The 144,179-nt window shown below is 44.9% G+C and overlaps 2 protein-coding genes and 2 non-coding genes across 4 annotated transcripts; all 4 read left to right on the forward strand.

Annotated features, from left to right (window-relative positions):
• Positions 1 to 972: 972 nt before the first annotated feature.
• On the forward strand, positions 973 to 85,731 carry SCEL (sciellin). Its single transcript, XM_056862127.1, has 23 exons — positions 973 to 1,003; positions 27,276 to 27,332; positions 32,675 to 32,795; positions 37,331 to 37,393; positions 39,111 to 39,179; positions 41,855 to 41,923; positions 43,507 to 43,566; positions 44,258 to 44,326; positions 50,323 to 50,361; positions 51,193 to 51,264; positions 59,393 to 59,461; positions 60,101 to 60,160; positions 62,587 to 62,640; positions 66,784 to 66,837; positions 68,415 to 68,468; positions 70,680 to 70,736; positions 71,573 to 71,635; positions 75,584 to 75,670; positions 77,221 to 77,289; positions 79,770 to 79,844; positions 81,414 to 81,522; positions 83,885 to 83,987; positions 85,715 to 85,731. The coding sequence occupies exons 1-23, from the start codon at positions 973 to 975 to the stop codon at positions 85,729 to 85,731; spliced, it is 1,521 nt and encodes a 506-aa protein (XP_056718105.1).
• Positions 40,107 to 40,179, forward strand: TRNAF-GAA (transfer RNA phenylalanine (anticodon GAA)). The gene has a single exon. It is a non-coding gene; the product is annotated as a tRNA-Phe (tRNA).
• A 14,983-nt stretch (positions 85,732 to 100,714) lies between the features above and the next one.
• Positions 100,715 to 100,786, forward strand: TRNAV-CAC (transfer RNA valine (anticodon CAC)). The gene has a single exon. It is a non-coding gene; the product is annotated as a tRNA-Val (tRNA).
• A 7,373-nt stretch (positions 100,787 to 108,159) lies between these two features.
• On the forward strand, positions 108,160 to 132,672 carry SLAIN1 (SLAIN motif family member 1). Its single transcript, XM_056861923.1, has 6 exons — positions 108,160 to 108,299; positions 120,742 to 120,891; positions 122,332 to 122,679; positions 126,828 to 126,983; positions 127,843 to 128,137; positions 132,529 to 132,672. Exons 1-6 carry the CDS (start codon positions 108,257 to 108,259, stop codon positions 132,602 to 132,604), a joined length of 1,068 nt encoding a protein of 355 aa, XP_056717901.1. The 5' UTR covers positions 108,160 to 108,256; the 3' UTR covers positions 132,605 to 132,672.
• Positions 132,673 to 144,179: the final 11,507 nt, after the last annotated feature.

Consider the following 144,179-nt stretch of genomic DNA (forward strand, 5'->3'; position numbering starts at 1 on the left):
CTTGATATCACATACCCTCTAACCTACTAATATTAGCGCTCTGTTTATCTAATTTCCTCTAACCATAGTGTAGTTACATATATTTGATATACAGTTTCCATTTTCTCTGAAATTCCTCCTCAGGTCTTCTGTTCACCAAATGCGTCAGTTTTGCCATCACTGTATATTCCACCATTTTCTCTCTCCACTTTTCTATCTCAGAGATCTCTTCCTGCTACATATATTATTTCTTGTTATATCTTTACCATGGGATTGGCAGGGTTGCCAGGTCTCTCCCCGCCACCGGAGATTTTGGGGGCAGAGCCTGAGGAGGGCGGGGTTTGGGGAGGGGAGGGACTTCAATGCCATAGAGTCCAATGGCCAAAGTGGCCGTTTTCTCCAGGTGAACTGATCTCTATCGGCTGGAGATCAGTTGTAATAGGAGGAGATCTCCAGCTAGTACCTGGAGGTTGGCAACCCTAGGGATTGGGGATGCCACGTGAATTTTCGTCCCCAACCACTAACATGCCTTCAGGTGCCTTTGTCCAGTAGGATGTGTCTTGGGTACCTTTTTTCATTCGGGTCTGTGCTTTTTGCAAGGTGTCAGTCAATGGGGCTGGTGTAATATCAGGTTCCGTTCGTTCCAGCTGTGAAGGATGAGTCACATTAAATCAGCGCCTGACAGCTAAGTACTCTGCTTGAACTCCCTCTTGCTCATGAATGCTAGCTGGTGTGAATTCAAAGCAATCCGATCACTGGGTGTGTTTTTTTCCCCTTCCCCTCCCTTTCTAGGGCTTTTCACCTGTTTAAAGTTTTGCTTCCCCGTCAGAACCAATTAATTGGTTCGTTGATTGAAGCTCTGTATCGTTTAAATACAGGTTTTATTTAATAAGATAATGTAAGCAAAAGGAAGGTTTTGTTCTTTTGACGGAGGGGAAATGTTCTGCATGCATTGTCAGACACAAAAGATATTATTTTTTCTTGTTTTCGACAATGACGTCAGTAAGAAACCCACAAGTCAAGGGTAAGCAAGCACCAAAATCCCGACACTGACTATCTGTGACGATGTTGGTGCGCTGGCAAATAAAATGGGAGTGGGAAGATCTTTTGGTCATTTTATGATCAACTCAGCCTTTCATCCTTCTGAGGTCGGTAAAATTAGTGCCCAGCTTGCTGGGGGTAAAGGGAAGACGTCTGGGGAAGGCACTAGCAAACCACCCTGTAAAACAAAGTCTGCCTTTGTAAACATCGGGATGTGACGTCACCCCATGGGTCAGGAATGACCCGGTGCTTGCACAGGGGACCTTTACCTTTACCTTTTTAATGTACTAACATCAACTGTTATGTGTTGGTAATATTTGTAACTATGTTTGGGCTTTATAGGAAGCCTGTATATTAGGCCCTGTGTTTTTAAACACGATTGTACACGATATGTAATAAAAATAGATTTATTGGTTGCTATATTAGATCGTGTTTAGCTCAACCCCCTTGGTTTTCCTTTATCTTAGTCTGAGTACAGGATAGCAACCCACTAGGAAATGGTGTGCTTCTTTCTATTGCCTGCGATACGCTTTTGATCTTGAACAAATGCCATTTTTTTTTTTGCAATACTAATTGAAAGGATGGATTGGAAAAGAGAGGGTGGGGGATTGATGTCATCATGTTCTGAATCATTATGCTGGTACCGCGCTCATTCTCAAGAGGAAAGGGCCAGCCTGCAGAGAAAACGTCTCATCAGCTGACAATGAAGACATAGCTGCAGCAGTTGGCTGGGGTATTCAGACTGCCGGCTCCTACTAGCTATTTAAAATCTCACGTGTTGCTCTAATGCTATTTTAAGAGAGGGTTTTCTGAGATCTTAACCGAATGCATTAGGCGACTCAGCCTTAAATTGCAGTTACTAGCTATTCTGGAAGTTTTTAAAAAAGAGAGCTCACAAGGCTTATTTTAATATAGGAAGAAGAACTAAAACCAACGTAGCTTAACGACAGAGAGATGCTGGAGAGCAGAGTAGTACTTGGACTCACGTTTGCCCCTACCCCACCAAACTCCTCAGGTTCCACCCCAAAAACCTCCTGCCGGTGGCAATGAGGGTCCTGGTAACCCTGTGGAAGCAACATGGGGTACCTCTTGGAGCCCCTGGAATCTCTATGGTAAAAACATAGATTTTCTGGCAATTTCTAGAAGCACCCTATGTCACTTCTGGGTCTTCCCTGATGTAGTGGCATACTGTATGCCAGTGGGAAGCCTCCCGCCATAGCGGGAAGTCCTAATTTCACCTCACCTTTCAAACTGAGCTCCTTTTCCTCCCCTTCTCATAGCATGCCTTCTAGAACGGAGGTTTGCTGTGGGCGCACAATCACTTCATCCCCGCTTGCAAAAACCTCCCGCCAACGGAGAGGGGGACCTGGCAACCTTACTGCTGCATGAGATGGGATTTTGGACCAGATGGTCTCTGGTCTGCTCCAGGAAGACTCTTTTTATGTTCTTAATTGAGCCACCCGGAGTAGATCTTGGGAAAGGCAGCAGATAGAGGATTTCAAATAAATCAATAAACAGTCTCCAGAAAGGCCAGGATCTCTTGTGACTGTAATATGGTAACAGAATATTGTAAAGGGTCCAAACGAGTCCTGCCAAATGGCCATAAAAATTGGCTTAGTTTTGTTATTTTGCCTTGCACAAGGTGTGCAGGATTTAGAATATTGTGGCATGGAATTGGTATTCTCTGCTAGTTCCTGCAGATCCAACAGCTATTCAATTAAGTGCCAGTTCAAATGCTGACAACCCTAATTTAAAAACTGGGGGTGGGGGGGTGACCTACAGTACAAACTATGCGATCTTAAGCAGAGTTACACCCTTCTAAGTCCACTGAAGTCTTAGAAGGGTGTCACTCTTTTTCTTTAAAAAGCAGTCCAAATTTCTAAAGGAAGATTCATGTAATTATCACTGCATCAATGGTAATTAAAGAGCAATAATGCTTTTTTTGTTTGTTTGTTAGGTATCATCCTAACATCCTGGGTGGTTTCTATCGCCTTTTTAAAAACATCCTTTAATTAATAGCTACACTTTGTCATTAATATTATGCCATGACTGAGCAAAGTGCCCCTTTCATTTCCAGAAGTCGCTAAAGATATTTCCTGGCAGTGATGAATAGTGAGAAAGGAAGAATTTTATTTTTCCTCCTTTGCTTCCATCTAGTGGCTCGCTCTATAAATTACGCTAAGAGGAGACTTATTCACTTTGGACGAATCTGGTAAATAGCGATATTGCTGCTGTTTTATTGACCTGCTTATCTTTCATCAATGACTTTTGATTTAGAAGTAGATGCGTTCAAAAACACTCTGTCTTTAGCAGACCACAATTCAAGGTCTGCAGGGAGAGAATAATTCTGGTGATCACAGAGCCCTAAACTTGGAAAAGACCTTAAAGGCTACATGGTCCAATGCCCTAGTCCGGGGGTTCTCAACGTGGACACCTTTCCTGGCATTAGGGTTGCCATCTCCAGGTTGAGAAATACCTGGAGATTTTTGGGTAGAGCCTTGGGGGGTGGGGTTTGAGGAGAGGAGGGACTTCAGTCGGTAGGATTGCCAACCTCCAGGTAGTAGCTGGAGATCTCCTGCTATTACAACTGATCTCCAGCTGATAGAGATCAGTTCAGCTCTCCTCAGGCTCCGCCCCCAAAATCTCCAGGTATTTCCCAACCCAGAGCTGGTAACCCTATCAATCGGGTATAGTGCAACAGAGTACACCTTCCAAAGCGGCCATTTTCTCCAGGTGAACTGGTCTCTATCGCCTGGAGAAGTTTTGTAGTAGCAGGAGATCTCCAACTACCATCTGGAGATCGGCAACCCTACCCAGCACCCACCAAATGGTTTTAGAAAGCAGGCAGGCCAGGTAGGGTTTTTTTTAGTTTTCTGATGGCATAATGCAGACAGTGGCTTTATGTAAAGTACCTGTGCAAATAGCAGAGTGATATTCTAAAAACACAGTGGGATTCAGCTGAAATCTACTCTCTTGTAACTTACAGTGCGTTCCTAAACAGAGTTACACTCTTCGAAGAAGAAGAGGAATAGGAGTTGGTTTTTATATGCCGACTTTCTCTACCACTTAAGGGAGAATCAAACCGGCTTACTATCACCTTCCCTTCCCATGAGGGGTTGCCATAAGTTGACTGTGACTTGATGGCACTTTATACACACAATCGTTTCACACGTTGGGAGCTTAAACACCATGAAGGCTAGAGTATGAACCTCCTTATTGCCAGGAATATCACTTGCAGTAGTATGAAATAATACAATAAAAACACTGCCCTAAAGGAAAAGCAAGTGTGTGTATGGGGGGCGGGGAGGGTGTGGGAGGGTGTGAATTAACAGAGAGAGAAGAGCAAGATCTCTCTTTCCGGCCCAGCTAATAAACAAGCCAGATTTTTCTTCATCTAATGGCAGATAACATTCCTACCAGTGAGGAAGCTCAAAGACTCCTTGTATAGCTTAAACATGCTGAGCTGTTGAATCAGGCTGGGGAAGCACTCTTTGAGCACCTGTTATTGCGCACGCCAGCTAAAAGTATGCGTACAGAAGCCAACTTCGACATGTCAAATGCCAGGGATAGGCAACCTTTTGAAGACTGAGCACCGAGTGTGTTGGATTACAAGGGCTTCGTTATGCCCAAATCCTTGTTAAGTTAGCAGACTGCACAAAGGCTATTGTGCGCAGAGAAGCTCATCCAAACCTCGGTGTGTACCAGGAACCAAATTGCTAGGAGCCTTTTGTCTATTTAACTAATATACTTCCATTTATTGTAGGAAATCCATTTCTGGATAGGATAGAGTAAAATATAGTTGCCTATCTATTCTAACTAACGTGCGTCCTTCCCTCTTGGTGGCAAGATGGACAAGAGTGCCAGTGTGTGTGAGGAGGTGGGGAAGAAACAGGAAGGAAGGAAGTTTCCCAATAGCAATCTACATATCAAAGGGATAGGTCAGAGCAGTAGAGAAAGGATGCCCCAGGGTCTTGTCCCCTCTGACTCACTAGTCTTGTCCCCCTCTGGAGTCTGAGGTTAAGAGACCGTGTAAAGTCCTTCACTTCCAACAGTGTGTGAAGGTGTGGACGGACCAGCAACCAAAATGGCCCAGGAAAGAGATAAAGCCAGATGTACTAGGTGTAAGATGAGGCCCAGCGGTGTGACCAGTACCTGGAGAGCTTAAGGATGCCAATTCAAGGTTGGGAAATTCCTGGAGAATGTGGGGGTGAAGCCTGGGAAGGGCAAGGTTTGGGGCCAGGAAGGGACCTCAGCAGAGTATGACACCTTACAGTCCACCCTCCCGGGCAAAAGCAGCCCTTTTCTCCCGGGCAAATGATCTCTGTCGTCTGGAGAGCAGTTGTAATTCCAGGTGATCTCCAGTCCTCACCTGGAGGTTGACAACCCTACTAGACTCAGCTGCTGACTGTACAGGCCCAGGAGTCAACCTTCCCTCATGCCGGTCTGCTGCTGAAATAGGGTTGCCAGCTCTGGGTTGGGAAATACCTGGAGATTTTAGGGGTGGAGCCTGAGGAGGGCAGGGTTTGGGGAGGGGTGGGACTTCAATGCCTCAGAGTCCACTTGCCAAAGGGGCCATTTTTCCCGGGGAACTGATTTCTGTCGCCTGGAGATCAGTTGTAATAGCAGGAGATCTTCAGCCACCACCTGGAGGTTAGCAAAAAGAAGGGTTTTGATATAACAAGCACTCAAGCCACAAGTAATAAGAAGTAGCAATGTCTGAATCAATTTGAATTATATTGTATAAGCAACCTATAACCTCACAAACCATGCATCAAACAACATATTACAGCATATGCTTGATTAATCATCTCAATAACAGCACACGCTCTTTTTAAATACCTTTAACCACCTGGAGGTTGGCAACCCTAAGCTGAAAGTGCCTCAGAGTCTTGCCCTGGCGCTTTGTCAGAGGCCACTGCGTTAGTTGGTAGTTCATAAGCTACAAGAGGTTCAACTTGTGACAGTCCATTTTTAGTGTTATAACATCTAACGCTATAAGTTGTCTAGTTGCTAGTTTGCTTCTGGGCTCGATTCATAGTGCTGTTTATTACCATTAATGTGTTTTATAGCACTGGCCTGCCTAGGATACCAGAGGGTGCAACTTCCTTCATATGTGCCTTCTCCCTCATTGAGAGTGGAAGGTACTGGCAAGTATGATCTCTCTGTTGTGGCCTGAAAGCTTTGGAACCAGTTGCTCATTGAGACCTGGAAGGTCTGGGATCTTGTTGGCGCTTAAAAAAAGGTCCTGAAATTTATTCAAGCTTTGGAGATTTATTTCTGGTAAAGTGACCCTGGTTTTAGCTCAGTGGTTTTACTGTTTATGGTTGCAGTATCTTGTGTCATTCAAATTGTACCTGCATTCTTGATTTTAGCAGTCTCCTGTTTCATAATTTGCATTGGAATTATGGTAGATAAGCCAGTCACAAATTACCTTAGAAAGAAAGAAAGAAAGAAAGAAAGAAAGAAAGAAAGAAAGAAAGAAAGAAAGAAAGAAAGAAAGAAAGAAAGAAAGAAAGAAAGAAAGAAAGAAAGAGCATTACTCTCAAGTAACTAGTCAAAAAGGGCAAGAGTCCAGTAGCACCTTAGAGACTAACAAAAATATTTTCTGGTAGGGTATGAGCTTTCGTGAGCCACAGCTCACTTCTTCAGATCTTTTGTGCCTGAACAGGAGAAGACTGAGAGGTGATATGATAACCATCTTCAAGTACTTGAAGGGCTGTCATATAGAGGAGGGTGCCGAGTGGTTTACTGTTAACCCAGAAGGTCGGACCAGAACCAACAGGTTGAAATTAAATCAAAAGAGTTTCCGTCTAGACATTAGGAAGAATTTTCTAACAGTTAGAGCGGTTTCTCACTGGAACAGGCTTCCTCGGGAGGTAGTAAGCTCTCTTTCCATGGAGGTTTTTAAGAAGAGGTTAGATGGCCATCTGTCAGCAATGCTGATTCTATGACCTTAAGCAGATGATGAGAGGGAGAGCATCTTGGCCATCTTCTGGGCATGGAGCAGGGGTCACTGGGGGTGTGTGGGGGAAGGTAGTTGTACATTTCCTGCATTGTGCAGGGGGTTGGACGAGATGACCCTGGTGGTCCCTTCCAACTATGATTCTATGAATGGCTGATTCACTTGCTGTCAACCCTCCAATGACTTTTGGACTTTTTGTTGATTATGCATGCTGTCTACGATCATCAGAGGTCGCCTCGCTCTCCCCCTGCATTTCCCCGTATTTTGCCCGCATTTTCAGGGGCCTGTTTTATCTCAAATTTGAAAATGCAGGCAAAACGTGGAAAAATGTGGGGGAGAGCAAGACGACTTCTGACGGTCGGAAACAGCATGCGTAATCAACACAAAGACATTGGAGGGGTGACGGCGAGTGAAACAGCCAGCAATAAAAGACCTAAGAGTTGCTGTCAAGTGTTATTCTCAATCTCTCCTACTTGGTTGATGCATTACTGTACACCTTATTGAACATTACACTTAAAATATCCCTGCTGCCACATCCAGTCTCTGTAAGTCACTCTGACTAACATTCATTTTGTCCCCAAAACTGACAACCGGTTGAATCATCTGCACACTGGTCCTCGTTTCTCCAGTGAAGCATTGATGGAAAATATGGGATTGTTCCTCAGGAGCAAGTGATTCTTTCCCTTGAAGCGAAATACCATCATAGGAACCGCCTAGTTGCAGGGGTCTACTCTTTGAACATAAAATGTTGGTTTCTGAGAGCCAGCATGGTGTAGTGGTTAAGAGTGGTGTTTTGGAGTGGTGGACTCTGATCTGGAGAACCGGGTTTGACTCCCCACTCCTCCACATGAGTGGCGGAGGCTAATCTGTTGAACTGGATTTGTTTCCCCACTCCTACACACGAAGCCAACTGGGTGACCTTGGGCTAGTCACAGCTCTGTTAGAGCTCTCTCAGCCCCACCTACCTCACAGGGTGTCTGTTTTGGGGGCAGGGGAAGGGAAGGTGATTGTAAGCCGGTTTGAGTCTCCCTTAAGTGGTAGAGAAAGTCGGCATATAAAAAACCAACTCTTCTTCTTCTTCTTCTTCTTCCTACTACCACTACTACCACCACCACCACCACCACCACCACTACTACTACTACTACCCTGATCTGGATGGCCCAGACAAGCTTGACCTCATCAGCTTGTGGAAGCTAAGCAGGGTCAGCCCTGGTTAGTACGTGGATGGGAGACTGCCAAGGAATACCAGGGTCGCTATGCAGAGGCAGGAAAAGGCAAACCAACTCTGTTAGTCTCTTGCCTTGAAAACCCTACTGGGTTGCCATAGGTCAGCTGTGATTTGGGGGCATTTTACATGCCCAAAGTTAGTTTCATTTCACCAAGGCTAATATTCACACGATGTGCTAAACTTCAACAGCAGCAGGCTATTAAAAGGAGCAGTTTGGAAGACACCGTTCCTGGTAGCAGAGAATTAGATAACAGTGGCTCATTCTAAGGTAAAATACAGGTGTGGACAAGACACAGTTTATTTCACTGGCATTCGTAGTTGTTTTGTGTGAATTAAACCTCGCGTCTTAAGCTTGACAGTAAAATGCCCTTGAACCTGTTTTACCCCTCCCGATTTTTGCCACTCCCCGAGAAACATGCACCACTAATAGCAAGTTGAAAATCAAGTAAAACCAATCCGGGCAATTTATCCTGCAACACGCTGTAGGTATTTTCATACACACCCAAGTCAGTCAAGTCATGCACAGGCTGAGATTTTTTCTCACCACCCCGAAGGCTGACTAAGAACAACTTAGGAGGAAGCTTCAAGAACAACCTGAGAGTAAGGATCTTGTTACACGGTGTAGTGGTTAACAGTGGTGGACTGTGATCTGGAGAACCAAGTTTGATTCCTCCACTCCTCCACATGAGCAGCAGACTCTAATCTGGTGAACTGGGTTGGTTTCCTCACTCCTCCACATGAAGCCTTCAATGCCATAGAGTCCAATTGCCAAAGCGGCCATTTTCTCCAGGTGAACTGATCTCTATCAGCTGGAGATCAGTCGTAGTAGCGGGAGATCTCCAGCTAGTACCTGGAGGTTGGCAACCCTACTTGTGCCGGAGAACAGCTCAATGGTTCCACCCTCAAATGAAACTTGACTTCTAAAGGTCATCTTATTTAGTTTGCTGCCCTCAAAACATAGGCATCCGTCTTGTGTCTTCTCTCAACAATTTGGGATACAAGTTCTGGAGAGGACCATAGCATTGAAACAGAGTTTCTTTTACATTTCTAAGGCACACACTCATAGATTTTGTTTAAGTTTCTGTCTCAGGTCTTTTAATGCTGGTGGTTTCCCTTGCGGCCACACCTCTGACGACTTCGGGTCTTTGTGTTGATTATGTATGCCGTTTCTGACCATCAGGGATTGCCTCAATCTCCCCCTGCGTTTCTCCACGTTTTGCCTGTTTTCAAATTCGAGATAAAATAGGTCTCTCAAAACGCGGGCAAAATGCGGGGAAACAGGGGGAGAGCGAGGCGACCTCTGACGGTCGGAAACGGCATGCATAATCAACACAAAGACCCGAAGTCGTCGGAGGGGTGACAGCGAGTGAAACAGCCATGCATAAAAGACATCAGTATTTTCACATGCTTTTGGATTTCTTTCTTCTTGAGATTGAGGACATTTGGGAAGGGAATGCCATTCTGTACAGCAGGCGTCCCTAATCTTGTTGAACTTGTGGGCATTTTTTGAATTTTGAAAACAGGTAGTGGGTGTTACAGCAAAATGGCAGCCATGGGAGGGTGGGACCAATCACAAAATAGCTATCACAGGCATCGAGTCCAATCACATCAAAAATGTTGGAAGGAAAACTCAGCGAATATTCAAGTTATGGACCAACTTGATTTAGGAAACATCATTTCTGAAACTGTCCAGAACCAAGTTTCTCATGAATTGGATTCCTACAGAACTACTCATGAGATAGGGAAGGGCATGCATGCCTGATAGATGTAGACTCCATGCACTAATTTGTTATGTAAAAGAAGTCATTTGTATAAACTGACCCTACACTTTGATGTCTGATGTAGATGTGGGTGTAGCATGTTTGTCAAAGGCATTTTGAACTGTTTGTGTTCTGCAAAAGTAGCAATCAAATTGACACAGACTGGATATCCTCATCACAGTATGAGCATATTCACTGTGGCATAGGCTGAGAAATGGCAGTACTTAATTAATCCAGGCTTCTAATTGTAAATCATTTTTATTAAAATGTCAGCCTGACTCCCTTAACTTCCGGGTCTGGTATACAAAAAAGGTTGTATCCAGAAGATGCATGAGCAGAACAGAGATTATTTATTTGCCACCTTGTTATCCCACCCTTCCTCCAGGGAGATCAGAGTGGCATATGTCAGTCTCTCCTCCATCGTTTTTATCTCACAAAAATCCTGTAAGGTAGGTTGGGCTGAGAGACTGTGACTGGCCCAAAATTGTCCAGCAAGCTTTCGAGGTACAGCGGGCAAACAATCTGAAGCAACGTAGAGGGCTTCAGTAGAATTTTTAATGCAATAACAGTGTGCATCTGGATCAATGCAATGTTCCACAGATAGTTCATGCGATAACCTTTAATCTGGCTTTGAGATTGTATGAGAAGAAATACAAAGCGTTATGCCTTATGAACACAGTAACAGGTAGTGGGGATACCATCGATTTGACTTAGGTATTTATGCATGGGTACTTCCATTCACGTTCGCCCCTGGTCTGTCTTGGTAGTTCCTTGGAGTTATGCATGAGTTTTCTGTCCATTAGAGATGACCTTGCTGCCAGCTCTCACAAATCCCAGGACTTCCCGTCCCACTGTTAACCTGATTCTTTCCTGAGCTCAGCCCGGGTGAAATCCCCATGCATAAGGCAAAGCATGGGACATAGAAGCTTAGTTTCGCTCACAGCCAATTACAAAGCAGCATGTCCAGAGGCGGGGATTGAAATACTTCTGGCTTCCTGGGAGCTCTTTCTGAGCAGAAGAAAATCTTTTTAAAACCGAGGCTTGGATTCCCCACTTTCAGATTGCTCTGTTTTTTATGTTGTTCTTAAAATGCTTTTTTATATGGCAATTGGGTTGGGGGGGGGGAGATTTTCTCCCACTGTAAGCACTACAAGTAAGCCAATTACAAAGCAGCATTTAAAGGGGCTGGGACTTGATTTGAGCTTGGAGACTGCTGGTGCAGAGATTCCCAACAGGAAGGTGTGGGTCCAGCAAGCAACGAACCTCAGGTAAAACTCCATGCATAAATGACCTTAGTGGAAGCAGACAGCAAAGAATAGTTGTAGCACTTCCATTTGCACAAGTACTGTTGTGCACATGGAAATCTTCCATGTCTTCCAAACCATGGACATGAGTGTCAGCAAATGCTTTAATATTGACTGGTTTGTCCTTCCCCCCCCCCTTCCTGGTATCTGAGCTATTAGCTAAGATGTTAGGATCCAGATGCTGTCTTGCAACTGCCACTTTATAGAACTGCCAAGTCTAGGTTTGGAAATCCCTATAGACTGGAGGGTGAAGCTGGGGGACGGTGAAATTTGGGAAGGGGAGGAACTTCAGTGAGGTATAATGCCATTGAGTACACCCTCCAAAGCAGCCATTTTCTTTGGGAGAACTGGTCTTAAAGAAGGAGAAGAAGAAGAGTTGGTTTTTATATGGCGATGTTGGAGAATCAAGCCGACTTACAATCTTCTTCCCTTCCTCTCCTCACAAGGGACGCCTAGTGAGGTAGGTAAGGCTGAGAGAGCTCTAAGAGAACTGTGACTAGCCATAGGCCACCCAGCTTGCTTATTGTGTGGGAGTGGGGAAACCAACCCGCTTCACCAGATTAGTGTCCGCTGCTCCTAACCACTATGCCACACTGGCTCTCTAGATCAGTTGTAATTACTGGAGATCTCCAGGCCACACCTGGAGGTTGGCAACCCAATGCCACTAGGTTGAAAAGACTCAGAATTCATGTAAGAAATTCCTTCTACCTCTTTAATGTGGCCCCTAGAATTTGACACAATGGCTTGGATACACCAGAGTACTGCTGCAGGTAGAGCCAATTTTTAAAAAACCTTCTTCCTCTTGTGGCAGCTAGAAATGCCCCCCCGTGATGTTCCTGGGGGACAGGGGATCCCCCAGGAGCAGGTTTTTTGTGAAGCATTTGGGGCTGCTGTGGGAGCGGAGAGGTGAGAAAGTCATGGCCCGCGGGCGGATGGAAATTATTGTACCTGCAGAAAATCTCCAGAGGCTCCAAGCCAAGAGCAGCTATAAAATTCCACCCAATCGGCTGATGTTTGGGGATCAGTGAGTATCCGTGGCAGATATATCAGACATAATTAAATTTTTCAGTCCTCAGTTTGTGAACTTTGTTGCAACTTGTGGGAATAGCATGCACTGCCAAATGCCTTTTCTCCATCTCTCAAGGCTTTCTTGGCATCTGAAGTATGTGTTTGCCAACCTGTGTCCACTTTCTCTCTCCCTCTCTCTCTGTTCTCTTTTGTATGTACTAAGGTGTGGCTCGAGATCATGCTGTTGCTGCATACCTGAAACTAAAAGCCTAGCATATCTCTCTTTCAGGACAGCATTGTAGAAAATAAATTAGCTCCCTATGAGAAGAAGAGTTGGGTTTTTTTTATATGTTGACTTTCTCTAACACTTAAGGGAGAATCAAGCCGGCTTACAATCACCTTCCCTGTCCCCCCCCCACAACATACAACCTGTGAGGTAGGTGGGGCTGAGAGAGAGTGACTAGCCCAAGGTCACCCAGCTAGCTTCATGTGTAGGAGTGGGGAAACAAATCTGGTTCTCCAGATCAGACTCCATTGCTCCAAACCACCGCTCTTAACCACTACACCACACTGGTTGAAATGCTGAGGGCTCTATAGCTTAGAAAGACGTCACACGAAGCTGCTGTATACTGAATCAGACCCTTGGTCCATCAAAGTTAGTATTGTCTACTCTGACCGTCAGCAGCTCTCCAGGGTCTCAGGCAGGGGTCTTTCACATCACCTACTTGCTTAGTCCCTTGAACTGGAGATGCCGGGGATTGAACAGAGCTGTAGAATGTGCAGAAAAGAGCAACCAAAATGTTCAGGGAGCTAGAGCAACAGCTGTATGAGGAGCGTTTAAAATGCTTAGGGCTGTTTAGCTTAGAAAGAGGGGGCAGTTAAGGGGAGATATGATAGAGGTCTATGAAATTATGCATGGTATGGAGAGGTTGGACAGGGAGAAGCTTTTCTCCCTCTATCATAATACTAGAATGCAGGGTCATCCACTGAAGCTGGAGGGTGAGAGATTCAAAATAGATAAAAGGAAGTATTTCTTCACACAACACATTGTTAAATTGTGGAACTCCCTGCCCCGGGGTGTGAGGATGGCTGCCAACTTGGAAGGCTTTAAGAGGGGAATGGACATGTTCATGGAGGAGAGGGCTGTCCATGGCTGCTAGTCAAAATGGATACTAGTCATGATGCATACCTATTCTCTCCAGGATCAGAGGATCATGCCTATTATATGAGGTGCTGTGGAACACAGGCAGGAAAATGCTGCTGCAGTCGTCTTGTTTTTGGGCTTCCTAGAGGCACCTGGTTGGCCACTGTGTGAGCAGACTGCTGGACTTGATGGACCTTGGTCTGATCCAGCAGGGCCTTTCTTGTGTTCTTATGTGAAGCAGTAGATGCCGAGCCCTTGCTCACGGTGGGCTCAGTTCAGAATTGGTTTGGGATTTATGAGTTTGCTCACTAAACGTCCAGAAAAAAGCTTGTCTGGTTCCTCATAGTTCTGTCCCAGCTTGTAAAATTGGTGTGTGTGCAGTAACAGTGCCGTGATGTGTGAATGTTAGCTGTATTGCTATCTGGAAACCAAACGTTTGGTTTCGACTGCCCTCCACTCACCCCTTAAAAAGCCAGCTGTAAATTCAATCATAGAGTCCTAGAGCTGGGAGGGGATTTACAGGCCACCTAGTCTAATCTTTTGTTCAGTGCAAGAAATCCAAACTACAATATTCCTAAATCAAAGGTGTCCAGATTCTGCCTGAAAACCTCCATTGAGGGAGAGTCCACTGCTTCCCCAGGTAATTGGTTCCATTGTCAAACTGCTCTTACTATTAAGAAGTTTCTCAAACAACATCCATCGTCTTATAACTTAAGTCCTTTAGTTCTAGCAATCCCCTCCCTAGGGTTGCCAACCTCCAGGTAGTGGCTGGAGATCTCCATCTATTACAACTGTTCTCCAGGTGACAGTGGTCAGTTCCCCTGGAGAAAATGTTTTAATCATTTGGACAACACCTTTTCAGGTCTTGGCATGAAAAACTGAATAAGAATGGCAGTATTCAGTTAAGAAGAAATTATTTAGAAGGGCTGGATTAACACTCCAGATTGCTAGGCATAAGCTTCATCTCAGACATCTCTACAGCTGGAAGCCTGGGCTTTTTCCAGCCTTACATCCATTATTAGTTTGCAATACAACAAAGAGCCTACTCTGATCAGTTGCAGAATAAGTAACAGCAGAGACAACCGCGAAGATTCAACTCACTCCTTAGTCTCTGCCCCAAAAACCTCCTGCCCGTGGGGAAGAGGGACCTGGCAACCCTACACTGAAGTCCCTCCCCTCTCCAAACCCTACCTTCCTCAGACTCCACCCCCAAAATCTCCATGTATTTCCCAAACTGAAGCAGGGAACCCTAGAAGGCCCCTCCCTAGGGTTGCCAACCTCCATGTACTAACTGGAGATCTGCTATTGCAACTGAGCTCCAGACGATAAAGATCAGTTCACCTGCAGAAAATGCCTGCTTTGGCAATTGGACACTATGGCTTTGAAGTCCCTCCCCTCCCCAAACCCTGCCCTCCTCAGGATCCACCCCCAAAACCTCCTACTGGTGGCGAAGAGGGACCTGGCAACCCTACCCCTCCCTCAAATAGACAAAACGTTCCCAGGGGGAATAAAAAGGAATGGGGTTTTAAATATGGATGAGGAACACTAACTGTATAAATTACTTGCAGGGGACAATCCACACTCAAGTGGAAAAGATAGGCTATTACGCTTGTGTGGTTTTTGTCAGTTCCATCCTCCTACTGTGTCGGGGTTTATCCTCTGCATGCGTTTTCCTGCCTTTAGGGCTCCCTAATTCCTCATTGCTACTTTAAAAGTCTTTTGTTCAGCCGTGTGCACTCACCTTTTCAACGTACTGTCAGCACAGTTAGCAGACTGGGTGCTGGTGCGGGGAGGGCACACTGGTTTAAATTAGATAGACCTACTGATATGACTAAGCCGTGTCCTGTGAATGTGGCACATAGTGATTGCTAGAGAACTGCTGTGGCGGCCATCAAAAGAGGGGGCGCTTTGGCACACTCAATTTCGAATTATCAATTGCAGAGGCCTCAAGCACAGTGCAATAAGGGTTTGCTGCATAACATTTAGGGTTGCCAGGTCCCTCTTTGCCACCGGCGGAAGGTTTTTTGGGTGGAGCCTGAGGAGGGCAGGGTTTGGGGAGGGGAGGGACTTTAATGCCATAGAGTCCAATTGCCAGAGTGGCCATTTTCTCCAGGTAAACTGATCTCTATCGGCTGAAGATCAGTCACAATAGCAGATCTCCAGCTACTACCTGACAGTTGGCAACCGTAATAACATTACCTTCACATCTGCGGTCCTCTCAGCATGGATGCCTAGCAGCCTCCCTGAGTCACAGGAGGCAGTGGTAGCGGGGTGGCCGCCCAGCCTCCCGTGGGATGCTCTGCCATGCTTCCAGAGCATCCATAAATGCTGCCTTGAGGTGCTTGAATTTAGAGCAGCACTGTTCTGGAGTGCGATCATACCCAACCACCTCAAGGTGCCGGGCCACCTGCACATATATGCTACGGTTCTCAAGGTGGGTGCTAGACATTAGGTGCCCAGCGTGGCCCTTTCTTTCTATACAATGCAGCAGGCTTTGAAAGAGCCTCTGCCAGAAAGAGCCTCTGTGTTTATGAGGCATATTTAGCAAAGTAACAATCCTTCTCTTGCCCAGGGATATAGAACAGCTGAGGGAGAGGTCTACATTCGTATTAGCCTATGATTTCCCTGTACCATTGAAATCTTTGGAATACTGAGGAAAAGAGCAACATAAATTGTCAGTATTTGCTCTTTCTTATATATGTACAAACTGCAGCTCTCAAGGTTTTTATTTATGTTGAGTTTTCTTTGTTCTGTAGGGTCAGGGCAGGAAGGAAGATTCCATTTTATTTTCAAATCTGACCCTGTGCGGTAAGTTAGGGCTAGTGACTTCTCAAGATCCCTCCGTGAGTTTCATAGCTGAGCAAGAATTTGAACTTGGGTTTCCCACATTCAGTTTCTCCATCAGGTTCCAACCAGAATGCAACGAACTAATTTTAATACTACTTTCTCGGGTAAATTTCCCTATTGCATTGAAGTTCCTCCCCTCCCCAAACCCCACCCTCCTCAAGATCCGCCCCCAAAAACCTCCTGCCTCCAGGGGAACTGATCTCTATCACAAAATCACACAAGGTTGGAAGAAACCACAAGGGCCATCCAGTCCAACCCCCTGCCATGCAGGATCCCACAATCAAAGCGCTCCCGACAGATGGCCATCCAACCTCTGCTTAAAGACCTCCAAAGACGGGGACTCCACCCTCCCTCCCCCACCATAGATCAGTTGTAATAGCAGATCTCCAGCTGGTACCTGGAGGTTGGCAACCCTAGGGAGCACTGAGGTTGCCAAGCGGGCAGGATTAAAAAACAACAACATTGTCCCTCTAAATAGAAGTGTAATGAGTGGAAATGGGCAGTTGGCGCCTTTTCATGGCATGATGTTAAATAACATCCCCTGGTAATTGCATGCCAATCAAACTGCTATTAAAGGGACAGGTAGAGGGACCGGTTTCAAAGCTGGCAGCCATAAGGGAATATTACAGAGGTGTTCTTTCCTCCTCTGCCCTGAAGTGGTACAGCCCATTCGATCACCTCAAATTGCTGCCACCCCATTAGTAGACCGGAAATTAAACTTACCTGTCCTTTACAAAAAAAAATACACTGGACGTATTAACCTCACTACTCAGAAGGCAAGCTTATTGCATAGTGACAGTTCTGTGGTCAGACATGTTCTGCAAGAAAGAGGTTTTTAAAACAAAACCCATGACAACCTGTTCTTGTTTGTGTGTTGTTATTCTTTCTTTCTCTCTGCCCCAGCCCGCCCCTGTATCATAGGAGAAATACGAGTCCCCGTGCAAAAAATGCAAGTGTATTCTAACTGAATTGGTATTTGGGGAAGGTGAACTCCCTCTACCACACCTCTCTTCTCCTCCCCCTGTGAGTGACTCAGACGCTGGTGGAGAAGCCGGGGAAGCTGTTAAGACTCTCAGATGGAGAACGATACCTCTCTCCTATAAGCCAAACTGAGCAACCGAAAGCACCAGGGGCTGGATTCTAGAGTTTCTCATTCATGGTATGAGAAGGTAAGCATTGAATTAATATAGGTTGGGATTATTTATATGCCAAGTGATTCAGAAGTCATGTTTTTATCTTCAGGAGCAAACTTGAGACATTTGGGGAGGGGGTTACCTGTATGTTCTTTCCCCCCATCGTTGTATTTTACATGCCATTTTTTGGGGTGGGGGAGCACACGTCCTGAAGACCTTTCAAAAAGGGCTTTGCAAATGGTTGGCTTTCAGTGATCAGAACAGACTTTTGAAAAACTGGTTTGTATAATTCAACTGTGTGCTTTAAAAAAAAAATTAATTCCCTAGATTTATTTGTGGGGTGTTTAAAATTTTAAATGGTATCCTAAGGTCAAATCAGCCTGGAAAGAGAAGTGTATAATCTTTACACAGATATACTGGGTCAGGGAGCTCATTCTCACCTTCTTCTATAGGCCAATTTTTAAAAACCCAGCAGTCATATCTTTAAAAAACGGGTACGTGAAACAAACAAATTAAAACTATTTGGGGACAGAGGGCAGTGGTAAACTATTGTTGCAATGTTGTTGCAACAAAGAACACATCTTTTAACGAGGAGGTGTTTCTCTGGTACTAATTAAGAATTGTTCCAAAATTGCACTGTGCAGAAGCAATTAACTTGTGTTTAGTGTTTAAGGAAAAACAGAATTTGCACCGCTCAAAATTATGACATGGCAACTATCTGATTCCATGCTACTGATAATTTTAGGGATTAATTTGTTTGAAAGGAATCTTCTCCACCCTAATCCTGAAAAACCAGTTCCAGTAGCTTGCTGTGATATGAATAGATAAGTGATTTTAAGTTTTACATGTTTGTGTTCAGTAGTTCAACCTTCTGTTTTCTACTTGTAATCTTCACCCATGACTGGCTTATGAAAGGGCTGTCTTCTCCCACACAAGTAATTCCTAAATCCAAATGCAATACCATTCTGGAAAAATATTTATATCATTGAAAGCCTGTAAAACTAGATTTAAGCATAGAGAAGAAAAAGGTTGGCTTTTATATGTCGACTTTCTCTACCACTTAAGGCAGAATCAAACCCGCTTGCAATCACCTTCCCTTCCCCTTCCCACAACAGACACCCTGTGAGATAGGTGGAGCTGAGAGAGCTCGAAGAGAGCTGTGACTAGCCCAAGGTCACCCAGCAGGCTTCATGTGTAGGAGTGGGGAAACAAATCCAGTTCACCAGATTAGCCTCCGCCGCTCCTGTGGTGCAGAGGGGAATCAAACTCTGTTCTCCAGATCAGAATGCACTGCTCTTAACCACTACACCACGCTGACTGAGGATCTGTTTTGGTGTTGAAATATGAACCCAAAGGCAGGGGAGCACCAGAAGAAAAGAATGGTCAGGCAGTAGGGTATCATATTTATTGAATACAAAATTACCATCACATTTCACTGATTATCTTCTGGGATAATTTATTTAACAGTTAAATAAACACATAGTTTTATCTCCTTCTGGTAAGACCTAGAGGAACTTTGCCACTAGAGGTGACAAAAATGAAACCTGTGTCTCTTTAATTGTTTAATTAAATTCCCCTGCAGAAGATCAGTGATTTGCATTTTCTATAAAAATCACCCTTGCCCTTTACTGGCCCTGCCTTTTGGCTTATTTTTATGATTAAAAAAATATGCACCTGATACCATTTAAATATTGCTGTGACCCCATGCTTGGTAAGGATTTTAAAACGCTGGGCCAGGGTAGAAGAAAGTCAAGACCTATCAGAACTGGGTCACTATTGATTCTATTTAAAGACAAAGGTGGCAGGGGAATGCTGAACTCTTCCGTTACTTTTCTTATTCCCTGAAACTACTGCCTCCCCCCTCAGATGTTCTTCTCCTGGTTTAGCCTGGAGAGGAGATGACTTGAGAGAACATAAGAACATAAGAAAAGCCCTGCTGGATCAGACCCAGGCCCATCAAGTCCAGCAGTCTGTTCACACAGTGGCCAACCAGGTGCCTCCAGGAAGCCCACAAACAAGACGACTGCAGCAGCAGCATCTTGCCTGTGTCCCACAGCACCTAATATAATAGGCATGCTCCTCTGATGCTGGAGAGAATAGGTGATAGGATAACCATCTTCAAGTACTTGAAGGGCTGTCATATAGAAGATGGTGTGAAGTTGTCTTCTGTTGCCCCAGAAAGTCGGACCAGAACCAACAAGTTGAAATTAAATCAAAAGAGTTTTCAGCTAAACTTTAAGAATTTTCTGACAGTCTGAGCTGTTCTTCAGTGGAACAGGCTTCCTCTGGGTGGGGGGTGGGGGGGCTCTCCTTCCCTGGAGGTTTTAAAGCAGAGGCTAGATGGCCATCTCTGACAGCAAGGCTGATTCTGTGAACTTAAGCAGATCGTGAGAGGGAGGGCAGGAAGGGTTGTGCCAGTGACTTTTTGGGGTCAGGAAGCAATTTTCTTCTAGGCCAGTTTGGCAAGGGATCCTGGAGTGTGTTTTTTGGCCATCTTCTGGGTATGGAGCAGGAGTCACAGGTGTGTGTGTGTGGGGGTGGTAATTGTAAATCTCCTGCATTGTGTAGGGGGTTCGACTAGATGACCCTGGAGGTCCCTTCCAACTCTATGATTCGAACTCTGGGCCAGAGACATGGAGGGGGGCACAGCCACACATGCATCATTATGTCAGTTTCGGGGGAAACTCAGAAGTGTCAGAGGGTAGCTCCAGGAGTTGTCAGAAACTCTACCATAGAGTTTCCCCCAGAAGTGATGTAACGATGCATGTGACGCTGTCAGGGTTTTGTAGCGGTGGTGGACAATAGGACCTGGGGGCAGGGGATCCTCCACCTCAGCCAGGAAGCTGCCAAGCTTGTCATTTCCATTGGGAGAAAAAACAGCCAGAGAAGAGGAATTTCATAGAATCATTGAGTTGGAAGGGACCATGCAGGCCATCTAGTCCAACCCCCTGCTCAATGTAGGATCAGCCTAGAACATCCCTGACAAGTGTTTGTCCATCCTCTGCTTCAGGACTGCCAGTGAGGGGAACTCACCACCTCCCTAGGCAGCTGATTCCACTGTCAAACAATTCTTACTGTAAAACATTTTCCCCTAATATCCAGCAGGTACCACTCTACCCTCAATTTAAACCCATTATTGCGAGTCCTATCCTTTGCTGCCAACAGGAACAGCTCCCTGCCCTCCTCTGAGTGACAGCCCTTCAAATACTTAAAGAGAGCAATCCTGTCCCCCCTCTACTTCCTCTGCTCCAGACTGAGCATTCCCAACTCCCTCAGCCTTTCCTCGTAGGGCTTGGTCTCCAGGCTCCTGATCATCCTTGTCGCTCTCCTCTGCACCCGCTCCATTCTGTCCACATCCTTTTTGAAGCGAGGCCTCCAGAACGGCACACAATACCTGCACACAATTCTCCAGTTTTCTCCGCGTTTTCAAATTTGAGATAAATCAGGTCCCTGAAAACGCGGGTAAAACACGGGGAAATGCAGGGGGAGAGCTAGGCGAGCTCTGGTGGTCAGAAATGGCATGCATAATCGACACAAAGTCCCGAAGTCGTTGGAGGGGTGACCACGAGGGAAACAGCCATGCATAAAAGGCCAAAGACAACTCAGAGTAGGGGGAATGTTGGTTAGAGGATGCATAGGTAATTTCTTATTCCCCAAGAGATCCTTTCACCAAGTAAGGCGAATTGAACATTTGGAGACAAATCCCCTCTGCCCCACAGCACCCCACAGTTTCAGTGGCAGCTGGGGGTGGGACTTAGGAACATGGGGGGCATATTTCATAGCAATTAACTGAAGAGAAAATCCAATAATCTCCTAAATTACGTTACACGTTTTTGGGCCGTGGGGCTTTGCCACCCTAAATGAAAGTGTATTTTTGTATATTGCACAATTTCCAACAGCTTCCAGTACAGGTTTTGCACATTCTGTGTAATCACCACGTCTATGTGCCACTGTAATGTGCTCTTATCTCTGACAGCTTGATTGCTCTGCTAGTTTGGCCTGTTCATGGGCTGACTTTACCTGGTTCATGCTCATGGCAAACTCTGGTTTCATTTGCCCATCACCAGGAGCTAAATCCAGCTTTTGGCACATCATTTCAAGTTACAAATACCGTGGACTGCCAAAAAAACAGATCAGTGGGTTATAGATCAAATCGAGCCTGAACTGACCCTAGAAGCTAAAATGACTAAACTGAGGCTGTCGTATTTTGGTCACATTATGAGAAGATGAGAGTCACTGGAAAAGACAATCATGCTAGGAAAAGTTGAGGGCAGCAGGAAAAGAGGAAGACTCAACAAGAGATGGATTGACTCCATAAAGGAAGCCATGGCCTTCAATTTGCAAAATCTGAGCAAGGCTGTCAAAAATAGGACATTTTGGAGGACATTGATTCATAGGGTCGCCATGAGTCGGAAGCGACTTGACGGCACTTAACACACACAAAGTGCCATATATATATATATGCTAATTGCTACAATGTGTATATTGTATTGAAAATTAATTGCACTAAAGACCTAATATGCTATTATATTATTACTATATTAGCTTCCTTAAAGGATTCCATGCAGATTTAGAACACTACAGAATGCATTGGGAGGAGCCCGTGAACAAAGAAAGGAATCTCCTTTATAAATTACTGAACTTTAAGCAGGAACAACTGTGCACATTAATCAATACTGGTGTCACACCCATGTTTCCTGCATCAAGCATGCAATATATAGGGACCATACATGTGTGCACACACCTTTCTATCACCCATATACATGAATCTGCAGTAGTTGTTTAGGCCCATGTTCCCAGAAGTATGTCCACAGGTATACCAGTACACACAGGTATGGCACCCACATGCAAATCCCCAGGAAGCACATATTCCTGGCTTAGCCTTTAAATTTGTGTATGTTTCTGCAAATGTGTGAATCACAGAAAGGAGAATTCCTTCTTTGTCTGATCCCACAAAGATCCTGTTTATGAAAAGGCTCTTTTCTTTGAAAAAATAATTATTTGCAAGTTAGGGCACTGTGAGGAATCATGGGGTGTGGGATTGAGATGTTTCTTCAATCCAAATCTCCTTCCCCAGGATCCTGCTAGCTTTGCGGAGATGACTTTTGCTCTGTTTCCCATCCCTCTCATTTTTTCTCTAAATAATGCTCAGCTGCCCTCAACATCCCATGACTCCTGAAGGTTACAGACAATGCTAATGGGGACTTTTTTGGGGGGAGGGAGGCACCTTTTGTTTTTTGTGTGTTATTAAAAAAATACTTTTCTACATACCTGAGGAATTCATTTAGTATGTATTAACCTTTACCCTGTCTGTAGTTACACTGCCTTAATGATAGACCATTAGAAGGAACAAGCTGGAGGCCCACCAGAAATCAAGGACAGGTTGGAATTAAACAATTAGGACATTTTCTTACACGTGCCCAAATCTCCCCTTCAAGGGTTCAATCAACTCTCAAGAGCTTGAGCAAGTTAATTTTCCTATCACCCACGGTTCTTTCCCCTCTGAGTCACAACTGCTGTTAAATATTTTATACCGCCTAGAGCAGGGTCCCCCAAAGTAGTGCCCATGGGTGCCTTGGCATCCACTAGTACTTCTGTTTGGGGAGGGGAGGGACTTCAATGCCATAGAGTCCAATTGCCAGAGCGGGCATTTTCTCCAGTGAACTGATCTCTATCAGCTGGAGATCAGTTGTAATAGCGGTAGGGTTGCCACTTGCCAGGTCCTTCTGCGCCACCAGCGGGAGGTTTTTGGGGCGGATCCTGAGGAGGGTGGGGTTTGGGGAAGGGAGAGATTTCAATGCCATAGAGTCCAATTGCCAAAGTGACCATTTTATCCAGGGTAATTGATCTCTTTCACCTGGAGATCAGTTGTAATAGCAGGAGATCTCCAGCTACCATCTGGAGTTTGGCATCCCTACTTTTATTTTTTATTAATACCTGAAGGGTGTTTGGACTCTATGGCATTGAAGTCCTTCCCCTTCCCAAACCCCGCCCTCCTTAGGCTCCCCCCAAAAAACCTCCCGCCGGTGGCAAAGAGGTACCTGGCAACCCTAGCACAGCCTGAAGAAGGTAGGGTTTAGGGAGGGGAGGGACTTCAATGCCATAGAGTCCAATTGTCAAAGCGGCCATTTTCTCCAGGTAAACTGATCTCTATCGGCTGAAGATCAGTTGTAGTAGCAGGAGATCTCCAGCTAGTACCTGGAGGTTGGCAACCCTAATCACCATTGATGCTACACCCCTGGGTTTGTGTAGCCACAGTTCTCTTTGATAAGGCAGCATGATAAGCCGAGAGTAGGGTGTGGTCTGTGAAATACGGTATCTTGCCAGTAGCTGGAATCTAAGACAAGTGATGACTACAATGACAGCATCTGCCTTAAGTCCTGAAGAGCCAGGAGCCAGGTCCTTATGGTAATTACACAAATTCAGTGAAAGCGAAGATGTGGTTTTGGATATATTACAGTCTGGAATCCAGAGATCCAATTAACCAAGAGATTGCTTGGTTTGGGAAGGCATTGTGCTTGCCTTATGATGAACAACCAACCACCCATCTCTGATGGTGTTGTTCACAAGTTCTGATCACACCACCAATTCCTGTGTGCTGTTTTTTAGGCACAAATGACATATGATGTCCAAACTTGGGAAAAAAAATGAATGTAGGCTTGGGGGTTGCAAATTTGATTGCGGGAAGGGATGCGTAACCTTTCCCCTTTTCGCTCAAGGTGCCCTCCCTCTCAACTGCTGTCTTACTGCTCAATTGTTGGGTTCAAAAAATGCTATTTCTACTGTTGGGTGCTTCCAGAAGAGAGAGTGCTTGGTTTGGGAAGGCCAGCCATTTTCTGCATAGTCCATTTACACACATGAAGCTGCCTTATACTGAATCAGACCCTTGGTCCATCAAAGTCAGTATTGTCTACTCAGACCGACAGCGGCTCTCCAGGGTATCAGACAGAGGTCTTTCACGTCACGTTCTTGCCTAGTCCCTTTAACTGGAGATGCCGGGGATTGAACCTGGGACCTTCTGCATGCCAAGCAGATGCTCTGTCACTGAGCTATGGTGAACATCACTATGATGTGGCCCCTATTTCAACTGTGCTTGTGATTCCGTGCCATTTTCAGAGCCAGGGTTATTCTGAGAGCCAGTGTGGTTTAGTGGTTAAGAGCAGTGGTTTGGAGTGGCGGACTCTAATCTGGAGAACCGGGTTTGATTCCCTCACTCCTCCACATGAGCGGCGGAGGCTAATCTGGTGAACTGGATTTGTTTTCCCACTCCTACACATGAAGCCAGCTGGGTGACCTTGGGCTAGTCACAGTCTCTCAGCCCCACCTACCTCACAGGGTGTCTGTTGTGGGGAGGGGAAGAGAAGGTGATTGTAAGCTGGTTTGATTCTTCCTTAAGTGGTAAAGTCGGCATATAAAAACCAACTCTTCTTCTTTCTTGTACATGCAATAACTTCTGTGCTTTTGGTCTATAGTTGCTTATTTTTTTAATATACCGACATTCTTTCATTAAACATCACTTCCTTTTGTCACTCCCTAGCATAACATAGTGAGTTTGTACAAAAGTAAAATTAAGAAACAAAAGAAACAAAGATAGTAACATGAGCTGACTCCCACTGTGTTTTTGCTATCACCTTTGTTTCCTGCTCTTGGCATTGTGATTACTGGGGTTTATTCACAAGAGAGAAAGAAGCAAGTCCAGCCAGATAATTTTAGAATTTGGAAGATGCTGTTTGAGTATCTGTGTTGATACACAGTTGTGTGTGTATTTTTAGTGCCGTCAAGTCACTTCCGACTCATAGCAAGTCTGTGAATCAGTGTCCTCCAAAATGTTCTATCGTTAATAGCCTTGCTCAGGTTTTGCAAACTGAGGGCCGTGGCTTCCTTTATGGAATCAATCCATCTCATGTTGGGTCTTCCTCTTTTCCTGCTGCCTTAAACTTTTCCTAGCATTATGGTCTTTTCCAGTGACTCTTATCTTCATTGTGACCAAAGTACGACAGCCTCAGTTTAGTCATTTTAGCTTCTAGGGACAGTTTAGGCTTGATTTGATCTAGAACCAACTTATTTGTCTTTTTGGCTGTCCACTGTATCCATAACACTCTCCTCCAACACATTATTATGCGTCCATGCCCCAAAAACGTCACTGCCCTTAAGCCTTCAGAACTGCAGAGTTGGACACAGACTTGTGCCAGAGGTGTATAAAGGCCCATGGATAAAGTATTACCGGAACACAATGCTTGTGAAAATCATATTGTTCCTCTGATTCAGAAACTAAGTAAAATAGAGAGCACAGAAAACAAGTCGATGCCATCCTTTAAAAAAAAACCAGTCAAGTATATATATGTGTGTGTGTGTGTGTGTGAGTATGTATGTATGTATATATATGTATATATTACCATGGCAGCTACTCCGATGGCTTAAACAGTGGTTCTCAAAGTGGGCAGTACCACCCCATGGGGGGGATTACCTAGGGGGGAACTAAGAGGCAAGGGGGCAGCAAGGGAGTGCCAGAGGTGGGCCCCTTCAACTGTGTTGTTGGATAGGGTAGGGAGCACTGGGGCTGAGTTTGTCGAACCAAGGGGGCGGTGGCCCGAAATGTTTGGGAACCATTGGCTTAAACCATGAGAGAAAATTTGGGTGTTTTCCAAGATACTCATCTGATCCTTTAGAAATAATGGTCTCCAGTCTGTGTTGGGATAATGCCCAAAAGCCATTACATAATTTATTCTCAGAGAATTTTACTATAGCCTTGAGCTTTATTTTGCTGTTGAGCGGGTACTAAAGCTTGCAGTCATTCTGTATATTTTACTGTGCCAATGGATGATTTGTATCCAAAGATAAATCAAAAGGACATGGATGCTGTAATGTTTATATTACCTACAGCATGAATTCTCAAGTTTGTATTTGGCCTGATTCAAATCACTTTGGAAAGTCCAAGGCTTTTTTGGCCTCAATTTGATTTTGTTACAGTATTAGACATAATGGGTCTGGAGACCAAGTCTTATGAGGAAAGGCTGAAGGAACTCGGTATGTTTAGCCTGAAGAGGAGACGACAGAGAGGTGATATGATAACCATCTTCAAGTACTTGAAGGGCTGTCATATAGAAGTTGTTTTCTATTGCCCCAGAAGGTCAGACCAGAACCAACGGGTTGCAATTAAATCAAAAGAGTTTTTGGCTAAATATTAGGAAGAACTTCCTGATGGAGCGGTTCCTCAGTGGAACAGACTTCCTCGGGAGATGATGGGCTCTCCTTCTTTGGAGGTTCTTAAGCAGAGGCTAGATGGCCATCTGAGAGCAATGCTGATCCTATGAACTTAGACAGACTATAAGAGGGAGGGCAGGAAGAGTTGGTTAGTGTTTGGCTCTCGTGGCCTTTCCTTACATGCCCAGGGTAATGCCAATGGCCACTTTGGGGTCAGGAAGCAATTTCCCTCCAGACCTGTTATCTTCTGGGCAAAGTAGCCGTTTTCTCAGGGGGGAACTGGTCTCTGTCATATTGAGATCGCTTGTAATTCTGAGAGTTCTTCAGGCCCCACCTGGAGGTTGGCAAGCCTGGAGGGATTCCCTTCCACACATCTGAGCGATGTGCGAGTCAAGTCTTACATGACTATTAGAAACAGCTCTATTGGATTATGTTTTGTTAAAGATGCAGTCATCTTGTTGTGGCTTCCTAGAGGCACCTGGTTGGCCAGTGTGTGAACAGACTGCTGGACTTGAGGGACCTTGGTCTGATCCAGCAGGGCCTTTCCTATGTTCTTATGTTCTTAAATTGGGGAGTAAGGAATAGCTACTGTTTCTAAGTTTGTCCAGATAAGAAACACTTTCCACAGACTGGCACTTACTTTACATTTTTCCCCAGAAGATAAGAATCTGTGAACAAGATGTCAACATTCAACGTTGCACAATCATCTCCCAACCAAAGAGGTAATGTTGATACTCTTCCTCTTCTGCTTCTCTTCAGGTGGTCAAGCAATAGGGGGGAAAACTTACAAGCATAACTCGGAGATATTGCAGGTTCCATTCCTGACCACTGCAAGAAAGCGATTATTGCAATAAAGCAAGTCACACAATTTTTTTGGTTTCCCAGTGCATATAAAAGTCATGTTTACACTATACTGTAGTCTACATAAGAGTGAAATTGCAATGTGTTAAAAAATGTACTGCAATAATAATGGAAAAGTTTGAAATATTGCGATAATTACCAAAATGTGACACAGAAGCCTTTTATGCGGGGCTGTTTCCCTCCCGGTCACTCCTCGGATGACTTCAGTTCTTTGTTTTGATTATGCATGCCATTTCTGACCGTCAGAGGTCGCCTCGCTCTCCCCACTTGTATCCCCGTGTTTTGCCCGCGTTTTCAGGGACCTGTTTTTTCACAAAACGCGGGGAAACCCAGGGGAGAGTGAGGTGACCCCTGACGATTGGAAACGGCATCAACACAATCAACACAAAGACCCAAAGTCATCAGATGGGTGACCATGAGGGAAACAGCCATGCGTAAAAGGCCAGAGACACGAAGCGAGCACATGCTGTTGGAAAAATGGCACCGATAAACAGGCTCGAAAACGCAATATTTGTGAAGTGCGATAAAGTGAAGTGCGATAAAACGAGGAATGCCTGTAGCGCTTTACTGCAAATGCAGTGTCATACAGACTTACTAAAATACTTTCTGAGCCTTTGAACTTAAAACAGGATTTCAGGTTCAAATATGTGCTGGTTAATTTCTTTCTTATAATGAACGATGGAGGCCCACTTGGCAGATAGAGGCAGCAACAATGATGTTATATAGCAGTTGATAGCTGCCCGTGAACCTCTGCCTGTATTGGTACTAGTATGTTCATGAGAGCCAGAGTGGTGTAGTGGTTAAGAGCAGTGGACTCTGATCTGGAGAACCGGGTTTGATTTTCCCGCTCCTCCGCATGAAGCCTGCTGGGTGATCATGGGCCAGTCACAGTTCTCTCCAAACTCTCTTAGCCCACACCGAGGCAGGCAATGGCACACCACCTCCCAGCATCTCTTGCCTTGAAAACCCTACGGGGTCGCCATAAATCAGCCGTGACCTGATGGCACGCGCATGTACACACACACACACATTCTATGTTCAACCTGCAGTATCTAGGGTTGCCAAGTGCCCGGTGGTGGCGGACAAACCCCTGCTGATCCACCCCTCTGCCCACCGACCAGCTGAGGGTCGGCGGGCAAACATGCATGTGCACCTGCACACGGCGGCACGTCACTTCTGGTTTACACCCGGAAGCGCTGCATCGTGAGGGGCCCCTCTTACCACTCAAACTGTGAGTTTGAGTGGTAAAGGGCCCCTTGCTATGCGGCACTTCTGAGTGTAAACGCATCGCAAGGGGCCTTTTACCACTCAAGCTCCCAGTTTGAGTGGTAAAAGGCCCCTCGCGGTGGGGCACTTCCAGGTGTAAACCAGAAGTGACACGCACGCGATCCCCTCAGCTCAGCCACAAAAGCCTCCCACTGGAGGAGAGGGGGGACCTGGCAACCCTAGCGGTACCCCACAAACAAAATGGGTTATATCCAAGAACATGCGAGCAAATGAAACTCATGGAATCCCACTTTCCCTCTTCTTCTTTTCTGCTGCACCCCTACTGAGCCTCTCCCCACCCGCCGAATTCTGCTCCTGTGGGTTGGGGGCACTCACAAACAGAATGGGGGTAAAGCGGGGGTGTGCAGAGAGAGAAGATATTGGTGAAAATTGCCACCCTTGGTTGGCCAATGGAAGTGCCCTTCTGTTGGCAGAAAACGGCAGTTGGATGCAACCCAAAAATGCTCAGTCATCCATACACAGGCTGGCCTCAAAAATCATACAGATGCTAAAACAGAGACCAGTCCCATTATTAATACTTTCTTAACATATATGGAATAAAAGGCCCAATTTCAGTAGTTAGTAAAAATGCTGAGTAAACATTTGCTGTTGCTGTTAGAAAATAAAAACGCACTTATGAGCGCTGTTCCCCATTGTTCCAAAAGGCAAAGCACAAGGAATGATCTAGCTAACAATAAGTATTTCTAACACCAGTGGGAAAAAGTAAAGATTAACTGTCTCATTTTAAAAACAATGGAATTTAAAAGCGCATTACTTTTACTGGATTATGCCCCAACTATTTATGGACGAAAAATGGGGGTTTTCCTCCAAGACATGGCCTTGTATTCTCTGCATTGTTCTCTTTTTTTTACGGTTCTTTTAAACCGAAGAAAAACTGTACGGGGAGCAATATGGACACAAGTGCTGTTTTATTTCATTTGGTCAAAATTATTTAATTTGACTGTGATAAAATTTTTTAGTTAACTGTTCTGCAGAAAGAGATTGTACTGGTTATGGATAGAAAGCAGTAATGGATAGAAAGCAGTTATGGATAGAAAGTAGGGTTGCCAGGTCCCTCTTCACCACCAGCGGGAGGTTTTTGGGGCGGAGCCTGAGGAAGACGGGGTTTGGGGAGGGGAGGGTTAGCTGGCTGATCAGTCTGATTGTCCAAATTCATATTCTGTGATTCTGCACCACTATGGCCATTTATGCAGTGCTGTTTCTCCGTGGTCACCCATGCCAACTGTTTGGGGGCTTCCTTTTGATTATGCATGCCTTTCCCGGCCGTCAAAGGTTGCCTCACACTCCCCACACGTTTCTCCGCATTTTGCCCGTATTTTCCGGATTCTGGGTTTCCCATAAGTCAGCTGCAACTTGATAGCAAAAAGAGAGAGAGAGAGAGAGCGAGAGCGAGAGCGAGAGCGAGAGCGAGAGCGAGAGCGAGAGCGAGAGAGAGAGAGAGAGAGAGAGATAAGAGCTATATATAAAAAAGAACTATATATATATATATATAAAAAGAGTTAAGATCTATATAGGCAAGCTATATAGGTTAAGAGTCCTATAGGCAAATGCCTACCATCCTGATTTCCCTTCGAGGGAAATGAAAAGCTTTCCTAATTTCCACACCCTCCTCACAGCCTGTGTGCACATGCCCAGGCTAAGGATAATTGTACAAGCTAAAAGGGAACACTTAATTACTATTTTAGATGGAGGTTTTATTAGAAACAATGGCACATCATTACTTTGGCAACACAGATGCTGTCTGTGTTTTGCAAGGAGATTTCCAAGGGAACAATGATGTGGCTCTTTGGCTTCACTGGTTTGATCCTTAGCACTTCCATTTCAGGGAACCAATTATGGCGCACTGATAGTTCAATGGCTTTATCGTCATGTATACTTACAGGCACCTGTAAGTGTCGTGTTTTGTCTATTTGCAAAAGCACATTTTCAGGTTGTCCCTTCCCTTTGCCCACAGTTTCCTCTCCTTGCTCGTGCTCCTCTTGTTAGCATGACTGCACCCTCGCTTGTGGCTCTTGTATAGCCGCAGTTCACTGAGACTGTGGAGCAGAGCATCATCAGTAGGTTAGGTTTAAAAAAGGTAAAGGTCCCCTGTGCAAGCACCGGGTCATTCCTGACCCATGGGGTGACATCACATCACGACATTTTCTAGGCAGACTTTGTTTACGGGGTGGTTTGCCAGTGCCTTCCCCAGTCATCTTCTCTTTACCCCCAGCAAGCTGGGTCCTCATTTTACCGACCTCGGAAGGATGGCAGGCTGAGTCAACCTTGAGCTACCTGAAACCAACTTCTGTCGCAATCAAACTCAGGTCATGAGCAGAGCTTGGACTGCAGCACTGCAGCTTACCACTCTGCGCCACGGGGCTCTTAGGTTAGGTTTACACTGGTCAAATTATACTTTTACAGTTCACCAGGGACACCATGCAAATTGTGCCGTTTTTGCAACGTTTTGGCTTCTATTTGAGAAACTGACTGCCTTGAATGCCACACAGTAGGTATTTCTTACAGCCACAGTATCAAGTTTAAATAGGGTTGCCAACCTCCAGGTACTGCTGAGTAAACAATAGTACAAGGCTCAAACACTCAAATAGCAAAGATGTATATTTGAAAGTTACAATAGTGAAAGTGCAGGAAGTGACAAAAAGGAAACTTAACACAAAATCTATTCACTAAGATCTAAAGGTCGATAAATATGATGAAGTCAATAATTATGTCTCGATAGAATCTTTAAAAGTTCATAATAAATATATTCAAATCCTTGCGTTGTGGAGACAGAAGTCAGGAGAAGACGGAACGCGGTCCGGATGCCTTGCGTTTTCGCCGTCCCTCAGGGCGGCTTCTTCAGCTCTCTGTTATAAACAGAAACTGTTCTCCTTAAATATTCATTCAGCAGTTTCTTAGATATAAAATCTCAGGTGGACTCTTCCTGCTCCCAACTGGGCTGCTCAGTGAAAATGCTTGCTAACTCAAACACCTGTGTTTGAGTTAGCAAGCATTTTCACTGAGCAGCCCAGTTGGGAGCAGGAAGAGTCCACCTGAGATTTTATATCTAAGAAACTGCTGAATGAATATTTAAGGAGAACAGTTTCTGTTTATAACAGAGAGCTGAAGAAGCCGCCCTGAGGGACGGCGAAAACGCAAGGCATCCGGACCGCGTTCCGTCTTCTCCTGACTTCTGTCTCCACAACGCAAGGATTTGAATATATTTATTATGAACTTTTAAAGATTCTATCGAGACATAATTATTGACTTCATCATATTTATCGACCTTTAGATCTTAGTGAATAGATTTTGTGTTAAGTTTCCTTTTTGTCACTTCCTGCACTTTCACTATTGTAACTTTCAAATATACATCTTTGCTATTTGAGTGTTTGAGCCTTGTACTATTGTTTACTCAGCCATACTTTGTTAGTACTTGTGCATATTTATCTCAACCTCCAGGTACTAGCTGGAGATCTCCTGCTATTACAACTGATCTCCAGCCGATAGAGATCTCCCCTGGAGAAAATAGTCGCTTTGGCAATTGGACTTTATGGCATTGAAGTCCCTCCCGTCCCCAAACCCCGCCCTCCTCAGGCTCTGCCCTAAAACCCTCCCTCCTGCCGGTGGTGAAGAGGGACCTGGTAACCCGAACTTCAACGCCAGAGATTCCAATTGCCAAAGCGGCCATTTTCTCCAGGTCAACTGATCTCTATCGACTGGAGATCAGTTGCAATAGCAGGAGATTTCCAGCTAGTACCTGAAGGTGGCAACCCTAACTCCGATAGACTTGATTGCTGTGCTCCATTTGCAATGGGCTTTTATGAGGTGTAAGTGTAATGCAAAAAAAAGTTAGCCTGTGAATTCAGGGCTAGCCTACGGGGAAAACCTTAACATTTTTGTGGAGCCACTTCTAATATACATGTCTTTGCACCAATAGATGCCAAGAACGCTTCCCTTGCAATGAAGAGCAGGCAGCAAGTTCTCAATGAGGTCAACAAGCGGGGGAGGACGCTCTTGCAAGATAACAGCTGGATAAAGAAACGACCAGAAGAGGAAAAGTAAGGAAGGAACACACTTTGGCTTTTGCCAAGGAGGTTGTTGTCACTACCTTCGTTTTCTAGGCTTTACTTATTTCATAAATCTAGATTTCTAGCTTTTTTTTTTAATTGGTTAATCTCTTGCAAATGCAGTTTTCATTACCCGAGTTTCCCTCATGAACCCTTTAAGGAAGGCTTGCACAAGTTGTGATTTATCAAGGCGAAGCCAGCCAAGAAGCCATATATCGCGGGAGGGGGCTTTGCTTATTTATTTGTTTAATCATCCCCTTGTTTCGGAATCTCGCCATAGGAAGCAAAATCAGGAAGCTTACTGAGCCCCCGGGGTGGGGGCATGACACATAGTGGTGTGCTGGGTTAAGCGTGTTGTGCAGGCCCTCGTGAAGAAGGTTTCCTGAGCCTGCCGCAAGGCTCTTCCTCCATAAATCTTCCTGGCAGATGCAATCTCTTTGCGAAGCCTTCTTTTAAAGGAAATCAGGCGTAAAGTATTTGGTCTTTTACACATGTAGGGTTGCCAGGTCTCTCTTCTCCACCAGTGGGAGGTTTTTGGGGCACAGCCTGAGGAGGGTGGGGTTTGGGAAAGGGCTTCAATGCCATAGAGTCCAATTGCCAAAGCGGCCATTTTCTCCATGTGAACTAGGGTTGCCAGGTCCCTCTTTGCCATTGGCGGGAGGTTTCTATGGCAGAGCCTGAAAAGATCCGGGTTTGGGGAGGGGAAGGACTTCAATGCCATAGAGTCCAATGGCCAATGGCCACATGTTGCCCGCCACCCCTCAGCTGGTTGGCGGGCAGCCAGGTGGATTAGCCGGGGTTTGCCCGCCACCAGCTGGCACTTGGCAACCCTAATCCTGTCTCCTACAGCTGCCAGCCAGATGCTTTTAGAAAATCCTCATGCATTAAAGCACCCCCACTCCCATTGTTTGCATCTAGAAATAGGTTTTCTGAGAGTCCTTGGTCGTTTATGCATGGGTACTTTCACTCACGTTTGCCCCGATCTGTCTCGGTTGTTCCTTGGAGTTATGCGTGAATTTTCCATCTATTAGAGATGACTTCGTGCCCAGCCCTCGCAATGCCCTGGTTTTCCCATTCCTCTGTTAACCCGACTCTTCCACCTTCCCTGAGCAAAGCCCGGGTGAAATCCCCATGCATAAGGCAAAGTCCAGGAGATGCAAGCTTGTTTCTCTCACAGCCAATTACAAAGCAGCATGTCCAGAGGAGGGAATTGAAATACTTCCTGCTTCCTCGGAGCTCTTTCTGAGCAGAAGAAAATCTTTTTAAAACTGAGGCTTGGATTCCCCCCTCCTTCCTTTCAGATTGCTTTGTTTTTTATGTTGTTCTTAAAATGCTTTTTTATGTGGCAGTTGAGTTGGTGGGATTTTCTCTCACAGTAAGCACTACAAGTAAGCCAACTACAAATCAGCATTTAAAGGGGCGGGGACTTGATTTGAGCTTGGATATTGCTGGTGCATAGATTCCCAATGGGAAAGTGTGGCCCCAGCCAGCAACGAACCTCGGGTAAAACTCCCATGCATAAATGACCAATGACTCCAAATGTCAGTTGTTCCCTTTAGCTATCAAGGCTCATAGCCATTGATGAACCAGTCCTCCAGAAATTGGTCTAACGAAGACACAGTCCTCTTTTTCTTTGGTTGCATGGGCTTCTTTGGGATTTGGCTCTAGGATCCAAAGAGGAAATCATCTTCCTAGATCAATAAGGTCTTCATTAAATAAAGCATGTAGGATTTAGATAGCAGACCTGTTGGGTAGCCTTCATCCTTCATGCAAAGGCTCTTGCCTGCGCTTGCTGCTCTTGATAAAGCCAACAGCTTCGAACGGGAGAGGGGGTGGGAGGCTGGTCACAAGGAGTGTGTGTGTTTTTGTACTGGAAATTCTCCCAGGGGAATGTGCTGAAGATCAAAAGAGATCAAAGTACCGCAGGAGAAAGTTCAAATTTAGTCACAGGTAACTCAAGCGATTGGATGTTTAACGTTGCTTTCGAGAGAGCTTGCAACATGAAGTATTCTGCAAGAGTCGCTGACCGCAGGATTTCCCTGCAGATGGCAGATTGCTTATAAAAAAGGATAAAACGAATGTAGATCTGGCATGCATCTGTTCGTTCTCCAACAACCAGGAAGCTTCTGTGATACCCAATCTGTTTCTTGTAATGGTTCTTCCAGGAAGATTTATTCAGAAGTATATTGAGGTTCCTCAATGAGAAGGTAGATAGAAAAGGCATCCCTTCATTACTAATCCTTACAACGGACAGTGGCAGGGGAGCTTTATGCTTAGTTAAGGCACAGTCTGCGTTCATGCATTATGACTAGGGTTGCCATTGTGCACCATTCCCCACCCCCTGGTATTTTCCGAGTTGAATAGACCAGGAAATGTTCAAAAAAAGCCGGAAAAAGCTGAAAAATAGCGATGCAGAGCTGAAGGATGGACTTGAAGCGAGCCCAGCCTTCAGTTCTGCCTGCATTGTTGCCGCCTCTGATGTTAGGGTTGCCAACCTCCAGGCATTAGCTGGCGATCTCCTGCTATTACAACTGATCTCCAGCCGATAGAGATCAGTTCCCCTGGAGAAAATGGCCGCTTTGGCAATTGGACTCTGTGGCATTGAAGTCCCTCCCCATACCCCTCCCTCTTCAGACTTCGCCCCCCAAACCTCTTGCCAGTGGTGAAGAGGGACCTGGCAACCCTATCTAAAGACCATGTGGACTTTGGATGTGGCGGCAAACCCAGCCAGCAAGTAAGGGAGGGAGAGAGGGATTAAAAATGGTCGTGGGACGAAAGCATTATTCAGGATCTGCTTTTCAGCTCCCTTTTATTTTTTGGTATTTTTCGGGGCAGGGGGGTTCCAGTTCGGCTTTATCTGATGCACTCCCCTAGTTGCCAGCTCCAGATCGCGAAATACTTGGAGATTTTGGTGGTGGAGCCTGAGGAAAGCGAGGTTTGAGGAGGGGAGGGACTTCAGTGGGGTATAATGCCATAGAGTTCACCTTCCAAAGCAGCCATTTTCTCCAGGTGAACTGACCTTTGTCGCCTGGAGATCAGTTGTAATAGCAGGGGATCTCCAGCCACCACCTGGAGGTTGGCAAGCCTAATTGTGACAATGAGGTCCATCAGGCCTGGCCTGCAGGAATGGAGAGTGTGTGAACATTTCCCAGAATCCTCTGCAGCACTGAGGGATTCCATGCTAGGAGAGCAACGATGACGCAAGATACAGGTTTATCAGGTTAAGGGGTTCCCTAGCTCCATTTATTTGCTGCAGATTATAATAACCACAAGGAGCAAGCTGGAGGAATCATACATTGTTGTTATACATACATATATATGTGTATATACACACACACATATGTATATGTGTGTGTATATATCCCACCTTTCTTCCAACATGAAACTCATAGGGTTCCCAAAAGATCTGCCATTCGACCACTGAACACACCTAGCCCTGCTTAGTCTCAACAAGGTTGCTACATCATGGGATCTCCTGCCTTGCACGTATAACGTGCCAGAGGTCAGTGATTCCTGGAACAAGCATGAGCAAACACTAAATGGCTCAACCATGCCTTTACTGCACTTGTTAGAACCAGGTAATTCCATATGTGTGTGTTAAGTGCCGTCAAGTCGCTTCCGACTCGTGGCGACCCTATGAATCAACGTCTTCCAAAATGTCCTATCTTTAACAGCCTTGCTCAGGTCTTGCAAATTGAGGGCCGTGGCTTCCTTTATAGAGTCAATCCATCTCTTGTTGGGTCTTCCCTGTTTTCCTGCTGCCTTCAACTTTTCTTAGCATGACTGTCTTTTCCAGTGACTCTTGTCTTCTCATAATGTGACCAAAGTATGACAGCCTCACTTTAGTCATTTTAGCTTCTAGGGTCAGTTCAGGCTTGATCTGATCTAGAACCCACTGTTTTGGTTTTGTTTTTTTTGCAGTCCAGGCACCCGTAACACTCCTCCAACACCACGTTTCAAAGGAATCTACTTTCTTCCTATCAGCTTTCCGTATGGACAGCCTTCATTCCATAGTCTCTTGTTCTTCGGCATTTCTTTGTTGTATGTTTGATGACTAGCCCAACAAAGCTGAAAAGCACCTGCAGAATTCCAGCTTCTAAGAAGCCAAATTGTAGGTGACATCAAGTCACAGTGTATGTCGTCGGTCTGTTGCGTGCACCAAAAGCATCACAACATTACAAGCCCCACGAAAGGCTCTATGTGTACTCATAAAACGTGCGAAAGTGTCTTTTGGCTGTATTTGAACATCTGTCCAGTGCTTATCATACTACAATGGATTTGGAAGAGATGAGAAAAAGATATTAGAGAAGTAAATTTATTTGCGTTTCCCCCCCCCCCCCAAACTCTGTGGAAATGTTTCTCCTTGAATATTTTCCCCTCCGCATTTCCCCCCTCTTTGTTCCTTATATTGTTCCTTCTTCTTCCCTCTGCTTGGTGTTTTAGAGTTGAAACCTGAGCGGTGCCAAGTTTGTAGTCTTTAGGCACTATGTAAATGATGATGATGTCAAATGTGTCTTCTTTTGCAGCGTTGAAGAAAACTATGGCAAAGTTGTCCTTAACCAATACAAGTCACAAGACAGCTTACACAGGTATAGTAACATGTCAGTCTGTACCGCCCCACCCATTTTTCTAAACTGTAACAGAAATGAAGCCTACATATGTTTGCTCTGGATAATATTTAATTTACTTAACATACACTATTATGTTAGAGAGCCAGCGGGGTGTAGTGGTTAAGAGCGGTGGTTTGGGTTTGGGGGAACAGAGAAACCGGGGGGGGGTTACATTTCTGTTGGAGCTATAGGAATGCAGATTTATCCTACACACCAAACTTGAAAAGCCTGATCCAAATATCCATTTTCAAGGATGTGAGGGAGACTGTAGGGTCTTCTTCATTTCAATCTGACTTCAGGCTCATTTTAGAACAGAAACAGCCTTGTTCTGATAGACAATCTGCATTTACATCTGGGTGACAGTAAAGTATCTCTTTTGATTCTCTTGGATCTCTTAATGGCATTTGCCATGGTCGATTATTATGTTCAAATGGCCTATGTGTGGGCTGGGTAAGCTGATTTGGACAAATTATGCCTGACTTGGAACATTAACTTTGATTTTCAAGTTCATTTTAAGGGGCTGGTTTTGAACTTTCAAGCCTTATAGGACCTAGGGCACCCATTTCTGAAGCATGGCCTCTTCCAGTGTAGACCCACGCTTCAGTTATGCTCCTTGGACCAGCTGCTGCTTAATGTACCTCCCCCTAGAGTTGTTCATTCTGTCTCTGCCCACACGTGAGCTTTTTCAGTCAGTGCTCCCATTTTATAGAATGGCCTACTTAAAGAGGTAAGAGAGTGGTGGTTATTGATTGAACTTTACTGTTTATTAAAGAGCCAGCGTGGTGTAGTGGTTAAGAGTGGCGGACTGTAATCTGGAGAGCTGGGTTTGTTTCTCCACTTCTCCACATGAGCAGTGGACTCTAATCTGATGAACTGGATTTGTTTCCCCACTCCTACACACTAAACCAGTTGGTTGACCATGGGCAAGTTACAGCTCTGTTAGAGCTCTCTCAGCCCCACCTACCTCACAGGATGTCTTTTGGGGAGAGGGGAAGGGAAGGTGATTATAAGCCAGTTTGACTGTCCCTTAACTGGTAGAGAAAGTCGGCATATAAAAACCAACTCTTCTTCTTCTTCTGAACTGGATTGGGTTCCTCACTCCTACACAAGAAGCCAGCTGGGTGACCTTGGGCTTGTCACAGTTCTCTTAGAGCTCTCTCAGCCTCACCAACCTCACAAGGTGTCTGTTGTGGGGAGGGGAAGGAAAGAGATTGTAAACCGGTTTGATTCTCCTTACAAAAAAGTTAGAGAAAATCGGCATATGAAAACCAAGTCTTCTTCTTCTTCTTCTCAATTGCCAAGGGTAGTGAAAAATTATATTGCATTAGGGATTTATCATCATGGTTAAATCAGCCCACATTCAAATAAATGAAATTGGACTAAACAACGGTGGTAGAATATTTACTACTCAGGATATGACTATGTGCTCACGTGCACAAACTTGATGATTTTGTGGAAGTATGCAGCCAGTTTCCCATCAGTCATTTACTTATTAATAGTCAAGAAAAACTATAACATGTATTAAATATCCTCAAATAATCACCTCAACTAAGATAGAATAACGTATTCATAATTCAGAATATCAAAGGTCAACCAGCTGGCAGATTAATTGGTTTATTTTGGTGGTTGAAAGTCATATTTAATGTCTTTAAAATCCTTCTGTTAACGATAATTAACTCATCTCTCTTAATGACAGGAATGCAGATGAAAAGGATGAACAGAAAGCTTTGCTTAGCCGGTATAGATCGGATACTACTTTAAATAGGTATGGGACTTACAGGTGCTATTTTATTGTCTTGCATTTCATAGAATCATAGAGTTGGAGGGGACCACCAGGGTCATCAAGTCCAGCCCCCTGCACAATGCAGGAAATTCACAACTACCTCCCCCCACACACACACACAGTGACCAGAAGATGGCCAAGATGCCCTCCCTCTCATCATCTGCCTAAGGTCACAGAATCAGCATTGCTGACAGATGGCCATCTAACCTCTTCTTAAAAACCTCCATGGAAGGAGAGCTTACCACCTCCCGAGGAAGCCTGTTCCACTGAGGAACTGCTGTAACCGTTAGAAAATTCTTCCTAATGTCTAGACGGAAACTCTTTTGATTTAATTTCAACCCGTTGTTTCTGGTCCGACCTTCTTGGGCAACAGAAAACAATTCAGCACCATCCTCTGTATGACAGCTCCTCAAATACTTGAACATGGTTATCATATCCCCTCTGCTGGTCTACATTACCATGATTGAATGGAATGAGGCTCTTGGATGGCTAAAAATGGCTGTGCTTGTTATTTCAATCACTCTGTATACCTGTGGTGTGGGAAAACCCGGGTACAGGAAATAGTTGCACTTGGACTAGCTAGACCTACGTTCAAATCCACGTTCATTTACAAAGCTCACTAGAGGACTGTGGGCAAATTGCTATCTCTCATCCTCACGGTGCAGTCGTGAACAGAGCTACATCCTTGTAAGCCTGTTGACTTCAATGGACTTGGAAAGGTGTAACTGTGCTGAGACTGAACAGTAATTTACCCCACAGTGGTGTTGTGATGATACATTGGAATAACCCCTCTTCTGAAGTTCTGGGTTCCTTGGAGAAAGGGTAGGACACAGATGTGATAAGTAATAAATGCCTTGCAAAGATATTTTGTCAGTTTATCTAGAAGTACTGAATTGTACTTCTAGATAAGGGGCTGTGGCTCAGTGGTAGAGCATCTGCTTGAAATGCAGAAGGGTCCCAGGTTCAATCCCTGGCATCTCCAATTAAAGGGACTAGGCAAATAGGTGATGTGAAGGACCTCTACCTGAGACCCTGGAGAGCTGCTGCCAGTCTGAGCAGACGACACTGACTTTGATGGACCGAGGGTCTGATTCAGTATAAGGCAGCTTCATGTGTTCATGTGTGGTTTTGAGTAAGGTGGCGTAGCAGAGCAACTTCGGGATTTTCTGAATGACACCTCTGCCCATGACCTATTTCAATTTAATGTCAGGCCTTATTTGGGACTGAAATGGCTTCAGTAGCTTTGCTGGGTGAAATCCACTTGGCAGATGGGAAAGGGTAATGCATTCTTATTGATCCTTCTACGTCTTCCAGCAGCCTGACATTGTAGATCATTCTATTTCGATGAGGGGGGATCAAAATTATGGTGGAAATTAGAGGGACGTCTCTCTATTAGTCTGGTTCTCATATGACCATTAGGTGGAAATGCTGATTCTGCTCTATGGGATTATATCATTTTATTTTAAGATTAAACCATACCATTTTTGGCAGATCCTAGAGCGACTCCCCCAACATCTTGACGCCACTTCTGGTTTCTGCTGGAAGTGACATCAAGCAACAGCCCAATGCTAGCCCCCCGTTTCCCCTTTTTTTTCCAAATGGCAGCTCCACCCCCCAGAATGCCCTGGGAATGCCTTCCAAGACACCGGCTTGGAGAACGCCAGCAGGAGGCCACGCCGGCATCTGAGGGCTGCACTGCCACCCCGGTCCAGGGAAGCCGGCATAAGTGCCCCTGTGCCGGCGTCCGTGCCAGTTTGCATGGCGCAAGTGGCATGGACACCAGCGTAGGGGTCACGCTGCCTCCAAAGGAATTTTGGCCCCCAACCTCAGGAATGCACTGTGATTAGGAGTAGGAGACCTGGCTTCCCTAGTTGTCTGTATTATATGGTAGACGGCTACTTTTAATTGTAAATCACCTTGAGTGCCCTAATACCAGGAGCTTGGTAACTGAACCATTTCAATGGAAGTCAGGAAAAGGTTTTTCAACAGTGATATAAAATCTATAAAGGCCAGGAAAGGGCATAAGCCTTTTCTTTAATGTAAATCTAATGGCTTAATGAAATCAATGTTGAGCACAGTGACACCGCCTTCTCTGGTTTGAAGTAATGACTGTAAACTCCTCAACTGTGTTCCGCAAGGAATCATATACGAAGAGCTTCTTCCAATCATATTGATCCCCAGAAACCACTGTGAAGAAATTCCATATGGAGCAACGAGGGATTGCTTTGATTGCAAAAGGCCCTTTACTTCTTCATTAAAGGACTTGTCAAAAGTATTTGATATCTCTCCTTATCATGCAAGACTCATATCTCACCTTATCGTGCAAGACTCATTTAGAGAGGAATTAACAATAATATTATTGGGACATTGAATAATTCATTGGTTTTTCTTTCATGAAAAGCTTAAATTGAAATAACTCTGAAAGCCGGCAAACTTTTTCAAACAAATAAGCAATAACGTTGTATCGAGTCAGCTGTTATTCTAGCCCTTTCTCCTCATTATCACTGTACAACTGTGTGCTGCAGTTGCAGCAAGCTTTTTCTGCTTTGCTAGGAAATGTCTGAAGTTGACGTTTTATTTCAGGCATTTTTAAAAGATTGTTTCTGCTCTTCAGTTTTAAAAAAAACACCTTAATTTTGCTACTTCTCTTTGTTTAGAATTTCTGACAGGAATAATGATGACAAAGCAAATACCCTTCCCACTTTGGCGAGCAGGCCAAATAATGGGTATGTACAAGCACTGCTTCAGAGTCTTCAATTCATTTTTAGACCTGTTTGGGGGAATCTGGGGGTGGCACTGGCAAACCACCCCATCAACAAGGTCTGCCTAGTAACCGTCGGGATGTGGCGTCACCCCATGGGTCAGGAATGACCCGGTGCTTGCACAGGGGACCTTTACCTTTACCTTTTTGGGGGGAATCATATCGAATTTTATTGTTTGTTCCCATATTTTGTTAATCAATTGTGTCTTATTGTTTTATTCTTTGATGTAAACTGCCTGAGCCCTGTCTTGGCAGGTGGAAGGTGGTGTATAAATATGACAGACAGACAGATCAGAAGAAGAGGAAGAGGAGGAGGACGAGTTGGTTTTTATACCCTGATTTTCTCTACCTTTAAGGAGTCTCAAACCAGCTTACAATCGCCTTCCCTTCACCTCCCCACAACAGACACCCTGTGAGGTAGGCCGGTTTGATTCTTCCTTAGAGAAAGTCGGCATATAAAAACCAACTCTTCTTCTTATATCAACTAGAACTTGTGAATACAGAGGTAATTTTCTTGGGTCAGTAGCTTAGCACAGCCCTCCTCCTCCACCTTTCTACCTAGGCAGAATTCCCAAGGATCAGATTGGCATTGCTATTGATGTTTATTCTGCAGACTGAGAGCTGGAGCGTGGTCTGTAGTCACGGACAGGATGCCACCCAAGAGAGCATCTGGCTCATGATATTTAGAAGCACTTGGGTATCAGGATGGATCTCCTTCCTAGACTTGAAGGATATCGTTCATTCTTAAAGAGACCGATCTACTTAAAATTTTTTAACATTACCATTATTAACAAATAATCAGCCAGCTGCAGAATTAATACATGGGGGGAAAGCCAAGTTCAATAATGTTAAATTTGGCATTTTTTATAATAAAATGAAGCACACTTAATATTAACTATTTGAAAAACCCAACTAGGTCAATTTCCAATTTGTATCATGGCTTTTGAATGTATTCGTTATAGAGGTTGAGTATGCCTTATCCAGATTGCTTGGGACCCAAAGTGGTCCGTATTTTGAATCTTTTCGTATATTGGAATGTTTTGGAATTTTTGCATATACATAAGGAGATATCTTGGGGATGGGACCCACGTTCATTTATGTTTTATATACACTTATACACCTACCCTGAATGTAATTTTAAACAACATTTTTAATGATTTTGTGTACATTGAACCATCAGAAAGCAAAGGTGTAACTATCTCACCAGAATACCTGCATCAGCTGTTAAACAAGAGCAACAACAAACTAACAACAGCAGGCTTTCGGTCTCCATCTATGATGCAGTGTACACTGTATTTAATTTTTTTAGGCAAGAGGAAACATTGAAAGTAGGCGGCATAGATTTGCTTGCATGCAGACTCGAAGGGTCCGGTTTTCAGATCAGTCTGGATAAGGGATGTCCAGATAAGGGATACTCTACCTGTATTATCAAATGAATCACATCATTAGTTCTTGTCAAGGAAGGACTATTCTTGTGGTAAACCGTGCTGCTATCTTTCTGTGATCTTAAATTACGTTTGAAAACACTCAATTGTTCCATTCTCTCAGCAAGGAATTAGTTGTACCTGGGACCACGGGCATTGCCGCATCTCCAGTGAAGAAGAAAAGGTATTTAAAGACTTCTTAATTCTTACTGCCATGGAATATGCACTGTGGATATAAATATAAATGTTTTAGTATTGAAGCTGACCCGGGGAGACCAAATATTAAGTGGTGTAGAAGAATTGACCCTTATGCCAGAAAATTATATAAGCTTGGGGTAAAAACTAGAGGTTACAGAATCCAAATTTGGTCGTTTAAAAATGTCATGAGGGCCCAAACTTGACTGGGCCGGCAGCATGGTGGGGCCAGGCAATCTTGTCCCCCACCCTCCACAAACACACACGTTTTCAAGTGCAAAAACAATGGCTGTTTGAGCACAGGAAAAGGCACGTGACGGGGAGGGGACAAGACCACCAGGTCCTTTCAGCGGCCTCACAACGTTTTTAAATGGCATCTGTGTCCACAGGTCGGACTGTTGATGCCATATGCTAAGGGCCTTGGAAAAATATTTACTCTCTGAAATTTTTATTAAGAGAGGAAAAAAGCAGAAATACATTGTGGCAAGCTTTGAATCTTGTTGAAATGAAAAACTTAATCGGCACAATCCAGCAACAGTTGGACATTTTAAAGTCACATTGGTTGGGAGAGTTGAAGGGGGATTTAAATTGACTCACAGGCTGCAAAGCATCTTAGATTTTCTTTCATCCTAACATGAAAGAACTAGCAAAACAAGCAATTATCCGTTAATTTTGAACAGGCAGTCATGGATGCCGCCCCCAGTTCCTGGTCAGAAGCCCACCTTTGACAACACGGAACCCCACAAAAGGTAAGAACTGTAAGTTTTTTAAAATCAGAGTCTAGGTTCAAATGCTGCACCCTCAGCAGTATTAAATGGAAGATATGGAAATCTACCGTGCTCTGACAGACTTTGCTCATGCAATTCAAAGAAATTGACACATTATCTCATAAGATGATGGAATGCCCCCTCCTTAAACACCACCGAGATAAATGGATCACCCCCATACTGGCGAGAATTCCTGCCTCCATAACAAGAAACAAAATAGTCCCCTTTTTGCTGATGGATGGAGATCCAAATATAACATTGGATCCAAATATCTCTCCATCATATTTTCCTCTAAGAAATAACTGCTCAGGACCTATGGGTCATAGGAGCAAAGAAGGAAATGAAAATCTAGGTTCACTTCTAAAATATTAGGAAATGCTTGAAAACAATTTGTCCTCGGGTCACTTTGGCAACTTCTGCGCAGCTGTTTGAAATCTCATGGCTTCCTGTCTGACCAACAAATTTATCCAGGCTTGAAAAATTGACCTTTTGTGTGTGTGTGTGTGTGTGTGTGTGTGTGTGTGTGTGTGTGTGTGTACGTTTGTAAACCACAAAAGGAGTTTGGGCATTGTGGGGTAATAATGTATAAGTGTGTAAATAGAGCCGCAAACGTTACCTTCAGTTCACCCAAAATCACGTTAGTTTCAGTAAGATAAATTTAAAAGGCCGATATGCTTAATTTTGGCAGGAATGTGCCCATTATTTGTATTTTGTATTGAGTCGGACGGTCGGTAATAAAAATAAGGTGGAGTCTCACGCCAACACACTAACAGAGCAGTCCTAAGGAGAATTTAAAAGGTAAAGGTCCCCTGTGCAAGCACCGGCTCATTCCTGACCCATGGGGTGACGTCACATCCTGACGTTTCCTAGGCAGACTTTGATTACAGGGTGGTTTGCCAGTGCTTTCCCCAGTCATCGACCCAGCAAGCTGGGTACTCATTTTACCGACCTCGGAAGGATGGAAGGCTGAGTCAACCTTGAGCCTTGAGCTACCTTGAGTCGTCTTGTTAGTGGCTTCCTAGAGGCACCTGGTTGGCCATTGTGTGAACAGACTGCTGGACTTGATGGGCCTTGTTCTGATCCAGCAGGGCCTTTCTTATGTTCTTATGTACCTGAAACCGACTTCCGTCGGGATCGATCTCAGGTCGTGAGCAGAGCTTGGAATGCAGTACTGCAGCTTACCACTCTGCGCCACGGGGCTCATGCAAGGAGAATTACGCCCTTATAAATCCATTGATTTCGGTGAGCTTAGAAGGGTGTGACTTTGCTTACGATTGCACTCTGAACAGTCTCAGATGGGCAATAAAGTCAATGATTCGGGGCGTAGCATTTAAATACTCACCATTAGGAATCTCAACCAATTAAAGAATTTAAACTTACAAAGACCTGAAAGTAGGTACCTTCCTGAGACACTGAGGAGAGCGGCAAGTTAGTTTATATTTTAATTTAAAGGCTAAACAAAACAGAAGTCCAGTGGCACTTGAAATGCTAACAACATTTATTATAGCACAAGCTTTAATGAGTCAGATCTCACTTCTTCAGGTTTCAGTTAGAGGACATCTGGAGAAATGAGGCTAGGGTTACCAGCTCTGAGCTGGGAAATTCCTGGAGATTTGGGGGTGGAGGGCAGAGTCTGGACTGGGGAGAGAGTTCAACAGGGATGCTCATGCATAGAGTCCACTATCCAAAGCTGCCGTTTCTTCCACAAGAACTGATTGCTGTAGATTGCAGATCAGTTATAATCCCGGGAGATCTCCCAGTCCCACCTGGTGGTTGGCAGCCCTAGCTGTCTTACAGACTTCTGTTTTGTTTTGCTTCAACAGACTAACATAGCTACCCTTCTTGAATAAACGAAGGCTATTACATATTATAAATTCCATGTTGTATTAACACCCCAGAACCAAATTAAACACACCCTTACCTCTCAGCTCTTAACATCCCCCCCCAGCGTGGCGTAGTGGTTAAGAGCAGCGGACTCTCATCTGGAGAACAGGGTTTGATTCCCCACTCCTCCACATGAAGCCAGCTGGGTAACCTTGGGCTAGTCACACTCTCTCAGCCTCACCTACCTCACAAGGTGTCTGTCGTGGGGAGGGGAAGGGAAGATGTTTGTAAGCCGGTTTGATTCTCCCTTAAGTGAGAGAGGAAGTCGGTGTATAAAAACCAACACTTCTTCTAGTCACAGTTCTCTCCAAACTCTCTCAGCCTCACCTACCCCACAAAGTGTCTGTTGTGGGAATGGGGAAGGTGATTGTAAGCTGGTTTGAGACTCCTTACAATAGAGAAAATCGGGGTATAAAAACCAACTCTTCTTCTTCAAATTATATTTTAGTAGATTAATCTACTGATTAAAACAGTTTAATTTTATTATGGATGTTAGAGGAACTACACTTCAGAGGGGTGCGCAAGTATTTTCCACAATTCAGTTCTTGCTTATGCTAATCTGAAATCAGGCACTGGGTTACAATGTTTGCTTGAAAAAGTAGCACTAAAAAAAAGCCTATGGAAAGAGGCAGGGTCATGGCAGAAGCGAGTGGTGAGTTTTCTTGTAGATAATGCTTTTTAAAACCCTGCAGATTGATTGATTTTGGAAAGGTTAGAATGGTTCAAAAGAAAGAAATCTTCAGCAACTTCAAAGTCTGAGCTACTTTTCTTTCTTTTCCTCTCCTGTTACCCCATTTGAATGCTAAAATTGCCAATGGCTCAATGTCCTTCATTGGAGGGTAGGTGGCTTGTGCTTGATGCATGCAGAAGGTCATGGGTTCAATCCTCACCAGGCTTCAGTTAAAGGACCCTAGCTAGCTGCTTCAGGGAATTATTCGGGGATCTGTTTTTCGGCTCCCTTTAATTGCAGCCATTTTTTGGTACACAAAAAAACCCCCTGAAAAATACCGAAAAGGTATTTTCCGATTCTTTTTCGGTTTAGCATATCAATATGCACAGCCCTACCTCAGACCCCCATGAAGCCCTGAAAGAGATTCTTGTGGGTTCCTTTTTGGAAGGACTTGTTGCTAACGCCTGTGTGTAGACACCAAGGGGGCCACACCCCTTATTTTCCTTTCTGCTTGTTCTATCAGTAGTAATAGGACTGCAAGACGATGTCACTCAGTAACGGAAAGGGTTCCTTTTTTGCACAGGCAGGTGCAGAGACAGGTGCAGAGGCAGGTGCTCCTCCTCTTCCTATCATGTGACTCTTACGTCACATGCTTACAACATAGGGGGTCCTTGATGCAGCCTAGGGGTTAAAGGTGGGTCCTGGGTCTAGAAGGTTTAACAGCCACTAGTCTAAAGGGCCAAACTGCAAACTAGCAAGTTCTGAGTTCAAATTTTGTGTGGTGTCTTTATTCAGACCATTGTCTCTTAGTCCCAACCCTTCAGTGCTGTTGGGGTGAGTTGAAAGGATTGGTGATATAATAAAGTTCCTTCAACACCTTAAACTGTTATAGGTTAATATGGCAAATGCCATTAAAAAACATTCATATCAGTTACAGAATTAAAATTGGAGAATATACAGTAACTAAAACTATAGGATATACGATTCATAGACAGTTTATATAATTTGAAAAGACCTCAAATTAATAAAATATTCTCCACAGAATTTAGCGACTGGCTTCACCCTCTGGTCTGATCCTTCCCATAGGAGACTCTTCAGTCTCCCTTCCTCGGAGCTATCCTTTATTAGATTAAGGAGAGGGAAAATTAGCGTGTATCAGACTTCCTGATAGAAAGAGCACATGAAAAAGACGTGTGCACTGCGCAGTAGATTCAGCTTCACCCGGCTTGCAGGGACATCCCCATTCAGATCTGGGTAATCTCCTAAATCTGCCTTCTAGGATCGCCGAGGGTAGGGCATAGCTTCTAGCAAGCAAAAAAGCCCTTCTTTGTTTGTTTGTTTCCAAATACCACCTTAAACAGTTATCTATGCAGATTGCTAAGTATTATGTCTGACCGTATTCGCTTATAGCTTATTGTATTTTTATCATGCTGCTCAGTGAAAAACTGACTCAAAGTAGCTTACAGCTCTCAAAATGCAATGCAAATATCAATCAAAATATAATGCAAAATGGTGCTCAGGGAGGCGGTTTTCATCAGGGGCTGGGTGCCGGCGTAAAAAAGCCTTGTCACCTGCCATCCTTCCCTCTGATGGCTTTGAGGTGTGTCTGAACAACAACAACAACAAATAATCCATTTCATAATCCTTTTCATTTCTCCTGAAATATATTCATGAGTTCAGCGAGTGAGTGAATTCAGTGCTTCTGTTTCTTTGTGTAGGCGATCCTGGACTCTACCAAATACAGCTGCAGCCGTCGCCGTAAAAGATAATAAACCGTAAGGATGAGCAGTATCGTTATTTTTGTGTTTATTTAAAAAATTGTGGCTACTTCACATGTCATTTTTTAAAGACTACACCAAGGGAGAGCCAGCGTGGTGTAGTGGTTAAGAGCTGTGGTTTAGAGCGGTAGACTCTGATCTGGAGAACCGGGTTTGATTCCCCCGCTCCTCCATAGGAGCGGCGGACGCTAATCTGGTGAACTGGATTTGTTTCCCCACTCCTCCTCATGAAGCCAGCTGGGTGACCTTGGGCTAGTCACAGCTCTCTTAGAGCTCTCTCAGCCCCACCTACCTGACAGGGTGCCTGTTGTAGGGAGGGGAAAGGAAGGTGATTGTAAGCCAGTTTGATTCTTCCTTAAGTGGTAGAGAAAGTCGGCATATAAAAACCAACTCTTCTTCTTCTTCTTCAAGGTCATTTTAAGCGTGCACCTAAAATGTAAAGGATGAATGCAACAAACCTGGATATTGTATGCAGGTGTCTTTTTTAGGGGGCCCTGGTTGGCTGGCTGCATTTCATACTGAGCATGCATTTCCTGGTAAACCACTTAGTATGTATAATGCAGGAAAAGAGGAAGACCCAGCAGGAAAAGAGGAAGACCCAACAAGAGATGGATTGACTCAATAAAGGAAGGCGCAGCCTTCAATTTGCAAGATCTGAGCAAGGCTGTCAAAGATAGGATATTTTGGAAAATCCCAGAAGCAGGAGCCCTTGCTGGCATGGGGGGCATTCCAGAGGCATTCCTAACCCCTTTGGCCCCAGGAATGCCCCCTTGAGCTGTGGCATGGCTAACCATGCCACAACTGAATAGGGAATGCTGAAGGGTGTCTATTTTACCAGAACCCCATTGACAAACTCATTCAGAGTACGGTACCTTATTTAGATGACCCCATATCTCCCCTGACGGAATGGCATTCAATTGGTGTGTGTGTTAAGTGCCGTCAAGTTGCTTCCAACTCAGGGCGACCCTATAAAGTCCTCCAAAATGTCCCATCCTTAACAGCCTTGCTCAGATCTTGCAAATTGAGGGCTGTGGCTTCCTTTATTCAGTCCATCCATCTCTTGTTGGGTCTTCCTCTTTTCCCGCTGCCCTCAACTTTTCCTAGCATGACTGTCTTTTCCAGTGACTCTTGTCTTCTCATAATGTGACCAAAATAAGATAGCCTCAGTTTAGTCATTTTAGCTTCTAGGGTCAGTTCAGGCTTGATTTTTTTATTAAACAATTTTTTATTATGTTTTTCAAAAGACAAAGGAAAAGGGGAAGATTTGATCTATAACCCACTGATTCATTCAATCTAGCCAACATAAATAATCATCTATAATGTGGGACTATCAGGAAGTTACACTATGTTGGAAAATAATTGTGGTAGCATTAAACCTAGGTATAAAGGTGAACATACTCTTCGTACTCTTCTCATGGTGCTTCTAAAACCCAGTTTTTGCAGGCAGATCAAGATTAAAGAAAGAGCTGCTGACGGAGTGGGCTCTTGTTTACCTGTTATTAATTATATATTTTAAGCTGTGCATTTTAATTAATTTTATTTTAATGTTTTAATTATATATATTGTTGGTACCCTTCTCGGGTACTGACTATCTTCTGACAAAAGTGTGATAACTATTTTTAATCAGTTTTTCTTTCTTTCTGCAGAGTGGCCTCTCCTTCAGACAAAACTGGAGGTCCAAAGAAGTATGTATCTTATTTCATAGTATTTACACTTGGTTGAAATTATCTGGATCTCTTTCAGTCTGGATTCTGACCTGGCCATGGATTCTGGCGTTGGTCACCCAGTGAGATGATCTACACTGGGGTTCCCAACACAGCGCCTGTGGGCACTATGGCACCCGCCAACATCTTTCCTGGCGCCCACCAAGTGCTTTTTAAAATGGGCGGGACCAAATGGGGCTCCTGTCTAGTTGGCCATTGGAGATCTGATCGGCCGTACAGATTAGCTCAAAAAGGTTGGGGACCCCTGATCTACACTGATCTGCTGGTCAGGGAGGGGTGTCTCTGATGGTTCTCCTGGACCTCTCTGTGGATTGTCTGGCAGGATTAGGTTTCAGTTATGTTGTCCTATGTTGGTTTTATATCTTTCTGGGAGGGCAGATTTCAGAAGGTGTTACAAGCATCTCCCTGCTATAATCTGTGCAATGCTGCATGATACGGGGAGGAATTTCCCACATCTCTGATGAGACCACTAACCAGGGCCGACCCTGCTTGGCTTCTGAGATCTGGTGAGATCGAGCTAGCCTGGGCCATCCAGGTCAGGGCAAGTTTAAGTTTAATGCCTCTTTAAACACCACTGTTTTGAAAAGTCAAAACTTCAATCTGGATGTTGATAGTGGTGCCAAGACTTTAAAGATATTCAGGAACAGTCAATGAAATATGTAATTAGCTTATTTTTTTGCAAGTCCATACACAGCCAAAGGAACCTGCCCTCCCAGTAATAAGACTACTTTTGAATATCTGATAAGCAAATGTGATTCCTACATTAAACAAGTGTTCAACTTTCTTCCACAGGATGGTGCACACATCAGAGCCAATGACACCTCCAAAGCCAAATCATGTTGTGAATGACCAACTCAGAACAAGGTAACACAAACCGATGTAGCTGATGATTTGTGCTTTGTGGAATAATATAATAGCTGTGACCCAGCCTAAATGAAGCTCTAAAAGGTTTCAGCATGAGAGGCTGAAGCCAGGAGAGTTAGGCTCTTACCGCACTTGTATTCCCAGCGATGTATTAAGAGTTTGAAAATGTTATAAAAATACTGTTCACACTTTCTATGTATTCCCACTGATGTATTAAGAGTTTGAAAACGTTATAAAAAATACTGTTCACACTTTGTTTGGCCCCTTTAGCTGTGAAGACGTCTTCCAACCATTTATAAGCCGTGGTATCCAAAAAACCCTTTAAAGCGATGTTTTTTACATTTTTAAACTCTTAATACATTGCTGGGAATACAAAGTGCGGTAACCCCCATCATGACGCTGGTGAAATTTGCCAGAAGTGTTTTATATCCCTTGTGAATGTGATTTCAGGCTTAAAAATCCGGGGCAAACTATGTTACATGCACAGGCATGTAATAAAACCCAAACTTCTGCTGTATCTAGGCAAAGCAACATTGGGAGAGGTTGCCTAGCTCTTCTCTCATATGTTGCTGTTGTGCTGCAACCCCCCCACCCTGCGCAATATTTTTCTCACAACCGACTGGGATAGGGTTGCCAACCTCCAGGTGGTGGCTGGAGATCTCCTGCTATTACAGCTAGGGTTGCCAGGTCCCTCTTCTCCTCCAGCGGGAGGCTTTTGCATGTAAGCATGCATGCGCACGTCGACGCACGCGTGCCACTTCTGGTTTAGAACCGGAAGTGCCGCCTCGCAAGGGGCCTTATACCTCTTAGTTTGAGTGGTAAAGCGGCCCTTTACCACTCAAACTAAGAGGTATAAGGCCCCTCGCGAGGCGGAACTTCCAGTTCTAAATCGGAAGTGATGCACGCGGTATGCACGCACGTATGCACATTTGTCCGCCAACCCTCAGGTGGTCGGCAGGCGGAGGGGTCAATTGCCAGGGGGTTGCCCATCACCAGCGGGCACCTGGCAACCCTAAGTACAGCTGATCTCCAGGCGACAGAGATCAGTTCACCTGGAGAAAATGGCTGCTTTGGAAGGTGGACTCTATGGCATTATACCCCATTGAAGTCCCCCCCTCCCCAAACCCTGCTGTCCCTAGGCTCCTCCCCCAAAATCTCTAGGTATTTCCCAATCTGGAGCTGGCAACCCTAGACTGGAGCCCCATGTTGTTTGGCTCTCAGCTCTGAAGAAAGGCTAAATTAGTCCTTCACCCTGATTCTGCAAAGACTTACTTCTGGGGCATGTTGCAAGATGGGCAGGAAGCTGTATTATTGTTAGGTCTCCCACCTTGTTGTACACATGAACCATTATACAGTTCCTCTACATTAGGCACACATTTGAGCATGAAAACATTTAATGTGAAATGCAGCGCAGAATATCTGTCATTCCTCGTCAAAGGGACCTGAGATGCTCAGGAGGAAGGAAGGCTTATAAATATTTTAAATAGATTAATAAATACAAATAAGGGTTAGGAGGAAGAGCCTTCATGTGAGTCAGAGCAACATGCAAGATTTCTGCTCTGACAGAGCCAGTTCACACATTATGAAATTCCTGTGTCCTCCACACCTAAAGTTATGTGCCCAGAAATTAATTCCCAAGTGCACACCTGCATGATTATTATCAGAACCATGGCATATGGAGAGAGTGAGCTTAAATGTCCCCCTCCCGGACCATTTTCCTCATCCAAAATGGCAGCTGCTTACCTCACTGAGGAAATGTACGTTAAGTGTTAGGACACATTTCTCAATCCAACATGTGGAAGACGTGAGCACTCATGAATTGGCCCTTGCATTCAGCAGTTGCCCTGACCTGGATAGCCCAGGGTAGCCTGATCTCATCAAGAAGCCAAGCAGGAAGCTAACCCATGGTTAGTTCTTGGATGGGAGACTGCCAAGGAATTCCAGGATTGCTACACAGAGGCAGGCAATGGCAAACCACCTCTGTGCCTTGAAAACCCTACGGGGTTGCCATAAATCAGCTGCAACTTGACTGCTCTTTCCACCACCATGATGCTTTTGTCATCTAAGCTGGCCTTCCTCCCCCCTCCCTTATTATAATATGATACTGTAATTTATGGAGGCCCTGGTTGCCTGTAGGCCCTGCAGCGATGCCTATGTTTCTATGGGAGCTGTCAGCTATTTTAATTGTCTAATTATTTACTATTACTATGTATTTATTATTTATTATTCCCTATTACTATGTATGGGTGTGAAAGCTGGACAGTGAAGAAAGCTGATAGGAAGGAAATAGATTCCTTTGAAATGTGGTGTTGGAGGAGAGTGTTATGGATACCGTGGACTGCCAAAAAAACAAATCAGTGGGCTATAGATCAAATCAAGCCTGAACTGACCCTAGAGGCTAAAATGACTAAACTTAGGCTGTCGTACTTTGGTCACATTATGAGAAGACAAGAGTCACTGGAAAAGACAGTCATGCTAGGAAAAGTTGAGGGCAGCAGGAAAATAGGAAGTCCCAACAAGAGATGGACTGACTCAATAAAGGAAGCCACAGCCTTCAATTTTCAGGATCTGAGCAAGGCTGTCAAAGATAGGACAGTTTGGAGGACTTTCATTCATAGGGTTGCCATGAGTCGGAAGCGACTTGATGGCACTTAACACACACACAATTAGTTTTATATGTTGGGATTTTATTGTATTTTATACTGTTTCTATTGTATTCATGATACACTGTGAGCTTCCCTGAGCCCGGTTTGGGCCAGGTAGTGAGGGCAGGATATAAAACTAACTAAGTAAATAAATAAAAATCCAGCAGTTAATTTCTAAAAACGAATCAGCTGGCAAAAGCAAAATAAATGCCATAAGACGGCTGCAAATTGACAACACTTTACACACACATATTGTTTAGAAAGAGTAAAATTACAGACGAAACAAAAGACAACTATTTCTTTTGCCAGCGTGGTTAGTGGTTAAGAGCAGTAGTTTGGAGCAGTGGAGTCTGATCTGGAGAAATGGGTTTGATTCCCCACTCCTTCACGTGAGCGGCGGGCTCTAATCTGGTGAACCGGGTTGGTTTCCCTGCTCCTACACCTGAAGCCATCTGGGTGACCTTGAGCTAGTCACACAGTTCTCTTAGAGCTCTCTCAGCCCCACCTACCTCACAGGGTGTCTGTGGTGGGGAGGGGAAGGGAAGGTGATGGTAAGCCGGTTTGAGTCTCCCTTAAGTGGTAAAGAAAGCTGGCATATAAAAAACCAGCTCTTCTTCTCTCATTTGGGATTGCCACCAAGAATATTTGCCTTTTATATTTACATCTGCTGCTGAAACCAATTGGGAGATGAAGAAGCCGCAGCTCCTCCTGTTTGCTTGATTCCCCCTGCCTGCTGTAACAAGTAGGAAATCGAGGTGTGCCTGAAAAACAAGCAAGTGAGGAGGGCGGATGGCAGGATTCAGGCAGGAACAGGCGGCCCCGTTTCCCCTGAGCTGACAGGTCTCGTCATAGACCTGTAATTTTTAGGGATGTGATCCTTCAGCATCTTTGCATATAGCCTGAGGCTGTTCTGCTAAATCCCACAGCATATACTGGAGCGCTTAAGAATAACGGAGCAGCGTTCCCCCGCCCCAGTTTCACTCCTTTACAAACTTGGGGCTGTGCAATATTATTCTAGGACGGAAACGTCGCGTGGCTGTCGCATTTCCGTCGTCGGATCTGGAGATCTTAGAGAATAAAATAGCAGCGCGCTAACTGGGAAAGCGACCTGCCTACTTGCAAAGGCTTCTTTAAACCCTTTCCTAATCTCCTTCCTCATTCATTTCATATTCACCCTCCCCGGTGGTTCTTATTATCATATCGGGCTTTCCCTTTCCCCTGCACCGTTGGTAGAGAACTGTAGTAGCAGCATCTGACGGAGCTACAAGTTGCTATGGCAACCTTGCTATATGGCTATTTTCCGTCAGTGTCTCAGCTATAAGCAGCTTGAAAAAGCTTAATTGGGCAGATTCTTTATCCTGGAACAGTATCCTTAAATTTGGCCCCGGGGGTGCGGGGGATATGACACCTGTCTGAATGGATGGGGAGAGTTCAAAGTCTATGAATGGTCCCAGGATGATCCCAGAATGACAGACATTTGTAAAAATGAATGCCAAAAAACACCTGATTTTTTTAAACCACTACATGTATATTAAGGGGATTATTAAAATATGCTAGGAAAAGTTGAGGGCAGCAGGGAAAGAGGAAGACCCAACAAGAGATGGATTGACTCAATAAAGGAAGCCACAGCCTTCAATTTGCAGGATCTGAGCAGGGCTGTCAAAGATAGGACATTTTGGAGGACTTTCATTCATAGGGTCGCCATGAGTTGGAAGCAACTTGACGGCACTTAACACACACACACATTAAAATATATTTTAACGAAGGGAGGATGAAGGAAGTGCTTTTTGGATTTGCACAAAAGGTTGCGTGGAAATGTGGTTTTCTGACATTAATCCTAACAATTCAATCTTAATTTTGCAAATATCAGAGAGGAATCATTTGCACAACCTGGTCATTTGGTAGGACAGCTGTATGCTTGAAAAGGCGCAGCGCTCGCTCTAAGACTCTGTGTTAGCTATGCATCTGTACCTGCTATCAAAGTAATGTTTCCTGTTTCATAACCTATTTTTATGAGATGAAAATTAACAACATCAGCAGTAGAAAAAGTACGGGGTAAGGGGAAAATGAAGCAAGTATGTACTGAAAGTGCAAACTTTGCCTCACAGGTGCATGTTCTCAAGGAAATGATGCTCTGTAGTGAGGAGCCAAGTGGGGGAGGACATTTCTTTTCTACAGCACAGTCTTTATGCACAGACATGGTTAGAAACAGCAATCCAAAATAATGGGTTTATGAACAGCCTGAGACAATTAAGTATGTCAATTGGAAATTAGCTCTCAAATGCATTTTTGTCCAGAGAAGCCAAGTCAACAAGATACAGTACTCCAAGAAAGGAGCATGACTAAGGTCAGCAGGAGAGATGGATGGGTTCAGTGACCTTGAAGTAAAACTAGTTGCCTCCAGATTCTTAAAGTGGCAGGTGATGCTCCCAAGTTTGAACCTGGCAATCTGGTTTGAAACCCAGATTGGTCTTCCCCTACATCTAAGATCAGCTTGTTCTGCAGAAAGCCATCCTGTATCAGACCAAGGCCCATCAAGTCCAGCAGTCTGTTCGCATAGTGGCCAACCAGGTGCCTCTAGGAAGCCCACAAACAAGACGACTGCAGCAGCATTATCCTGCCTGTGCTCCACAGCACCTAATATAATAGGCATGCTCATCTGATCCTGGAGACAATAGGTATGCATCATGACTAGTCTCCATTTTGACTAGTAGCCATGAATATGAATCATTCCTGTCCTACAGGTTGCATTCCAAAATAAGGGAAGAAAGGCTACATTGTGCGGAAAGAATACTTTTGAACAGCTTTCTTTCTAGCCATAGACGGTTGCCATCTGGTTAAATTTGCAGCCAAATATTCTAGCGTTATCTCTTTTTCAGTGCAAATAATCCACTTGTTTCTGTGTTTTAGAACTATTCAGGAATACTCAAGCTGGCTCATTAGTTGTGAAGTCAATAGCAAGTTTCGGAGACTATGTTTATACTGAAAGCACAACGGAGCAAGTTGGCATTACTGTCCCAGTAATTCTTCGCTCATCCACTTCTTTTCAAAACACCCTGAAAGGCAGCTTCTTCTCCACCATTTAATTCCCCAAATTACTGTACTCAGCAGTTCAGAATATTTTTTGGCAGACTGCAAAAATGCTTTAACGGCTGATTGCAGAACTGTTTAGCTTCTAATTCATGGTCTAAGCGTCAGTGAGGTGAATTTAAATAAACCTGGCACTCTGGTCAATGCCTTGGCAGAGCATGAAGCTGCGTCCTAAATCAGAACAAATGCTGCTCCTGTCTGAGCCTCATTTACTGGCTGGCTTACAAATCACCCATCTGAGCGCTGACCCGAGCAAAAATAGCCCGAGCCTAGCCAATCAAAACTAGGCAATCCTGACTTATTTGATGACACGTTGTAGAATGTGGCCCTTTTTTCCTAAGGTCCGGTTCCCGGTTTCCGCGAAGGTGTATTGGTCTTTTCATTGCTGATTCTCCACCACGCGAGAAAAAGAGATACTACTCTTTTTTTGGCTTATGTTAATTCATGTATTCAAATTTTCTGTTGCCTAGCATTTGGAAGGCTAACAAATGCTAACAAAAAAAAAAACCCTGTAAGGTTCAATGGAATGCATGCATGGAATTGCTTGCGCCACTGAGGAACACACTGGAAAGCCTTGTTAGGCGTGAGAACGTCAGGGCACACCCAGAGACCTGAGGAGTTTCAGGGTGATGCTGAATATTCATTGTGGCTCTAGATCTGTTGATCGACAACACAACGCATTGAGTGAATAGAGGAAATAGTGTACAATTATTGTTTTTATTCATGCAGTGCCATGAACACACATGGCACTTAAGAGTTTCATAAGCTAAAAAGCCGAGCCCCTGCCCTCAAGGAGCTTACAATTTAAATTTGTCTATCGAGGAGACAGAGGGAGAAAGGGATGACTATGTGAACAAATGCAGTCACCCTTAAGCTTGATTGTGATTTGAGTGAGTCAAAAACTTCATGGAAATAAATTGATTGATGGTTGTAAAACTTTGCTGGAGGCTTTCCTCTTTCCTCTTTGGAGTCTATGCACCAGAAGTCTCCAAACTCAAATCTGGAAGTATTTGAATCCCCACCCCTAGAAATGCAGCTTTGTAATTGGCTGTAGTGAGAGAAAAGTTCCATCCCCAAAATCCCAATTGCTGCATAAAAAAGCATTTTAAGAACAAACACAAAAAATTGAGCTATTTGATAGGAAGTGGGGGCCGGGGGGGGGGGAGAAACCCAACCCTAATTTTTAAAAGCCTTCTGCTCAGAAAGGACTCTGAGGAAGCAGGAAGCTTGACATGCTGTTCTGTTCATGGGATAGCATTATTTTTCACGGGATTTCATGTGAAAGGGACACAGTCTAATTTTTGTATTGAACACTTGAGGGCCTACAATTAGGGTTGCCAGCTCTGGGTTGGAACATACCTGGAGATTTTGGGGGTGGAGCCTGAGGAATGCGGGGTTTGGAGAGGGGAGGGACTTCAGTGCCATGGAGTCCAAATGCCAAAGCGGTCATTTTCTCCAGGTGAGCTGATCTCTGTCGGCTGGAGATCAGTTGTAATAGTGAGAGATCTCCAGCTAGTACGTGGAAGTTGGCAACCCTACATAGAGTCCACCTTCCAAAGCGGTCTAATTGCCAAAGCTGCCATTTTCTCCAGGGAAATTGATCTTTGTTGCCTGGAGATCAGTTGTTAGCGGGAGATCTCCAGCCGTTACCTGGCGGTTTGGTAATCAAAATGAAGACTAGTGCTCTAACAATAGAGTATTGTAAAAAAGACCAGAACTTATGACCTTAACAAGAAAAATACTTGTATTACACAGTTCCACTGAAGGTAATACAATTTGCACAAAGTAGCAACCAAAGCAGTCGAAAATATACATACAGAAGTACAATATTGTACAAAAGGTAAGTGTCATCAGAAGCCAAATATTATCTTCAGTTGGGTTTCCGGTAAAAATCCCATTTCGCTTATTCTTTCTCAATTAAGGCAATCCTGAGACGAAACATACAAGAACATATGTTCCTGAAGCAAGGCGTGTACCTTCCTGCTATCAGCAGATGGCTATCTGAGTCATCTTTTGATGAAGTTATTCTAATAATGAATTAAAATAGTTTAGCTTGATAATGTCTATTCTCCTGTGAGCGGGAATTCTGTGTTTTTATTTTGCTTTTGTCTAAAGAGAATTTTTTTTAAAACCCTGTCAGACTTGGGGAATTATGCCATTTAATTAAACTCATGCTACCTTGGTACAATTTATCGTATGGCATTTGTGTTACACATAATTAAAGGATTCTGGAGTTTGGGAATTTCACTATTTTTAGCTGCAGTTGAAGTATAACTGCCAAGATAATTCTCTCTGGATTGTCTAGAAGATTGTTGCAGTTTGGCTGACTGCTGCTCTAATTTAGTTCAGAGTGACTATTTATATGAGGCAAAACGATTTTATCTGTTTTTTAGGCAAATGTGTCCAGCAAAACCCAGCAAAGCAGATGCTGACAGAAACACTACTACAGAGAGGACTAGGAGGTAGGACCAATAGGATTGAATATTATAATAACAAAGATGAAATAAATTTTACCTGAATTGTTTAGTGCTTCAAGTATCATGTGCACACTAAGAATTAAAAATATGGACCAAGTCCTAAGTACCAGAGAGCCAGCGTGGTGTAGTGGTTAAGAGCAGGTGGACTCTAATCTGGAGAACCAGGTTTGATTCCCCACTCCTCCACTTGAGCAGCGGACTCTAATCTGGTGAACTGGGTTGGTTTCCCCATTCCTACACATGAAGCCAGCTGGGTGACCTTGGGCTAGACACAGTTCTTGCTTAACTCTCTCATCCTCACCTACTTCACAAGGTGTCTGTTGTGGGAAGAGGAAGGGAAGGCAATTGTAAACTGCTTTGAGTCTCCTTAAAGGTAGAGAAAAGCAGGATATAAAAACCGACTCTTGTTCTTCTTCTTCAGTGTGAGACTAATCATTAAGGCTGATGAGCATTTTCTTTGGTAGGGAAAAAATCAATCTTAATTAACTATTCAAATGACCTGAAAATCCAGGACCTTCTGTTATAAAGATTCCGCTTGGCTTGTTTGAACATCAAATGAATACTTTAGGTCCCTTCCAGTTGTATTTTTTTCTGTACTCCACTGACGATGTTTTGTCTCCAAAGAAGCCAAGACCTGGACAGTCTCATCCAAGTCAAAGCTGCAGCTGATAAAAGTGAAAGGGGGTAAGTCTCAGAAGGCTCTTTTGCGTCATTGGCTTCCAGTTGGTGCCTAATCATGGAACTATGGAGAGGGCAGAGACTTGGACTTCTAGAATGAGTTCATTTCCAGCATAGTCCCTTGGGATGAAAACACAGGAGGTCATAAACAGCGTCAGGTTAGGGAACCCTGGGCCTATTCAAACAACAGGTGTTCTCCCTCCTCCCCTCCTTTCTTGGAGCCTATGGCATGGTTAGATAAGGACCAAGTGTTGGGTTTACGGGCTTCCTCTCCTACCAGACTTCCACATGTAAGAGCCAGCGTGGTGTAGTGGTTAAGAGTGGTGGTTTGGAGCGGAGGACACTGATCTGGAGAACCGGGTTTGATTCCCCACTTCTCCGCATAAGCGGTGGAGGCTAATCTGGTGAACTGGATTTGTTTCCCCCACTCCACATGAAGCCTGCTGGGTGACCCTGGGCTAGTCACACTCTCTCAGTCCCACCTACCTCACAGGGTGTCTGTTGTGGGGAGGGGAAGGGAAAGTGATTGTAAGCTGGTTTGATTCTCCCTTAAGTGGTAGAGAAAGCCGGCATATAAAAACCAACTCTTCTTCTTCTTCTACACATGGTGGAATGTTAGGTTTACTTTTAATTTACTCACCTAGCCAATCAGGTGAATGCATCGCTTCATTTTTATTTGGATTATTATAGGAGTTTGTGGATTTATTCTCCCAGCCTCTCTCCCTGTGTGTAAAGTGCCATCAAGTCACAGCCAACTTATGGTGACCCCAGTAAGGGGCCTTAAAAGCAAATGGGAAGCAGAGGTGGTTTGCCATCGCCTTCCTCTGCAGAGCCTTCCTTGGTGGCGTCCCTTCCAAGTACCAACCCTGCTTAGCTTTCGAGATCTGATGAGTAGAAAAGAGCAAGAGTCCAGTAGCACCTTAAAGACTAACAAAAATATTTTCTGGCAGGGTATGAGCTTTCTGAAGAAGTGAGCTGTGGCTCACGAAAGCTCATACCCTGCCAGAAAATATTTTTGTTAGTCTTTAAGGTGCTACTGGACTCTTGCTCTTTTCTACTACTGCAGACAGACTAACACGGCTACCCACTGTGAGATCTGATGAGATCGGGCTATGCCATGCCGCCTTTCCATCCATTTTCTCACCCTACCCACCCTAGCCTGATCTCGTCAGACCTCAGAAGCTAAGCAGGGTCAGCCCTGGTTAGTATTTGGATGGGAGACCACCAAGGAATACCAGGGTTGCTGTGCAGAGGAAGGCACTGGCAAACCACCTCTGTTAGTCTCTTGCCATGAAAACCCCAAAAGGGGTCGCCATAAGTCGGCTGCGACTTGATGGCACTTTACACACACACACACGCACACACACACACACACACACACCCTTTAAAAATCAATGAAAAATATTTATCCTTCCTCACACAGTTTGTGTGGATAATCACCCAAAAAACGTTAATTACCATTTTGAAACTTACACATTTGTCTGATATTGTACTGGCATGGCATCATTCCTGGTTGCTAATCTTATGAAAGAGTGCATCCTTAGGAATGGGAATTTATTTCCATGGAAAAACAAGGTATTGAAAAAGTTTCCACCTAAGACACTAGTAGTGGGACATCCTGAATTCATTTAAACATCTCTCTCTGTCTAAGTCTGTGATCCAAATCATTCTCAAAACTGGGATTTGATTGTGGAGCCGTCTGGCAAAGATATACTGACAAGGCAAATGGGACAGAGAAACTTTTGATCTTATAACTCTTCTACCATTTCTGCATGGCTGTTTCCTCACAGTCACCCTGCCGACCACTTCGGGGCTTTGCTTTGGTTATACTTGCATTTTCTGAGGTTGCCCCACTCATTTTCCCCGCGTTTCCTGGATGCCGGTAAGCTCTCCTTCCCTGGAAGTTTTTAAGAAGAAGTTAGATGGCCATCTGTCAGCAATGCTGATTCTGTGACCTTAGGCAGATGATGAGAGGGAGGGCATCTTGGCCATCTTCTGGTCACTAGGGGTGTGGAGTGGGGAGGTAGTTGTGAATTTCCTGCATTGTGCAGGGGGTTGGACTTGATGGCCCTGGTGGTCCCTTCCAACTCTATGATTCTATGAATTCAGAAAATGCAGGCAAAACACGCGGAAACATGCGGGGAGAACAAGGAGACCTCTGACGGTCGGAAAATGCGTGCATAATCAAACCAAAGCCCCGTAGTAGTCAGTGGGGTGACAGTGAGGAAACAGCCATGCTTAAATGGCCTTTGTGTCCCCTTTGCTTCACTGTCTTATTCATGCAAATTTGCCCTGGGCCTAGGAAAATGTAGCTGATCTCATAGCCTTATCTTATTATGCTAGGAACACGAAACTCCTTCCCCTCCTTCTTTATCTAATAAACAAGATCAGGTGTACGGCATGTAATTCTTTCCCCCTCTTATTCTTTGAAGAAACCTGGATGACCTGATCAAAGAGAAGCCTTCATCGAATGGGCATAACAAGGGGTAAGTCTTGTTACTGAGAAGCCTATCCTTTCCTTTTATCATTAAGCTCGCATGACCAAAGCAAAAAACCAATACATCACAACAGGTCAAAACACACACACACAAACCAAGAGAACAGAACAGAAGAAAAAGAAAACAAGATACCAAGTCATAAAATGCTATATTTCATAAAATCTACAACACATTAGAGAACAAGATATAACAATGGACCTATGCAATTTCTCATAAAATCAACAAAATGGTAATCAATTTAAGAACATTTTAGGGAGATCTCTGTTGTCAGATATTTTGCAACAGATCGGGTTATTTCTGCATCAAGATCCACTAATGATAACAAAACAAATCAGGGCTCGACAGGGAGCTGGTATCTAGACAAAATAGGAAAAACCGAGAGGTTTCTAGGGGCAGACCATTGGTCACAAAAAAGCAAAACATGGTCTACGGTCTCTAATCCACCAGATACACCATCACAGAAACGTTCTGAGAATGGTATTTTAGCACATCTTCCTCTTATTTCTGCAGTCGGTAGGACATGTAATCTGATGAGCATAAAAGCATGCCTATGGCTAGGCATTGTAAGGAATTTCAAATATGGGGTAAAGAGAATCATATCCGTGTTACAAACATAACCTGGTTTTGAAACCACCTTCCCTTTAGTTAGGGGCAGCCCTTTCCCCATATAGATAGATAGGGGATAGATCTGTGGCGGCCAGGAGGCTTCCCAGCCATCACCGGTGGGGGGGGGGGGGAGCTTTTAAAAAAATTAAAAAAATTAAAAAGGGGGAAATGCCTCATAGCAAAGAGTGAGGCTGCACCACCGAAAAAGGTGGCACGGCCATGTTGGAGCGACAGCTCTGCCCCTTGGAACACCCTGAGAATGCCACCCGACGCTGGCGCGGTATGCCGCTTCCAGGATTTAGGTCCCAGTGCGGCGGCGGTTGCATTTTTCAGTTCTGTCCTCCTCCGGTTTGCTTCACTGAACTTACACCGGAGTTCCTCCTGTCCCATCTCTGTGTTTTCTATTTGTTAGGTAGCAATTGAGCTAGACCCAAGGACCTGTCATTTTTCTGGGTCACCCTATCACAGGCCTAGTTAGTTTCAGTGAATTTCCTCAGAAGTTCTTTGAGTCTCAATTTGGATTTCTGTTGGGGTTTACTGGCTTTTCTGTTTCAGTTCGCTTATTAATCGGTTTTTTGACTTCAGGGACTCATTTGAACTTATGAAGTCTTATACTCTGGGATTGGGTTACTTTTGTCAGCAGTTCCTTTGAATTCTATAAATATGCACTACTAATTGGGCTAATATCCATGGATTTCGCGTGTTGGCTGTAACTGCGGGTTTTCCTCTCAGATCATCTTCATTGGGAGGGCTCAAAGGGACTCGGGCATTCCCAAGAAAGACTGGAGGTAGCATCAATGAATTCCGTCTGCTCCTGGATTTAGGGCCTCCAAACAAGGGTTTGCCCTGAAGTTAGACTTGCCAACCTCCAGGTACTAGCTGGAGATCTCCTGCTATTACAACTGATCTCCAGCCAATAGAGATCAGTTCACCTGGAGAAAATGCCCGCTTTGTCAATTGGCCGCTTTGTCAATTGTCAATTGGACCATTGAAGTCCCTCCCCTCCCCAAATCCTGCCCTCCTCAGGCTCCACCCCACAAACCTCCCGCCGGTTGCAAAGAGGGACCTGGCAACCCTAACTGAATCAGTGGGTTAGAGATAGGGTTGCCAGCTCTGAGTTGGGAATAAACTGGAGATTTTGTGGCTGGTCAGAAAAGAAAGCCAATCTAATTTATCTATTGATTTGAAAATAGAGGAACTTTGCTTATAAAGACTCCATGTGGTTTTATTTTCTTTGACTATCAAATTACTGATTTTAGCTAATTGACAGTTATGTTTTTCTGTCCTTCTTTTCACCAATGATGTTTCATCTCCAAAGAAGGCAAGACCTGGATGGTCTCATCCAAATCAATGCCGTGAGTGACAACAGTCAAAAAGGGTAAGGCTTAGAAGACTCTTCTGTGTCATTTGCTTCCGGTTGGTGGAGTCCTGGAGTAGGCAGAAACTTGCAATGCAGTCCTAAGCAGAGTTACGCCCTTCTAAAGCCATTGGAGTCTGCTTAGGATTGCACAGTTGGCTGTCTAGAAAGAGTGCATTTCCAGTGTGGCCAGTTGGGAAGAAACACAGAGGCCAAGAGAAGCATAATGATAGGGAACCTTGGACCTATTCAGACAACAGTCGTTCTCCGTTCTCCCCTTCCTTTCTGGAGCCTGTGGCGTGGTGAGATAAGGGATAAGGACCAAGAGTTGGTCTCACAGGGTTCCTACCCTACCAAACTTCCTTGTGGTACCTCTGATGTTAACACTGTCCTAGGAAATCCTACGTTCACGTAAACATTATCTCTCGGAGTCAGTGATCCAAGCTCTTCTTCCATGCTGGGATTGGATTGTGGAGTTAGGGTTGCCAGCCTCCAGGTGGTGGCTGGAGATCTCCCACTATTACAACTGTTCTCCAGGCGACAGAAATCAGTTCACCTGGCGAAAATGGCCACTTTGTCAATTGGACTCTATGGCATTGAAGTCCCTCCCCTCCCCAAACCCCGCCCTCCTCAGGCTTCATCCCACAAACCTCCTGCTGGTTGCAAAGAGGGACCTGGCAACCCTACCTGAAGCAGTGGATCACTGCTCTGGGTTGGGAATAACCTGGAGATTTTGGGGCTGGTCAAAAAAGAAAGCCAATCTTATTTATCTATTGATTTGAAAATAGAGGAACTTTGCTTATAAGTTTGCTCCATGTGGTTTTATTTTATTTGAATATCAAAGTACTGATTTTAGCTAACTGACAGTAATGTTTTTCTGTTCTTCTTTTCACCAATGATGTTTCATTTCCAAAGAAGGCAAGACCTGGATGGTCTCATCCAAATCAATGCTGTGAGTGACAACAGTCCAAAAGGGTAAGGCTTAGAAGACTCTTCTGTGTCATTTGCTTCTACTTGGTGGAGTCCTGGAGCGGGCAGAAACTTGCAGTGCAGTCCTAAGCAGAGTTACGCCCTTCTATAGACATTGAGGTCTGCTTAGGATTGCACAGTTGGACATCTAGAAGGAGTGCATGTCCAGCGTTGTCAGTTGGGAAAAAACACAGAAGCCCAGAGAAGCATAATGATAGGGAACCTGGATCTATTCAGACAACAGTTGTTCTCCCTTCTCCCCTCCCTTCCTGGAGCCTGTGGCATGGTGAGTTAAGGAAGAGGGACCAAGAGTTGGGCCCATGGGCTTCCTTCCCTACCAAACTTCCTTGTGGTACCTCTGATGTTAACACTGTCCTGGGAAATCCTTTGTTCATGTAAATGTATCTCTCTGAGTCAGTGATCCAAGCTCTTCTTTCATGCTGGGATTGGATTGTGGAGTTAGGGTTGCCAGCCTCCAGGTGGTGGCTGGCGATCTCTCACTATTACAGCTGTTCTGCAGGCGACAGAGATCAGCTCACCTGGCGAAAATGGCCGCTGTGGAAGGTGGACTTTATGGCATTGTACCCCATTGAAGTCCTTCCCCTCCTCAAACTCCGCCTTCCTCAGGCTCCACCCCAAAAATCTCCAGGTATATCCCAACCCAGAGCTGGTAGCCCTATGTGGAGTGATCCTGTCATAGTGGATGTTTTTGTAGCAAAAATAAATAATAATAATTATTATTAATTTATTTATTTTAAATTATTTTATTACATTTCTACCCTGTTCTCCCCAACCTAAAGGTCGGGCTCAGAGCGGCTTACACAATCTAAAGCATAATAAAAACAATAACACATTTAAAATATAATTTAAAATACAATTTAAGATAGTCCAATAATGCCCCTTAATGGCACTAAAACCCCACAAAATAGCAATCTGCAGGTGGCAGATGAATCTAACCATCCCCCAAGGTGGTATAGAAGGGGTGGCTTATTATGCAAGGCTAGTGGGACAGAGCAGCTTTGGATTCTAAGACTCTACCCGTCCCATTTTGCTGCCCTTTCTAACTCGTACGAATTGGCTCTGACGCTAAAAAAAATGGAGCTGATCTATTTTGTTTCCTTCCCCTACCCTGCCTCTCTATCTAAAACACAAGGTCAGGTATACTCACTGTCACCCTTTCTCCCTGCTTCCTCTTGAAGAGATTTGGATGATCTCATACAAGGGAAACCTGCATCTAACCAACGCAACAAGGGGTAAGTCAAGGAACACGTTCTGTGTTACGAATTTAATCCGGTTCTGTAACAGCATCCTTTTATTTGTTTAGAGTTTACAATCTGCATCACTTTATTTAGAGTTTATAGTCCTCCCTTTATGTAACAATTCTCAAGTCCAGCAGGCTTCCTCGGGAGGTGGTAAGCACTCCTTCCTAGAGGTTTTTAAGATGAGGCTAGATGGCCATCTGTCAGCAATGCTGATTCTATGACGTTAGGCAGATCATGAGAGGGAGGGCACCTTGGCCATCTTCTGGGCATGGAGTACGGGTCAATGGGGGTGTGCGGGGGAGGTAGTTGTGAATCTCCTGCATTGTGCAGGGGCTTGGACTAGATGACCCTGGTGGTCCCTTCCAACTCTAAGGTTCTATGATTCTAAGTCGGGAAACACAAAGTACAATTAATACATCGATAAAACTGTAGCAAAGAGATTTGGTAGGAAAAGACAAAGGCAGCAGCCCATGAAGGCCAATAAGCAAGTTGACCATCAAAAAACTTGTCCGAAGAACAGTCTTCCACTGTTGATGGGATCTTCACCATAACTTGACAGGGTATTGTAAACAAATCCTTCAGCTTTTGGACAGAGTGCTAGACCCAGCATGCTAGTGGCAAGAGGCTGGTTAGAACTATCATTTGAAATCCAGCATTCCCCAGAGATAATCAAAGTATGGTATTATTAAAGCTTCCGCTCACCTTATCACTGCAACCAAAGAAAATACTCCCACCATGTATGAGGTTATGGCAGTTCCTCATGGAATCTACCTGATGGTAACCTAGACAGGGGAGAACCCCCCCCCCCACCCATGGTTTTATTTCTGATTTCAGAAATTTCTGGTACATTTGATTCCTTACATTGTAGAGCCAGTGTGGTGTAGTGGTTAAGAGCGGTGGTTAGGAGCAGTGGACTCTAATCTGGAGAACTGAGTTTGATTCCCTGCTCCTCCACATGAGTGACGGACTCTAATCTGGTGAACCAGGTTGGTTTCCCCTGGAGTATTATTACCCTTAACAGGTACACAGATAGTCCAATTTTCTTTCTCTACTAATAAGCACAAGACTAGGATTTCATATTGAATTAAGATTTTAAGAGAATGTTGCGTAATGTGGAAAGCAACAAACTGTTTAATATACCAGGCAGTCCCTGGAGTATTGGGAGCCAGTGTGGTGTAGTGGTTGAGAGTGGTGGATTCTAATCTGGAGAACCGGGTTGGTTTCCCCATTCCTCCACATGAAGCCAGCTGGGTGACCTTGGGCTAGTCACAGCTCTCTTAGAGCTCTCTCAGCCCCACCTACCTCACAAGGTGTCTGTTATAGGGAGAGGAAAGGAAGGAGATTGTAAAACAGTTTGAGACTCCTTAAAAGGTAGAGAAAATCGGCATATAAAACCCAACTCTTCTTCTTGTGCAAATTTGTCTTGGTGCTAGGCTAAATGGAGTTGGTCTCATAGTCATTAATATGCTAGGAACATGCTGGCTCCTTCCTCTGCCTTTTTAATCTAAAAAACAGCAAGGTCAGGGGCCCTGACTGCAACGGTTTCTGTTTCTGTTTCACCCATGAAGAACTGTTGATGAGCTCATCAAAGTGAATCCTGCAGCTAATGGAAATAACAAAGGGTGAGGTCATGTTACTAATTTAACCTAGTTTAGAAACAGCATTACTTTCTTTGTTTTGAGAATTTACTAACCACCTTTCAATTTAACAGTCCTCAAGGTAGGGAACTCAAAATACAGTTAAAGCATTGATCTAGGATCTGGGAAACCCAGGTTCCGACCCCCACTCCGCCATGGAAACTTGCTGGGTGACCTTGGGCCAGTCACACGCTCTCAGTCTCGACCCTGGCAAGTACTTGGATGGGAGACCTTCAAGGAATACCAGGGGCGTGATGTGGAGGCAGGCAATGGCAAACCACCTCTGAACGTCTCTTGCCTGAAAAACCCTATGGGCTCACCATAAGTCAGCTGTCACTTGATGGCCCCCCAAAAAAATTACAGTACTTAAAGTATAAATCTATTTGCAGAATACCAATAGCTTAACAGTAGGTGACAAAAACTTGGTCGGTTTAGTTCTATCAGTGATTCTTTCTTGGGTGTACATGCTCTCTCTCTCTCTCTCTCTCTCTCTCTCTCTCTCTTTCTCTTTCTCTTTCTCTTTCTCTTTCTCTTTCTCTTTCTCTCTCCAAAAAAGGCATACTCACCATCACCCTGGTGCTTATCCTCTTGTTTTTCTCACAGGGGAAGAGATCTTGATGTCCTCATTGATGTCAATAACGCTGCACCACAAAACAAAAGGTAGTGCCTTTAACTCTTGTTCTTATGCACCATGCAAACCTGCCTATGGGTAGTTGTTATGGTTTTGCATATTCCTTTGAGCTGAAAAGACACGTCCAATGAGGCCAGCCGTGGGTGTATGGTGCTCCTGAATATGATGCCATCCCATTTTACTTCCGTACAGCAGCCTTGCCTCTACCCAAACTGCATGCACTACCTCCTTCCTCCCCAGAAGTAAAGGTGGAGGATAGGTAAACTTATAGACAAGAAAGTTTCCTGTGCCTGTCAAAGCTATCTTAGGACTTTTATGCTTGGCTGTTTCCCTCACGGTCACCCCTCTGATGACTTTGTGTCTTTGTTTTGATTATTCAAGCTGTTTCTGACCATCAGAGGTTGCCTCCTCTCCCCCTGCATTTCCCTGCATTTTGCCTGCATTTTCAGATACCTGATTTATCACAAATTTGAAAACGCAGGGATATACAGGGGGAGATCGAGGCGACCTCTGACAATCGGAAACGGCATGCATAGTCAAAACAAAGACCCGAAGTCATTGGAGGGGTGATGGCGAGTGAAACAGCCATGCATAAAAGTCCTTAGTTCAAGGGTTATCAGCCTCCAGATGGGGCCTGAGATTCTCCTGGGATTTACAGTTGACCTCCATACTACAGAGATCAGTTCCCCTGGAGGAAATGGCTGCGTTGGAGGGAAGAGTATGGCATCACATCCCCTCTGAGCTTCCTCCCCTCCCCAATCTCTGCCCTCCCCATGGCACCACCCCCAAATATCCAGGAATTTCCCAAGACAGAGTTGGCAACCCTTCTGGGAGCAATCATGCCCTTCCCTGCCTGCGAGGAAACTTCCGCTTCCTTTCTCATGGCATTTGAGCTGGGTAGCTTGTACCCATGGTGGTTAGGATGGAGTGATAATTAATGTACTTCTTGGTAATCTAGGAATTACTTTTACAGAATGCATTTGAGGGCCTAACTAGATGTGATGGCAGCCAAAGGGACAACCCTTGGACACCAGTGTCATTTTAGAGACAAACTTAACAATTTTAAATTGCTACAGGAGCATGTTAATTATTTGGGCGGTGGCACGGCAGCAACAGGAAATCTTCTCCCCTTCGTTCCTTTTAAAGTGACAAAACAGGCACTTTAAAGTGACAAAACAGGCACTTTAAAAAGGCGTGGAGGGCACTTTAAAAGGCATGTTTTGGCACTTTAAAAGACATGGAGGGGGAAAATAAGGTTACATTACCGCTGTGCCGTGGGCCCAATTGGGATCAGGCCCCTGCAGCAATTTTAAAATGCTAAATTTTCTTCTAAAGTTACATTGGTGGCCAAGGCTTGACCTCAAGGCCACTGTCCCATCTAGTTGGGGCCTGGGGTTAAGGTATTAGTGACTAGTGCTGCAACCATTTGTCCTTTTACTTGTAATCAACCCCCACATAATACTTACTTCTGTCTGTCTGTCTGTCTCTCTCTCTCTCTCTTTTTCTCTCCAAAAAAAGGCATATTTACCATCTCCCTGATGCTTATCCTCTTGTTTTTCTCACAGGGGAAAAGATCTTGATGACCTCATTGATGTCAGCAACACTGCACCACAAAACAGAAGGTAGTGCCTTTAACTGTTGTTCTTATGCACCAGTGGCGGACGGGGTCTAAATATATTGGTTGCCAGGAGACAAAGGGAGCCCACCCACAACTATAAGGCTATCATTTAATGTTTTTAAGAAATAACTAAATTTTTCAAAAAATACATAAGCAGATAAAAGGTACAATTTTTTTTGCGAAATAAATGTATACTTTTTAGTAATTACAGTGTACATATATTGTACATATTACTGGCAGTATACAATAGATACTAAATGCCCCCACCAGCGTGCTTTACTTGATGATGCAACAATTGCAGATACTCTAGATATCATGGTCTTTTGATTGGTAAATTTTAAGTAGAATTTGTTACAATTATGCCAATAAAGGTATTGATTGATTGAATGAATGAATGATTGATACTAAATGCAAATACAGATTGTTATAAATAAATTTTTATTTTTAAAAATTTTTCAAATAAATAGTTTTAAATAAATCGATTATATTTTCAAGCTACTAAAAGGTCATTAACATTTTTAACATATTGTCTACTGTTTAAGGGCCCCCTCACTTCATCAGGGGCCCACGGGGTCCACTTGTCATCGGGCAAGCTGATACCCTGGCCAGTCCGCCACTGTTATGCACCATGCAAACCTGCCTATGGGTAGGTGTTACTTAGTTTTGAGTGGATGTGCATAGGATCAGCGATTAGCTTTCAAGAAGAAATAGTGTTAACATCACTTGACCGAAGTGATGTTTCAGTGAAACTGTAAATTTCCCCCCTTAACAATATCAGTCCCAATATTCAATAAAGACGTGTTTTGGTCTTCATGGTGGGATACATTCTCTCTTTGACAGAAGCCAAGACCTTGATGACCTCATTGTGATAAAATCCTCTACTGTGGATCAAAATAAAAAGTGGTGAGTCTGAAATCTACTTTCTTTCAACCGATGGGCTACTTGCCGTACACGACCTGTTGAAAACAATTCATCTTGTGTCTCAAAAAACTAGGTAGCTCTCCAGCCATTCTGTGCTATTTTGGCCCGTCATAAGTGCCCCCCTCCTGCCATGTTCTCTGCTCAAGCAGTTCAGTCTATGGGGAAGGAAGGAGGGCTTCGTCTCTGCTGATATTTTGAAAGAGGTGCGAAGCAGAGCTGTTTGGCAGGGCTTTTCAGTCATGTTTTGGAGATGGCGGGAGAACTGTTATTGGGTGGCTGGAGGGAGAACGGGTGTTTGTGGGGGTTAGTAGAATCCTTTTTCTGGAGTGGAGTAAGTGCCTGTGTGACTGTTTGGATGGGAGACCTCCAAGGAAGTCCAAGGTTGCTACATGCATGGTTTGGAGAGAGTGGACAGGGAGACATTTTTCTCCCTCTCCCATAATACTAGAATGCGGGAGGGTGTTGAAGCTGGAGGGTGACAGATTCAAAACAGATATAAGGAAGTATTTTTTCACACAATGCATAGTTAAATGGTGGAACTCCCTGCCCCAGGAGGTGGTGATGGCTGCCAACTTGGAAGGCTTTAAGAGGGGAGTGGACATATTCATGGAGGAAAGGGGTATTCATGGCTATTAGTTAAAATGGATACTAGTCATGCTGCATACCTTTTCTCTCCAGGGTCAGAGGAGCAGGCCTATTATATTAGGTGCTGAGGAACACAGGCAGGATGGTGCTGCTGCAGTCTGGGGCTTCCTAGAGGCCCCTGGTTGGCCACTGTGTGAACAGACTGCTGGACTTGATGGGCCTTGGTCTGATCCAGCAGGGCCTTTCTTATGTTCTTATGTTCTTACATAGAGGCAGGCAGTGGCAAACCACCTCCGAACATCTCTTACCTTGAAAACCAGGGGTCGCCATAAGTCATCTGCAACTTGACGGCAAAAAAAAAATGTTGCAGGGATTCTTTGATTGCATTTTGAGAGTTGTTATGGAGACCATGGGCCATTTTAAAAACCTGTCTTGTAACTAAATAAAGAAGCACAAACTATGGTGGTTGGGGAAAGTGCTGTCAAGTTGCAGCCAGCTTGTGGCAACCCCTTAGGGTTTTCAAAGCAAGAGACTAACAGAGGTGATTTGTCATTGCCTGCCTCTGGGTATCAACCCCGGACTTCCTTGGTGGTCTCCTGTCCAAATACTAACCAGGGCCAACCCTGCTTAGCTTCTGAGACCTGGTGAAATCGGGCTATACCCTGCTATTCCACATCCCCAGAGATCCACAGCCCTTGCAAATCCTGTTGATGTCAAAACAAACCCTGTGCTGTAATGAGAGTAACTCACAAGAAATAACAGCACGTAGCCCAAATATTTAAGTCTATTTCACAAGATAAATGTACAGTATAATACAAAGAAACAACCTCACTCTAACTATCTAAGTACACGATACAAAAATGAACGAGACAAACACCAAAACGAAGTATGATTTCAAGCACACCCCTTTTAAAGTCCGAAACAAATTCTGAACCAATTCTGGCAGTTATTAAGGAACGCAGTCCCCAGTAACAAAATGAGAAAACTCCTCGGTTGTCACCGTGTCGCATGACAGATTTCGGCTGGCGAAGACTGCCTCTGGCTCGTAGACGATGCACAGTCCTGTGTCAGCGGGCAAAATGTCTTGCAGCACTGTTTAAACACGGCACTGAGCTTGTGCTAGTAGCATAGGGAAGCCCTTTTGCCTCTTCAGCTTTCTATTTAACTCGGACCAAGGAAAGGGCGCTCTGTTCCAGCTTCCTCCATATTCTCTAACCTGTGGGGCCTTCCACTTAAGGTTGCCAACCTCCAGGTAGTAAACAGCGGAGTGACCCTACATGCTAAAATTTTGGCTACAGTGAGATTTAAGAAGAAATATCCGCTTTATAAACTTTTCTCAGGGTCCGAGCCGCTGAGGTTTTGAAAAAACAACACCAGTCTGTATATAGTATGTGTTATATGTTGTTTGAGGGTTTGTAAATGGAAGTTGTTGTAATTGTAATTGTATCACTTTGCACTAAATGGTTTTTTATATTTTCTATGGTTATTACAAATTTTGAATGAGAGTCTTTAAACTGTGGTTTCTGCTTGCTAACTAACGTTACAGTATAGGTGATATTTTGGTTGCAACCTCTAGGTAGTAGCTGGCGATCTCCTGCTATTACAACTGATCTCCAACCGATAGAGATCAGTTCACCTGGAAGAAATGGCCGCTTTGGCAATTGGACTCTAGGGCATTGATGTCCCTCCCCAAACCCCACCTTCCTCAGGCTCCGCCTCAAAATCCCCCCACCGGTGGCGAAGAGGGACCTGGCAACCCTACCTCCACCACAGCTGCCCACGTTCCTTGGCCATGGTAGACCCCTTAGACCCGTGTTGGCGAACCTATGGCACGGGTGCCACTTCCGGCACGCGTAGCCCTTTCTGCCGGCACTCACGGTTCCTCCAACCCGCTGGCCTTTCCGGCTCTGCCCCACCCCGGATGGGGGAGGCTGTAGCCCAGGGGTGGGGAACCTCCGACATCATTGGCGGTGGCCCCCGGACTCTCCCACAGAAGCTGCCGCCATTGCTGCCGCTGGAGCGTGCGCGGCCAGCCAGGCCGGTGGGAGAGCGGGGAACAGAAGCCGAGCGCCCACACTTGGCATGGCTGGCGGCTTCTCCGGCGCCCTCTGGGCCTGTGCGGGCAGAGGGGCATGGCTGGTCGGTGGGTGCGAAGGAGGCGCCCTCTGCCCCACCCTGCTCGCCTCTCACAAGCCTGCCGCCGCGCCCCACCGAGTGGCAAATCCAAGGCAAAACCTCCCATGCATAAATGGCCTCTTTCTTTTTCTGTCTCCCTCTGTCCTTTTCTTTCTCTCCCTTGCTCCATTTCTTTCTCCCTTTCTCTCTCTTTTTCTTTCTTTCTCTCCCTCCCTTCCTTCCCTTTCCCCCTCCCTTCCCTTCTTTCCTTCCTTCCTTCTTTCCCTCCAGCGGCTTCTCCAGCACCCTCTGGGTCTGTGCGGGCGGAGGGGCGTGCAGTCCTATTCCACCTTTGAAGTGCCCACAAGCTATCCTCCAAACACCTTTCCATTTGTCTTGATATGTAGAGAGAAAACACTAAGGAACTAGTTGCCAATCTCCAGGTACTAGCTGGAGATCTGCTATTACAGGTGATCTCCAACCAATAGAGATCAGTTCCCCTGGAAAAAATTGCCACTTTGGCAATTGGACTCTATGGCACTGAAGTCCTTCCCCAAACCCTGCCCTCCTCAGGCGCCACCCCAAAAACCTCCCACTCATGGCGAAGAGGAACTTGGCAACCCTAGCCTCTCCCTCTGGGCCCCCTCTGGGGGAGGTATTCAGGTTAAATTGCCGCATTGGCACTCGGCAATAAATAAGTGGGTTTTTGGTTGCAGTTTGGGCACTCGGTCTCTAAAAGGTTCGCCATCACTGCCTTAGACCGTTGGCTGTTTGAAAGAATGAAGCCTTTGGCGGACCAGTTGCACGGTGCCTATAAAATCTCTTTGGCATCAAAGCCAGGAGAAGGACTGCTGCCAAAGGCCATGTACGAAGAAGAATGGTCTTCGTTCTTGGCTCCCGAATGAGCCTCGCTGCACTAGACCGGAGAAACAGTGAAGAGGCCTAGTTCATTCAGAGTACATGCTGTGCATATAAAATTGTGGCTGCCACTGAGGGCCATTCACCGAGCAGAGCTTACAGATTGAGCACGAGACAACAGACATTCAAGGTATATTAGCCATGGCGAAAGTTTGTGGTGACCACATGCCCGAAGGACATTTTTCTAAGATAATTTCCCCCTTTCTTCCTTAAATGTTTTTCTAGAAAAAAATATATGTGTAGCATAAGAAGGTAAAAATAAAGTATACACTTTCCTGGGTTTTCTTACTAACAGTGTCTCCCCCCCATCAGGATATCTGAACATGAGTGTGAATCAGCCAATGCTCCAGACAAACAGTCGGACACAAACTATTCATACCAGGTTACAAGAATATCCAGGTACCATAGTTTAAACTAATAACAGTGGAGTCTTAAGCAGTCTTTGGTCTCAATGGGCTTAGAGCAAAGTAACTCTATTCAGGATTGCACTATAAATTGACTGAATTTTCCTGTAGCTCTCGGGCCTTATGTTTGACACCCCTGATTTAGAGCCTTAAAGGTAGGAACCCCAGCACTTTGGATTGTGCCTAGAAACAAATGGGCAACCAGTGGAAATCTTTCAGAGCCGGAGTGGTGCAGTCCCTGCATTTGACCCTTGACACAATCTGGTGGCCACATTTTGGGCCAGCTGAGGTTTTGAGACAGTTTTCAAAGGCAGCCCTACTAGGGTCGCCAGGTTCCTCTTCGCTACCAGCGGGAGATTTTTGGGGCGGAGCCTGAGGAGGGCGGGGTTTGGGGAGGGAAGGGACTTCAATACCATAGAGTCCAATAGCCAAAGTGGCCATTTTCTCCAGGTGAATTGATCTCTATTGGCTGGAGATCAGGTGTAATAGCAGGAGATCTCCAGCTAGTACCTGCGTAGAGCACATTGCAGTAATCGAACCTGGATGTCATCAGAGAATGGAGCATCGTGGCCAGGGTCATGGTTTTCAGGGAAGGGCCATAGCTAGTGTGTCAACCAAAGCCTATAAAAGGAAGGCCATGCCTCGGAAGAGACCTGAGCCTCCAGACATAGGGAGGCTGCTTTGGAGGGTGGACTTCCTGGCCTCGTACACTTCCGAGGTCCTTTCCCTCCCCAAACCCCGCCCTCCTCAAGCTCCACCCCCAAAATCATCAGGTATTTCCTGGAAACCCTACATGACCGCGTCTTGTGCGGCTGTTGGAATTACAGCCTCCTGCAGAGCAAGTATAATTTATTACTTCCCAGATCCACTTGATCAACCCAGCCCAGCTTGACATCAAGTGTCAACTGTAGGCACGGCAGGTCACACATTCCTATCTCATTCTGCTTCATGGTATATACGTGTATAGGCTAGTATTTACCCCTAATCTCATTCTTCTCCTCCATGCAAGTTTCTACATATGCATGTATCTGGTTATATGCCAAACAAATACAAATACAATACCTTTATTGGCATCTTGGAATAATAAAACACACCGCACAGCCGGCTCAAAGAGGTTAAGATCATTGTTATTATACATTAGTAGTGATCGTTTATCAATTAAAATTAAAGTTTTGTGAAGTACTTAAACTCTCTTGAACCGGATGATCTTTGAAGATTCTCTCAGTGAGGGCTGTAGCTAAAAAGGGGCTATTAAAGCAGTGAGGTTCTTGTCCCGATCTGCTAAAAGGAAGCAAGTCAGATCCCTTTTTGATCTTATACGCCGAGGATCTGGCAGATGGCTGAGCATAGGTTATATACCTGTCGACATCTATCTGTTTTTATCCAGTATTTTGAAAAGGAGCTTTATTCAGGCAACTCTGGGGCCTAACATGAGTTATGAGGCCCGGTTCAGGAAGTAATTCTACTTGATGTCATCTCTTTCGATTATTTGCGTATATTTGTTTTTAGAAAATGAAGTTCTCTACATTTTTGTGTGTATTTCAGCTGTAATGCCTCAAGCAGTTGCTCACATCCAAAGGACACTGTTGTGTACACAAGGACATATGAGAATAGGTACCTGGAAAACACACACAGTGTTTTTCTCAAATATTTCCTTGTCTACTAATTTTTTAAAAAATAACTGTTTAAACGTAATTGTTTAAACAATGGGCAAAGTTATTTTTCAGCTGCGGCTTGGCTAACCTGATTTCTTTAATGTACAGAAAATGTTGGCTGCGGGTTTTTGAAATTTTATTATATCCCAGGATAAAGTGCATGCGTACACCCAAAGAGATTAGGGAGATCAATATTCAGAGGCTATGGCCATAGTGCAATATACCATTAAGTTATGGGTCTATGCATACCTTAATTCCATGCGAAGTTTTTACCCCAACAATGCCTGGGTTTCTACACACTCAGTGGACCCCCTAGATATGCAGGATTATCCCTCCCCCCAAAAAAAGCCTAGATAAATGAATATGTCCCAAAAATGACCAGATAACAAAAAGACCCGATAACAAATGAATATGTTCCAAGACCAGGGAATACTGAGAGCAACTGAGTCAAGGGAGCAAACATGTGGTACATAGAGAGGGTTGCCAGCTCCAGGTTAGGAAATACCTAGAGATTTTGGGGCAGGGCCTGAGGAGGGCGGGATTTGGGGAGGGGAGGGACTTCAGTGCCATAGAGTGCAACTGCCAAAGCAGCCTTCTCCTCCTATTACAACTGATCTCCAGCCGATAGAGATCAGTTCACCTGGAGAAAATGGCCACTTAGCAATTGGACTCTATGGCACTGAAATCCTTCCCCTCCCCAAACCCCGCCCTCCTCAGGCTCTGCCCCCAAATCTTCCTGCCGGTGGTGAAGAGCGACCTGGCAACCCTATCTCCAGCTACTACCTGGAGGCTGGCAACCCTATACATAGAAAAGGCCGTTGGCTCGTCCCAAATCGCCATGCCTCAGGTGGCAAAGGGATGTACTGCAGGAATTGTCGCCAACCTCCATGCAGTGGTTGAAGATCTCCTGGGATTACAACTGATCTCCAGCTGACAGAGATCTGTTCGCCTGGAGAAAATGGTCACTTTGGAAAGCGGACTCTATGGCATTATGCCCCACTGAAGTCTCTCCCCTCCCCAAACCCAACCCTCCTCAGGCTCCACCCCCAAAATCAACAGGTATTTACCAACCTGGGTCTGGCAACCCTAACTGCAGAGCTTCGCACTTTAATGACCTCAGTAATCTTTACAACAGCGCTGTGGAGTGGGTCAGTATAATTATATATGGGAAGTGGAGGCTGAAAGAATTGCATGTAAGGCCAACTAAGGCCATTTTTTCATGGCTGTTTCCTCGTGGTCACCCTACTGTCTACTTCGGGGCTTTGCTTTGATTATGCTTTCATTTTACGACCATCAGAGGTCGCCTTGCTCTTGTGTTTTGCATGTGTTGTGTGTGTTTTGCATGCATTTTCTGGTTTCATGTTCAGCCAACATCCAGAAAGCATGGGGGAAATGCACGGAAACACGCAGGGAGAGCAAGGGGACCTCTGACGGTCAGGAAATCCAAGCATAATCAAAGCAAAGCCCCAAAGTATTTGGTGGGGTGACCAGAGGAACCAGCCATGCATAAGTTTATGGCTAAATTTGGACTGGTAAATTCCACCTCTGACTTTTCCCTGGAGGCCAAAGGATCAAACTAGATGATAATCGTGTTTGTATCCAACCCTTTGTATCCTTAGAACATGTATTTGGAACTCCATAGAGAGAGAGAAATTGCTTGTAGGGACAATTTGTGGCAGAAAATAGCAGAAATCTAACTTATTCTCTCTCTGTCTCTGCCTGCTGCTTTTCTGATCTGAATCAGCCTCCCAGAGTGGTTTTCCCTATTTTAAAAAGGGCTGTTGGGTTCATATTATGTGCACCTGTACATAATGTCTAGTTAGGATTTGAAATGGTAGGGAGACAAAAAAAAAAATCTGTACATTCAGGTGTTTGGCTGCATGGGAACACCCTTTCTTTACCACTACCCAAATTCTATCGCATAGGGGACAAAGACAAAAACGGCAGCATGTTCTGCCTGATTCTCCTATGTGGCACAGTCCTCACATGGAACCGTACCAGCTCAGTTTCATGTAGGGAGGCGTTAAATATATACATGGGACTTCATCTGCCTAATACTATATTGATCTTTCTTTCATCTTTGTATCATCGGTATGTGTATAGAGCAGGCAGTGACTTCAGTCCTTGGCGGACTGATCTCTGAGTCAGAGTAATAATACAGTGTGTTGTAAAATATGAAACAATACATTTTCTTAAGATGTGTCTTGCTTTGTTCTACAATGCTTGATTTCCCCCCAAAAAATGAGATCTGACTTTTTAAATCCCAAATGGTCTTTTTCGAGGGGTGTAAAAATACTGTTTTTACATGTCAGTGTATTGTTTCACCCTGCCCTTGGGTTTCTGTAGATGGCTTTTGATTAATGATATTCTCTCTGAAGTGCAAAAACGGAAAAGTGGAAACAATTGTTCATCACTCGGCGCATGTTTCTTGTATTGCAGCACGTTTCCCCGTGATCCTTATGAAAAGATCATCCATGGAAAATCTATTAAAACTGTTTACTCAACTTCTGACAGGTAGGATATAGTGTGTGTGTATGTGCACGCGCACCAACTATCGCTGGAGAGGGAAGGGCAGAGAGAAAGCAAACGCTTTTCCAGTTGACCTTAAGACTCTTTCCTGGTTTGCACATGCACGTACCTCACTTGACTTCTCCGCGACCGTATACTTGATGATTGGCAGAACGTGAGAATTGATCCAGGGGATACAAAACTTCTGCCCATGCCTTTATGTATGTGCGGTTCGTTCGCACATGCAAATTGTCGCCCCATGGGAACCGGCATGTGTGAACTGGCACTTTTTAGCTAGACTTGCTTCTAAGGTGGAAGTAATGAATAGGATTTCCAGCTCCGGGTGGAGAAATACCTGGAGATTTTGGGGATGGAGCCTGAGGACGTCATGATTTGGGGAGGGGAGGGACTTCAATAGGGTTTAATGCCATAGAATCCATAGGGTTGCCAACCTCCAGGTGGTGGCTGGAGATCTCCTGCTATTACAGCTGATATCCAGGCAACAGGTATTAGTTCACCTGGAGAAAGTGACCATTTTGGAAGGTGGACTGTTTGGGATTATATCTCCCCTCCCCAAACCCTGCCCTCCTCAGGCTCCATCCCCAAATCTTTAGGTATTTCCCAAACTGGACCTGGCAGCCCTAAAAGATGGCCCTAAATTTCCCCTTTGGCTCTTTACTGACTGTCTACAAAATTAGCAATATCCTTTCACAGTGATCATTTCTCCCAGAGCATAACAAAATATTTACCCATTGAGCCAGAAACTGACACAGTGTTGATCTGCACTTTGGCTAGGGGGGCCAACTCTGGTTTGAGAAATGCCTGGAGATTTTTGGGGGTGGAGCCTGGGGAGGTCAGGGTTTGGGGAGGGGAGGGACCTCAGCAGGGTATAATGCCAGAGAGTCCACCCTCCAAAGCAGCTATTGTCTCCAGATCAACTGATCTTGGTTGTCTGGAGATCAATTGTAATAGCAGGAGACCTCCAGGCCTGACCTGTAGGTTGGCAACCCTATGGATTCTATGGCATTAAACCCTATTGAAGTCCCTCCCCTCCTCAAATCTGGTCCTTCTCAGGCTCCATCCCCAAATCTCCAGGTATTTCCCAACCCGGAGCTGGAAATCCTATTCATTACTTCCACCTTAGAAGCAAGTCTAGCTAAAGGTGCCAGTTCACACATACATGTATGACAGTTTGGGTGACCATGTGTGACCATGGGGTGACAATTTGCAACCCTTTGGCTCTTTGCAACCCTTTGGCCCTGATCCACCTGGAAGTTCTCCTACGCGTGTTGTGTCGAAATGAATGGGGGCTGAGCAGGAACCAGTCATGCCGTACCCCATTCATTCTGATGGGGCTTGTCCAAGAGACCTTTCAGGTGGGGCGATGCCTTGTGCCTTCAGACAACTCCGTTTCAGAACATACTTGCCAGCCTCGTCTTTGCAGGCAGAGTGATGTGCGGCATGAGAGAATGGAGGGTCGGGTGGGAATAGTAATATCAACCCTCCTCGATGGAGCCCCAAAATGCTTCTGTCCTTACTGTGTAATGTGCTCAATAAATTCTGTTCTTAACACAGGGCCGTTATTGAAAATGAAATGTGCACATACTGCCGGAAGGCCTTGGGCATAGAAACGAAGATGATTCTGGATGCCTTGCAGATCTGCTGCCATGCGACTTGCTTCAAGGTACAGAGGGGGCTTTCATCCACTGCTATAAAACATGCGTGGCTGTGCATTGCTAAGGCTGTGAATAGTTGGCGTGTAAATTTGACCCATATATACGATTCTTGAGCTAGCCTAGGGAAATGGGGCATTAATTGGTCTTTTAGACACTATACTCATTTGCCAACCAAGCAGTGGTTCAGCCATTAGTTCAAGTGGGCTATTGACTTTTCAAACAGCATACTTCTTCTCATGTTGGTCTCCCAGTAGTCTCCCATCCAAGGTCCACAGTCACTTGATAGTATCAATGCTGTAGAATCAGGTGTGCTCATTTACTGAACTCTGCCTGTGTGGTGTAGTGGTTAAGAGTGGTGGTTTGGAGCAGTGGACTCTGAGCTGAAGAACTGTGTTTGATTCCCCATTCCTACACACAAAGCCAGCTGGGCGACCTTGAGCTAGTCACATTTCTCTCAGCCTCACCTACCTCACAGGGTGTCTGTTGTGGGGAGGGGAAGGGAAGGTGATTGTAAGCCGGTTTGAGTCTTCCTTAAGTGGTAGAGAAAGTCGGCATATAAAAACCAACTCTTTTTCTTCTTCCCATATTTTGTATGCATCAGATTCTGGGTTGAAAACTTGGCATCTCCAGTTCAGAGAATCCAACTAGCAGGACCGGGAAATACCTCTACTGAATCCTTGCTAGGCTGAATACTTGGACTAGAGGAACCAATGGTCTCACACAGTAGAAGGCAGCTTTAGAATGCAACTTTGGTTTCTTTTGACACAGTCCTAGTACGTAGTTGGCCTCTGGGGTGCTGCAGGGTTCCATCTTAGCCCCCAAGCTATTTAGTAACTATATGAAGCCACAGACAGAGGTCATCAGGAGGTTCAGGCTGTGGTGTCACCATATGCAGATGACACACCCAGTTCTGCCTTTCTTTCCCACCTGATTCCCAGCATGCTGTTGACATTCTGAACTGATGCTTGGAATCAGTACTGGGCTGGATGAGGGTGAACAGGCTGAAACTTAATCCTGATGAGACAGAGGTCCTCACAGTTAGTAGGAAAAGGCCAACCGGGGACTTTTGATCCCTCCTGTCTTGGATGGGGTTGCCCTCCCCTTGAAAAGCCTGGATCGCAGCTTGAGAGAACTACTCAACACAGCAGTAAAAAAGAGCAAGAGTCCAGTAGCACATTAAAGACTAATGAAATCAGTAGCACCTTAAGGTCCAGTAGCACCTTAAAGATTAATAAAATTGGTACCAGCAATGCTGTAGAATCAGTAGGGTTGCCAACCTCCAGGTAGTAGCTGGAGATCTCCCACTATTACAACTGATCTCCAGCCGATAGAGATCCATTCGCCTGGAGAAAAATGGCCGCTTAGGCAGTTGGACTCTATGGCATTGAAGTTTCTCCCCTTCCAAAACCCTGCCCTCCTAAGGCTCCGCCCCCAAAATCACCAGGTATTTGGTAATCCAGGTAATCGCCTGGAGCTGGCAACCTTAAGAATCAGGTGTGTTCCATATACTGGACTATGCCTGGGCTCCTTCCCCCCCACCCCCACCCCCAGCAAAACACTTATTTTTTAGTCCCTCACTTTATTAGTTTTTTTTAATTAGACAGTTGCATTATGATAGTTGCGAAATTAGCTGTAGGGATTTGAGGAATAACACCGGTGGCATGACAAGCAGTAGCCTGTTGCCACCTCCACAACCAGGTTTTTCCAGGTTCTAAATCAACCACGCTGTAAACTTGCAGAACCATTTTTTTTTTCAAAAGAGGTTGCTGTGAAGAGAAACAGAATTTTTCTTAAATTAATTCAGTAAGGATACTTCTGCCCTGACCTGGATGTCCCAGGTGAGCCCGATCTCATCAGATCGCAGAAGCTAAGCAGGGTCGGCCCTGGTTAGTATTTGGATGGGAGACCACCAGGGAATACCAGGGTCGCTGTGCAGAGGAAGGCAATGGCAAACCACCTCTGTTAGTGTCTCGCCTTGAAAACCCTACTGGGTTGCTACAAGTCACCTGTGACTTGACAGCACTTTACACACACACACACAATACTTCCAAATCACTGCTCCGACAATATTGCATGTCCTTACCCCTACAATCATGATATAATGGAATGCAGTAAATGTACAATAAGTAAGAAGAGAATTCCAGAATGATTTAAACTTATTTCTGTATGACAGCCAAGTAATAAAGAAAAAATACATTTATACAGGACTCAATTTTCCAACATTTCCAGTTTTATACTGAAATTCTGGTGAGATTTCTGTGTTATGTGGATTATAAAGTCACGTATTAGAGATATCTGTGTGCTGGGCATGTTCTCCTCAACTGGCTTGAATAACTAAAGGTTTGTTTTCAACTCTGCGTGTGCTTCAAGTGTGAAGTCTGCAAAGGCCCCTTGGAAAACCTGAAGGCAGGAGACAGTATTTGGATTCACAAGAACACAGTGCATTGCGAGCCCTGCTATTCTAAAGTGAAAGGTAACTTTCTCAAGGGGCAAAGACACATTCTTGTATGTTAAGATGTTAGTAAATGGGGAAAGGAAACAATCAAGACCAGAGTACCTCTGCAGTTCTGCCGCTCGGTTCTTGCTTATGGTGATGGCTAATGTTAACACGCCCAAGTACATAGTGGTAGTCCCTGATGAACTTCATAAATGTCTGGAAATGAACACATACACAGCCTGTCACTGGTCACTGTGTCTGGTCTCACCCTATTAGAGAGCCAGCGTGGTGTAGTGGTTAAGAGCGGTGGTTTGGAGTGGTGGATTCTGATCTGGAGAACCGGGTTCGATTCACCACTCCGCCACATGAGCGGCGGAGGCTAATCTGGTGAACCGGGTTGGTTTCCCCACTCCTACACATGAAGCCAGCTGGGTGACCTTGGCCTAGTCACAGCTCTCTTAGAGCTCTCTCAGCCCCACCTACCTCACAGGGTGTCTGTTGTGGGGAGGAGAAGGGAAGGAGATTGTAAGCTGCATTGATTCTTCCTTAAGTGGTAGAGAAAGTCGGCATATAAAAACCAACTCTCCTCCTCCTCCCAGGCAGAAACTATATAGGAGGCTCTTAACCCCCTTGTGTTACCTGAGCCAAGGTTGTAGAAAAATCTCCTTTGTCTTTCAGTTTTCCCAATTCATAGATGTATGTATTATGGGAAGGGAAGGTGATTGTAAGCCACTTTGATTCTTCCTGAAGTGGTAGAGAAATTCAGCATATAAAAACCAACTCTTCTTCTTCTGTTAGTGCTGATTGGTTTTATTGTTTTTATATAGTGTTTTTCTTTTGTTTCTTTAGCGTGTTCCTCACTTTGAGAGCAATTGCTTTGTAAAGCAAGCGAAACATTTTCTAAATAAATACATCCCCCCCCCCACTTGCTGGGCATAACACCTGAGATTCTAACAATTGTATCTAGATTATGGTCAACTGGTGATTAGATTAGATTGTTTATTTACGGCCCTTAGCCTGATAAAACCAGAAACGTGGACTAAAATATTCTTACAAACAAAGAATTACAGTCCAAGTCTTATAACACTTAAAATAAGAAATAACAACCGAGGCATTTCTGACAATTGGGCTAAGAGACTGTTCTATGGCGATGAATTTTCATTGCTGCAAAGCAAAATTTCGCAACCTGTAAAGTGATTGAAGGATTATCCCCTTGTAGGAGCAACTCAATGTTTTATCCTGCCCTGTCAGGTCCCATTCTCAATAAGAGGGGCTCAATAAACTTAGAACGGGGTAATGTGTAAAAATTACAGTTCAGGAGGGCGTGCTCAATAGTTTCTAAGTCCCCTGATTTACAGGGGCAGAATCTCTCTTCCCTGGGTATCTTCTTAAATTTCCCCTCTAGCATAGGTAAGGCTGCACACCTGGCCAGGGTAAAGGCCCTTCTATAATTATTTATCTCTAAGTAGTGGAGATAGGCTGCTGGTGCAAGGATGAATTTAGAATGGAGGGGTGCCATAAATAGAGGCGCCCTTGCTAAATCTGCTTGTCACTCGATGTCTTTAATCCTTTGAGGGTCAACTCAACTGGTGTAATCCTGCACTTTTGTTCTATGGGATTATCAATGTCAACATTTCATTGCCAACATTCAGAATACTTTTGGGGACACACAAATCAGGGGCCATCCGTCTTTGTTGTTACTTTTAGAAAGTTACAAAGATGCTCACATTGATCTTATTAATTTTTTTTTTTTTATCTTGCAGCATCCTGGATCTACTAATTTGACTTACTGGGTTTGGTGTGATCTCTATGATTAGCTACGCGCATTTACCTTTGAAAATCATACACTTTCGGGGAGGGGATCTCTGATGTTTCTACAAGCAGTTACAAACTGTGGACACTTGTAGAGAAGAAGAAACTGAAACTTATATCCGGATTCTGAAAGAGAAGAAATTATATGGTGGCACATGCCAAGAAGACGTCTGTAGTATCCGCAAAAAGAGGTTGTCTTAAGTACACTGTATGAAGATATCTGATTAAGCTCTGAAGAAGTTGTATTCTCTTTTGTATTCTTTTGGGAATAGTTCAGAAATACATTACGACTCTCATGTATGAATGAACCATCGCAGATCTGATACAACAGACAGAATGCTATCAACTCAGGCACAATGAACCCAATATTAGGAACAGTCAGTTGCATTTAAATCGTCAGTGGATCAAGTTTGTTGTTTCAATTAACTTGAAGAAGAAGAAGAGTTGTTTTTTTATATGCCGACTTTCTCTACCACTTAAGGGAGACTCAAACTGGCTTACTGTCACCTTCCCTTCCCCTCCTGGGCTAGTAACAGTTCTCTCTGAACTCTTTCAGGTGTCTGTTGTGGGGAGGGGAAGGGAAGGAGATTGTAAACCAGTTTGAGTTTCCTTAACGGTAGAGAAAACCAGGGTATAAAAACCAACCCCTCCTCCTCCTCCTACGTAATGTGGCTTACTGTCATAGTGGGCACATTGGCTTGTGGGAGGGTCCAGCCTAAAGTATTCTGCTGTCCTTATATGGCACTTAAAATCTGGTTCCTTTGGTGATGCCTCACCTTACTTAAAGGGATGGGCTAGTCCTGATTTTCAGGAAATTGCCCTCTTCATAAAATGAAGAACATAACATTTATGTGCACACACAAACTTCTCTCCTCTGTTCATATCCTCTCTCCCAGCACCTTAACAGAGCCTCCTGTGTCCCCCCTAGGGTTGTCAGGTCCCTCTTCGCCACTGGCAGGAGTTTTTGGGGCGGAGCCTGAGGAGGGCAGGGTTTGGAGAGGGAAGGGGCTTCAGTGCCATAGAGTCCAATGGCCAAAGCGGCCATTTTCTCCAGATGAACTTATCAGTTGTAATAGCAGGAGATCTCCAGCTAGTACCTGTAGGTTGGCAAACCTAGTCCCCCACCCCAGAAAAAAAGCAGGATTGGGAGGAAGCAGTGGCTCTGACGGCACAGTTTGCAGGACCATAAGGTAGAAGATTGCTGGTAATAAATCATAGTCATGGAAGGAGTTATAGCTGGGACTACTGAAGAGATGGAAACAGGGGTGAATGTGAGGTAACCATTGGGGAGAGCCAGGAGTGTTTGAATTGTATGTATTGGGAGTGTTAGCTACATGGAGATTTTGCTATGCAGTGCTTTGGCACAAAAACATTAATTTTGACCAAACATCTTTAAAAAACAAGAAGGCGATTGATCCTGCAAGTACATATGAGAGTCTTCTGATACTAGTGATAAAATTCCAAAAGTCAGGGCCATGCTACTACTGTTTCATGTTATGTATTTTGAAACGGAACGGTTATACCACGATCGTAATCATAAGCATCAACACGTTTTCCCCTTTCTTAAATCAAACTGTATGCAAACAGCTTAGCACCATAAAATAACGTAGAAAATTTTCCTCGGCATAGAGAAATATGTTAAAATTAAATGTATAAAAGATAAAAGTAAAATGTAGGAGACTAAAATAAGAGTTTGATTAATTGCGTAGTGTAGCAGATAATCAACAGACTTACAAAGTATACGGAGTAATTCTAGGAGGGTAGTTGTGTTAGTTTGGAGAAGCAAAATAATTCTAGGAGGGTAGTTGTGTTAGTTTGGAGAAGCAAAATAAAAAATAAATCAAAAGAGTTTCCATCTAGACATTAGGAAGAATTTTCTAACAGAGCGGTTCCTCAGTGGAACAGGCTTCCTCGGGAGGTGGTAAGTGCTCCTTCCCTGGAGGTTTTTAAGCAGAGGCTAGATGGCCATCTGACAGCAAGGCTGATTCTATGACCTTGGGCAGATGATGAGAGGGAGGGCATCTTGGCCATCTTCTGGGCATGGAGTTGGGGTCACTGTGTGTGTGTGTGGGGGGGGGGAGGTAGTTGTGAAATTCTTGCATTGTACAGGAGGTTGGACTAGATGACCCTGGTGGTCCTTCCAACTCTGATTCTAGGAGCCAAGTGGCATCTTCAAAGTGTAAGGAAATTTATGCCAGCAGAGGTTCCCATGAGCCAGAGCTCACGTTGCCAGATATGTACACAAATTCAATCATCTGAAGAAGTGACTCACAAAAACGTATGGTGGAATAAGCTTTATTACTCTTTAAGTGCCACTGGAGTCCTGTTTTATGTAGAATAAGGTTTCAGCGACCTACAGTGCCATCATAAGCAAAGCTATACCCTTCTCTTGAAGACACTGATTTTAGAAGGATGTAACGTCGGGATGAGATGTCACCCCATGGGTCAGTAATGACCCAGTGCTTGCACAGAGGACTACCTTTACCTTTTAAAACTCTGCTTAGGATGGCGCTGTTAATGAGTAACATTGAAGAAATGTGGCTGCACAATGTGTTGCTCAATCTCTTAAATCAGTAATGTCATTTGAAATTGATTTCTGCACCTCCTGGATCACTGAATTTCCTGCATTGTGCAGGGGGTTGGACTAGATGACCCCAGTGGACCCTTCCAACTCTATGATTCTATGGTAATAAAGGACCGACCAAGTATGATGATGGAGGGGGTACACTTTTTTAAAAAAAGGAGATTAAAATTAAGAGCTTGGAAATAATGGCCTGCTAATCAGTGTTTACATGGGAGTACCTCGGTGGTAAAACAAGTTACGTAGTTTGTATGTTATATTTTCTTTTTTTCGTTTGCAAGATATAACTGCAAGGATATAAATATAATAAATGAATGAATAAAACAATGTCTAGTGGAGAATGTGCAATAATAGTAAACAAATGTATGACAAAATATTCAGAGTCAGCATAATTGTATTTTAACTCACTGAAGTTATGCCAAGGGCGAGTTCTACCAAAGTGAATTCAGCTGTGGCTCAGTGGTAGAGCCTCTGCTCAGCATTCAGAAGATCCCAGGTTCAATCCCCAGCATCTCCAGTTAAAGGGACCAGGCAAGTAGGTGATGTGAAAGACCCCTGCCTGAGACCCTGGAGAGCTGCTGCCAGTCGAAGTAGACAATACTGACCTTGATGGACCAAGGGTCTGATTCAATATAAGGCAGCTTCATGTGTTCATGTGTGTTCACCAAGCATGTATTACAACCTGCTGAGCCCAACTGCCCTGTAGGGATTCTCATGAACTTTTTAAATTGATGAAATCCTTTATTGAATTGGATCTGTTCACACATTGGTATGACACACTGACATGTTCCATTTCCTATGGAATGATAAGATAAAATACGTATTCGTACATATTTTCAGGAACAGTGTATGAATGTAGTGGACATTCCACCAAACACATGAGATGTCCTATCCAATAGCCAAGTAAAATGGCTGCTCAAATGTATATCTTTGGGCTAATGAAATGGAATGGAGTCAGGGGTTTTCACTTACACTTTTCCGGGTTCCCTGTATTTCAGATCATACAATCATTCCTCAAAAGTTCCTGTATTCTTGGCTTACTAGTACTACAGACTGTATTGCTGAAGAGTACCCTTATCAATCCACATTCTATAGCAGCAATTGAGTAACTATGGTTGAAAACCATTTGCAATGGTCAAAGGGTGACCAAGGACCAGAACTAAACATGACGGTGGTAGCCATGGTTGTTAACATGTCTGCTGACCTGAATCTGCCCTATCCCCATCTTAGTTCATTGTATTCCATTACCACAGGCCCTTGTTCTCCCAGCCAGGTTTTGATACTTTACTTTATTCGCACTTCCCCACTCATGTATAAACAAATATGGTTGCCCCATCACATTCTGCTTGGTCTTATATGAGCATGTTGATGAAAACCACAACAAATCCTCTTAAAATACTGGGTTAAAACCATTTTACTTTGAATATATTTGAGAATGGGCCAGTGTGGTGTAGTGGTTAGGAGCGGTGGACTCTAATCTGGAGAAGCGGGTTTAATTCCCCACTCCTCCACATGAACGGTGGAGGCTACTCTGGTGAACTAGATTTGTTTCCCCACTCCTGCACATGAAGCCAGCTGAATGACCTTGGGCTAGTTACACTCCCTCAGCCCCACCTACCTCACAGGGTGTCTGTTGTGGGGAGGGGAAGGGAAGGTGATTGTAAGCCGGTTTGATTCTTCCTCAAGTGATAGAGAAAGTCAGCATATAAAACCCAACTCCTCTTCAGAGATTTTAAGGAATTTGATCTCTCTTACCTACATTGGAAGTGGCTTCCCTCCTCACAGGCACATGACATGCCCATTATTGGAGCCCAGACAGGCTACAAACAGGTTTTTCAATCTTCTGGTGAACTCTGCCCCCCAGAAATAATGGGTTGTATCTCTACTGCAAGCTTCACTCCTCCTTGCTTTGTTTCTTCCCCTTCCCCCAATTAATCCTGATCTCACTTGGATGAAATAGGGTTGCCAGGTCCCCCCCACCCCAGCACCTGGAGGGGCATAAAATTGCCAGATCCAGGTCAGGAAACCCCTGGAGATTTGGGGATGGAGCCAGGGGAGGGCAGGGAATTCAGGGGGTACAATGCCATAGACTCCACCCTCCAGATCATTCCTTTTCTTCAGGGCAACTGATCTTCATAGTCTGGAGATGAACTGTAATTCCAGGGGGTCCCCAGGTCCCACCTGGAAGCTGGCATCCCTAGGATGAAAGCTTATTTCAAAATAATTGGTGATTGTAGATTTGGGAGGGTATTTTGATCTGATGTTTTCAGTAGGTTCTCCAGGGAGAAAATGAGTTCTCTAACTTCTCCAGTTTGTTCAAATCTCAAAAGATGTTCAGGGCATCTGCTGTGTAGGTTTGATTCAAGACCATCTGTACTGTAAGGGAGTTATAACTTTCCCCAAGAAAAGAGTAAACCATAAACAATAAGAACCAATAAGTTCTGAGCAGCTGTGGTAATTGTGGCATGCATTTTATTTGCTCTCATTATACATTACTGAAAGAATGAGACAGGAAAGAATGTTTTATGGATATGGGAATGTGGCACATAAAAGGATGGGGCAGTGATACTTACTCTCTTAATCCTAAAAAATAAATTAACATTTCAAAGCTGATGTGACTTTTTTTTTTTTTGGTATTTCACTAGAGTTGCATGTTCTGTTTCTGTGCGACGGGCGCTTCGTAGAAACATCCAAAGGAATAGTTTGCCGGCAGCTGTTTTATTGAAAGGGCCCGTCTTCAATAACGCATTAATTTGGAATGGAGGCTGCGTGGAGGGGGATGCTCCCATAAATTATAGGGATATCAGTGACTCATCAGATCCATTTTTCCAACCATATAATGAAAGCACTTCATTTTACAAAGCAGGGGCACGCTATCAAAAGGAGAGGGACCAGCTGGGACAGGAATGGGCCACGCAGTCTGCCCCCTGACCAGAGGGGCATCTCTGGTGTGGTGAGGGAAGAAGGCAGGCCTGGCAGCTCTAAACATGCAAAGCCTCTCCCGTTTTTGAAACGGGCCTTGTTAAACAAAACAATTGGTTTTTTTTTGCAATTTCATTCTACTGCTATTAACAAATCTTTTTTGGCTTGTCATTAACCCCCTTCCGGCTTTATTGATTAAATCTGTCACTTTCCCTGCCGCTAAATAGCTCAGGGTGACACGATCCAATTCTGTCATGACAGGTATCCAAGGAGGTAGAGCGGTTCCTCGGTGGAACAGGCTTCCTCGGGAGGTGGTAAACTCTCCTTCCCTGGAGGTTTTTAAGCAGAGGCTAGATGGCCGTCTCCAATCCAATCAAATTTTATTTCGATACAATATCAGCTCTGGAAAAAAAATCAAAGTTAGGTTAAAATAATAAAAGTTGATGGTTCTGTGAAAGATGATTTGAAGAAGAGGAGGAAAGATTTTCTATGGGGAAAGGTTTTCAATCAGCCGTTTACCGGAGGCAAAATTTGGCTACTTGAGTGGTTATCTCCCGAGAGGAGTCTGCTAAGAGAAGGGAAACTTTAGCTTCTTCCAGTCTCTTAGAAAAGGATGACAATACAGGGAGGATATGTCGTTGTAGAAGGACATTGCAGTAGGACATGTTCTGTTGTTTCCACTTGCTCTATTTTGCATGGGCATAATTGTTGATGAAAGGGAGTACCTGCCTTCCAGGAGAGCTGAAGGTAAGGCGTTGAAATGCGCAAGAGTAAAGGAAGATGGCCATCTGTCAGCAATGCTGATCCTATGCCCTTAGGCAGATGATGAGAGGGAGGGCACCTTGGCCATCTGCTGGGCATGGAATAGGCGTCACTGGGGGTGTGGGGGGGGGGAGGTAGTTGCGAATTTCCAGCATTGTGCAGGGGGTTGGACTAGATGACTGCTGGTCCCTTCCAACTCTATGATTCTAGGCAGAGAAATAGTCAGTAGTCTAAGCCCCTCTAAGCCCCCCCCCGGTAAGAACTGAATGTAGGATTTGCGGTTCTGATGCTAAAGGAGACAAAAGAAACAAATCCAGTTCACCAGATTAGCCTCCGCCACTCATATGGAGGAGTGGGGAATCAAACCCGGTTCTCCAGATCAGAGTCTACCACTCCAAACCACCACTCTTAACCACTACACCACGCTGGCTCCCAAAAGGAAACATCATGGTATAAGTGGTTGTAGAAAAGAGTCTTTTTTTTTTTCGTGTGTCCACTCCCCACCCCCAGCATTTGTACAAGCAGGCTATTACCAATGAGATAGAAAACGATTAGAGTCACACATTATTGCAGTCTTTATCGGCATTTCTACTCTACAATTGAATTGTTTTTTTCCCAGCTCTAACTTCCAATGCAAACAGTATTGGATTTTCATCCTAGAGGCGCCAAGCGACACAGCGATGCCACTCGGCAGTTCTTGGCAGATCAGTATTAATTGTTCAGTTTGGAAGTCGGGGTCATTTCAAAGATGTTTAAGTATAGAATCATAGAGTTGGAAGGGACCACCAGGGTCATCTAGTCCAACCCCCTGCACAATGCAGGAAATTCACAACTACATCCCCCACACACCCCCAGTGATCCCTACTCCATGCCCAGAAGATGGCCAGGATGCCCTCTCTCTCATGAACTGCCGAAGGTCATAGAATCAGGTAGCAAAGCATCGCAGCATTATCCAAAGCAAACATTAATAGGAAGGACAAACACACATGGGAAACACGAGGGAGGAAAATCCACCAGAAAGCAGAAGGACAGGGGGTGGGGGAGAGATGTTTTACGATTACCTGTAGACAACAGATCACTCATTATTTCAAAAGGGGTTTAAAAGTCAACTCCCAGACAGCAGCTATATAGGGGGCTCTTAACCCCCTTGTGTCATCTGACCCGTTTGTTAAAAAAAAAAATCTCCTTTGTCTTTCAATTTTCCCAATTCATAGATTTATGTATCTGCAGGTGTGACCATGTTGAGAATTAGACATGTAAATATTTTATTTGCAGGCAGAAGAAGAAGAAGAGTTGGTTTTTATATGCCGACCTTCTCTACCACTTAAGGAAGAATCAAACTGGCTTACAATCACCTTCCCTTCCCCTCCCCACAACAGATACCCTGAGAGGTAGGTGGGGCTGAGAGAACTGTGACTAGCCCAAGGTCTCCCAGCTGGCTTCATGTGGAGGATTGGGAAAACCAACCCAGTTCATCAGATTAGCCTCCGCCGCTCATGTGGAGGAGTGGGGAATCAAACCCGGTTCTCCAGATCAGACTCCACCGGTCCAAACCACCACTCTTAACCACTACACCACACTGGTAGCCATAGGCCATTACAAAATCAATTAGACCATAGAACAAGAAAATTTATATAATAAAGATAAAGGATAAAATACAAATGCCATATAAATTATGATAAAATACAATATAATTAGAGTATAGCCTACCTGGCCATTGGTTCTGGCTAGTTATATTCTTTGGCGCCAGTTTAGCTCTTATCTTTTTAGCTGCTAGAGTGAAAAGTGACAGTTTATAAGTGATAAATGAGTTGGTATCTGACAACAAAAATACTAATTTATTGGAATCATGAAACAAGTTTAACCCAGTTAATATCGAATGAAGGAATTTCCCCCTAGGTTTTGCGTAAAGAGGACAACCTAAAATATAATGGGATGAGAGAATTAGATGTATTGATGTGCATAATTTTAGATGGAAGATGCCTTGTGTGAGGGATACAATCTTTGAGGCTGTCTTTGAGAGCCAGCATGGTGTAGTGGTTAAGAGCAGAGGTTTGGAGCAGCGGACTCTGATCTGGAGAACTGGGTTTGATTCCCCACTCCTCCACAGGAGCGGCGGAGGCTAATCTGGTGAACTAGATTTGTTTCCCCACTCCTACACATGAAGCCAGCTGGGTGACCTTGGGCTAGTCACAGCTCTCTCAGCCCCACCTACTCAATGGGTGTCTGTTGTGGGGAAAGGGAGGGAAGGTGATTGTAATCCGGTTTGATAAGTGGTAGAGAAAGTCGGCATATAAAAATCAACTCCTCTTGTTCTTGTTCTTCTCCTTCACCTTCCCAACTGGGTAGCAAACAAAAAGGGACAAGGAAAAATATGTTTCCTATTAAAACAGTGTTGAATAAATGCAGCTGCCCATTTGGGGCTAGATGACAGGACCAGGTTACTCCTACTCTAAGGTCCCTTCACTGGTTGCTGAGCAGTTTCCAGATTTGGTTCATGTTGGGAAAATTCTTTTATCAGAGGTTATGGATCGTATGTTTGTATCTGGTGAAAGTCAAATAAAGCACACACACACACAATGAATAGACAAAGTCCTTTGTCTTAGCAAAAACAAAACTTTACTCACTAAAAATAGGGTAGGGTAAACTTTAGTTTAAAACAATAAATCCTTACTACATCTCTAGTTTCCTAAACGTGCCAGAAAGGATCTGGGAGTTACTAAGCTTAAACACATGGCATCTCTAAAATACAGGGTTGCCCCATCCTCTCTGTTTGAGATCCAAAAAGTGGGTACTGCTTTCTCTTCTAAACAAAGGAAGAAAGCAGTAATATGCAGATTCTGGTTACGTGACCACAAACATGTTTACAACTGATTCTCACTGACCAATAGCTAATTGACACATTGGAGATTACATCACCTTCTTGAACTGTTCAGCATCAATACAATCAATTTTAACCCTTGTCTGTCGGACACGTAACGAAGCTTGCTATCTAATCCTCAACAGGTCAAGGTGCTGGTGCTCATCTTTGAAGCCCTGCTGATCTGGGGTCCACATTCTCAAAGGACAGCCTCTCCCTGAATGTTCCCACGTGGCAGCTCTGATCTTCCCAGCCGGGGATGGTCTTAGTGACTGTGAGGCAAAAGTCCAGGGTGGGGCCCCAGAATCACTACCCCTGCTGTGCCCCCCCATGGGGGCCACGCTCTGCTGTGACCAGGCCAGTCGAAGTCAAGACCTGGCCGTGGCAGCTTCAGCAAGCAGGTGGTCCATGCCCTGGATATGTGGGCACGAGCAACCGCTGCCACCAACAGGTGGGCAGGTAAAGGTACCCGCTGCTGCAAATGAGCCAGGGGTGGGTGGAGCGGTCAGTGTGGATGTGCCAGCAAGCATATAAATATTTTAAAATAAATAAATAAACATCTGAAGAAACAGAGTCTATCGTCTATAATAAAGAGTGTGGATTAAAATATTTGTTTTAATTTTATAACGTGAATTCATTTTCCTGTTTACTTCATTGCAGATCTTTGTCTGTTCAAATGTGGATGCAATCTTAGAATGAGATTTCTTTATTTTTCCAGCACTTCCTTTGTCTACCACAGATTCATCTTTGCATGTTAATTCATAAGAATCAGGAGTAAACCTCCCACCTACCGCCAACCATTGGGTAACAGCAACACATGTGCAGTTCTATTTAGGCGATCGGTTATTAAAGCAATCAGCCTCCTCGGTGACTTGCATTTCTGCAAGGTGGAATTTGCATAATTACAACCCTGAAATTAACAGTTTCAGTCTCTAATTATATGCTTTGTTATCATTTTTTTAAAGAGATGTCATTCTGGGAGCTCCCTAACTCAACAGTTGGACACGGCCTAGCTTTTTGTGTTGCATCCAAATCGCAGAGAGAAAGTTTCATACATGGAGGATCTTGAACATCATCAAGTTGTACCTTCAGTGGTACAGCTTTATTGGCCATAGCCTTAATAGCCTTAAGCCTAACCACACTAATATGTGTGTGTATGTACTAATCTCCCTTTTCCCCTTCTAAGTACATCTCAATTATAAAAGTTTTTAATTTTATGCTGAAGTACTAGAGGAGTCCATGCATGCACTTACATTCAGATCCCTATCCGGCAGAAGGACAGAAAAACTATGATAATTGTTCATAAATTGCTCATAAACTCGCACTTCAGACAGCGGGGTGTAGTAGTTAAGAGTGGTGGTTTGAAGTGATGGACTCTGATCTGGAGAACTGGGTTTGATTTCCCACTCCTCCACATGAGCGGCGGAGGCTAATCTGGGGAACCAGGTTGGTTTCCCCGCTCCTACCCATAAGGCCAGCTGGGAGACCTTGGGCTAGTCACAGTTCTCTTAGAGCTCTCTCAGCCCCACCTACATCACAGGGTATTTGTTGTGGGGAGGGGAAGGGAAGGTGATTGTAAGCCGGTTTGGTTCTTAAGTAGAGAAAGTTGGCATATAAACACCAACTCTTCTTCTGCTCACCAGGAGCAGATGGGATATCAATAGAGCTATCCCGAGCCACAGAAACAGAGTCCATCAAAATCTTGACAAGAATATGCCAACAGATATGGAAAACAAAAATATGGCCCACAGACTGGAAACGATCCATTTACATTCCATTTCCCAAGAAAGGAGACATCAAAGATTGCAGCAACTATCGGACCATCGCATTAAATTATCATGCAAATAAAGTGATGCTCAAAATCTTACAGCACAGGCTGTTACCATATATGGAACGAGAAATGCCTGATGTTCAAGCTGCTTTCAGAAAAGGAAGAGGCACTAGAGATCATATTGCAAATATTCGCAGGTTACTGGAGAATACGAGAGAATTTCAGAAGAAAATCAGCTTGTGTTTCATAGATTACAGCAAAGCTTTTGACTGTGTGGATCATGAAAAGCTATGGCTGGTTTAAAAGGAAATGGGTGTGCCACTACATCTGATCGTTTTAATGCGCAACCTGTACTCTGGACAAGAGGCCACAGTTAAAACAGAATATGGAGAAACGGAATGTTTTCCAATTGGAAAAGGTGTCAGACAAGGATGTATTTTATCTCCCTATCTCTTCAATCTATATGCAGAACATATAATTAGGAAAGCAGGATTAGATTTAGATGAAGGTGGGGTGAAAATTGGAGGGAGGAACATTAATAATTTGAGATATGCTGATGACACTACATTATTGGCAGGAAATAATGAAGATTTGAAACGACTACTGCTAAAAGTTAAAAGAGAAAGTTGAGGGCAGCAGGAAAAGAGGAAGACCCAACAAGAGATGGATTGACTCAATAAAGGAAGCCACGGCCTTCAATTTGCAGGATCTGAGCAGGGCTGTCAAAGATAGGACATTTTGGAGGACTTTCATTCATAGGGTCGCCATGAGTAGGAAGCGACTTGACGGCACTTAACACACACACACATATGTAATGAAGGACCAAAGTTATACTTCATTCATCAATAAGCAAAAAATAAAACAAAAAGGAAATTTACTCGAGAGTAATGTGTTACAGCACACAGGGAGATTGCCTCGCAGGGCTTAATTCGAAGTTACCACTCTGGGTCAATAAATGAAATAAGTATTAACGCATACAGCATCTATACGAAGCCACATGGGGCTACAATCTATCAATACGCCGCTAAGGGCTACAATTCAACAATGTCACATTGTCACAGCAGGAGATCTCCAGCTCCTACCTGGAGGATATATATTGGGTGCAAAAAATATATACAGTGACTACATAAATAACAAACAGTACATAAAAAAACAAAAGACAAGAATTCACTTATTCCACGTATGATATACATTCTCACATTGACTCATCACGAAGACCTTTGGCAGTTTGAATTGTATCTATTACGGTCATGTATGCATAAGAATTCTTACTGAGAGAGTGATCAGCTGATGAAGCCTTGCCGAAACGTGGACAACGATCTAGACAACACGTCCATCTTCATCTTCATCTTCTTTCCAGCTGTTTACTTGTTGACAATATACTTTGGGACGTTTGCACTTACCTGGAAGCTTGAACTCTGTAAAAGAAAATCGACATATCAGTGATAATTATAACGTTCAGTACTTACCTTTAATAATTGAATTCTTGTCTTTTTTTATGTACTGTTTGTTATGTATGTAGTCACTGTTCAGTACTTTACCTTTAATAAGTGAATTCTAGTCTTGTTTTTTATGTACTGTTTGTTATGTATGTAGTCACTGTTCAGTACTTACCTTTAATAAGCGAATCCTTGTCTTTTTTTATGTACTGTTTGTTATGTATGCAGTCACTGTTCAGTACTTACCTTTAAAAAGTGAATTCTTGTCTTTTGTTTTTTATGTACTCTTTGTTATGTATGCAGTCACTGTTCAGTACTTACCTTTAAAAAGTGAATTCTTGTCTTTTGTTTTTTATGTACTCTTTGTTATGTATGTAGTCACTGTTCAGTACTTACCTTCAATAAGTGAATTCTTGTCTTTTGCTTTTTTTTATGTACTGTTTGTTATGCATGTAGTCACTGTTCAGTACTTACCTTTAACAAGTGAATTCTTGTCTTTCGTTTTTTGATGCACTGTTTTGTTATGTATGCAGTCACTGTATATATATATATATACATACACACACACACACACACACACACATATATACACACACACACACACACACACACACACACACACACACACACACACACACATATATATATATATATATATATATATATATATATATATATATATATATATATATATATATATATATATATATATATATATATATATTTTTTGCACCCAACATATATAACCGCATTGATGATTTGTGCCGTTGCTGCTTCTTTCCCATGTTATACAGCACAGAGCCTTTTTTCCCTTCCGGTCCTACCTGGAGGGTGGCAACCCCCACAGGAGGGCAGAGCCATCCCCCCCCACCGCCTCCCTCCTGCCGTCCATCAAGGCCTCCGCCCCGCCCCCGGGAGGCGTGGCCGAGGGCGAGGGGGCGGCGCCTGCCGGCCGGCCAGCCCGCGCGCTCTGCGCTTTGTTCCCATTGTGCGCCTGCGAGCGCGCGAGGGAGCGCGCGGGCGTGCAGGCAGGCAGGCAGGGGTGCAGGCGGGCGTCCGTCGGGGCGGCGCTCCGTCGGGCCGATGGAGGCGGCCGTGCTGCAGCCCCTGGCGCCGGCCGAGGCCCCGGGCCAGGCCGTGGGGCCGGCGAGCGCCGAGCTGGAGGTGCGCAAGCTGCAGGAGCTGGTGCGCCAGCTGGAGCGCCAGAACGAGCAGCTGCGCAGCCGGGCGGCCGCCTCGCCCTCCTCGCCCGGCCCGGCCAGCCCCCGCCGCCCGGCCCCGGCCCCGGCCCCGGCCCAGCCCTTCGCCTACATCAAGCCTCCCCCCGTCGCCGCCCAGCAGCCGCAGCAGCGCGGCCACGCCGCCCTGCCCCCGGCCACCGCCTGGGACGACGTGGAGGCGCTGGACCTGCCGGGGGGGCCCCGAGAGGAGGCGGAGGAGACCTGGTCAGTACCCCTCTGCATCGCCTAACGTCTGGGGGAGGGTCCCCTCCCACGGAAAAGGGGCTGCCCGGCGACGCCCCCCTCCCCTCTGGCGCCTGGCGAGCGCCGCCCCCTCCCCATCGCCCTCTCCGATCCTCCAGGACCAGAGGAGCAGATGCCCATTACATGAGGAACCCAGGCAGGATGGTGCTGCTGCAGTCGTCTTGTTTGTGGGCTTCCTAGAGGCACCTGGTTCAACGGGGGAACTCCCTGCCCCAGGGGGTGGTGCCGGCTGCCAACTCGGAAGGCTTGAAGAGGAGAGCGGGCATGTTCATGGAGGAGAAGGGGTATTCATGGCTGCCAGTAAAAGTGGATACTAGCCATGATGCGTACCTGTTCTCTCCAGGATCAGAGGAGCGTGCCTCTTAGAGTAGGAGCTTTGGAACACAGGCAGGATGGTGCTGCTGCGGTCGCCTTGTTTGGGGGCTTCCTAGAGGCACAGTACTTGCACAGGAGACTGCCTTTACCTAGAGGCATAGTTAAATGGTGGAACTCCCTGCCCCAGGAGGTGGTGACGGATGCCAACTTGGAAGGCTTTAAGAGGGGAGTGGATATGTTCATGGAGGGGAGGGCTATCCAGGGCTACTGGTCAAAATGGATACTAGTCTTGATGCATACCTATTCTCTCCAGGATCATGCCTATTATCTTAGGTGCTGTGGAACACAGGCAGGACAATGCTGCTGCGGTCGTCTTGTTTGTAGGCTTCCTAGAGGCATGGTTAAACGGTGGAACTCCCTGCCCCAGGAGGTGGTGATGGCTGCCAACTTGGAAGGCTTTAAATGAGGAGTGGACATGTTCATGGAGGATAGAGCTATCCATGGCTACTAGTCAAAATGGGTATTAGTCAGGCTTCCTAGAGGCATCTGGTTGGCTTCTGTGTGAACGGACTGGTGGACTTGATGGGCCTCAGTCTGATCCAGCGGGGCTTTTTCTTATGTTCTTGTCTGGGACCCCTGCTGCCGGCTGATTGACCCCCAAGAGTCTGCTCTTGGCTGCCCCCCTCCCACCCTTTGGAAATGCGAGCTAGTTTCTTGCTTGTGGCTCTGATGGCTTCGGAGGGCTCCTGAAAGTGGGGATGGGGGTGCAAGGTTGGGCTCTGCCCATTAGGCTTGATTGTCCCTGAGTGAATGGGGAGGGGCTGTGGCTCAGTGGTAGTGCATCTGCTTCACATGCAGAAGGTCCCAGGTTCAATCCCCGGCATCTCCAGCAAAAGGCAAGTAGGTGATGGGAAAGACCCTCTGCCTGAGACCCTGGAGAGCCGCTGCCAGTCTGAGTAGAAAATACTGACTTTGATGGACCAAGGGTCTGATTCAGTAGAAGGTGGCTTCATGTGCTCATGATGGGGAGGGCTATGGCTCAGTGGTGGAGCCTCTGCTTGGCATGCAGAAGGTACCAGGTTCAATCCCTGTCACCTCCAGTTAAAGGGACTAGGCAGGTAGGTGATGTGAAAGACCCTCTGCCTGAGACCCTGGAGAACCGCTGCCGGTCTGAGTAGACAATATTGACCTCGATGGGCCAGGGGTCTGATTCAGTAGAAGGCGGCTTCGTGTGTTCATGTGGCTCTGACTTGGAGCTTTCGGGCTTGCTTGGGATCTGCTTGTGCTGTCCCGGGGCGCGAGAGGAGTGCCGGGATCCCCTCCTGGAGAGCAGTGCCCAGGGTGATCCTCCTGGCTTGAACGCAGGGCCGATTCCCCCAGCATCCAATACTAGCCAGGATGGCTGGGGGAGCCGCAATCCCTGCCTGCGACAGCCAGCCAGGGATTTCAGGACGCTGGCCAGCACCCCTCTTCCCCTGCCTTTCCCTTCCGGAGCGGCTGCTTGGGGGAGCCCAGGAAACAGGGAGGGAGCCGCCTCTGATTGATGCCGCTGCAGTGGGTGGCAGGCAGGGCTTCCCGAAGCTGCAGAAGCTGGCCGCCCTCCTTTCCTGCTTCCACCCCAGCCTGCAAGACAAGAACTGCTGTTAATTCCATTTATCAGGCAGCTCAGCAATTGCATTTTTGCTGTGTCGATTCTGCACACCGATGCCCAAATGCCTGTCTGGAAACCCCGGGAGGTGGCGACTGCTTCTATCAGGGGAAGGCAGCTTTGGGGAGGGTATGATTATCCCCATCCCCCACCTGCCACTGTGCCGTTGCAATTCTCCCCACCCCCGTAACCATTCCTCTCCCCCCCCCCAGTTGTTTTCCAGATGCATGTTTGAAAAGGAAGTGTTAGGGAGGGGGTTTAGTAGAAAAGCAGCCAGCAAAGGAAAGCCCAGACTGCTAACCAGCTGGGAATCGCTCCTACAACCGACCTCTGTTGAGGTCTGAGAGCCTTGGTTCCCGCCGTATTGTGGACCGGGATCCGGTTGAGGCTGATGGCTTGCAGGAAGGAATAACGCTGACGTTTAAATACGACATTTCAGGTTGGCTGGAATAGGCCAGTGTGAACATCTGTTATGCACTCGAGGGTTGTGAAAGCTTTTTTCGGTATCCTAATGTGAATTATTTTTATGTGTCCACCCAGCTGCTCTTGTACGTGCGTGAGGACAGTCCTGGTAAAGTTAGGCGCATTTAAATCCCCGCTGATTTGAGTGGCGTTTGATTGATTTCATGGAACGCGTGCGTGCTTTTGGCTGGCTCGTGCGCAGTGTGGTTAAAAAAAATCCTGAATGCACCCATTGATTTCACTGAGACCTTACTGTGGCTATTCAGGCTTATAAAGCCAGGCAGGACTGTAATTGGTGGAAGACTCGGTAATCGGCCACCTCTGGAGCATCCTTTTACCCCCCCCCCCCATGTATCCTCACAACATCTCCTATGAGATATTGGTCAGAGATGTAACATTACTAGAAATTTTGAAACTGTGTGTGTGTGTGGGGGGGGGGGAGATTTTCCAGAAAAGAACAAACAAACCAGGCATTTAGGATGAAACAAATGCAGTACTTATTTTCATATCAAATCTAAACTTTTTTCTGTTTTAATCACATAAAAGGCATCATTTATAACTTAGCCTATCAAATTGTGCTATTTGGCATTTTTTATATCATTTAAAAGTATCAGCACCTTTGTTTTCTATAAGCAAAACGACCAATGCGTACCTCATCCACTTTATCCCCACAGCAGCAACCCTGTGAGGTAGGTTAGGTCGAGAGGGGGTGACTGGGCTAAGATCACCTAGCAAGTGCCACGGTCGAGTGCGGGATTCAAACCTGGACCTCTTAGTCTGACACCATAAGCACTATACCACACTGCATTCCTCCACGTTAGCATTCCCTCATAAAGCCCTGACATGAAAATGGAGTAGCTGAGAAATGGGATTTGAAAGACCCTGTCATGGCATTATTGGCTGGTTCAGTTCCTAAAATTATGTTTGGCTGAGGTGTCTTTTTGTTTTGACAGGATTTCAGTTTGTCTGTTGCCTATTGTGAGGTCCCCCCTCACCTGTTCCCCCCCCCTTTGACTCCATATTAGGGGCCTCCTTGTGACCAGTGTAGACATACGTGTGAGCAGATGAGTTGGTACAGTTTTTTGGGGAGGGGGATAATAGCATCTGGGAAGGGTTTGTCCATGCTCCAGAGGTGATAGAGAAAAGCTTCCAGATCAGGAGTAATCACTTCCAACTCTGGCCTTCTCTTCTTTAGGATATCAATAATATTTGGCATGTACGTTGCACATTTCAAGGTTTCCAAGTGGATTACACCCTTTCTTGGTAACCCTGGCAAAGCCCTTCGTCCCCATATAATGGGGAGTGTTTGAAGCTAGGGGGAGGGAGTGTATAACTTAAGAATGCCCTGAATGTTTGTGGTTGATAAGACATGAATTGGGAACAGCCCTGTTCAGTCTCTTACTGTGCCATCCTACACCGAGTGAGACCCTTCTATAAGCCCGTTGGCTTTATTCGACTTTGAAAGTTATAACTCTACGTAGGATGGCATTGTTGGTCACTGGGTGACCCCAAATCCCCAGTTTAGTGCCACTTGGAAGTAACTTCTTTTGAAATCAGTGGGACTTGCTTCTGGGAGAGCCAGCGTGGCGTAGTGGTTAAGAGCGTTGGTTTGGGGCGGTGGATTCTGATCTGGAGAACCGGGTTTGGTTCCTCCACATGAGCGGTGGACTCTAATTTGGTGAACTGGATTGGTTTCCCCACTCCTACACCTGAAGCCAACTGGGTGACCTTGGGCTTGTCACAGCTCTCTTAGAGCTCTCTCAGCCCCACCGACCTCACAGGGTGTCTGTTGTGGGGAGGGGAAGGGAAGGTGGTTGTCAGCCGGTTTGATTCTCCCTTAAGTGGCAGAGAAAGTTGGCATATAAAAAGCAACTCTTCTTCTTCTTCTGAGTACACATAGTCAGGATTGAGTCTTAGGCATGCTTGTTTCTGGCTTTGTCTGTAGAGAGGAAAGGGGGCTTGAAGCTGGCTTGTGACATAAAGCGGTTCCTCAGCTTGCTCATGGGTCTGTTCTGCTGATCTGTGTGAGGCCCTTGGGCAGAACAACCTGGTGTCATTTCTTCTGTAAGTGTAGGCATCTTGCAAGGCGACAACATAATAATAAATAATACTTCCAAAATGTAATATTTCTCGGGGGGTGGAACAGTTGGTCTAGTAAATGCATTCTAGGCCCTGAGAGATTATTGTTAAGAGGATAATTCTTCCTCACATCTGAGTGCTTTCTTTGCTTAAATGTTGTAATTTTGACAGACTAGATTTGAAATGGCCTAGGACGGCTGTGACTGATTCCCAGTTTGATTCTGCATTGAGGCTTCAGTGTCAAATCACAGAGATTCAGCTGTGATTTTATATAACTGATTGACTCTTGTTTCGCTCAAAGGGTTATCAGTTTCTCTTCACAGCAGCTGGTTGGAGTGTGGCGTAGTGGTTAAGAGCGGTGGACGCTAATCTGGAGAACCGGGTTTGATTCCCTGCTCCTCCACATGAGCGGCAGACTCTAATGTGGTGAACTGGGTTGGTTTCCCCACTCCTCCACATGCAGCCTGCTGGGTGACCTTGGGCTAGTCACAGATCTCTCCGAACTCTCTCAACCCCACCTACCTCACAAGGTGTCTGTTATGGGGAGAGGAAGGGAAGGTGATTGTAAGCTGCTTTGAGACTCCTTAACGATAGAGAATAGCAGGGTATAAAAAACCAACTCCTCTTCTCTAAGATGTTGAGATCTTTCTCTCCTGGATCGGCACCTGACCTTTATATGCTAATGGGGCTTGCAAGCAGACATATTGGTCTGTCTGAGGTAAACCTAGAACTACCACATTTAGTCAGCTGATTACAGTGATCCGTTTTAAAAAAGGGGTCTGGAGGAAATAAAAGGTAAAGGTCCCCTGTGCAAGCACCAGGTCATTCCTGACCCTTGGGGTGACGTCACATCCCGACGTTTACTAGGCAGGCTTTTGTTTTACGGGGTGGTTTGCCAGTGCCTTCCCCAGTAGGACCCCGTTTTTTAAAAAATAGTAGCTTTTAATGCAAGCACTTACAAATCCATAGAGGTAAGTAACGTCACCTGATAAATAACATCCCATTAAGCCTCCATTCAAGAAACAGGACATTTCTTTTGCTTCATGCCAGTTGGCACCTCTGACGGGAGTGTTAGGATACAGGCCAGTGTCTGCTAAAGTATGTATATGGGTCGTCTAAAAAAAAGCATTCTCTTTATTTTTAGAACTGTTGTTTTACTCTTATACAGCTTTAATTGCTTTCCGTTCTAGGGATGTTGCTCTATGTGAATCCAGGAGTGGGTTGATGGGAGGAGAAACAGCCCTGGAAAAAGGCCCCACCTAAAGGATGGAGAGGGTCCTTTGCCTGGCCAGCCAGGAGGTGCCCAGCCAAGCTGGGTGGCTGGCAGGATGAGGCTGAGTGAGCCCAGCCTGTCTCTTGCCATGGCAGGGCCGGGCATGGGTAGGCTGGGAAGCCCTTCTTCCCTGTTCCTTGGGCTAATGCCCTTCTTCACTGTTCCTTAGGCTCATGCCCTTCTTCCCTGTTCTTTAGGTTCACACCCACCTCTCTCTTTTGGCTGGGTGGCCCCTCAGTTTGGGTAGCCTTAGTGGGGTGGGGTGGCTCCCCAGGCTATCAGCTCACTAGGGCTCTTCCTGGTAGCCTTAATGGCCAGTCACCCCCCCCCCCTGGAAAAAGCTGTTCCTGCTTTAAAACTCCTGCTAGCTAGAATAAGTAATAGTAGTAGTTTCATCTAAAAGAATGAAGACATCAATTTCTAGGCCTGGTTGTGAGTTCCTTGCTCTGGTTTGTACGACATTCAGGTTTTCAAGCTTTCACCAATACTGGTTCCTGGTAAGTGCATCTGAATGAAGCTCCCATTTCTCGGATCCCCACTCAACATTTTTAGGCGAAGACATAAAACAACTTATATGCGTACTCATCCCGATCCCGACGGAAGTCGGTTTCAGGTAGCCGGCTCAAGGTTGCCTCAGCCTTCCATCCTTCCGAGGTTAATAAAATGAGTACCCAGCTTGCTGGGGGTAAAATGTAGACAACTGGGGAAGGCAATGGCAACCCACCCCGTAAACACAGTCTGCCTAGTAAACGTCGGGATGTGATGTCACCCCGTGGGTCAGGAATGACCTGGTGCTTGCACAGGGGGCTACCTTTACCTTTATGTGTACTTAAAAATGTAATGTGCAAAGGTTCTGAGACCTAGGATACCAAAATGTGCCGATTTTCTTTTTGTGCAACAAATTTGCACCTCTGTTGGAAACCACAGAACTGGGAGTGCCACCCTCTTGAGTGGAGGAGGTGCCCGCAGGGAAGAAGGAATGGCCCGCCGCCATGAAGGGGCATCCACCCCTGCCACCGAATAGCAGCTGTTTTCAGGAAGGCCTGAAGCAAGCATGGTCTGATTACATATGTTGGCATTCTGGACGAACACAGAGTAGCTTTCCTTGGGCACGACCCAAAGGATTCTTTCCTTGCGTGGAAATCGAAATGGCTTCAGTGTGAGCTTTTCTGCATATTCAGTGACACGAAATGACAGATCTGGAGGTTTCTCTGCTTGACAGGCAGTTGTAGCCAATCCTGCCTCCCCCTCCCCATGAATTATTTGTTTCTCTCCGGGGATTCTTCTTCATAGACTTTTGTATGTGTGCATGCCGTGAAACCTCTGGGGCTGCTTTTTGAAAGGGGAAAGGCAGGGAGGGGCTTTTGAACGTTGCACCTTTTCTCTGCTGGAGGTTCTCCCCCCCCCGCTGCCCTTACCTTGCTAGGGGAAAACGTGCTTATAACCATACTCCGCATTAGGGTTGCCAGCTCTGGATTGGGAAATACCAGGAGATTTTGGGGGTGGAGCCTGAGCAGGATGGGGTTTGGGGAGGGGAGGAACTTCAATGGGGTATAAAGCCATAAAGTCCACCTTCCAAAGCGGCTATTTTCTCCAGGTGAACGCCATTGCCTGGAGATCAGTTGTAATAGTGGGAGATCTCCAGCCACCACCTGGAGCATGGCAACCCTACTCTGCCCTTCTTCCTACAGCACCAGTTCCAGCTGTTTTGGTGCCCGAGCTCAGTGTTGCCTTGGCTTGGATGGCACAATCTAGCCTGACCTTGTCAGATCTTGGAAGCTAAGCAGAGTCAGGGTACTTGGATGGGAGACGACCAAGGAAGTCCATGGTCATTATGCAGAGGCAGGCAATGGCAAACCACCTCTGAACGTCTCTTGCCTTGAAATCTCTACCTGGTTGCCATAAGTTGGTGGCAAAAAAAAGAACCAGTGTTTCCCAACCTGTGGTTCCTGACCAAAAAAAATGGGTCAAGAAGCCTGTGAAAGTGGGTTCCAGGTTTTTGCAGTTTTATTACCGTAGTTTGTGCATGCTCTGTGTTTTTTAATTAGGTCACCGTATCACATAAATATGGACTTGTTGGTCACTATAACAAAACTTGGTAACCACTGACCTAAATGAAAATCTATTTCCTCCTCTCTCATTTTTTGGTATTTGGGGGACTCTTGGAACTTAGTAGCTGTATCGCTGAAAGGAAAGTTTAGGTATGGGGGGACTTTCCTACTGGCCCCTCTTTTCTATGCTTCATACAGACAAATGAAAACAAGAGGAGGAAGAAGAAGAGTTGGTTTTTATATGCCGACTTTCTCTGCCACTTAAGGGAGAATCAAACCAATTTACAATCACCTTCCCTTCCCCTTCCCACAACAGACACCCTGTGAGGTAGGTGGGGCTGAGAGAGTGTGACTAGCCAAAGGTCACCCAGCTGGCTTCATATGTAGAAGTGGGGAAACCAACTTGGTTCATCAGATCAGCCTCCACCGCTCATGTGGAGGAGTGGGGAATCAAACTCGGTTCTCCAGATCAGAGTCCACTGCTCCAAACCACCGCTCTTAAGCACTACACTTGATGCCGGTGTGTTCTTGATGCCTACATATGAGGCAACTTTACTCCCAACTGTAAGTTTACATGTGTAACATGCAGCATTGGCTGTGAAGAAAAATAAATGTAGTAAACTCTGCTTTGGCCTGAGATGTTTTGGCCTGAGATGATCCATGAGTCTATGCTATTGTGATGGGAGAATAAAATCTACGCATCAAAGCATGTATACGTTAAGCTAAAGATTTGTGTCTCTTCTGTCTAGGTTGTATGTTGTGCCTGCTAAGAGTGGCACATCCCAAGAAAAACCGCTGAGCCCTCTGCAGTGGTGCCGGCATGTTCTGGATCATCCGAGCCCTGAGATGGAAGCGGCGAAACGCTCCCTCTGCTTCAGGCTGGAACAAGGTAATTCGAATGGTTTGTTCAACCCATTTTGGTAGCTTTGCAGCTTTTCTTATCGGCTGGTCTAAGACCAAACAGCTAGGGATATCTTGTACTGATGCTGAAGAATCCAACTGGTCCCGTACGGAATTGTTTTTAATCTCTAGCATTTGTATAAGGGCTGTTCAAAAGCTGTCCCTCTGTTTCTGCATTTTTCTGCCTCGTAGTCTCCAATTGCCATGGAAATGCCACCAAGGAATATTCCTTGCTTTTCAGAACTGTGGATATAAATTGGATGCATATCCAAACTTGGATGCTCCCATTTGCAATTAAGCAGATGTTCACTAGGATGGGCATCTCTGTGCTTAAAACCAGTGAGTAGCTGTGGAAGAGTTTGGGCATCCAACCACGAGAGAGTGAGTGAGAGAGAAAGAGAGATTGTGAGAGATTTTGAGGGACAGATTAAAACTAGTATAGAAGAAGGGTTCTAGATAATTCGCCTATGCTATGGCAGAGCTAAAGAGCCAGTGTATAGTGGTTAGAGTGACTAGGATCTTGGGAGACTTAGGTTCAAATCCTGTCTCTGCTGTAGAAGCTTGCTAGGTGACCTTGAGCCAGTCACACACTCTCAACCTCACCTACCTTATAGGGTTGTTATGAGGACAAAATCAAAGAGAGGAGAATGACGTAAACTGAATTGGGTCCTCACTCGGGAGAAAGATGGGGATATAAATGAAGTAAAAATAACAGTAAAGCAGAAGAAGCTGTAGGGTGCAATCCTAAGCAGGTGTGCTCAAAAGTAAGTTTTATGTGGTGAGTCCTAGTCTTAGGAAAATGTTCTTAGGATTGTAGCCACAGTATCAAACCTGCCAGATTACCACAGCGTTACTCCCCCGCCCCTCAGTAACAGGAGAATATGAGGGGCCAGAACAACCCCTTAAGTTAGTTCATGAATGGGGTTTTTTAAGATTAAAAGTAGTAAATTACCTGATAATTATACCTAGTATGTAGCAAAGCAAAGACATTGCCAATTATTCCTAGAACAGGAATTTGAAACCTATTAGCTACCAAGAGGTTCCCAACAGATTCTTCATACTGAAGTAGAGATAATTTTACTTTCAAATTTCTTTTGATATTTAAGTGAGTCGGTTTCTTGTTAAAGCTTTTCCCCCCCAGCAATGGCTGAGGGGGCTGAGGCCAATCCTGGTGTGCTAAGATTCGTTGTTATTCAAGTGCTCCTTTCCCCATATATCCCTTTTTAGTTTTTAGGGTTTTTTTGCTTTCGCAATCTATATTTGACTTTCACTCCAGGATACTGAAGTTTCAGAAGCAATTACTGAGCATGAGCTCCCGTTTTCCTCATTATGAAAAGTCGACATCCAGAGGAGAAAATATTCCCTTCAGGACTTGTCACCCCCTCCCCACATCTTTTGTTTTTCGGATATTCTGACACGGAGGCGTTGTGTTGCTAAATAATGGGTATTGCCTGTAGGTAAGATAGACATCGACATAGCGCCCACCACATCATAAAACAGTGGCTGACGGAGGCATGAAGCTGCCTGCTAATGAATCATGTAGCTGAGCCCTCAAACTCGGTATTGTCTCCTCTAACTGACAGCAGCTCTCCAGGGTCTTGGGCGGAGAAAAATCTTTCCCAACCCTCTTTACCTGAAGATATTTGGATTTTATGTCTGTGAAGCCTGTGCTTGGCCATTGTTCTGTGAGCCTAATGATAAACACTTTCCCGTTTAGTTGTAACAGAGGACTTGGCCTGGTCTTCATGACCAACTAAATTAAGTACCCAAAAGGTCAAGAAAAAATAAAGAAGAAGAAGAGTTGGTTTTTATATGCCGACTTTCTCTGCCACGTAAGGGAGAATCCAACCAGCTTACAATCACCTTCCCTTCCCCTCCCCAAAACAGACACCCTGTGAGGTAGGTGGGACTGAGAGAGCGTGACTGGCCCAAGGTCACCCAGCCGGCTTCATGTGGAGGAGTGGGGAAACCAACCCGGTTCTCCAGATCAGACTCCACCGCTCCAAACCACCGCTCTTAACCACTAAACATCCAAGGCCAAAGGTTATACAATCTAAAGATTATGTCAGTACAAAATATGTATATGTTCAGGATAAAATCTTAATACCACACATAACATGAAATAAATATATACATATTTTGTACTGACATAATCTTTAGATTGTGTAACCTTTGGCCTTGGATGTTGACCTTTTGGGTACTTAATTCTGTTGTTTAGGGTGAAGTCTTCCCCCCCCTTTGTTGTTGGTGTACCTCATGACCAACTACCCGTGCTCTTCCAGTGTTTTATGAAAACACTTGGTTGTGATCTTCTCTGTGGGTCAGTGAACTTCAAACCCATTATCTTTCTCATAATGTGTGAAGCTGATGGGGGTCATATCGGAGATTCCCACTGTATTCTATCAATGTGTGCCCAGTGTTTAGCGTACTCATCTCTTGCCACAAGATAAACTGCCTTTCAGCTCTCCATCCCGTCCCACACAGGCTGAGGGGATACTTGATACAAAGCAAAGGTCATGAACATCATGGGATTCTGACAATACATATCTACTATGAAGGAAATTGAAGTGTATCTTGGCTGGAGGGAGGGAAAGCATCACAGAAGTCTAATGAAAGAAATGGCTCTAAGTGTGAAGAGTGTCGACATAGGGCAGTGATCCCCAGCGTGATACCCATGCGCACCATGGCATCTACTAAATGTGTTTCTTGGCACCCATTTGCCTCTTCCTTAAAGCAAAAAGCCAATCCTGGCTTTCCTCCACTTCAGAGGTATAGGAGGTGCCTTAAAAGAGCCCTCAGGACATCATCTTGGTGTCTATCGAGACCATCCCATTTGGATACAGCTGTCTCCAACAAAAGAGGATGCTGGGACTGGAACCTCTTTACCGCTTTAGCATTTTGCAGTTGGACCAAGACCCCACGTGGCAGCCTTTTTGTTGCAGTGGCCGCTACCCATTCTCAAAATCCTCACGGGTTTGCAAAAGTTAGGGTCCTCTGAAGTAGGGTATAGGGGCCTCAATCCAGCAGGATTACTGAAGTAAGAGAAGAGTAAAAACAGGGTGCTAAGAAATGGAGATATGAGAGTGGAGGGGGTGCAGGCATCTCAGAGCTTGAGAAGAAAACTTGAGGGTAATGGCGGACTGGATAAAACTCCCAAGGGTGTGTGCCGTTGAGCCACAGCTGATTTATGGCGACCCCATTGGGTTTTCGAGGCAAGAGATGTTTGGAGGTGGTTTTCCATTGCCTGCCTCCGCATGGGCTGAGAGAGTTCTGAGAGAACTGTGACTGGCCCAAGGTCACCCAGCAGGTTTCATGTGGAGGAGTGGGGGAATCGAACCCAGTTCTCCAGATTAGAGTCCGCTGCTCTCAGGAAGGACAGGAGAAGGTTGTGTTCCATTCGTGGAGAAGGGATGAAGCGGCAAGAAGCCAAGGGGACAACAGACACTGAATTTCACGTGTGGATCTGAAATAATCGCTCTGACATTTAGCCACGGGTCTGTATGGCATTTAGTCCTTATATGAAAAAGAGACGCAGCGCGAGATTATGTAATGAGCACAGTTCCAGTCAGACTAAGTAAACAACTTGAAGCCCAGAGTACAAATGTCAGTGAAGGAAAATGACAGCAAGGAACTTTGCTGACATCTCAGGAAATCTCTTCAGAGGTAGTTGACATCTTTAATGACATCTGAGCTTTAGCAGGGACTCTGAAATTCCTAATAGTTATCACTGGCCGCCTAGGGCATCATTACACATTACACAGTCCACGTGTTTTCTGTCAAGCCATTTCTCTTCTCTGTTGAAGAGAGGGTCCTCGCATACACTAAGAGGCTGACAAGAACAGGAAGACTGTCCCACCTATTGTCGTCTCCCATTGATAATGCAATTGCTTGTCGAGCCAGAACCAAACCAGTTTTTAGCAGCAAATGTAGAGCTGTAAAGATCACATACAGATTTTTTTTTAATTCCTTTTTAAGTAAGATGATGCTTTGAGTCCAAAATATAAGGCTGCTGGCATCCAAACAGGGCAATTGAACTCTACAGGAACAAGTCCCCTCCATGTCTCTAATTACTGTATAAAGGGGTAATTTGAGGGTAGGTAAAATGATGGCCCAGGCTAGCCTGATCTCGTCAGATCTCAGAAGCTAAGCAGGGTCAGCCCTGGTTAGTATTTGGATGGGAGACCACCAAGGAAGTCCAGGGTTGCTGTTTAGAGGAAGGCACTGGCAAACCACCTCTGTTAGTCTCTTGCCATGAAAACCCCAAAAAGGGGTCGCCATAAGTCGGCTGCAACTTGACGGCACTTTACACACACACAAAATGATGCCCCCCATCAACTGGCTAATACTGAGTTGCCGACCAAACACAAGTACCACATTTGATCACTCATTACTCAAGTCCTTATAAACAGGAGGCCACATGCAGCCTTAAGAAAAGTCACACAGTTACAAAGGATGAGGCAGGTGGACGTTGTCAGAATCCTAGTTAGATCTTCGTATATCTGTGATTTGGCATTCTGAGAACTACAGTCTTGTACGTGATGCAAGCAATTATTCACGAGAGTTTTGATTTGGTATTAACCGAACAGATGGTAAGCAAGTGAAAAAGTAGAGTTGGCTTTTATACCCCACTTTTCTCTACCTTTAAGGATGCTCAAAGTAGCTTACAATCGCCTTCCTCTCCCCACAACCGACACCTTGTGAGGTAGGTGGGGCTGAAAGTTCAGAAAGAACCTAGCAGCTGTGTTCACCAAATACCCTGACACAGACAGCTCTAGCATTGGCATAGCTTGTGCAGAGGGAAATCCAGGATGCGTCTGGATAGCACCCCTACTGTGATATGTCAGCCCGCCTTTGAGTGCAGTGCTAAGCAGAGTGACACTCTTCTGAGTCCTTTAATGCCAGTGGGCCTCGGAGGGTGTAACACTGCTTAAGGCAGTACTGGTACTTTCCTAATACTGCTCAAGACCTCTTAAAACAGCTCTGAACTTTCATATTCCCAGGACACCATTTTGTATCTGGCGCTGACTCTCATTTTGGTAGCCAGCATGGCGTAATGGTTAAAGAGCGGCGGTCTCTAATCTGGAGCACTAGGTTTGAATCCCCACTCCTCCACCTGCGGGCTCTAATCTGGTGAACCGGGTTGGTTTCCTCACTCTTCCACAAGAAGCCAGCTGGGTGCCCTTGGGCTAGTCACAGTTCTCTTCGAGCTCTCTCAGCCTCACCTACCTCACAAGGTGCCTGTTGTGGGGAGAGCAGGGAAGGTGGTTGTAACCTGGTTTGATTCTCCCTGAAAGGTAGAGAAAATTGGCATATAAAAACCTTCTTCTGGTATGGTGGCTTTCTTTGTATTAGTAGAAATCTCCTCTCTTTGTCCCCAAATTCTCCTGCACTCACTCGCCTTCCTTTGCCCTTTTCCTGAGAGACTGGCATGTAGATCTGTACAAACTGCCTGGGTAGGGCTCACAGCTTGTCTATGAAACCATGCGCTCAGGCGACATATACAGCTGCTGCAATATGATTTCGTTTTCCAGTGAGAAACCATCTCTTTACAAGATACTAGATCGTTTTGGACACAGCACTACAGGCTCTTGATCTTTTTCTCTTGTTTCTGCCTGGCCCGAGTGTCCTTGTAAGTTATATTTTCATGGCTGTGCTTCCACGCTTCAGCTGGCCCATCAGCTCTCATCAAATGTTGACTTAGCAGGAGCTGGTGTGGCAAGGATCTTTGTGTTTCCATTGCTTTGGGGGAAATGGGTATTTGTGCATTTGCCCTTTTCGGTTGACAAATCAACAGGAGCATTGCAGAGAGGTGATTTTTCGCCTCGAACCCTTTGGGTTATCTTTGGAGCAGACAAAGTGAAGATCAATAAATTAATGGAGTTTGTAAAAGTTTCAAGAATGGGCATCCTCTATGACAACTACAGAATATAATACACAGAATGTTATGGTGGAGATTCGCTGTGAGAGATTCCCTATGCTGGCATATGCCTGAGTTGGCAAGAATTCAGTGGCTGAACTGGGATTCTTATGTCTTTGGCTAAGAGCAGGTCCAGCAGGGTAGATTGGCTTTAAATCATCACCAAGAACAAAGGCTGATTTACTGTTTAAATGTGCATACTAAGAAGAAGAGTTGGTTTTTATATGCCAACTTTCTCCACTACTTAAGGAAGACTCAACCCGGCTTACAATCACCCTTCCCCTCCCCACAACAGACAGACACCCTGTGAGGTAGGATGGGCTGAGAGAGTGTGACTTGCCCAAGGTCACCCAGCTGGCTTCGTGTGTAGGAGTGGGGAAACAAATCCAGTTCATCAGATTAGCCTTCACCACTCGTGGAGAAGTGGGGAATCAAAGCCAGTCCAGCGCTCCAAACCACCACTCTTAACCACTACACCACGCTGGCTAGGATAACTAGGAGTTATCAGCTACAGCTGGCAACTCAGTGGGATAATTTTGGGAGTCAGAGACCATCTCTTTGGTGTTGTCACGTCACTTCTGATGCGAAACTTGAAGTGATGCCATTGTGTCAGGGTGTCACTGAAAACTCTATGGTTAAACCATAGCACTCCCCCCTCCTGTTTGTTCAAAAGACTCGTTGGCAAGTTTGTGCCGATGATGGATCTTGTACCTTTCCTAGGAACTCGTGATATTTCTGTGTGTGAGACCCATTGCTCTAGGGCAGCGTTTCTCAACCTTTCTACCCTTGAAATAATATTCATGTCTCAGAGAACCCCTACAAATGATTGCATATGAGTTATATATGATTTACATATGATTAGCCTATTCATCACTATTTCTTGTGGAACCCCTAGCGGAACCCTGGTTGAGAAACGCTGCTCTAGGGTAAGTTCTCACCTCCTTCTCTTCTGCTTCCTTTGCCACAAATACTGTGTGTGTGTGTGTGTTGTGCGTCCCCTTTGTGTGATTCTTAGTCACAGCTGCAATAACAGGAACTTTGTTCACGATGGCTCTTCCCACAGTAGTTATTGTACAAAATAATGAATGCTCCTTTGGGCTTATATTGTTGACCGCATCTGTGGGTGAGAGCATGCCGGCCATTAACTGGCCTGGGCAAAGGATCAAGCTGTTATAAAACAGTGTCTTGTGTTTAAAAAGAGAAAAGAAAGGGGACCACAAAGGCCTTTTCAAGGCAATCATTTTTGCTATTCCACAGTGGCTTGTAATAAGAAGTACAAGATGTTAGTTATGGTTTTATAAATGCGAGTGCTGTTTCCCTGTGAGTTTTATTTGAAGGTGGGTGCCCCCTGCCATTTATTAAAATGCAAAACTGGTTAATTCTGCCATCCTAGGTAGTGTTACACTCCTCTAAGTCCATTGAAGTGATGTGACTCTGCTTTGGATTGCACTCTAAAGCTGGTGTTGCAGAGGTCAATGGGGCCTGTATAACTTGCGAGCCTCCAAGCTGAAAAAATTGGGTGTGTGCAGAGTCCCCCCACCCTCAGTTGTTATAATGATTGCATGTTATAATGGTTAGACAGCATGGTGTAGTGGTTAAGAGCAGTGGACTCTAATCTGGAGAACTGGCTTTGATTCCCCGCTCCTCCACATGAGTGGCAGACTCTAATCTGGTGAACCGGGTTTGATTCCCCATTCCTTCACATGAAGTCTGCTCAGTGACCTTGGGCTAGTCACAGTTCTCTTAGAGCTCTGTCAGCCTCACCTTCCTCACAAGGTGACTGTTGTGGGGAGAGGAAGGGAAGGCGATTGTAAGCCAGTTTTATTCTCCTTAAAAGGTAGAGAAAGTCGGCATGTAAAAACCAACTCTTCTTAGAGTCCGCCACTCATGTGGAGGAGTGGGGAATCAAACCCGGTTCACCAGATTAGAGCCCACCGCTCTTAACCACTACACCACACTGGGGCTTCCTTGTCAATTTGGACAGAACTCGCATATAGAAATTATATGGCATTTGACAAATCAGCTCCAGAGAATTTGTAACATTCGTTTCCTTTTGACCTCAGAACTACCCTTTGGATTATGTAAAGTCCCTAAAACCAAAGTGAGTTAAACTTTAGCCTTTTTGGAGACAACCTTTTCAATCAACAAGCCTTTTAAATACCCATGTATCTTGGCTTTTTAATGCTCAGGGTTTTTTTGTTCTTAATTGTCAGTATTATCTGGGTATTTGGGGAAGAGTGTCATCTTGTTTCAAGAAATTGCCGCAAACTACACTGGGTTGGATTCAGGGAATCGGAACCATCATTCTGCTGACACCACAGGTCCCCCTCCTTCCTGTTGCCACCCTTTGCCCCGAAAAAAATTCCTGCAGGTCGGGGGACCCTCCAGAACAAAGCAGGCTGTGGTATGGTGGAGGGGGGAATTGGAAGGAAGAATTTTCTAACAGAGCGGTTCCTCAGTGGAACAGGCTTCCTCGGGAGGTGGTAGGCTCTCCTTCCCTGGAGGTTTTTAATAGAGGCTAGATGGCCATCTGTCAGCAATGCTGATTCTAGGAACCTTAGGCAGCTCATGAGAGGGAGGGCATCTTGGCCATCTTCTGGGCATGGAGTAGGGGTCACTGGGAGTGTGTGGGGGAGGTTGTTGTGAATTTCCTGCATTGTGCAGGGGGTTGGACTACATGTCCCTGGTGGTCCCTTCCAACTTTATGATTGTATGGTGGAAGCAATGACAACTGTTCTACGAGGCAGTACCCAGGGCAGGTAAAGAGGCAAGCAGATTCCTTGTTTGTTTTCTGCAATCAATTTGCAAGGCCAGCTGACTTTAGATAGTTTTGCTCTGAGGCTGAGGGCTTGACCAGCCCCCTGAAGTAATTTTACCAGACTGAACTTGAGTCCACCAATTTTTTTCACTGCAGCATTAAAAAAAAAAACCCAACTCACTGATTGGGCTCACTCCTAAGGAAACAAGTATGGTGTTGGAAAGTTGTGATATATCCCACGCATGGAGAATGCTAGTTCTCTTTGAGTTTGGATGTAATGTTCTGGTACCAGCCAGTGTGATGTAGTCTTTAAGAGCAGTGGTTTGGAGTGGTGGGCTCTGATCTGGAGGACAGGGTTTGATTCCCCACTCCTCTACATGAATGGTGGACTCTAATCTGGTGAACCGGGAGGGGAAGGGAAGCTGATCGTAAGCCGGTTTGATTCTTCTTTAAGTGGTAGAGAGTGTTGGCATATAAAAATTAACTCTTCTTCTTCCTCCTTCTTCTTCCCACCCCATAACTACCAAGTCCTACCAGGTGGTGCTGACTGTATTGTGGAGGCTGACCATGGATGAAAGCAACATGTACTTCCAGACTCAGCATAAAGTTCAGGGCCCTGAGAGCACAGAAATTGCCCATCTCTGTTTTAGCTTTCTTAAGTGGGAAGGGTCATGGCGTTGAGGTAGAGCATCAGCTTCATATGCACGAAGTCACAGGTTCAATCCCCGGCATCTTCAGTTAAAGGAAATGGGGAGCAGACAGCGTGAAAGACCTCAGTCCAAGACCCTGGAGAGCTACTGCTGTTGATCAAAGTAGGCAATATTGACCAGTGGTCTGCCTCTTGGTAAAGTAGTTTCATGCCTCTTCATTTTGCTGAGTAGAAGGACTCCGTCGTACTCTTTAAGAAAAAATGTTCTGTGGTTTTATGGATGTGACTTTGATCAAATGCGTTTTGACGGTACATATTTCACAGAAATGTAAGATGCCCCTCTCAGAGTGTGCAGATATGCGTTGAAAATGTTCATGCTTATGTAACTCGGTATTTCATGTTGGTAAAAGGAAGAAATATTTATGTCTGGAGGCTTAAAGGAGGATTATGAAGGGGATTATGTTTGTTTTTAGCACTTGATGAGTGAGCCGGTGCTTTCCTAGTCTGTGGTACTGAACTTTCAGTTTGGCTACAAACCAAGTCCACTCTTATCGTGCGAAAAATCTGGACAGCAACCCCGCTTAGTAGGAACAACAGACCCGACTGTGCTGTTCTGGCTAATGCCGTCAAAATAAATTCATTCATTCAGACCCGACTGAATGAACTGCCTCATATTTTCAAGCCTGTGTTAATTTATTAGCATCTTCATTTTTATATTTGCTAACTTTTCCAGGTTTGAGGAGTTACATTACATTACAAACATTCCAGGTTTGAGGAGTTACATACATTAGGACATTAGAGAGCCAGCGTGGTGTAGTGGTTGAGAGCGGTGGACTCTAATCTGGAGAACTGGGTTTGATTCCCCACTCCCCCACATGAGTGGCGGACGCTAGTCTGGTGAACCGGGTTGGTTTCCCCACTCCTCCACATGAAGCCAGCTGGGTGACCTTGGGCTAGTCACAGCTCTCTTAGAGCTCTCTCAGCCCCACCTACCTCACAGGTTGCCTGTTGTGGGGAGGAGAAGGGAAGGTGATTGTAAGCCAGTTTATTTCTTATTAAGTGGTAGAGAAAGTGGGCACATAAAAACCAACTTCTCTTCTTCTTTGTTATCGAGAAAGACCTTTTAAAAATCGTTATAGAGGACGACTCACAAATTGTTTCGATTTGCATCCTGTCTCCTTGCTTTTCTCGCTAAACTCCAGCTTAATTTTTTTCCTTCATGTTTGCAGCGACCAAACACTTACTGACATGTCGGTTGTTGCTTGTTTTCCCCCTCCCCTGGCTGCTGACTCCCTAATAACTGCGTGTTCTGTTGCCAAATATAACTCGAATTCTTTCTCTTCTGTGTCCATTAACAGCTAGCCGGTGGCGGAGTCTCTTCTCTTCGTCTGTCTCCTTGGCTTTCCCCTATAGTCCCGTTGCAAGGCTTACTCCGTATAGCAATGGCTTTAACACACCTGCCTTTTCTAAAACCTTCAGTAAAGCAATATTAACACCTGAAAAGACAGGTAATGCTTGCTTTACTAATTTCTAGCGCTGCAATAAGGCTTATCATAAATTCCTATTGGATGTGTATAACCTGTTACCTGACTAGTTTAGATTAGATCCACACTTGACTGGATACTGTGGTATCATAATGGCTCACCTCCAGGATTTCTCTGTCTGCACAGGACTTGAACGGTTGCCGTAGCACAGTTGGTCCCCAGCCTTTTCCATCCTGTGGGCACCTTTCGAATTCTGATGAAAGGGAGGTGGGGATGGCTGCAGCATATGGACAGAGGAAATCTGAGGGCTGGGGAGGATTTTTTTATAATACACTGGAAAAGAAGAGTGAGAGAGAATAAACCCAACACTGTGGGGGCAGCCGCTGTCAAAACACTTGGATCTCCAGTGGCCAGTAAAACCCTCCTAGGGCAAATGCTACAACTGGCCCCACTCATTGTTTTAAAAACTTTTGGTGGGTGCCAGGAAAGGTGTCAGAGGGCACCATACTGGGGACCCATGCCATAGCACAATGTGTGGACTCTCCCTTTCTTAATGTTTCAGAGCCTGGTGCTGAATCAGATTGAAAATCAGGTTGAAAATACTAAATGTCCCTGCATTCTTTTATAGGAAAATGGTTGTTGTTTTTTCTTTTCCATTTCCTCACATCAGTTCAGAGACGCTTAGCGACGGAGGGCTGGGGGAATTTGCTTTCCCCGGGGATCAAGAGATAAAAGACTTCTTACTTCTGTGTTAAAATCTTCACCCACATTAGGGCAAGTTATTTTGGTCTGTACCAGTTACAATCTGAGCAAGAATCTAAGTAGTGTTGGTGGGCAGGATGTATATTTGTTATCCCAAGAGCTGGGTACCATATGGTGGCCTGTTTTCCGTCTGGAGAATAAAGATCTTGGCTGTTCATCTACTGAAGGAAAGGTATGGGTGAATAGTAAGCAGCATTAGCTGACAAAATGGATTTTCGTAAGCTACAGGTTGGCCAGAATGGTATTTAAATGCAAAGGAACTCTTGAAATAAAAATGCCATATGAACAGATAGATTCTGGTGGGGAGCGGAACTGTAGGGCAGATCGCCTTTGATAGGATTGTAGATCTTATGTAAAGGATGTAGCTTATAAATCTGATTGGAGCACACCTAATAAAGACAATGCAAATCGTATCATTGTTTCAGGGCTGAACTGTCCTTCACTGTGGAGAAATGCAGTTTTATTTGGATAAAACAAGCTGGTTCAGTCAAGTGGGTTGGCAATCTCCACACCTTGGTGCCAAATATATATATGATAAAACAAGCTGGTTCAGTCAAGTGGGTTGGCAATCTCCACACCTTGGTGCCAAATATATATATGATAAAACAAGCTGGTTCAGTCAAGTGGGTTGGCAATCTCCACACCTTGGTGCCAAATATATATATATATATATATATATATATATATATATATATATATATATATATATATATATATATATATATATATATATATATATATATATATATCATGTCTTCCAATGTAGCTTCAAATGTATTGTCTTGAAATTTTGCTTTATAAGTAGAAGGTGTCCATATATTGTCTAGTAGCTACAGGATGTGTGTTGTTACTTTTGGACAGGTTGTGTTTCTAGGAGCTCTCCTCTGAGCCCCCAGTCATCAATAGACAGTGAACTGAGCACCTCGGAGCTCGAAGATGATTCCATCTCTATGGGATATAAACTGCAGGATCTCACAGATGTCCAGATCATGGCTCGGCTTCAGGAAGAAAGTAGGCTGTCTTTCCTCTCCTTCCTTTCTCTAAACAATGTTATGTTACTGACGTCACCTTGGGGAAAACGCTTGTTCCTAACCACGTGTAAGTTGCTTGGTTCAAAACGTGCACAGCAACAGAGGTTGTAAGGCATATACCTAACAACTTGTAGCTACTACAGAATTATGCAAAGTAGCAGAAACAAAGGTTCAAAGAAATGTGTCCCAAGTAACCTTGTTGTAAACAAGTTATATGCAATTATTTTGTGATATTTGTATTAGTTATACTTCCGTTTGTTGTTGAATTCCATGGTTACACTCCGAAGAAGAGATGTCAAAATGGGAGACTTGCCGGCAGACCTGTCGCTGTTGTGGTTTTGTGTTATATTATCAGCACTTTTGTTTTTGCTTATTATACGTATACTGCAATACATGTCTCACAATTTCTTTGAACCTTTGTTACTATTTTGTATAATTTTTTAGTAGCTACAAGTTGTTAGATATAACCGCTCTGAGTCTGGCTTGCTGGGAATGAGGGCAGGCTATAAATGCAATAAATAAATAAATACACCTTACAACCTCTGTTGCTGTGCACGTTTTTTTCTGTCTTCTATCAGAGGTTTCTCCCCCTTCTTTTTTTTTAGTTGCACAGTTCACATACTAAGAGCTGTTGTACCTAGATAGCTGTAGATGTGTCTTCCAAAATTCCCGCTATGAAGTATCCTCAGATACTGGTGGGGAGCACAAAATGTACTTCAAAGAAGAGGAACCTCAAGGGAGGGACCATGGCTCAGTGGTAGAGCATCTGTTTGGCATGCAGAAGGTCCCAGGTTCAATCCCCAGCATCTCCAGTTAACAGGGCTAGGCAGGTGGGTGATGTGAAAGACCCCTGCCTGAGACCCTGGAGAGCTGCTTTGATGGACTAAGAGTCTGATTCAGTATAAGGCAGCTTCATGTGTCCAAGAATGCCAAGTGGGATATGAGGTCATCTCATACATCAACAGCAAATGCCATCTTTTTTTTTCATTAGGGGAAATGTTATGAAACCGTTCTCCTGATCTGTGCTAGGAAGGGATCATTCAAACGCCCATCCAAGGTTCACAAGCACCGAGGGGGTTGGTTGAGCCTTACAGTGCATTCCTTTGGAGAGTTACTCCAGTCTAAGCCCATTGAAATGAATGGGCTTAGACTGGAGTAACTCTCCTTAGGAACACAGTTTGTTGTGCTGTGAAATGATCATATGGACAACTAGCTTAGAGAAAAGAACCATGGAGTGAAGCCCAGTCCTTGTGTTTTGGGATGTTGTTTCCATGTATCTTATAGATACGGGAGCAATGTGAAGAAGAATTGCTGCTTTCAGTGACTTTATGAAAGGAAATGCTGAGACAGGGATGAAAGGTGTGGAAAGATCCCGCGCTTCACTCAAATGTCTTTCCCCCCCCTCCCACCAACTGTTCAGGTCTCAGGCAAGACTACGCTTCCACTTCAGCATCTGTATCCAGAAACAGCTCCAGCGTCTCTCTTCACTCGGGCAAGAAAGGGACCAGCAGCGATCAGGAATTCGATCGCTACAGTCTTGAGGACGAGGAAGAAGAGTTTGACCACCTGCCGCCCCCTCAGCCCCGCCTCACCCGTTGCAACCCCTTCCAAAGAGGAATCCCCCATTCACAGACTTTTTCCAGTATTCGGGACTGCAGGAGAAGCCCAACCTCCCCATATTTCCCTTCAAATAATTATCAGCAGCAACAGTATTATTCCCCTCAAGCCCAAAGTCCTCTCGATCAGCAACCAAACAGGATTAATGGAGGTAAGACAGGCTGGCTTTTCATGCGTTAAGTGCCGTCAAGTTGCTTCTGACTCATGGCGACCCTATGAATCAACGTCTTCCAAAATGTCCTATCTTTGACTGCCTTGCTAAGGTCTTGCAAATTGAGGACCATGGTTTCCTTTATTGGGTCAATCCATCTATTGGGTCTTCCTCTTTTCCTGCTGCTCTCAACTTTTCCTAGCATGACTGTCTTTTCCAGTGACTTTTGTCGTCTCATGACTTGACCAAAATACGATAGCCTCAGTTTAGTCATTTTAGCTTCTAGGGTCAGTTCAGGCTTGATTTGATCTATAACCCACTGATTTGTTTTTTGGGCAGTCCACGGTATCCGTAACACTCTCCTCTCTTCTATGGCTTTTCATAGAATCATAGAGTTGTAAGGGACCACCAGGGTCATGTAGTCCAAACCCCTGCACAATGCAGGAATTTCACAACTACCTCCCCCCCACACCCCCAGTGACCCCTACTCCATGCCCAGAAGATGGCCAAGATGCCCTCCCTCTCATCATCTGCCTAAGGTCATAGGTTCAGCATTGCTGACAGATGGCCATGTAGCCTCTGCTTAAAAACCCCCAGGGAAGGAGAGCCTCCCTAATGTCTAGATGGAAATTATTTTGATATTCTGACCATGAAATTTCCCCCACCTCCCCTGACGCCAATACTATGGAATCGTCTATGTTTTTCCTCAGATATAGCCTGATTTGGTATTCTCATAGGCGCTCATTTCTCTAAACAGTAGTGTGGAGCCCAGAAATTTATTTTGCAACTGACCTCTCATTTGCTGACAAGTACTGTGATAAAATTACCATCAAATAGCAGTAAAACTTCACTGTTTAGAGGCTTTTGCCTTTGGGCATCAAATAACATTGGGGTGTGGAATCTCAGACAGACCGCACAAAACACACTCAGTCTTTGACAATAAGTTTATTTTTCTGACAAGTGAAACTGCCACCACACTGTTGGTCATCCTGTGATTAAAATTAAAAGGGGTGGGGTCCAGATTCAGCTCACAGGGTCCTAGCCGGCTTCCGTAGTTTACCAAACCTCCCCCAAAGACATGATTTCACTATAGGGTTGCATTGTCTTTCTAAAAGATAGTATTCAAAAGGCAACAATATGAAAAAAAAATAGTGTGATGAATAATATAAAACCGTATATAACAGTGAAAGAGTAAAGCAACCATCATGACGTTAAAACCATCCTGCCATAGAACGGGGCCTGAAACAGAACAAAAAGGGTTCTGAGGTAAAACTTTGTTTACCTCCTGGCAAAAACTGGACAATGTAGAAGCCTTAAAATCAGCTGGAAATTTATGTTGTTTATGATGCAGTTTGTTTTGTCACTATATCCTGAAATAGCCCAATACCATAGTGACAGGATTTTGGAACCATTTCTCCTCTCTTTTTTTACTGCCTCCCACCCCACTTTACTTCCATAGAAACACAAGAAGAGCCATGCTGGATTTGACCAAACATTTATTTGGGCCAGCATGCTATTTCAGGAAAGGGTGACTGGTTGCTTCTGGAAGCTTGTGAAGGCAACGGTCCTTCCCTGATTTTGGTTCCTGGTGTCTTCTGGAAGCGTGTGAAGGCAATGGTCCTTCCCTGATTTTGGTTCCTGGTGTCTTCTGGAAGCGTGTGAAGGCAACGGTCCTTCCCTGATTTTGGTTCCTGGTGTCTTCTGGAAGCTTGTGAAGGTAATGGTCCTTCTCTGATTTTGGTTCCTGGTGTCTTCTGGAAGCTTGTGAAGGCAACTGTCCTTCCCTGATTTTGGTTCCCAGCATCTGAAAACAGAGACTTCCTTTCCTAATCTCATTCTCATTCCATCTCCTATGTAGCTATATAGTGGTCTTTTTATAAAAACTTTATAGTACTGTGATGGTCAAGTTCTTATACATAACTAGAATAAAGAGTTGAGTAGCAGGTTGAGATGGTGCCTGACAAGTTGTGAATGAACATAAGACAATGGAAAAAAAGAAGAAAGAAAGAGGAAAAGCAACTCTGTATAGACATGATAGTTCGTTCCACAGTGATTCATACATTGGTTCATTAGGAAAATGTCTCCATCTAGTGTGTCATTAAAGTATGAATCCATCAGATGTTGTCCATGATAGTTGACTCGCTGTACACTTGAGGGGGGAGTTAGATCCTCCATCAACTGGTGTATGGAGACAGGATCTTTTCTTGAGCTGTAACTGGAGGCATAACACAGATTGATGTAACATAAGACCAAAATTTGCCTTGGAAGCTATTTCCATGTGGTGGTGGACACGAATAATAACTCGCACACATTCCCTTCTGTTTACTTTTCTGTCCTGCTTGAAGATGACGGGTGTCCACCTCCAGCAAAGTTCTTATTTGTAGTTATACTGTTTGTCAGTATCTCTTGGGAAAGAAGACACATTGCCTCTGAAGCAGTTTGCCTATTTATAGTTATCTCAGTTTTCCTGTTATGCGTTCCTGACAGATAGTTTCTGGCAGGGTCCTGACACGAGCCTGTGTCCATTAGAACTGACTCCAGTGTAACAAATGCAGGATTAGGTAAGAGAAGGGATAAGGATGAAAAGTTCACGTGACATGCGGCAATAGTGTCACTTGCTCCTGCGCAACCAAGCACATCATATGTCGCAAACTCGTACAACTTGTAACTCTCCAAGCTGAACACTCCCTATCAGCCCTGTGCAGCAGAAGCCTAATAAATCGTGTGTGTTCACTGCTTCCTTGGGGTTGCAAAACAGAGTGTGGAAAAGTGGGCAGGTTATATAACGAGCTTGAATATTGAAGGGCCCACGTCCAAGTCTCATACTGCTTGTGCCAAAATCATGGGAGACAATAGAACCCATAGGGCGAAAACGCATGGTCGCTTTATCCTCCTTTAATCCCTGTTTCAGCCAGGATTCAGCCAGGATCGAATGCATGCGTTTTGCTTAATGCGTTTGATCCTGGCTAAAACAGGGATTAAAGGAGGATAAAGCGACCATGCGTTTAGAATCATAGAGTTGGAAGGTACCTCCAGGGTCATCTAGTCCAACCCACTGCACAATGCAGGAAATTCACAACTACCTCCCCCCCACACCCCTAGTGACCAGAAGATGACCAAGATGCCCTCCCTCTCATGAACTGCCTAAGGTCACAATCAGCATTGCTGACAGATGGCCATCTAACCTCTTCTTAAAAACCTCCATGGAAGGAGAGCTTACCACCTCCTGAGGAAGCCTGTTCCACTAAGGAACTGCTCTAACTGTTAGAAAATTCTTCCTAGTGTCTAGATGGAAACACTTTTGATTTAATTTCAACCCGTTGGTTCTGGTCTGACCTTCTTTTCAACAGAAAACAACTCAGCACCATCCTCTATAAGCCCCTCAAGTACTTGAACATGGTTATCATATCCCTTCTCAGTCTTCTCCTCTTCAGGCTAAACATAGCCAGCTCCTTCAACCTTTCCTCATAGGGCTTGGAGACCCCCCACCATCTTTGTTGCCCTCCTCTGGACACGTTCCAGCTTGTCTACAACTTTCTGAAATTGTGGTGCCCAAAACTGAACACAGTACTCTAGGTGAGATCTAACCAGAGCAGAGTAAAGCGATACCATCACTTTGCGTGATCTGGACACTATACATCTGTTGATGCAGCCCAAGACCGCTAAGAGGCTGCCTTTCACAGATGATTCTAGGACAGGATCAGAGGATCCTGGATCAGAGGAGCATGCCTATTGTGTTAGGTGCTGTGGAACACAGGCAGGACAATGCTGCTGCAGTCGTCTTGTTTGTGGGCTTCCTAGAGGCACCTGGTTGACCCCTGTGCGAACAGACTGCTGGACTTGATGGATCTTTGTGTGATCCAGCATGGCCTTTCTTATGTTCCAAACTTTGAAGTAGCCTGAATGTTCTTGTTTGTCGTTAAAACCTGGCTTCTGTCCTGGGAGGTGTTTAACAACTGTTAGTTCCACTGTTCAGGTTCCATCTTTATTTGATAATCAAAGCTGTTTTGTCCTAGCTTTCAACCAGTGCTTATTTAGGCAGAATCCTTCTTAACGCTTGACCCAACGGGGATCTTCTTAAATAACAGCCGGGTTCATAGTGACTGTAAACATTTCCTGACCCTGGCAGTCATTTGGTTTTGTTGCAGACAAACTCCGACGGAGCATGCCCAACTTAGCCCGGATGCCAAGTACCCCCACTACCAACACCAGCGTTGGACCTGTGGTCCCTGTGAGAAACAGTCTCAGCTTTGACTCAAACCTGCATGGAGCTGGTAACGGGATGTCGAGAATTCAGTCTAGTAGTAAGTGAGAAATCTTTTTTTTTTTTAATGTTTACTTGGCATGCTTCTCATCTGACGAGGTTCCTCGAGGCGGTTCACAGAATAAACCTTGTTTGGTTATTTCCTTCAAACAACCTCACTTTTCTGCCAGCTCCACTCAAGGTAAATAAAATACTAAATAAAATAATACATTAAACTATGGTTCTTGTTGCTGTTATTGTTATAATACAATTTTTGTAAAAACCCTAAAAACACCCCTAGTTTTCTTGCCACAACTTCTGGTCATGGCTTATGTGCAGAAGCTTATTAAACTGTGGGTCATGATCCCTTATGGAGTTGTGTAACTGAATGTGGGGGTCGTGAAAAATTTGGCAACAGTAAAAGGTCTTTATTATTTATTATCAGTCAATGTTTGATTTGTATACCTATTTTTTATACCTATCTACCTTGGGTCACGTAAAAATTTCTCGGGTGAAAAGAGGTCACAAGTGGAAAAAGTTTAAGAAGCCTTGCTATAGTGTCAAACATAAGGCCCGCAGGTCAGATCTGCCCCCTTGAGAGCTCTTATCCAGCCCACGAGCCAGCCGAGCCCCCACCCTCGATCTGGGCTGGCGAGGCATGGCCCGACCAAGTGACATTTATGTCATATCCAGACCTCGTAACAATTGAATTTAACACCCCTGCTCTAGAAGTCATCCAAAGTGGGTCTACTCAGAAGTAAATCCCATTAATTTCCCCCAAGGGTAAGTAAAACACTGCTTCCGTGAAGAAGGTCTGGGTATAAATAAGCTATGTGACAGCAGAACACTTGAATTAGCTCAATGTGAATTTCTCTTGCACACCGTTCTGTAACTCTGCACTTTTTGTCCTCCTCTGTTAGTTCCTTCTCCGGGACAACTTCAGCACCGAGTTCACAGCGTGGGACACTTCCCAGTCTCCGTCAGGCAACCTCTGAAAGCCACTGCCTACGTGAGTCCGACTGTTCAAGGCAGCAACAGCAGCAGCAATAACACGCCACTGCCCAGCACCTTACAGTTTCACTCTAACTCTGGCATCCCAATGCCAAACAAGACTGCAAACGCAGGGGTTATAACGCGCAGCGGTCTTCCCAGGCCCTCCTTGGCCATAAGCGGGAGCAGCATACCTAGGAGCAAGATTGCACAGCCTATTCGAAGGTAAGAGCGGTTTGGTTGAAGTGAAGAGTCAGGGCATGGCTGTGGTACAACCTTATGGCGGTGGTGCAGTTGTTCCCTTTGCCAAGAATCCTGGGATATGTAGTACTCCAAGGAGCACTAGGGATCTCTGAAAGAAAGCTCACCATCTTAGGCAAAATACAGTTCCTCGACTGTCTTGGGGAAATCTGGGATAAAATTAATACCAATATGCCTTATAGCCCATTCCTGAGAAATGGACTGAAATTTTTTGGAGGTGGCGTGATCCCGCCACCAGTGTAAGTGCTCTCTTATTCCATGATGAGAGGCACTTAACACTGGCAGTGGGGGCCGTTCCGTTGGCACCTGGGCGCCACGGAGCTGCACACCACTCCCCTGCCACCGCAGTCCCTCCAGGACCTAAATCCTGGAAGAGAAATGCAGCACTGGTGTGTGTATGTGTGTGTGTGGGGGGGAACAACGTTCCTGGGGCGTTCCCGGGGGCGGAGCTGACGTTTGTCCTAAGCCCCTCCGTTCCAGGAACGCTGCCTCCACCAACAGCAGCCTCGCTATTTTCAATGGGGGGAAATGCACAATTTTCCTAAAAAGCCTTTTAAAAGGGCTTTTTTAGCCTTTCGGCGGCCGGGAAACTGCCACAAATCTCAGGAATGAGCTGTAAGTGTGTCTTTTGCTCTTAAGGTACAAGTAAATTCTCTAAGCTGCAGCAGAGTAATAGCTTTTCTTAGATAATGGTCAATCTTCCCCTGGTCTGGATGGCCCAGGCTAGCCTGATCTTGTCAAATCTCAGAAGCTAAGCAGGGTCAGCCCAGGTTAGTCCTTGGATGGGAGACCACCAAGGCAGTCCAGAGGCAGGCAATGGCAAACCATCACTAAACATCTCATTGCCTTGGAAACCCTACAGGGTCACCTGTACTTTTCTCCATCCTCCGTATCACAGTAGACTGAACATTGGTGGTGGAAAGTCACACCCCCTTTTCAAGTCCCAGGCACGGAACAACAGCAAAAGGCCCACTTGCAAACCACTATATATGGCTGATGAACTGTGTTCAGCTTGGAAGGCCACAAGGTGCGCTGGCCAGATTTTTTAAAACAATTTAACTCATCTGGCATGCTGTCAGCTGCTTCCTTGCAATTTCCTTCGGAGAGAACCCTGATTAAGCGACTGGTTTTGTTCAGCCAAGGGCCGTTGAATAATCCCACATCCATTTTTAATTGTGTTGGTAGTGTGATAATTAAGCGTTGCTAAAAGTTGGGCTTTGGTAATTAAAGGGTAAGCCCAGCGGCTGAAATCCTGCATGCTCTTTCAGCTGTTTGAATAACATCAGCTTCGGTGGGATTTGAGTGCCTTCACTGTGCACCAGGTTTGCAGCAAAAATGGGTTCAAGTGTTCATCGGGGAAATTGTCTACATCAGGGGTGTCAAACATAAGGCCCGCGGGTCAGGTCTGGCCCCTTGAGAGCTCTTGTCTGGCCTGCGAGCCAGATGAGGCAACCACCACCACCCAACTCTCATTCTGGGCTGGCGAGGCACGGCCCGACCAAGTAACATTTATGTCATATCCGGCCCTCATAACAAATAAGTTTGACACCCCCTGGTCTACATCGTTCTTAAAAACGGTAACATGAGACATACTGCAGAATGCTCTTTAATCTGGGGTAAAGTATATTTGACTGAGATGCAATCCTAAACAGAGTTACACCTTTCTAAAGTCCATGGTGCCAATTGGTTTGGAAGAAAGTAACTCTGTTTAAGATTGCACTGTGAATCTCTTGGTTAGGGTAATCTGTCCCATATTACTATCTTGAAATCTGCAAAACGATTTCAAATTCTCCCTTCGGGTATGGCAATACTGTGTAATATATAGTATAGTGTGTATTGTGTAATCTGAAAAAAATGCATTAATATTCCATACCTTTCATTTAAAATGAGCAAACAAAATGCCCCAACTATGTGATCTGATGATAAAGTCAAACAAAATCTTTGTTTCCTTTATAATGAAAACCAGAAAATGTGAATTTGTTCAGGGTTTCGAAAGAAAGAATTTACAACTTCAGTGAAGAAATAGAGATCTTGGAGGTAGTGCACACATGGACATGTGGCATACATGATAAAATTGTTGTGTGAGGGAGATGCGTGTATCGAAAGACATGCCATCTGGTTGGGCCTCCTAGTGAACGCATAAATGTTCAAAACACATGTTTTCATTTCCCATAGTGAGGGACACTACCCTTTAATATCCAGCCTAAGACACAGAGTTATGCATTAGGTCCTAGTGTAGTGGTTTCTAAACGTTTAAGGGATTTCCCACATTTTCAGTTTCTCTTGTAAGTTCGTGTTTCTTCTAGGGTCCCCCCCTCCCTTCTACAGGTTTTGCTCCTGCTAATGGTCGATTCAGTATCACAGAATTTAAATCTGCAGGGGGATATGCTGGACACAAGCCTGTGTGATATCAAATCGACCATTAGAGAGAGCAAAACGTGCAGAACTGAACCCCCCCCCCCAAAGAAACAGGAACTTACAAGCGAGGAAATTGAGAATGTGGAAAAGCCCTAAGACTTGAGGAATTTGCTTCGAAGGAGCAGTAGTGTGTCAGCCGAAGGAGTCCTGTGGCTGATACTGGGAGCCCAGTCTAAGACATACTCTCTCATCATGAGACTGGCCAGGCATGTTGAGGGTTCTTGTGAACGGTCCAGGCATGTTGAGTACAGTGTGTTCTTGTGAACGGTTCTTGTCTTGATAGAAGTTTTGGGGATTTATCTTCTTTTTTGTGGGGGAGGAGTATTCAACTTCTAATTTTTATCTGTGATACACACATGATGTAGCATTACCGTAGGATTAGTTGTGTTGCCTATTCTTATTATTCTTTGCTGTGAAATATTTATTTACTTCATGTACACCTCTTCTTCCTGTGGGGAGCCAAAGCTGCTCACATCGTTCTTCTCTCTTCCATTTTTATCCTCACAACAAACCTACCCTACGAGGTAGGTTAGACTGAATGTGTGTGACTGGCCCAGCCAGCTTCCACAGCAGCGTGGGGATTCGTACCTGGGTCTCCCAGGTCCTAGTGTGTCACTGTAATCACTACACCACATTGGCTGCCACCACAATTGGTAAGATACTGAAGAAGAAGAAGAAGAAGAAGAAGAATTGGTGTTTACATACCAACTTTCTCTACCACTTAAGGAATAATCAAACCGGCTTACAGTCACCTTCCTTTCCCCTTCCCACAGTCACCTTCCCCTTCCCCCTGTGAGGTCAGTGGGGCTGAGACAGCTCTAAGAGAGTTGTGACTAGCCCAAGGCCACCCAGCTGGCTTCACGTGGAGGAGTGGGGAAACCAACTCGGTTCACCAGATTAGAGTCTGCCACTCATGTGGAGGAGGGGGGAATCGAACCCGGTTCTCCAGATCAGAGTCCACCGCTCCAGACCACCGCTCTTAACCACTCCACCACGCTGTATGAGCCACCACGCTGTATGAGCCACCAGCCATAGATGTTGCATGATTGAGCTGCCATTGATGCCCATGCCTGGGGTTAGACCTAACCTGGACAGATGCCTCTTTTAAAGCGAGCATAACGGGGAGTCAAAATACATTAGGAAGAATTTTCTAACAATTAGAGCAGTTCCTCAGTGGAACAGGCTTCCTCAGGAGGTGGTGAGCTCTCCTTCCCTGGAGGTTTTTAAGCAGAGGCTAGATGGCCATCTGTCAGCAAGGCTGATTCTATGACCTTAAGACAGTGGTTCTCAAACTTTTCAGGCCACCGCCCCCTTGGTTCCACAAACTCAACCCCAGCGCCCCCTACCCTATCCTATAAAAAGCATTATTCAAAATAGGGGTTTGCATGATGCTCTAAAGAAGATGATAATAAAATTTCAAAACAGTAACAATTAATTGATTGAAATTTATTCAGCAGATCTGATGAACTTGATCCAATGGTACCAGCTCTTCATAGTCTGGGGGAAAATTCTGATAGTTTCCACCATGCCAGCATGGTGCCATAGCTTGATCTACTGTAAATTAGTGAACAACATAGTTGAAGGGGCCCACCTCTAGCCGCCCTTCTGCCCCCTTGCCTCTTAGTGCCCCCCTAGGTAATCCCACCGCCCCCCAGGGGATGGTACTGCCCACTTTGGGAACCACTGTCTTAAGCAGATGATGAGAGGGAAGGCATCTTGGCCATCTTCTGGGCATGGAGTAGGGGGCACTGGGTGTGTGTGGGGTGGGAGGTAGTTGTGAATTTCCTGCATCGTGCAGGGGGTTGGATTAGATGACCCTGGTGGTCCCTGCCAACTCTGGGTCTATGATTCTAATGTCTTCGGCGATTCAGTGTTCTGCTGGATTAGGCTGTTCTCCTGTGCTTCCCTTTTCAACATGGCTTCTTTCTCCAAAACAGTTTCCTCCAGCCTCCAAAGCCGCTTTCTTCACTGAGTACTCTACGGGACGGCAACTGGAGAGACGGCTGTTACTGAAACGGAAGAGACCTGAACTATGGGCAAGACAGAATGCTTGATCCTCTTACCCAGCTGGCTGGGTAACAAGACTGCGGACGGGGGTGTGTGTGTGAAAGGGGTCGCACGGTGCTGTTTTTTCTCTCTGTGTCATTGATCACCGAACATATGCAAAGCCTACATCCTGCACTTCGTTGTTTGCTTGGGGAAACGGCAGTGTTGTCAAATTAACGTTAAGAATTATTGTTTCGATCTTCTAAAAAAGACATCTCCAGAGTACCAGAGCTGGCCCATTTGGGGGGCGCCAAAAATGTGATTTCTGAATGTTTGCGTCATAAAGAGATTTAAAAGGGGAACGTTTTAATGAGTTTATTGTTTTCTTGTAAGATTTACAAGCTGGATTCTTCTGCTACCGCCAAGGTGGATTCTTCTGCTACTTTTTTTTTTTAGCCTTTCTAAGGGGCATTGTTTTGTATTTAATGTGTTTTACATTCACTTGAGTCATAGAATACTAAAATTTTGTCGGTGCCATAAGTAATCCCCCCCCCAATGATAAGCACTCAGAATACATCTTAAACATATTTTAAACATATCTTCCCCCGATCCAGCCAGGGCCCATCTGCCCACAGAAGCAGGTGTTTATGTATGCGTAGGACTCGCTGTGTGAGGATCCAGGTGCCGAATCTACCCTATCTTGAGGGAGCACATAGCTGAATCAGGGCCCATCCACAGGCACGACAAAAGCTATGTTGCATGTATATGTTGTGATAATGTGCGTGCGCGCCCACGCACACAACAAATGTTCACTTGAAACTGCCATGCCTTTTTTGCGGGGGGGGGGGGTCGACCTGAGTCTGTCCTCTCATCTTCCTGTTCCAAGGTTAATTTATTATCACGATGGTCTTGCATTTATAAGGAGGGCATATGTTACGTTGCACTTAAAAGAGGCAGTGATCTCTAAAACGAACGGATTTCAATACTTTATTATGAAGAATAAAAATGGGGGTGTTTTATTAACAGTTACGTAGGGGGAGAACTAATGTGTTTTCACGGAAGCAAACCCTGTTTTTATAGACCTTTTACAATACCCAGTTGCACTAATTAGTGATTTCTTATGACGGATTATGATTTTAATACTTGATTACAACTTGTATTCTACTGATCTGGAATGTTTCGGGAATAAAGAAATCTATTTCAGCAACCTCATGCTGTTCTTGGATGTGCAATAGAAAGAGAGTCTGTGTTGTTTATTGGTTTATTTCTTTTGCTTGCGTATAGACTTTTGGTGGTGGTGAAAACCAATTTTGTCCAGGAGAATAAGAGGTCAGGCTAACTCAGGGGGCTGGTAGTGGCCTAGGTTCTCCGTTCTGGGGAGGAAATACCTTGTTAACGTCTCCTTCTTGCTGGTGTTGAAAGTAGTTGAGACTCTGTCAGAGGCCTGGCCTAAATGTGGCCACACAAACACACACAGGTTTTCCAACCTCCAGATACGACATGGAGATCACCCAGAGTTTACAACTGATCTACAGAGAGAAGTTCCTCTGGAGAAATGGAGGTTGGACTCTATGGCATTAGACCTTAGAATCATAGAATCATAGCATTGGGACCACCAGGGTAATCTAGTCCAACCCCCTGCACAATGTAGGAAATTCACAACTACCTCCCCCCCCACATCCCCAGTGACCCCAGTGATGCCCAGAAGATGACCAAGATGCCCTCCCTCTCATCATCTGCTTAAGGTCATAGAATCAGCATTGCTGACAGATGGCCACCTAGCCTCTGCTTAAAAACCTCCATGGAAGGTGAGCTTACCACCTCCTGAGGAAGCCTGTTCAACTGAGGAACGCTCTAACTGTTTAAAAATTCTTCCTAATGACTAGATGGAAACTCTTTTGATTTAATTTCAACCCGTTGGTTCTGGTCCGACCTTCTAGGGCAACAGAAAACAACTCGGCACCATCCTCTATGTGACAGCCCTTCAAGTACTTGAAGATGGCTGTCATATCCCCTCTCAGTCTTCTCCTTTTCAGGCTAAACATACCCAGCTCCTTCAACCTTTCCTCATAGGACTTGGTCTCCAGACCGCTCACCATCTTTGTTGCCCTCCTATGGACACGTTCCAGGTTGTCTACATCTTTCTTAAATTGTGGTACCCAATTCTTAAATTGCTGAGGTCCCTCCCCTAATAAACAGGATTAATTTTGAAACTACATACTTTTAATCTACTTTATATATAAAGTTCAACAGAGACTTCTGAGGAGGTGCTCCCTTTGTATCTCCACCTCCCCCCCACCCCTGAGCTTTTATGGACACCAATCCGTATTCCATTTTTTGGAGTAATGCATGCTCCAATATTCAGTCATTTCAAATATTCCAGGTCCAAAGCTCGATGTTTAAACAGGGTTGGAGGCTGGGACTTCTGAATTTCTAAAGGATGGGTAATATTTGAACTCTAGACAAAAAAGGTAAAGGTAGTCCCCTGTGCAAGCACCGGGTCATTCCTGACCCATGGGGTGACGTCAAATCCTGACGTTTACTAGACAGACGTTGTTTACGGGGTGGTTTGCCAGTGCCTTCCCCAGTCATCTTCCCTTTAACCCCCAGCAAGCTGGGTCCTCATTTTACCGACCTTGGAAGGATGGAAGGCTGAGTCAACCTTGAGCCGGCGACCTGAAACCGACTTCTGTCACGATCGAACTCAGGTCTTGAGCAGAGCTTGGACTGCAGTACTGCAGCTTAACACTCTGCACCACAGGGCTCTTCTAGACAAATATTCTTTCCTTTACTGGTCTCCTTGTTTGACCAAAGGTCTCAAGTCAGGCCACACTAAATTATTCCTATGTTACGTCATTATTCTTATTCTTATATATACTTCTATCTCCAGCTTCTACCTGGAGGTTGGCCACCCTATGTCTTATGATCATTCTGGTTAATAGGCCATCCTTCCAACCCCATTTTAAGGGAAGAGTGCACGAACACATTATTTACACGTATATGCTCCATGTGGCTTTACTAGTCCAATTTGTGTAAAGGGTATTCCAGCTGGCAGGCGTGTGAAGCAACCTGATAATACTCCACTGAGATTCCTGAGACGAATCAGATCAGTTTTGAAACTGGGGAACTGGCAATTCTGCTATGCACTTGAGGGCAGTGTGCGCTCTGAATTTTTACCCTGCTTCTTCCCCCTTTGCATGCTCCCCTGCTGAAACTGTTCCCTACGTTGTTTTACCGTGTACAATTTTGCGCTCTGATCAATAGTGTCCAATGTTACTCATGCATGCTACTCATGAACTAACCTGCTGTAAGTAATGATTCTAAACAGTAGTATAAACTTTAGTACGTTCATAGGGAAAGAGGTTGCTGCTCAGCGTTTCCTCTTTAGGCCTATCATAGTGTTGTGATTCTCCACATGTTACCTGGAGATCTCCCAGAATTACAACTGATCTCCAGACTACAGAGATATGTTCATAGGGTTGCCGGCTCCAGATTGGAAAATACCTGGAGATTTGGGAAGGGTGGGCATATTTTGAGGTGGGCATATTTTGGAGAAGGGAGGGACTTCAATGCCATAAAGTCCAATCGCCAAAGTGGCCATTTTCTCCAGGTGAACAGATCTCTATTGGCTGGAGATCAGTTGTAATAGCAGGAGATCTCCAGCCATCACCTGGAGGTTGGAGAGAAAAAAAGGCTCAGTGCTGTTCGGATAATGGAAGAGATCTAAACAGCACTCACAAGATAAGATTAATTTATAAAGGTGCAAGTAAGTGCAAAAGGTGAGCATATATACAAATGAGATACAAGAAGATACAAGTACAATTTTTTTTACACAAATTACAATATCAATCCAGCATAGTACAACATTCAATAGAGGATATAAATATCATCTGGAGGTTGGCAACCCTAGTCCAAAGTGGGTGCCATGCACTGACCATTGTAAACCAGGCTTTTGTCTGACAATATTCTCAGTTCTGTTTTAGCAGAATTTATTGCATATTTGAATTTTTTAAAAAAAATCAAAGGAGCCATTTTTCATGGATTTATAGTGCCATCCTAAGAAGAGTTACAACTTCCTAAACCCATTGACGTCAGTCAGCTTAGAACAGGGATGCCAGGTTTGGGGTTGGGAAATACCTGGAGATTTTGGGGGTGGAGCCTGAGAGGGTGGGGTTTGAGGAGGGGAGGGACTTCAATGCCATAGAATCCAATTGCCAAAGCGGGCATTTTATCCATGGGAACTGATCTCTATCGGCTGGAGATCAGTCTTAATAGCAGGAGATCTCCAGTTAGTACCTGGAGGTTGGCAACCCTAACTTAGAAGGATGTAACTGTTTTTAAGATTGCACTGCCAAACTTCTTCTCTCATTCTGGTTGGCTGTCTCCTGTTGCTAACCTTCAGCACACTAGTTTTATGTCCATTATACATACAGTTCTCATAATAATTATGTTATTACATCTGGAGATAACTGCAAAGCTCATTTCTGTCCTCACCTCGCTTTGGGGATGACGGATCTTATGCCGATGCGAGCCACTAGATGGCCCCCTTCACATATGTAACCCCCCGGTTTCATCCGCTTGCTTGTGAGAGCAGGAGGCAAGTTTGCAGTGATGATGTACCAACACGCGTGTTGACGGACCCCAAAATACCGCCTCGGTAGGTACCTCTAAAGCAAAGCTATTTTTTTCTCATTCCTGGTTTTGCTGCGATCAAGTGTTCTCACACGAAAGGCAATTTCACGGTGAAGGAATGGGTTGAAAATAAAGCTCATTTACTACTTGACCTATGGCTAGGGTTGCCAACCACCAGGTACTAGCTGGAGATCTCCTCCTAGTACAACTGATCTCCAGCTGATAGAGATCAGCTCCCCTGGAGAAAACGGCCGCTTTGGCCATTGGGCTCTATGGCATTGAAGTCCCTCCCCTCCCCACACCCTGCCCTCCTCAGGCTCCGCCCCAAAAATCTCCAGGTATTTCCCAACCCAGAGGTGGCAACCCTACCTATGGCTCTAGCGCCAACAGAGTGATTAGTAAACTAGCTGGCATGTGGGGAGATGGTATACTTTCCCTATATAACGTAAAGGTCCCCTGTGCAAGCACCGGGTCATTCCTGACGTCACATCCTGACGTTTCCTAGGCGGACTTTGTTTACGGGGTGGTTTGCCAGTGCCTTCCAGTCATCTACACTTTACCCCCAGCAAACTGGGTACTCATTTGACCGACGATGGAAGGCTGAGTCAACCTCGAGCCGGCTATCTGAAACCAACTTCTGTCGGGATCGAACTCAGGTCATGAACAGAGCTTGGACTGCAGTACTGCAGCTTACCACTCTGCACCACAGGGCTCCTATAGAACATGGGTGCTTATGATTGTTGCACACGTTGGCATGATCTAAATCAGATTTAAGCACCTATTCCAGGGTTGCTAACTCCAGTTTGGGGAAATTATGGAGGTTTGTGGGGCAGTGCCAGAGGAGGATGGGGTTTGGGGTGGGGTAGGAACGCTACAGGGTTGTGATACTGTAGAGTCTGCCCTCAGAAGCTGCCATTTTCCTCTAGGGGAACTCACTTGTGTAGTCTGAGATCAGTTGTAATTCTGGGAGAACTCCGCGGCCCACCTGGGGATTGGCAATCCTAGTGACGAATTCAAGCATTGTGTTGACACACTGATCCAAATTACGTTTGTTCAGAAGAAGCAGGCCTACTTAGGGCTTGCCCAGTTCTTAATTTGTAGGGTTGCCAACTCTGGGTTGGGAAATACCTGGAGATTTGGGGGGTGGGGCCTAAGGAGGGCAGGGCTTGGAGAGGGGAGGGACTTCAATGCCATAGAGCCCAATTGCCAAAGCAGCCATTTTCTCCAGGTGAACTGATCTCCACATAGGAAAGAAGGAATCACATCCCTCTTTCTATTCCTTATCAACATTTGCATTAAACAACTCATTTGCTCCACCATCCAAATAAGACAAACTGCTGTCCTTGTGGATAGACCCTGAATATTTACATAAGAACGTAAGAAAAGCCCTGCTGGATCAGACCCAGGCCGATCAAGTCCAGCAGCCTGTTCACACAGGGGCAAACCAGGTGCCTCCAGGAAGCCCCCAAACAAGACTGCAGCAGCACCATCCTGCCTGTGTCCCACAGCACCGAATATATTCGGCATGCTCCTCTGATCCCGGAGGACCTTATGTGACCATTTCGATGGCAGCCCTTCAACTCTTCATTGACAGGCCATCCCTCTTCATTAAATAAATAACTCCATGGAGAAATAAATTATTGACTGAATTATTTTTCAAAATACATATATAACCTCTCTGGCCTACCACAAGGCTGACTATGGTACGGAAATCATGCTATAGCCTTTGAGAAAACAGGAAGCGGACAACTTTTTAACTGCTGTGGTTAACCAGCTATCACAGCCACTTAAAAGATGACTGCTGAGACACAATGAGCGGAAGTTTAAAATAAACTGAGTGGGATGTAATCGGTAGGGTTGCCAACTTCCAGGTGGTGCTGAGATAAATATGCACAAGTACTAACAAAGTATGGCTGAGTAAACAATAGTACAAGGCTCAAACACTCAAATAGCAAAGATGTATATTTGAAAGTTACAATAGTGAAAGTGCAGGAAGTGACAAAAAGGAAACTTAACACAAAATTTATTCACTAAGATCTAAAGGTCGATAAATATGATGAAGTCAATAATTATGTCTCGATAGAATCTTTAAAAGTTCATAATAAATATATTCAAATCCTTGCGTTGTGGAGACAGAAGTCAGGAGAAGACGGAACGAGGTCCGGATGCCTTGCGTTTTCGCCGCCCCTCAGGGCGGCTTCTTCAGCTCTCTGTTATAAACAGAAACTGTTCTCCTGCAGAAACAAACATCCACAATAGAAAATTCTCTAGGCTACAATCTTTTTAACTAGAATTAAGTCATCACATTTAAAAAAAAGATTACTATGCATCAACACCGATACAGTGAGCATACCTTAAATATTCATTCAGCAGTTTCTTAGATATAAAATCTCAGGTGGACTCTTCCTGCTCCCAACTGGGCTGCTCAGTGAAAATGCTTGCTAACTCAAACACAGGTGTTGCCAATATATCTGCTAAGCCCTCAAGGGATCTTTCTAATTGCAGCTGAAATAAATTACTGTATGAGCTCCATGCTTTTGAAAAAATTAAAGAAAACAAGAAAAATCTAATTCATTATTCAAACCATAAGGATGATAGGATTTAAATAAATAAATAAATCGTAATTCTTGCCTAAGTAATATTTTTTGAACGTTGTCAACATCAAAAGAATTGCCTTTGTAAACCCAGATGGCAAAAAATCTAAGATCATTCTCATTATGCTTCTGATTAATAAAGTGCTGAGTGAGAGGGGCTTCCAAATTCCGTTGGTGGCTGGAGATCTCCCGCTATTACAACTGGTCTCCAACCCATAGACCTCAGTCCTGGAGAAAATGGCCACTTTGGCAATTGGAGTCTATGGCATTGAATTCCCTCCCTTTCCCAAACCCTGCCTTTTGTTGCCGATCACAAAATGGTTTAGATTAGAGGGGTCTGTCTGTAATCTAGGAATGGTGGACCTGGAACGATTATCCCAGAGTTATGTTTGTCTCTGTCAGTTGGCCTTTTGTTGCTGGTCAGAAGAACTGCCGACTTTCTCTACTGCTTAAGGAAGAATCAAACCAGCTTACAATCACCTTCCCTTCCCATCCCCACAACAGACACCCTGTGAGGTAGGTGGGGCTGAGACAGTGCGCCTAGCCCAAGGTCACCCAGCTGGCTTCATGTGGAGGAGTGGGGAAACCAACCCAGTTCACCAGATTAGCGTCCGCTGCTTATGTGGAGGGGTGGGGAATCAAACCCGGTTCTCCAGATCAGAGTCCACCGCTCCAAACCACCGCTCTTAACCACGACACCACGCTGGTTTAGGTTAGAGGGGTCTGTCTGTAATCTAGGAATGGTGGACCTGGAACGATTAGCCCAGAGTCATGACTCAAGCAGAAATGTCACAGGTGGATTTCTCTCTGTGGACAAGTGATCCTGCTGATTCCTATTCAGCAGGACTGACTGAACGGTCCAATAACACCCAGTGGCCGAATCATCCAGCCCAGCAAAGGCTGAAGGGAGGAGGGACGGCCAGAGCAGTTAAATGCTGCAGTCACGGCAGGAAACCTCCTCTGTAGGTGGGTTGCTTTGGCTTTTAATTATTTAATGGTAGCACAGCAGCCGTTTCCTTGCAGCACATTAGTGTGCCCCGGCATACTATGTGGGGATTATTGCGTTATTTGCTTATTCTTCATTTAATTGTCTCTAATGTTGTTATGGCCGACAGACTGTTTCTGGCATGGCCATTAGCAAACTCTGCAGGGGCCCAGGGAGGCCCTTCTTTCACATAGAGACAACAGCACAAATCAAATTGAACTGCCATAATGACATATTGTTAAACAATGATCCCACACGCCACTGGATGTGATGGATGATTTGAGGGTTGCCTATCCTAGCAAGACCCATAGAATCATACAGTTGGAAGGGGCCACCAGGGTCATCTAGTCCAACCACCTGCATAATTCAGGAAATTTACACTACCCTCCCCCCACACCCCCAGTGACCCCTACTCCATGCCCAGAAGATGGCCAAGATGCCCACCCTCTCATGATCTGCCCAAGGTCATAGAATCTGCATTGCTGACAGATGGCCATCTAGCTTCTGCTTAAAAACCTCCAGGGAAGGAGAGCTCACCACCTCCCGAGGAAGCCTTTTCCACTGAGGAACCGCTCTAACTGTTAGAAAATTCTTCTTAATGTCTAGACGGAAATTCTGGAGCAACAGAAAATGACTCGGCACCATCCTCTATATGACAGCCCTTCAAGTACTTGAAGACGGTTATCATATCCCCTTTCAGTCTTCTCCTCCCGTAACATTTGTACTCTCAACGAGAGTAAGGTTATTGGAATTTTGAGTCCAGTAGCACCTTAGAGCCCAACAAGATATTAGGGGTATAAGCTTCTGAGAGGGAAAGTTCCCTTCATCAGAAACCTACCCTCTGAATAGGGTTGCCAGGTCCCCCTTCTCCACCAGCGGGAGGATTTTGGGGCAGAGCCTGAGGAGGGCGGGGTTTGGGGAGGGGAGGGACTTCAATGCCATAGAGTCCAATGGCCAAAGCGACCATTTTCTCCAGGTGAACCGATATCTATCGGCTGGAGGTCAGTTGTAATAGCAGGAGACCTCCAGCTACTACCTGGAGGTTCCTCAAAATGTACATGTGAACAACTATACTATCCTAATCCTAAAATATACAATGTAGAAAATCCTATTTTAGGATAGGTTGGCTTGGTGGTACCATTTTTGGACCTTCCCTTCTATGTTTCTGGTGGTACCTGATTCGGACCAAGATGGAACATGAATTTTGGAAATTGAAGATCTACATGTACTAAAATAGGATTTTCTACATTGTATATATTAGGATTAAGATAGTACAGTTTTTCATATGTACATTTTGATGTGTCACACTGTGTTTTTGTCATTGTAGCAGTTAATATACAATTTTTGCACTTCGTTGTACTCAGTGGCTCCTGTACTGATTTCCAAACCTTTTGGTACTAGTGCAGAGGTGTCTTTTTTGTTAAGTAACTACCTGTAGGTTGGCAACCCTACCTCTGAAGTGTAAGGGAAGGTGTCATTCCACAAACCATTTTCAGTGCGGTCCTCGACAACCTCTTCTACAAAGTAGAAGGTGTTCGTTTTCAAATAAAGGAAGGCAAACTCATAATGCGCCAGATGGGTATACATTAATATTTGTGTCTGGAAACGAGAGACTCCCACAGTTACTGCCTTATTAGAATTTAGCAACTCTTTCCCATTTGCATAACCTGGCAACCAAGTTATTAGTAAATCAATTATATTAATATTTTGGGGTTGTGGGAGGCAGATCCAGAAACCACATCTTCTCCTCTCCCACGTGAAATTCTAATCATGTTGTTAAATTAATGGGGCGACTTACTGGCTTTGACTTTATTAGCTCAAAAGTGTTTTTTGTTTTTTAAGCTTTCTATTTTAGGCTCCCATCTCAAATATCCAGTTGATTATAATCCATCCATTTAAGGTTTATTTTCATGGACCCATGAGTGATACTACTCAAACGGACCATCAAAGGTAGAATGGACAGTGAATCCCACTTCATGTGTTTTCTCAGTGCAAAAACTGGATTGTTCTTGTGACCAATAGATGCTTAAGGCTGTTGTCCTAGGTACCCTTTCTTTAGGGAGGGGTTGTGGCTCAGTGGTAGAGTATCTGCTTGGCATGCACAAGGTCCCAGGTTCAATCCCTGGCATCTCCAGTTAAAGGGACTAGGCAAGTAGGTGATGTGAAAGACCTGTGCCTGAGACCCTGGAGAGCTGCTGCTGGTCTGAGTAGACAATATTGATTTTGATGGACCAAGGGTCTGATTCAGTTTAAGGGAGCTTCATGTGTTAAAGAAACCCCTTGGAAATCAGTGGCATTTAATTGATAATCATGCATAGAACTTGGTTGCAAGTTTTCTACTTATGGTCATTCAGAGTTTAAGACACAACTTCTAGAGTGGATTTGGAAGTATTGACATTGGTACCTAACAAACTAAATGACAATGTTTATCCTCTTAACTCTGAATATGTATAAAAACATATAGAAGGTGCAGAAAAGAGCAACCAAAATGATTAGGGGGCTAGAGCAACTGCCCTATGAGGAGCGCTTAAAACACTTAGGGCTGTTTAACTTGGAAAGAAGGCGGTTATGGGGAGTCATGATAGAAGGTCTATAAAATTATGTATGGTTTGGAGAGAGTGGAGAAGCTTTTCTCCCTCTTTCGTAATACCAGAACGTGGGGTCATCTGCTGAAGCTGGAGGGTGAGCGATTCAAAACAGATAAAAGGAAGTATTTTTTCACACAATGCATAGTTAAATTGTGGAACTCCCTGCCCCAGGATGTGGTGATGGCTGCCAATTTGGAAGGCTTTAAGAGGGGAGTGGACATGTTCATGGAGGAGAGGGCTATTCATGGCTACTAATAAAAATGGATACTAGTCATGATGCATACCTATTCTCTCCATGATCAGAGGAGCATGCCTATTATATTAGGTGCTGTGGGACACAGGCAGGAAGGTGCTGCTGCAGTCGCCTTGTTTGTGGGCTTCCTAGAGGCACCTGGTTGGCCACTGTGTGTACAGACTGCTGGACTTGATGGACCTTTACTTCCGGAAGTGCTGCATTGTCGTGGCTGATTTAACCCCAGGGGGAAGGGCTGTGGCTCAGCGGTAGAGCCTCTGCTTGGCATGCAGAAGAGCCCAGGTTCAATCCCCAGCATCTCCAGTTAAAGGGACCAGGGAAGTAGGTGATGTGAAAGACCCCTGCCTGAGACCCTGGAGAGCCACTGCCGATCAGAGCAGACAATACTGACTTGGATGGACCAAGGGTCTGATTCAGTATCTTCATATGTTCATGTGAGTGTTAAATTGGCCGTGGTGATGTGGTGCTTCTGGAAGTAAAACTGGAAGTGACATCATCGCATGCAGGTGGGCATGTGGAGGCCGCTCCGGAGCAGCTGGGTGGAAACCAC

The sequence above is a fragment of the Euleptes europaea genome, chromosome 16, assembly GCF_029931775.1.
Source record: "Euleptes europaea isolate rEulEur1 chromosome 16, rEulEur1.hap1, whole genome shotgun sequence".
In the NCBI taxonomy this organism is placed as follows: Eukaryota; Metazoa; Chordata; class Lepidosauria; order Squamata; family Sphaerodactylidae; genus Euleptes; species Euleptes europaea.

What these genes read in the sequence shown, in the direction of transcription:
- SCEL (XM_056862127.1), top strand. Translation starts at nt 973, where the DNA reads ATGACGTCAGTAAGAAACCCACAAGTCAAGG. An exon ending in TCACAAGACAGCTTACACAG is followed by an intron (nt 37,394 to 39,110) that starts GTATAGTAACAT and finishes TCTTAATGACAG; the next exon opens with GAATGCAGATGAAAAGGATG. An exon ending in AATGACCAACTCAGAACAAG is followed by an intron (nt 51,265 to 59,392) that starts GTAACACAAACC and finishes TCTGTTTTTTAG; the next exon opens with GCAAATGTGTCCAGCAAAAC.
- SLAIN1 (XM_056861923.1), top strand. Translation starts at nt 108,257, where the DNA reads ATGGAAGCGGCGAAACGCTCCCTCTGCTTCAGGCTGGAACAAG. An exon ending in GGCTCGGCTTCAGGAAGAAA is followed by an intron (nt 120,892 to 122,331) that starts GTAGGCTGTCTT and finishes CCAACTGTTCAG; the next exon opens with GTCTCAGGCAAGACTACGCT. An exon ending in ATTGCACAGCCTATTCGAAG is followed by an intron (nt 128,138 to 132,528) that starts GTAAGAGCGGTT and finishes TCTCCAAAACAG; the next exon opens with TTTCCTCCAGCCTCCAAAGC.